The following is a 144,179-nucleotide window of genomic DNA, read 5'->3' as shown; positions in this document are numbered from 1 at the left end:
TGCAAGGCAGACGCCCTACCCGCTGTGCTATCGCTCCAGCCCCGCCTTACAAGCGGCCAACATGGCCGACCCGAGTTCGATTCCTCCGCCCCTCTCGGAGAGCCCGGCAAGCTACCGAGAGTATTGGATATGCCAGACACAGTAACAACAAAGTCTCCAATGGAGACGTTACTGGGCCCGCTCGAGCAAATCGACGATCAACGGGAGGGCCTTTACCTTTACCTTTACAATTGAAAATTAATTGCCTACACATGGTAGAAAATATATAGCAGTATTTTAAAAAATGTTTGTAGTGAATATCTATGATAAAATGATTTATTATGCACATACTTTATCACTAATATTGTACAGTCTGTAATGTGGAAAAAATAGAAAGTTTAAAAAATTTATCAAATATTGCTGATGTGTCGCGCTGGAGCGATAGCACAGAGGATAGGGCATTTGCCTTGCACGTGGTTGACCCAGGTTCGATTTCTCTGCCACTCACAGAGAGCCTGGCAAGCTACTGAGAGTATCTCGCCCTCATAGCAACACCTGTCAAGCTACCTGTGACGTATTCAATATGCCATAAACAGTAACGACAAGTCACAGAATTTGTAGTGAGACATTACTGGTGCCTGCTCGAGCAAATCGATGAACAACGGGAGGACAGTGCTACAGTGCTATAGTGCTGATGTGTCAAAAAAGATGTTGAGCGTAACTGGGTGCTGAAAGGAGGTAAAGTGATATGCATGATACCCTTTCAGTAACAGTATTGCAAGACACAGTGCCTAAAAGAATAAAAGGGAGAGAAAGAGAAGTGTCTAAATGTCTGCTGTAGAGACAGTTGGGAGGGAAAACAGATATTGGTTGAGGGAAATTTACAATGGTTAAGGGATGGGTGTTGGATCATTGTAGGACTGAAACTCACGATCACCATCAGGACCATCCTGTTGTTCGTTGATTTCGCGAGCAGGCCCCAGTAATGTCTCCTTTGTCCTAGCCCTGAGATTTTTAAAAAGTGCCATATTCAAGGCTCTTTCAGGCTTAACTGAAACTTGACCATGAACAACTTTGTAACTGTATATCATGGTGATTCAATAAAAGACAAAAAAAAAAAAGGATGTTGAGTGTATAGTACCAGTAAATTCAGCAGTGTGCACATCACTTATTGTGGCGTGCAGTGCCATGACTGTAGAAAAAATATCTAATTGGAGTGATAATAACAATTAGGGAGAAAGGAAGTGAATCTTTTGTGTATAGGAAACTCATTGTGTTTTAAGTGTTGTGAAGAGAGAGAAAGAAAGAATAAGAGAAAAATGAAGGAAGAAAAAGAAGAAGACAGGAGGAAGAGAATGTGGGGAGTTTAAAGAAGAAGAAAAGAAGAGAAAAGAAGAAGAAAGGGGGAAGAGAATAAGGGTTCTAGTAGTTTTTCTGCCCGCTTCCCTCCTTCTCTTTCTATTTTTTTTTAGAACACCCTGTGATTCTTGGGGGAATTATGTGATTATGTGGGTGCTGGGGATTGAACCTCTGCTCCCAGATGCAAAGCATGTGCTCTACTCCTTGAATAAACTTCCTGGTCCTTCCTTTCTTTAGAAAGAAAAATAGGAGAATGTACAGAAGAATAGCATTTTGTGGTAGGACAGAGGGAAGACTATGTAAAGCAATATCCCAAAGAAGATAAAATAAAAATAAAATATTTCATTATGTCAAGGCATGAAACAAACCAGGAAAAAAATAGTACAACAATTATTTACAAATCATTCTTTTCTAAATCCCCATTTGGGGTTATAGACTCAGAGTGATTTGCTTCTTAGACTCTGAATGAGAAAGTTTAGGGGTTCACAAAGAAGTTGTGGTTTGTTATTGACTCCCAGAAATTCATTACTTCCTAAGGGCTCTAAAGTGATAATCATATATGGCAGGAAATGTTGAGAAAACATTAGTAGTTTGATTTTCATTCTTAAATCTCATATTTTTTTCGGGAATAAGATAAGAGTCACTTGATCCCTGATCTGTTTGGTCTTGATCCCATATATGATGGGATTCAGCATAGGTGGAGCCAGAATGCAGACACAAGCTAGCAGGACATGGGTATGGGGTGGGATGTGACGTCCAAATCTCTCAGTGAGGACTGAGAAGATACCTGGTCCGTAAAAGAGGAGGATAACACAGACGTGGGAGCCACATGTGTTGAGAGCTTTGTGACGAGCATCTCGGGATGGGATGTGGAAGACAGTGTGAAGAATAAGCATATATGAAACAAAAATTAGCATAACATCTAATGTCACTGTTGACAATAATACAGAAAACCCATACCAGATGTTTACTCGGATGTCATTGCAGGCATATCTGGCCAAAGCAATATGCTCACAAGCAGTGTGAGGAATGATGTTACTTTTGCAAAAATTCAGTCTTTTCAGGAGAAATATTATGGGAAAAATTGTACCATAACTTCTCAGAAAGATGGTCATACCAATTTTCCCAATCAGTGTGCGTGTCAGTATCATGGTGTATCTCAGTGGGTAGCAGATGGCAATGTAGCGGTCAAAGGCCATCACCAGCAGGATTCCTGACTCAGAGATGAAAGTGGAATGGATGAAGAAGAGCTGAGTGATGCAGCGATTGAGGGAGATTTCCCCAGCGTGGAACCAGAAGATGGCCAAGGCCTGTGGTACCGTGCATGTGGCGAGAACAACATCAGCTCCAGACAGCATGCAAAGGAAGAGGTACATGGGCTCATGGAGGCTACGTCTTGAGAGGATAACGAAGATGAGCAGGCTGTTCCCAAGGAGGGCGGTGGCATAGGATATGAAGAAGGGGATGGAAATCCACATGTGTTGATTCTCAAGGCCCGGGATGCCCAGCAAGTGGAACATAGTGTAGCTAACACTAGTGTGGTTTAAGGTAGTCATACCTGGAGCAAATGACCTAGGATATCACGTTCTGTTTGCAGAAATTACTAAAATTTCTAATATATTCAGAAATTCAAATTGTACTCAAAGCTTCTGGCACAGTCTAATTCTTTTCCACAATTGCTGTGTGTATCTATATCTATATCTATATCTATATCTATATCTATCTATCTATCTATCTATCTATCTATCTATCTATCTATCTATCTTTTGAGTCCACTGGGTGGTATTCAGGGCCTATCCCTGGCTTTGACCCAGGGATGACTCTTGGTGAAGCTTGGATTGAACCCAGATCAGCTACACATAAAACAAGCACCCTACATGCTGTACTATCATTCTGGCCCTGAAGTAGCAATCTTAACAGAGATAATGGATATTAACATAGTTAATAAAAACAGCATGTTAAGTGAAAACATTAGTGGTTAAAAATATACAAGAGAGACAGCACATGGATTAAGGTGCTTGCTTTGCATGTGGTTGACATCAATTTGATCCCTGGAACCACATAGGTTTCTCCAACACTGCCAGAGGCGATCCTTTTGAATATAACAAGTACTAAGTCCCAAGTCCTGCAGGGTGTGACCCCCAAACAAAAAATAGTGTACTCTGAAAAACCGGTGCAAGAGGTAATTTAGTCTACTTAATTACTGAAATCATTAGATGGAAATGAATCAGGTAGAAAATGGAATAAAGGCTTTTCAGAGTTTATGATAAATTTCTCTAAAATATCTGACGGTTTAAAACAGTGTATAGACTTGTATAGTTATGTAATTATACTGGGCAATAACAAAAAGAAACAATAGTATTTTACACTAATTACAAATTAAGATTGTCAATTTAAGAAAAGAAAGTCAACTACCATAAGTTTTTGAACTGGGTAACATTAGATGTATTTTGCTGAAGGTAGTTGAATAATGGATTGCAAGTAAAAATAATCTATGAAGAAAGTTTACTGTTTATTAGAAGAAAACAATGTATTGATGTAATATTCTCATACTGAAATAGGATTAATAAAGAAAATCTTAAAACACCTACTTTATGCCAGGAATTGATATAAAAGTATTTCTCATGGCAATTAATTTCTTATTAGTTACTTGTAATGATTACAGGAATGTAGATATTATTATCTTCATCTTATTTTCAAAAATAAAAGTGGAAACATATAGAACTTGACAAAATTATATGTTGGATTTGAAGTTTCTCTAACTATAAATAAATAATTTTCTGGTATGTCAAATGAGTCAAGAGACAAAGATTATACTGAATAGAGGAAAATTGACAAGCTCTGTGACTAGTAAAGACCTCTATGACCTAAAATTTTTACCTCTCTATGTAAAACATTTAATACCATAAAAGCTTTGATATAATAATTATTGAAATCTCAGCAGTTTTATTATTTTTGCACCCTATTCTATTTACTGTCAACTACCAGTAGTAAAATTTTGGTAAATTTATTAAAAAACAAAATAACAAAAACAACAACAACAACAACAAAACTGTTCATCAGGGGAAGCTGGATCCTAAAAAAAGATTCTACTTTCCACAGTACTAGAGAGAGGAACTCAGTTGCTAACAAAAAAAAGTGAGTGAATTTAACCTACATAACTGGTAGAGACAACTGAGTCAGAGTTTGATTATCTAAAAGAAACTTAGATGGTTAGTTTGAGGGTTCATTTCTACTACAAAGTACTGAGTAGCATTAAAGAGGAAAATAATGCCTTTTCAATCTCAGAGCCTATCATTATGTCAATGATTTTCAAATGGAGGAAATATTTCCCCACCTCCTCCCAGGTACATTAAAAACTGCATGAAGTCATCATACGGGGGAGTTCCTACTGACAGCTAATGGACACAGGCCAAGATGCTGCTAAGAAGTCAGTATAAAAGATAACCCCCACAAGGACACATCTTGCTCCAAATGTTAACAGTGCCATGGTTGAGATTCTATTCTAGGTCTCTCCCATATCTTCTTTGACTTGGTATTGATTTTAATAATCCCATTCTCTTTTTCAGGAAGTGAACTTGGTACAGAAATTAGGCAATCAGAAATTCAGAAGTAGGAAAAGGTTTGAGTATCCAAGGAATGGCAAGGCACAGATAAAGAACTGTGAGCGTTTCTGGATTTATTTCATGTTTGAGTCAGGATTTAGTGATGTTAAGTAAGTAAATAGAATTTTTAGTTTCTTTCTCTACTAGTTCAATTCTGCTTTTATGAATCCTTCAATATCTATCTCCTATTATCAAAACAGAATCCATCTTTTCCTATTATCTAGTTCTTCAGATAAAGGTTGGGACTGTATTAATAATAAAATCATATGCCAGAGAACCAGAAGAGACTGGTGTTGGGGCATAAGAATTTGGATGGGAACAGGAACGAGGATAGTCCTACTATGGGTATCAGCTACCACAAGGTCAGCTACACACAAGCACCGTGGGAAGGTATAGCTTTCCCTGAGGAAAGCTATCTTCCTGAAGAAGGTCAAAGAAACTAAAATATAAGGGAAAATGTCATAGGGAGGTTGAAGACCAACTTTATTTATTTTTTAAAAATTTAATTATTGATTTTTGAAAGCCAACTTTATATAATGCATTTCTGAAAAAAATAGGAAAACGAGATGATGATAAAGCAAATTTTCTCTCCCCCCCTTTCTGTATTCTCCCACTCAATCTGTGCTGTCACAATAAGACAGGCAGAAAGCCCAAGGACACTTTTTTCTTGCACCTGTAGTGAAAACCTTGGCAGGAAATAAGTACCTATAGAAGGTCTGTCAAATCAATGTATAAAGCAAAAGTAATTCGAAAGGAAAAAAGAAAGAGGAGCTGAAAAAGGACCTTCTCCCACATGCTGATGAATGTCAAATGCATTATGGACAGCAAAGAAGAGTTTTCTTCTGGGAAATGGGAAGAAGAGGACAGGGGACTCTAAAGTCAGGATTTTCTATGGGAGAAATTGCCTAAACTATCACAGCTCTTTGTTTAATTTAGAGATAGAAAAAGAACTATCAATACTTTCTGAAAGTTTCCTCCAGAAGGATAATAAAATCAGATATGTTCAGCATCCTGGAGAAATTCCCTTCTTCCTTCTGCTTTGTGCTGCTCTAAGAGGAGCTTCTATTCAGGGTAAATGCATCACATTCTATACATTCACCAGGCTAGCAATTCACTGGAACGATCTGTCTCTCCCAAAGTTACCTACTTACTCTATTATAGGAACTTAACAATTGAAATTCCCATTTTATTTACTGTGATTTTTAGAGCCTTGAAACTTCTTTTCATCTGTGCATTTACTCATTTAGCATACAAAAATATGACAGAAGTATAAAGAAGCGCAGGATGTTTACAGTAGTCAGGTCCTGGTGTCAAGTAGACTCAGGGATGCAAAAGAGCCTTTGGTGAACCAGACTAGAAAGGCTTCCAGAGGTCCCTATTCTCAGCTCCCTGTAACCACTTGCCATCCTATTAAGACCACATTTGTGACTTTGATCTTCACTCTGTTTACTTAATACCGAACACAAGGCTCAATGTTCTTTACCTGGGACTCCTTATCCCTCTAGTCTGCATGGGTTAAAATTTATCCCGTAAATAAGTGAGTCACCTGTTCAAAAGACAATCTTCACAGTGTAGAATGTGCTGAATCAAAGTGTATTCTGGGCATTGACGCCTAGGAGCAAATGCTTTTATGCATTTGTCTGAGACTCCTGAGGAAGCCTCTACCCCAGGGAATCTGGATTTAGAACTTTACTGCCTGCAATACCCCCTCCATTCAATACATATGAATCAAGTTATGGTTTTCCATGCTACTAAGAATCCCCTCCCTGACAATCCCATTCTTGGATTTGCTGTGAATGTGTCTCAATGACAAGAAATAAGTATATTAGTGTTATTACTCCACATATTTATTTTCCTTTTAATGAGTATTAGTATATATGAATCCTCCTTTTCCCCCTAGCCAATCCTTAATTGCTTTTTATTTCATAGAACTTATTTTCTTTCTTCTTTTAAAATAATTTTTATTTAAGACACTTTGATTTACAGCACTTTTAATGATAAAGTTTCATTCATACAACATTCTAACACCACATGATCTATCAGTGAATCCTCTTCACCATTATCTCACGGTTCCCTTCTCCCTCCTCCCATCTGTCCACTGTGGTGGGCTCAGTTCTATAGAGCAGTTCTCACATTTATTTGTCTTTGACCATATTTTGTTTCCTTAATCATGTTTCTTTCCCCTCCACATATGAGAGAGAACCTTCTGAGTCTGTTTGCCTTTGAAATAGCTTTACTCAGTATAAAACTCTCCAGATCCATCCATGTAGTGGAAAATTGCATGATTTTGTCTTTTTTCTGTGTGTCACACATGGCATTGCTCAGGACTAATCCTGCCTATATGCTCAGGATTCTCTCCTTGTGGGTTTAAGGGAGACCATATGTGGCTCAACATATCAGTCATGTGTGAGGCAAATGCCTTATTTGCTGTCTTATCTCTCTGGCCCCAACACATGATTCTTACATATATTGCTGGATTTGGCTCACTAAAACTTTCTTGAGAATTTTTTCATGCTCCACCCCATTTTAATTGAGGTACTGTGATGTTTTATTGAGGTACTGTTAATAAATGCACATACTGTTCCAAACACCACACCTCCCCATCAAAGTGTCTACTTTCTTGCACTAATGTCGCAAAGCCTTCCCTTCCTATCTTAGATAGACCCAGTTCTGAGTACAAAATCTTCTGCTGTATTTTGTTTTTCTGTGGCTGTTTGTTGCACCCTTATATTATGTTTTTTTTAAAATTTAATTGTTTATTGAATCACTGTGAAATTCATTTACAAAGCTTTCATGATTGGGTTTTAGTCATACAATGTTCCAACACTTATTCCTCGACCAGTGTATATTTCCCACCACCAATATCCCCTGTATCCCTCCTGCCACTCCCGATTCCACTCCAGCCTCCTCCTCCTCGTCCTCCTCTTCCTCTTCCTCAGTCTTCTTCTTCTTCTTCTTCTTCTTCTTCTTCTTCTTCTTCTTCTTCTTCTTCTTCTTCTTCTTCTTCTTCTTCTTCTTCTTCTTCTTCTTCTTCTTCTCCTTCTTCTTCTTCTCCTCTTCCTCCTCCTCCTCCACTTCCTCCTCCTCCTCCTCCTCCTCCTCCTCTCTCGGCATTATGGTTGGCAAAACAGGTACTGAGAGGCCATCATGTTTGGTCCTCTACCCACTTTGAGCACATCCAGAGTGATTTCTTCCAACCATCATTGTTATAAGGTTCCCTTCTTTATGCCAACTGTCCTCTCCCTTACCCTCCCTTACCACAGGCTTTCAACTGTGGACCATTTGTCCTGGTCCTTATATATACTGTCCTTTGGTGTTAGTCTCATACTATGTTTTTCTTTGTTCTGTTTTGTTTTTATATCTCACAAACATGTGTAGTCATTCTATGTCTATTCCTTTTTCTGACTTATTTCACTCAGCATGACACTCCATGTCTGTCCATTTATAAGCAAATTTTATGGCTTATTTTTTTCTGACATAGCTGTATAGTATTCCATTGTGTAGATGTACCATAGTTTCTATAACCAGTCAACTGTTCTTCTGCACTCGGGTTGTTTCCAGATTCTGGCTATTGTGAATAGTGCTCTAATGAAATATAAAGGCAGATGTCATTTCTGCTATGTGATTTTGCAGCCCCGGGATATAGTCTCAGAAGTGGTATTGCTGGGTCATACAGAAGCTCAATTTCTAGTTTTTATAGGAATTCCCATATTGTTTTTCAAAAAGGCTGGATTGGTTGGCATTCCCACAAATAATGAAGACAAGTCCCTTTCTCCCTGCATCCACACCAGCACTAGTTGTTCTTTTTCTATATGTTCCAGTCTCTGTGGTATAAAGTGATAGCTCCCTTATATTCTGACCTATGAAAAAGATCATTTTGTATTTTCCTTATTCTGGCTGGTTTCGCTCAGCATGATACTCTCTAGTTCGATCCACAAAGTGGTAAATTGAATGCTATAATATTTTCTTATAGCTGCATAGTATTCTATTGTGTATATATACCACAGATTCTCTATTTTTGATCTATTCATCTGTAGTTGGATACCTGGGTTCTTTCCATATTCTGGAAACTTGAAGTAAGTGCTTCAGTGAACATAGGTATGCAAATATACTTGTTTTTAACCCCCAAAATATTTTTTATTTAAAATTAAAAAAAATTTATTAGTGAAACACCATGAGGTACAGTTGTAGAGTTACAAATTTTTGTGCGTGGGTTTGAGTTATGCAATGATCCAGTACCCATCCCTCCACCAGTGCCCATTCTCCATCATTTACATTTGTTTTTTATATTTTTGTTAGTGAAACACCATGAGGTACAGTTGTAGATTTACAAATTTTTGTGGTTGGGTTTCAGTTGTACAATGATCAGACACCCATCCCTCCACTAGTGCTCATTTTCCACCACCCCGGGTGCCGGTATCCCTCCCATCATCCCCCCCCATCCCACCCTGCCTCTATAGCAGTAATTCCCTTTTGTTCTCTCTCCTTTTGTGTGTTGTGGTTTGCAAAAGTGGCATTGAGTGGCAATCATGTTTGGTCTATAGTCTACTTTCAGCATGCTTCTCCCATCCTGGGAGGATCCTCCCAACACCCTTTATTTGGTGTTCCTTTCTCTATCTGAGCTCCCTTTTCCCCTAGAGTGTTTGGCTGGCCTCCAAGCCATGGAACAAAACTACTGGTACTAATCTCGTCCGCTCTTGGGTATTAGTCTCCTATTTTGTTACTTTATGTTCCCCAGATGAATGCAATCTTTCTATGTCTATCCCTTTCTTTCTGACTCATTTTGCTTAACATGATACTTTCTATGTAGTACCACTTGTATGTAAATTTCATGACTTCATCTTTTATAACAGCTACATAGTACTCCATTGTGTAGATGTACCAAAGTTTCTTTAACCAGTCGTTTGTTCTTGGGCACTCAGGTTTTTTCCATATTCTGGCTATTGTAAAGAGTGCTGCAATGAACAAACAAGTGCAGATGTCACTTCGACTATACTTTTTTGCCTCTCTGGGATATATTCCCAGGAGTGGTATTGCTGGGTCAAATGGGACCTCAATTTCTAATTTTTTGAGAATCGTCCATACTGTTTTCCAGAAGGGCTGAACCAGTCCGCATTCCCACAAGCAGTGAAGGAGGGTCCCTTTCTCGCCACATCCGCGCCAGCACCAATTGCTTTTGTTCTTTTGGATGTGGGCCAGTCTCTGTGGTGTGAGATGATATCTCATTGTTGTTTTGATCTGCATCTCCCTGATGATTAGCGATGAGGAGCATTTTCTCATGTGCCTTTTAGCCATTCGTATTTCTTCTTTGAGAAAGTTTCTGTTCATTTCGTTGTCTCATTTTTTTATGGGGTTGGATGTATTCTTCTTGTGGAGTTCAACCAGTACTTTTTTTTATTGGCAAAAAGGGACCCCGGTGAGGACAGCCAGGTGAGGGGGCAGGAGACTCTGCACTGTTCTCCTCCGGGAGCTGGGTTTGATAGTCTCTGCGTCTTGACCATTGATGGGACCAACCTGGCGCTGGTGGCAGCTGGTGGTTTGACGCCTACCTACTGGAAGATGGGGGATCTGGGTGGAGAAGGCCCAGTCCCAATCCAAGTAGGCTTGGAGACCTCAGCCCCGGGACCCACATGCGTGGGTTCCTCTGTCAGATTTTTTATGCATGAGGCCCGTTCGGACGTGTGGAGAGTGGTCCCAGCATGGCCGTGGCTAGCTCCGGAGGTCCTCAGCTGCTGGGGCTGTGCTCAGGGCGGGGGGTGGGGGTACAGAAACTCAACCCTCTCCCCTCCAAGGGGCCCTGGTGAGGACAGCCCGGCATGGGGGCAGGAGACTCTCTGCCTTTTTGATATATTTTTATTGATTATTTTTTATTTGTTTATTTTTATTTATTTTTTTTTTAATTGAATCACTGTGGGAAAAGTTACAAAGCTTTCAGGTTTAAGTCTCGGTCATGCAATCATCAAACACATTTCCCATCACCAGTACTTATTTTTCACCACCAAGCACCCCAATATACTCCCCCTCCCAACCTTCCCAATGCCTGTGAGGCAGATGAAATCTAGTTAACACTCTATCTACTTTGATTAGATTCATAGTTTCGACAAAATATGCACCATTATTATTTAGAGTTTACACTCCAAAGTCAGACTTGCTGAAAAGGCATTGTGAAATAATTTGTTTTCTACAGCTGGTTACAATAATCAAATGATGTTGCGTGGCCGCAGTAGCGGCACGCAATTTTGGATTTATAGTATTTTACTTATTAAGCCTGGAAGTATTTCTGCTGAGAGTCAAATAATTATGAGATTGGTTTCTGTGGCTCTGGAGCCATGGCCGTGCCGGAGAGCCACTCATGGGGGGGCAACTCGTGACCTCGGTAGGGCGCAAAGAATGAGCCGGAAATGTCCCCCTTCCCATGAGGTTTCATCACCCCGTAACGACCGGCTCATATCTGGCTTTTCAAAAAGCTCCGAGGTGGCCGCCATCTTGTTGTCTAGAGGGGAAAAGGCAGAAGGGAGCAACACCCTTTCCCTTCCAGGCAGGCATGGTGGTGTGGGTTAATGCATAGTCCATTCACTTTTCTGCCGCAAGCTGCTGGGCTCTTCATTAAGTTCTTGTGCTTCTGGAGCCATGGTTGTGTTGGAGAGCCGCTCATGGGGGGGCAACTCGTGACCTCAGTAGGGCGTGAAGGATGAGCCAGGAATGCCCACCTTCCCATGAGGTTTCAGTTTCAACCAGTATTTTTATATCCTTGATATCAATCCCTTGTCAGATGTGATTTTGGCGAATATCCTTTCCCATTCTGTAGACTGTCTTTGTATTTTGGTCACTGTTTCTTTTGAGGTGCAGAAGCTTCTTAGTTTAAGATAGTTCCATTTTTCTATCTCTGTTTTCACTTGTTTGGCCAGTGGTGTGACATCTTTGAAGATACCATTAGCTTCAATATGGAGGGTTTTGCCAACTTTGTCTTCAATGTATCTTATGCATTCCAATCTGATGTTGAGGTCTTTAATCCATTTTGATCTTACTTTTGTACATGGCATTAGGCAGAGATCTGAGCCCACTTTTTTTGCATGTAGCCGTCCAGTTTTGCCAGCACAATTTGTTAAAGAGGCTTTCCTTGCTCCACTCCACTTTTCTTGCCCCCTTATCGAAGATTAGATGATCATATGATTGAGGGGAGATGTCAGTATATTCAACCCTGTTCCATTGGTCTACAGCTCTGCCTTTGTTGCAGTACCATGCTGTTTTAATTATTACTGCTTTGTAGTAGAGTTTGACATTAGAAAGGTTGATTCCTCCCATTTTCTTTTTCCCAAGGATTGCTTTAGCAATTTGTGGGGCATATATACTTTTTAATGAATGCTTTTGTGCTTTTGATGTAGGCAGGTATATAGGGAACGGCCCTTTGCAATGAAACAAAGTTTCATGGAAGAAGAATTCTAGGAATGACCCACATTGCAGATACAGAAAACAAAGGCCTGATAAGACCATCCAAGACCATCCGCAGACTCTGAGGATATCGGCCTCCCCATGAAATTCCTCTTTTTGGACCTCCCTGGTAACCTCCTTAGCAACGGACTTTTACCTGGGAAGAAGCTTCATGTGGAGGCAGGCTGGAGAAACCCTATAAAGGCTACCTTGAACAAAGGAAGGGCACTCATATGCTGCCTGAGCCCATTTGCTGCTTGCGCCCACGTGGCCGAGCACATGTGGTTCCAGGGGCTCTCTCCACCCTTGGAGAAGCCCGCATTCTCTCTGGATGCATTATTCTCTCTCTTACTCTCCATTCCCCGGTTTATCTGCTTATCCCTTTATCTCCCTCTTTAAAAATCCTCCAAATAAAATCTATTTATTTCACTGCTTGTCTACTCCTGTAATTCCTTTCTGCGAGGTGAGATAAGAACCCAGTAACCGTGGGTCCTGGGTGGCAGAGGTGGGTGGGGAGAAAGTGACTGTCTTTCTCCTCCCGGCTTCACATAAGTCACCCGTGGGGCCCACTGACATCACTTTGAGAAGTCAGGATACAAAGAAGTGATATCACCGGAATGCCCACCTACAACAAATTCATCATGATCATGATCATGATCATCCTGTTGTTCGTCGATTGCCTCGAGCAGGCACCAGTAACGTCTCCTTTGTCCTAGCCCTGAGATTTTAAAAAGTGCTATATTTAAGGCTCTTTCAAGGTTAGGAGAATGAGACCCATCATTGTTACTGGTATTTGGCATATTGGGTACGCCATGGGGAGTTTGCCAGACTCTGCCGTGTGGGCAGGTTACATTTGGTAGCCTGCCAGGTTGTCCAAAGTAAGAATGAGATAATAAGATGTCGTGAGGCTTCAAATGCGGCCATACGCTTCCGGGAGCTGGGTTTTATAGTCTCTGGGTCTTGGCCATTGATGGGGTTACACGGTGCCAGGGGACCAGTTGGTGGGTGTGACCCCTGCCTACTGGAAGATGAAGGATCTGGGTGGAGGATGCTCAGCCTCAATCCGAACAGGCTCGGAGATCTCAGCCCTGGGACCCACATGCCTTTGTTCCTCTGCCGATACCTGTGTAAACACACAAAATTGACGGGCAAGGGGGACAGCAGGGGCCTATCTCTCCCGCCGCCAGCGTTTGGTAGTCTCAGGCGGTTTCCCCACTCCAGGGAGGTCGATGGCATTGGTCAGGAGAAGGAAGGAAACGAGGGCCAGGCTGGTTGGTCTTAGTCGCAGTTTATTACATGGAAGAAGTGTATGTCATAGAGGCCCCAGGATCTCTCAAGCACGTGCACCTTTGTTCTCTCAGCTTCTGTCCTCATCCCCATCTTCCCAGGTTCTCCGAAGCACATGTCCCCCCAGAGAGCCCTGAAATCTCCCTTCTATAGATTATAGTACCTCTAAAAGTCGCAATATAGTGATGTCATCAAAAGGAGTTACAGAAAGAACACTGAGGCAAACCATACATTGTTTCTTTACATCCACATGGTTTCTTTACATCTGCAGGCCAGTAATCCTGGCGTCACCTTTCACAAGCTATAAGCACTTGGTTTAGTACATCAAAGACCAGTTTGCTAGAGCTTGGAATCTACAGCCCAAAGATCAGGCTGCCTGGAGCTAGGCATCTCTACATCTCAAAGATCAGACCTGGCTTGGCACCTGGAATCTGCATACCTAAGACCAGCTAGGTTCCTGTGAGATAAGGCAAACTGCTTCAATATACTGAAATCATTTACTGAAGGCAGTTTGAGGGGAGAAAGTTCAGTCTCATCCAAGCTAGTCAGGACACACAGGAAAACTGCTTCTAGGACAGATTCTCATTTAGCAGATCAACCCACCCTAGAACAGATTTCCCTGGATGTGTTTCTCCTCTCCTTCTCCGACCCACATATAAGCATACATAATATAAATCATTTTGTATGGACACAGTAAGAAATACTTTGAGTTTATAAAATTGTTCTCCCAGGGCCATCTCAATCTCAGACTGCAGTGCTCAGGCTAGACATCTTTTCTATTCTTAGCAGCAGGGTTCTAGTCTCGTCGTCACTTTTGGATCATGACAACATTTGCCTATGATCAAACTCTTAACTTATAGTTAAGAATCGTGGCACTTTGGCCTAGCCCATCTCGATGCCAGGGCAGCACATAACTTACCAGCTTGCCCTGGTTCCATCTAGTCCCACGTCGGGACCCTGCTTTTGGGGTGCTGGGAAGTGAGGGCAACTGAGGCTTCAGTTGAGAAGGCAGATGCCCGGGAGTGAATTATATTCAAAGCCAATCAACTCCTAAGTTACAAAGCATAATATTAATTGTCTTCCTATATCTATACAAAAAGGACATTGCATTAAACAGCTCAAAAGACATAAGGAGAGGAGAAAAGCAATATTAACTTACAGTACAGCTTCAGTGTCTAAGAAGGATGAGATTGGTTGGTGAAGAGAGCATAGAAGTGGTTACAGACAGACAAAGTAATGGGAGTGACTCGGGAGCACTGTGATGGGTGCAACCCGATAAACCTAAGATCCTCATACTCCAACAGATACCTTCATGCGTGTAGAGAGGGGTCTCAGCATGGTTGAACATAGCCAATATCAAAGTCAATGGTAACAAACAAGGGAAAAGGAAAGAATCTTTTTATCATTCTTTATTTTTGCCACACCTAGCAGTGCTCAGGGGTTACTCCTGACTCTTTGCTCAGTATTTACTCCTGATGGTGCTTTGGGGAGGCGGGGGGAAGAATCATATGGAATGCTTGGGATTGAAGTTGGGTTAGCTGCTTGCAAGACAATTGTCCTGCCCTCTGTACTACTTCTCTGGCCCCTACTCTTACTATTCTTATTCAATATAGTTTTGGAAATCCTTGAAAAAGCAATAAAAAGCACTGAAAAAAGAAATAAAATGGATCCAACTTGAAAAGAAGTTAAACTGACATTATTCGCAGATGATATGATAATATGCCCTGAAAAGTCTAAAGACGTCACAAAAATACCTTCTAGGAACAATAAATCAATATTGCAAAATAGAAAGTACAAAATAAAAGCACAAAATTTGTGACAGTTCTGCATGCAAGTAACCAAATAGAATAAAAAGAAATGAAAAGACAATCTTTTTCAAAACAGTGTCCCCAAACCTCAAATACCTTAGGAATCAGTGAACAAATGAGGTGAAAAACTTAAACAGTGAGAACTCTAAGTCACTACTAAAGTAAATACAAGAGGACACCAAAGAAAGTCTTTGAATGTAATCTATTTTTATCTTTCTTTGAGCAAAGATAGAGGAGTCAAAGTTCATCCCATGTGCAAGGCCTTTTTAGAAACCATACTTGGGTCAGCCATACTGGCTTTTCTTCACTGGGTGTCCCTGGCCTTGAGGACCAGAACAAATAGATTTCCACCCCTTCTTCATTTCCTGTGTCATCTGTGCTTTGGACCGGTCTGCTCATCTTCATTGTCCTTATTGTTCCTAGGAGGTATTTTTGTGGAGTCTTTAGAGTTTTCCAGGCATATTATCATATCATCTGCAACTACAACTTCATGAGCCCATTTACCTCTTCCTCTGCATGGCTCTCTGGAGCAGATATTGTCTTCTCAGTTTGTCCTCCCAGGCCTTAGCTATCTTTTGTTTCAATGCTGGGGAGTGCTCCCGCAGTGCTGCATTTCTTCCTTCTCACTCTTGTCTCTGAGTTAGAGATTTTGCTTGGTGATGGCTTTTGACCACTACTTCTGCTCCCCAATTAGATACACCACTATACTCACACATGTGTTGACTGGGAAAATTTATGAGAAGAATGGTATATACATTTCCCCATAATATTTATTCTGAGAAAACTGAATTTCTGAAAAAGTAATATCCTCTCAAACACTGCTTGTAAGCATTGTTTTGGCCCTATCTTTCCTGTATTTTCATCTGACTCATCACAGGAAACATATTTGGTAAATATTTTTGATCCTAAATGCAACCATGATCATAGGTGTTTTGAAGCTTTTATTTCTTATGTGTTTATTCACACCCTCTGGGAGCTGTCTTGTGTCGACATTTAACTCCAGTTCGAGTTCATCCACACATGTGCTCAGGACCACCCAGTCATCTCTCTGACAGTATGCTTCCTTATTTTACTTTTTTTGAGACAACACTTTCAGGTACTAAGGATCATTCTGGGTGATGCTTGGGGGACCATGGGGTGACAGGGACTGAACCCAAAACTCCAGCAAGTAAAACTTGTGTTCCAGCCATTTCAGCTTTCTTTGCCTCTTTATTTAAAATTTTAAGGAAAACCCATACTTTTTTTTAATAGTGTCAGTACCAATTTATACTCTTACCAAGCCTACTAGAGTTCCCTTGCCTAAAGAAGCAACTGTATAAATATTCTTCAGCAATCAATCACTAACATGCTTGAAAGAAAAATTAGAAGCTTTCAGCTAAGAAATAGTAGCTATGAGAAAGCATACAAGGGAATTACAGAAATGAAAAATACAGTGACAACAACAAAACCCTCAGTGACATAATGATACAATGTGTCTATTAGAAAAGAATCAATAAAATTGAGGACAAAATAGATCACATTAATCAAACTGAACAGAGAGAAAGAATAACAGTAAAGGTAAGTGGATATTTTGGTGGAGGTGTTGGTATTGGAAAGTTGTATATATGAGACCTTATCATTGTCAGTATTGCAAATCACAGCTCCTGAATAATTAAAAACAGGTAGTGTGTCAGAGAGAGTGAGTTTGGTGGGCTGGATACATGCTTTGCATGTAGGCTGCATAGGTTTGATTCCAGACACTGCATGGTTCCCCAAGCACTTCCAAGAGTGACCCAGAACAGAGCTGGGTGTGGCCCAAAGATCAAGATTAAAAAAAAACAGAACATCACTTCAGAGACCCTTACTGGTTCAATTATACTTTATACCCTTAAAAAAACTTATTCGCCAACGTGGCTTGGCACATGCCTCAGGCAACCACAAGTGAACATCCGAACTGGCAAAACAGTGCAGAGAAGCCATCAAGGATGACCTCAAAAACAGGAGAGCAGCAGTACTGGTAGATGTGGCAGAAGCTGGGAAAAGCATTCGTAATGCCCGCCTGTCCTTCACCAACTACAAAACCAAGATGACTGCCCTCCGACATCATGATGGATCTATCACATCTTCCAGAAGGGCAATGGAGAAGATTATTCATGACTTCTACTCAGATCTCTTTAATAGCCATGTCCACTTGCCCACATAATGCATACCACATGATGGATATGTCATTCCCAATGTTCTCTCTTCCGAAATCCAACATGCCATCTCGTCGGTAAAGAAACAAAGAGCACCTGGCCCAGACAAGATCAGACCTGAACACCTGAAGAACTTAGCATCAGTACTCATCAATACATTGGCTTGGCTCTTCACACGCTACCTGTCTGAATGCAAGGTTCCATCCCAATGGAAAACCAGCAGGACTGTACTACTATACAAGAAGGGAGACATCCACGACATTGGCAACTATCGCCCAATCTGCCTATTGTCTGTCGTCTACAAACTGTTCACTCGAGTCATCCTGAATAGGATTAGCAGAACACTAGATGAAGGACAACCATGTGAACGAGCCGCATTCCGAAAAGGATTCAGTACCATCGACCATATCCACACGATTACTAAGCTCATTGAGGTTTCTCTGGTGTTCAAGATGCCACTCTGTCTAATGTTCATTGATTTAAAGAAGGCCTTTGATTCTGTTGAGACGGAAGCGGTCATGGAAGCCCTAGCCAATCAGGGCATACAAACTCAATACATCAGGATCCTTCGTGAGCTCTATTGCTGATTCACTACCAAGATCTCACCATTCTACAAAGAAGTAATCATCCATATCAAGGGAGGGGTTCGGCAGGGTGATACCATTTCACCAAAACTTTTCAGTGCCACCCTTGAGAACATCATGCGACGACTGAAATGGGAAAGCATGGGAGTGAAGATAGATGGTCGGCAACTACACCACCTCTGCTTTGCTGATGACATCGTTCTAATAACACCAAACATCAGCCAAGCATCACAAATGCTGAACGACTTTGACCGTGAATGTGAAAAGGTCGGACTACAGCTGAATCTTATGAAGACAATGTTTATGAGAAATAGCCTTGTTCCTGATGCTCCATTCGCTCTCAACGGAACCACCATCTCCGAATGCAACAGTTATATATACCTAGGTCGAGAAATCAACATGATGAATGACCTGGCACCTGAGTTGCGCGGGAGGAAGAGAGCGCTTGGAATGCCTTCAAAAACGTTGAAGAAATAACTAAAAGGACAAAGAACCTCCAGCTATGAGCACATCTCTTTGATTCCACTGTTCTTCCTGCATTAACATATGCCTCAGAGACCTGGACCCTACGAAAACAGGATGAGAATGCTATTCGGGTCTCTCAAAGAGGAATCGAAAGAGCTATGCTTGGAATATCATGATTCACTCAAATGAGAGATAGAATCCGGAGTTCTGATCTTCGTCAACGCTCAAGAATCAGGGACGCTGTCTCATTTGCCAAGACATCAAAAATCAGATGGGCTGGACACATAATGAGGTTTACAGACAACCGCTGGACTAGAGCCATTACTGATTGGATTCCACGGGACATCAAAAGATCATGTGGACGCCCACCTACAAGATGGTCAGACTTCTTCGTCAAGACCCTGAATGATCGGTTTGAGGCTCTGCATGTTCCTAGAACAAACAGATACCATTGGGCTACGCTAGCACGCAACCGGGATGAATGGAGACATTACTGGCACCCGCTCGAGTAAATCGATGAATAACGGGGATTAAGTGATTAAGTGATTAAGTGACCCTTAAAAAGCTAATGAAACATAATCAGTTTTGGGGCTGGAGCGATATTACTGAGGCAGGGTGCTTGCTTTGCTTGTGTTCCACTCGAGTTTGATCTCTGGAAATCCATATGATCCCAAAGTCCCTCCAGGACTGATCCCTGAGCACCTCCAGTGTGATCTAAAACCAAAACCAAAACCAAACAAAAAACCTCATAATCTGTGAAAACAATTATTTTGGCAAATAAAACACTATATAACTGTCAGCTTTCTAAACATCATAGTCACCCTAGAATGTTTTTAAAAGGGTTCTAAGTAGAGAGAAGAAAGTGAAGATGGAGAAGTTCATTTGAATAACAAGTTAATTCTAACCTAAGGAGAGTTTTTTGTTTGTTTTTGGGCCACACCTAGAGGGGTTCAAGGCTTATTTCTGAGCCTGTGTTCAGATCATGCCTGATGATATTTAGGGGGCCATATTTGAGGTGAGGGACAGAACCCATACTGGCTGTGTGCAAAGCAAGAGTCTTAATCCCTGTACTATGTCTCTGGTAAGAATTTTGTAAGATTAACCAATGGGGGGAAAAGCACAAAAGAAGACATGTATATGGCTACTAATATTTAAACCAACTTATAGAGAAGAATAAATGACAGTGAATAAAATTTGAATATGAGAATGAAACCATTTATTGATAAATTTGAAAGGAGGATGAAAGACATAAGAATGGCAGAGTTCTCAAGAGTTAATTGGGCAAAAGTAGGAAGAGTCAGAATAATTTAAGAATTCTGGTAGCCAAGAGCACATAACATGAAAAAGGAATGAACTTGTTTTCTCTTCTGCCATTTTCCTTGGAAAATTTTACATTTCCTCACTATAATACATGTTTTTGAAGATCCTGAAGATAATGTGAGATAATGTATGTAAAATACTCAGCACAGTAGCTGTACCTTGATAAATACTCAATAAATAAGATAACAAATGAAAATTCAATGAATCTTTCACTTTGATAACAACAAAAGTACAGATCAATTTGTGGAATATACTGTAACAGAATGGGAGACTAACACCCAAGAATAGTAGCGATAAGTATCTGAGTACCAGGAGGTTTGCTCCATGGCTTGGAAGCCGGCCTGACATGCTGGGGGAAAAGGCAGCTCAGGTAGAGAAAGGATCACCAAGTAAAGGGTGTTTAGAGGGCCCCTTGGGATGGGAGATGCGTGCCAAAAGTAAGACTATAAACTGAACATGATGGCCATTCAATACTTGAATTACAAACCACGACACCCTAAAGGAGAGATAGAGTAAAAGGGAATACACCTGCCACAGAGGCGGATGGGGGGGTACGGAGTGGGGCGTGGTGGTGGTGGGGAGGATGGTTGGGGATTGGATGGTTACTGGGAACATTGGTAGTGGAGAACGGGCATTGGTGGAGAGGGATGGATACTTGAAGATTGTATGACTGAAATGTAACCACGAAAGTTTGTAAGTCTGTAACTGTACCTTACAGTGATTCATTAAGCAATAAAAATTAATAAAAAAATAAATATGGCAGTTATTATTTGTAAAAAATAAATAAATGGAGGAATCAGTCTGGGGTGGGAGATGTGTGCAGAAAGTAGATAAAGGACCAAACACGATAACCTCTCAGGGTCTGTATTGCAAACCAGAATGCCCAAAAGTAGAGAGAGATTATGGGGAATCATCTGCCATGGAGGCAGGGGGAGGGTGGGAAAGGGGGGGGTATACCGAGCTGATTCAATAAAATTTAAAAAATAAATAAATAAGTACAGATCAGAATTACAGTGGAAGATTCATTTTGACCTTTTTTTTTTTTTGCTTGTTTTTGGGCCACAGCTGGCAATGCTCAGGAGTTATTCTTGGCTCTGCACTCAGGAATTACTCCTGGCAGTGCTAAAGAGGTCATATGAGATGCCGGGAATTAAACTGGTTGGCCACATGCAAGGCCAGTGCCCTAAACACTGTACCATTGCTCCAACTCCACCTTAGACTTTTTTTTTTTTTTTTGCTTTTTGCTTTTTGGGTCACATCCGGCGATGCTCAGGGGTTACTCCTGACTTTGCACTCAGGAATCACTCCTGGCGGTGCTCGGGGGACCATATGGGATGCTGGGAGGTTCATGTCTTAGCACAGAGTCAGGAACATCCCCCGAGCATTTCTGGGTATGACCCTCTATCCAGCCTTGAATTTTTCTTGAGGAGGTCATTGAAAAGTGTATCCTAATTTAGAGATACACTGGGGGAGTTTGCATTCTTTGACAGTGTCCTTGCATATGCTTCCCTCCTTCCACCCATCATGAGAACCATATTATTATTTTCACATTGCTGGAATGATCAGGCACTTAATCCCGTCTTGTCAAGGGTTGTTCTGAAAAATAGAAAACATACAATTTGTTGACATTCTTTGCTATAGATAGGAAACTTTATAGGAAATAAATTGTAATAGAACTAATTTCATAATTTAGGAATCCCTAATTTAAAGAAGGCCATTTAATGAATGTAAACCATTTATTACTGGTTTACAGACAACCGCTGGACTAGAGCCATTACTGATTGGATTCCACGAGACATCAAAAGATCACGTGGACGCCCACCTATAAGATGGTCAGACTTCTTCGTCAAGACCCTAAATGATCGGTTTGAGGCTCTACATGTTCCTAAAACGAACAGATACCATTGGGCTACGCTAGCACGCAACCGGGATGAATGGAGACGTTACTGGCACCCGCTCGAATAAATCGATGAATAACGGGGATTAAGTGATTAATTAATTAATTTAATGAATGAAGGACAACTAGAAGTAGAGATTGGCATGTGATTTTCCTGAGTTATCACAAGATGTCATAGAGTTTAAAAATTCAGTGAGAAGGGGGAGCAGCAATATTACAGTAGTTAGGTCACTTGCCTTGCATGTAGCCAACCTGGGTTTACTATCGGCTTTCCACATGATCTCCCAAGCACCGCCAGGAATCATCCCTGAGTGCAGAGGCAGGAGTAAGTTCCAAATACAGTTGGGTGAGTCTCCAAACCCAATACAATGATACAATAAACAAAACAGAAATAATAAGAAAGAAAAATATTAAATAAATTTAAAAATAATTAAAAAAATTAAAACAAAAAAATAATAAAAGGAGAAATTCAATGAGAATAACTGAAGTACTTTCTAAATCAGAGCAATTGTACTTCATGGATTTCTGAGGATCATGCTATTGCTCTAGGAATTTATTACTTCCCCTAAGAAATCATACTTTTGTTCTTCAGGAGTTTACTTCTTCATTAATGTGACTACTCTCTCAGATTCTTTTGGGAATAGTAAATTCTATGACCTCCTTAGTAAAGTTGCCTTAGGGACTGCTCATTGAACTGTTTCCTCTTTCAGTAAATTTCTTCCACCTACCATTTGCAGAGACCACTTCTCAGAGAGCTTGAGATTCTAAAACCAAAGTGATTTTTTATGCCAAAGTGATCTGCTTTGGGGACAACAGTTGGACCACCTGCTCTTGAATTTGCTTGGTCTTGATTCCATAAATGATGGGATTCATCATAGGTGGGACCAAAATGCAGACATTAGCTAATAAGATGTGGGTATGAGGTGGAATGTGGCGTCCAAACCGCTGAGTAAGAGTTGTAAAAATTCCAGGTCCATAGAAAAGGATAATGATGCAGACATGGGAACCACAAGTATTTAGAGCTTTGTGGCGAGCATCTTGGGAAGGGATGCGAAAGACAGCATGAAGAATCAACATGTAAGACACAAAAATTAGCATGACATCCAGAACCACTGTTGACATCAGGACGAAGAACCCATACCAGATATTCACTCTAATGTCATTACAAGCATATTTGGCCAACATAATGTGTTCACAAAAGGTGTGTGGAATGATATTATTTCGGCAGAAAGTTAACCTTTTCAAAAGAAATATTATAGGGGACATTGTGCCATAACCTCTCAGAAAGACAGATACACCAACTTTCCCAATCAATGAGTGTGTCAGAATTGTGGTGTATCTCAGTGGGTAGCAGATGGCAATGTAACGGTCAAAGGCCATCACCAGCAAGATTCCTGACTCAGAGATGAAGGTGGAATAGATGAAGATGAGCTGAGAGATGCAGCGATTGAGGGAGATCTCTCTATCATTGAACCAGAATATGGCCAAAGCCTGTGGTACCGTGCATGTGGAGAGGATAATGTCTGCTACTGCCAGCATGCAGAGGAAGAGGTACATGGGCTCATGGAGGCTGCGTCTTGAGACGATAACGAAGATGAGCAGGCTGTTCCCAAGGAGGGCAGTGACATAGGATATGAAGAAGGGGATAGAAATCCACATGTGTTGATTCTCAAGCCCTGGGATGCCCAGCATGTGGAAGACAGTGTGGCTAACACCTGTTTGGTTTAAGGTAGTCATACCTGCAACAGATGACATGAGATTTACTGCTCTTCACAATTAGGCACAATCAGGAACATACATGTTCTTTTATAAGCAACCTTAAGAGAACTATGCCATTTTATTAGTGCTTTTGGCATATGTCACTCTATTTTTGAGTTTGTATTAGTAATATACAAAATGGAAAGATGTTATATATCTCATGAGTGACAGTCAATCACATTTATTTTCAACTAATTAAGTAATTTACTGTACATGTTTTACTTTCAGAGGATTATGAATGTACAGGAAAAATTAGTGTTCATATCTAGGAAGGCTGTAACAAGATGGTACTTAAAGATGCTTTTTTGACTACTTTATTAATAACTGGAAGAAGTTCAAGAGTTTAAAGGGAAAGGAAGAATCATAAGAATATGCAAATAACCCAAATGTCCAACAACAGATAAATGCATTTAAAAATTATATTGTAGGGGCTGGAACGATAGTACAGCAGGTAGGGTGTTTGCCTTGCACACAGCTTGACCTAGATTTGATCCCTGACATCACATATGGTCCCCCAAGCATGGACAGGAGTGATTCCTGAGTACAGAGCCAGGTATAACCCCATTAGCATTGCTGGGTGTGACCCCAAAAGCCAAAAAATTCAAGTTATGTTATAAAGCAATATTGTCGAGCAGTTAGGGTGTTGACTTTGCAAGTAGGCAACCTAGATTCGATCCTCAGCGCCGTATATAGGTCCCTGCATCCTGTCAGGAGTGATCCCTGAGCACATATTCAGAAGTATCCCCTAAACGCCACTGGGTACAACACAAACAAAAAACCCCCAAAAAACAACAACAGCAACAAAGAGCTAATTACTGAAATTTTCTAAATTTGGTAAAAGTCATATACAAGTTGGTAAAAAATCTCACTGAACCTCAAAAAAGATGAAACCAAAACAACAAATACTATAACCCAAGTGCATTACAATCAAAGTGAATTAGCCAACAAGGCAGAGGAGTAAAATATAAATGTGCCTAAGATAATTAAAACTCACGCCTTCTACAACCAAGTACGTACAATTATATAAATTTATTGAGCAGTTCAATATCAAATTATTACTCTAAAATTTAAAACATATGAAAATTAGGAGAGTTCATATAAATTCAACAAATTCCATTCACAAAGAACAAAGATCAGTGTCTTATTTTGAAGAATTACCATAAAGAGTAGTAGATGCATATAGATGCATACATATATATACATACAATAAAAAGTACAACATTCATAGGGGTTACCAGGCACATTTTCTTGATTTTGAAAGGCCCTTTATCATAACTGCAAACATTGACTCCATTCTTTATGCAGGGACAACTATCAGATATTTTGTAGTCAGTGATTTAGAACAATTAGTCCAGAATATTACTTTTGGAGGTTTGCTGTTTCAGTAATGAACTAGAGAGACTGCATGCTAAAACTTTAGTATTGTTCTCAGAATAGAAAGTTCATGGAGAGAACATAAAGACAGAGGATTTAAACTAATAATTATTGGGGGATTTGTCTCTGGTACTATGGTATTTACATTGCCCTGTGGCCTGTGGATATTTTCTCCTGTCAAGTAGAAACATTGCAGGAAGTGGATTTTACCATTTAATACCTAATTAAAATGAGACCAGAATATGTATCTCTTGCCAAATTGGGAAACAAATAATTGATAGAAGTCTGAAACTTTTCTAGTTTCAGAATTTTATTTTGCTCTTATTTTGTGTTTTTTTGTGAAGATGCTCTAGTCCAACGGTCGTCTTTAAATCTCATTACGTGACCAGCCCATCTGATTTTCGACACCTTGGCAAATGAGACAGCGTCCCTGATCCTTGATCGTCGACGGATGTCAGAACTCCGGATTCGTTCTCTCATTTGAGTGAAACGTGATATTCCAAGCATAGCTCTTTCTATTCTTCTTTGGGAGACCTGAATGGCGTTCTCATCTTGTTTGCGTAGGGCCCAGGTCTCTGAGGCATATGTTAATGCAGGAAGAACAGTGGAATCAAAGAGATGTGCCCGGAGCCGGAGGTTCTTCGTCCTCTTAGCTATTTCTTCGACGTTCTTGAAGGCGTTCCAAGCCGCTCTCTTCCTCCTGCGCAGCTCGGGTGCCAGGTCATTTGTCATGTTGACCTCTCGACCTAGGTACACATAGCTGTTGCATTCGGATATGGTCGTTCCATTGAGAGCGAATGGGGCGTCAGGAACAAGGCTGTTTCTCATAAACATTGTCTTCGTAAGATTCAGCTGTAGTCCTACCTTTCCACACTCACGGTCAAAGTCGGCCAGCATTTGTGCCGCTTGGCTGATGTTTGGTGTTATTAAAACAATGTCATCAGCAAAGCGGAGGTGGTGTAGTTGCCGACCATCTATCTTCACTCCCATTCCTTCCCATTCCAGTCGTCGCATGATGTTCTCGAGGGTGGCACTGAAGAGTTTTGGTGAAATGGTATCACCCTGCCGCACCCCTCTCTTGACATCAACGATCACTTCTTTGTAGAATGGTGAGATCCTGGTAGTGAATCCGCAATACAGCTCACGGAGGATCCTGATGTATTGGGCTTGAATGCCCTGATTGGCTAGGGCTTCAATGACCGCTTCCGTCTCAACAGAATCAAAGGCCTTCTTTAAATCAATGAACGTTAAGCAGAGCGGCATCTTGAACTCCCGAGAAACCTCAATGAGTTTGGTTATCGTGTGGATATGGTCGATGGTGCTGAATCCTTTGCGGAACCCTGCTTGCTCACATGGTTGTCCTTCATCTAGTGTTCTGCCAATCCTATTCAGGATGACTCGAGTGAACAACTTGTAGATGACAGACAATAGGCAGATCGGGCGATAGTTGCCAATGTCATGGATGTCTCCCTTCTTGAACAGTAGTACGGTCCTGCTGGTTTTCCATTGGGATGGAACCTTGCATTCAGACAGGTAGCGAGTGAAGAGCCGAGCCAGTGTATTGATGAGTACTGACGGCAGGTTCTTCAGGTGTTCAGGTCTGACCTTGTCTGGGCCGGGTGCTGTTTGCTTCTTTACTGACGAAATGGCGTGTCGGATTTCGGAAGGGAGAACGTTGGGAACGACATACCCATCCTGTGGAATTTGGTATGTCGGCAAGTGGACATGGCTATCGAAGAGATTTGAGTAGAAGTCATGGATAATCTTCTCCATTGCCGTTCTGGAGGATGTGATGGATCCATCAGGACGTCGGAGCTGTTACTGATTGGATTCCACGGGATGTCAAGAGACCGCGTGGCCGCCCACCTACCAGATGGTCAGACTTCTTTGTCAAGGTCATGAACGATCGGTTTGAGGCCCTCCATGTTCCCGGAGCGAAGAGATGCCATTGGGCTACACTAGCACGCGACAGGGACAAATGGAGACGTTACTGGCGCCCGCTCGAGCAAATCGACGACTAACGGGAAGTTAAGTGATTAAGTGATTAAGTGTGAAGATGATCAAGAGATCTTTCCACATGTATACATGGATGGAGCTTGAGTGCCTGGCGTGAGGCATTCCTTGGACCCAGATCATAGGCAACTACACTAAGAAACGTAGCAGTATAGGGGCTGGTGTTGCAATATTTGCTATTTGGAAGATTCTTCTGGTAGTAGATATTGACATGAAATTGCATCATTTACTTTCTAGTGTACTTTCCTTCATTCATTAGCTTACTCTTTGTACACCCGTGTTTTGAGCAGTGACTGATGCATCATGTGTCTGAGTGCTCCCTTATCTTGCAGCCTCAGAGAATGGCAGATTTGTAGGCAGACACATTTAGTGAAATGTTCTAGGGGTGCTTATTGGACATGGGTTTTCTGAGAAGAAATCATTTCCAATTCATTTCCTCCAAAATGAAGACATGGAGCCAAATAATAAAACTCATTTATTGGCATTTTTATGGCTATAAAATATAGTAGTATCTTAAAATATTAAGCTTATTGACTTAGATATATTTTATGCTCATTAGCATTTTTTTGGGACTCTAGTGTCCCTTCTTGGTACTCCTTAAGTTTTCTTTCTGGGGAGGAAAATTGACTTAGTTTTCCCACGACCAGAGATGGCCTTGTTATCTCTCTAAAGTTCTCTCTAATATCTGGCTTGGAATAGGTGAGGACAGTTTCCTACCATTGTTAGGATTCTTTTCGTCTTTTGTCAAGAGAAATCTGTAATATAAGTAGATTTTTTAAAATTTTGTTATCTGTAGGTTTTCTTTTTTTTTAAATTTCAGCAAATTCCTCACAGCTAATGCATCTCACCTTCCAAAATCTCACTCACAAAGCAACTCTACTCAGAATCATGCTTTTGGTTTTTACAATCCACATGTCCACAGATGATAATAGCATCCAAGAGTCTTGTCACCTCTGGCACAGGGGACATAACACCAGCCTAGTCCTTGCTTTGACACTGAAATCACTGTAGCAGCAAATTTCTTCATTTACTTACCAGTCCTTACTGAATTCAGAAGCAGACAGACATGTGATCCATGGTAATATTCAGCTTATGAAGGACCAGGAGTTGGGTTGTTTATCTTGTTTTGTGAGATCCCTTGAGAGGAGTATGACAACAACACTCCAGGGACAGAGCTAAGAGCCCCCTCCCCTCACTTTTCTGAAGAGCTAGGTCTCCAAACGTTTCCCAGCTCTTTTCCTTTGTCTGCTCTACGTTCACTCAACCTTCTTATCTTCCTAAGGTCTTTCAAAATACACTGATACAAAAAGCTTGCCTACCATTCTGTTCTTGCTGTTCTCACTAAAGACATATTTTATTTTATATTTAAAATTTTTTTTATTAGTGAAACACCATGAGGTACAGTTATAGACTTATAAATTTTTGTGCTTCAGTTTCAGTTATACAATGCTCAAGTACCCATCCCTCCACCAGTGCCCATCCTCCACCACCACGGGTTCCAACATCCATCTCACCCCCCATTCCCCCTGTCCCACCCTGTCTCTGTGGCGGGGCATTCCCCCTTGTTCTCTCTCTCTTCTTTTGGGTACTGTGTTTTGCAAGAGAGGCATTGCAAGAGTAGTATTCTATAGACTACTTTTAGCATGCTTCTTCCACCCTGGGAGGGTCCTCACAACACCCTTTATTTGGTGCTCTCTTCTCTATCTGAGCTTCCTTTTCACCTAGAACGTGTGGCTGGCCTTCAAGTCATGGAGCAAAATTCCTGGTACTAATCTCAGCCATTCCTGGGTGTTAGTCTCCCTTTTTGTTGCTTTATGTTCCCCCATGAATGCAATCTTTCTGTGTCTATCCCACTCTTTCTGACTCATTTTGCTTAACATGATACTTTCCATGTAGTACCACTTGTATGTAAATTTCATAACTTCATCTTTTCTAACAGCTACATAGTACTCCATTGTGTAGATGTACCAAAGTTTCTTTAACCAGTCTTCTGTTCTCGGGCATTCAGGTTTTTTCCAGATTCTGGCTATTGTAAAGAGTGCTGCAATGAACAAACAAGTGCAGATGTCACTTCGACTATAACTTTTTGCCTCTCTGGGATATATTCCCAGGAGTGCTATAGCTGGATCAAATGGGAGATCAAATTCTAATTTTTTGAGAATTGTAAAGACATATTTTAATAAACTGAACTTTGTGAAGAGGAGTATGTTTATATACAATTACTAAACCAATGTCTTGTGCCATGGAACTTGTTGATTTTTGCATCCTCTAATTTTCATATGTTTTAAATTTTGAGTAATAAAAATGTTTCCAACACATTTGTTGAAGAGATTCTCTTTGCTCCGTTTCATGCACTGAACTCCATTGTAAAGATGGACTGTCCATAGATACCCCCATCTCCATTTTTCTTAGAATAGCTCTAGCTATTTGGGCAGTTTCAAAGTCTTTGAAGACAGTCATTGTTATGGGGATTACATGTAAATCTATATATTGTTTTGGGGAAGTTGGTCCTTTTGACAATGTCAATTCTTCCAATTCATAAACATGGAATATTTTCCCATTTCCTATTCTCTTTTTTGTATTTCAGTTTTCAGTAGTGACCTGTAGCCCTCAACATGTAAGTTTTTGCATCTTTTGTTGATTCCTAGGTACTTGATGTTTTTGAATACTATTTCTTTGATTTTTTTGGTATGAAGTCATTAGTTATAGTTTCCCAATATGCGATTCCCTTCACTAGTGTTTCAAATTCCTTCTATTATTTTCCCAAGGTTCCTCCTCTTCCTTCCACAACCCCATTCAATAGAATTCCCACTTCTATTAATGTCTCAGTATTTGTTTGTATTGGGGATTGGCTAGTCTTTTAATTTCTTAATCTTCTGCATACAATGAGACCATCTAGTATTCATTTCTTAATTTCTGACTTGCTTTATTCAGCATGACACACTCTATTTCCATCTAAATTGCTGCAAACTGAAAATTTTCATCTTTTTCTGGGGGGGGGGGAGAAAGAGGTTACACCTAGTGGTGATCCGGTGTTACTCTTGGCCCTGGAATCAAGAATCATTCCTGGTGGGCTCAGAGGACCATATAGAATGCTAGGGATTGAACCTAGGTCTGTCACATACAATGGAACCACCCTATCTGCAATACTATTGCTCTGGTCCCCCAAATTTCATCTCTTTTCAATGCTGAATGATGTAGTAGTTAAGCACAAGGGCTTGTCCTCTGGCCACCATTTTTGCATTTAAACAGACTCCAGAAGTAACACTTATCTATTAACCAGTGGTAGTCCTCTTCCCATAAACAACAGTTGTATGGATGTAACTGAACTAAAACATAAATAGCTTATCTGCTTCTGGACACTTGCTATACCACAACAAAGTAGTATAGGCTATGCCACACAAAGTAAAGATAGTTATGCAACTATGCAAAATACTTATCTGCTTCTGCACATCTTGGTAGAAAGATGTTTGTTTATCTTTGGGCCTCATCAATAATGCTCAGGAGTTTCTTCTGGCTCTGTGCTCAGGAATCACTCCTGGTCACTGCCACGAGCAAGGCAAATACCCTATGCACTCTACTATTGCTCCAAGCCCTGTACTGAACTGATTAAAAGATGGAGAGAAGTTTCAATTTAAAGGTTGCATGATTTGGGTCTGGGTCCCTGTGTAGTTGCTGGCTAAAAACTCAAAATTTTTCTGCTACTCTGAGTCTCTAAATTGGCAATCACACAGCAAAGAGTATTTCATTATGTATACATACCAAAATTTATCTATATAACTGTTGTTGAGAATATGCACTGTTTCCAGATCTTGGTTTTTGTAGCACAATGTTGCAATAAACATAGGTATGTATATGAACATGAAATTATTTTTGTGTTCTTGGGATAGAATTTGAGGGTTTGAAATTCCAAGGTCATATGGAAGTTTTATTCATAATGGGTTGAGGAGTCTCCAAATTATTTTCTAGAGCAAATGAACCATGCATTATCCTATAACAACTAAAGAGAGCTCCTTTTTCACTACATCCCTGCTAGCACTTACTGTTTCTGGTCTTTTTCACTAGCACATTTAATTGCGGTAAACTGATGGGGTTTTATCATTTTGATTTGCATTTTCCAGATGGTCAGTGATGATGAACATTTTTTTCTTGTCCTCATTGGCTATGTTTATGTGCTCTTTGGGGAAATGATTGATCATTGCCTTTCCCCATTTTTGATATATTTTTAGTTGAGTTTTGAGAGTACTTTATATATCTTAGTTATTGACCCTTCATTTTGATGTAGGTAGGTAGATAGGGAAAGCCCTTGGCAATGAAACTTGGATTAACAAAGTTTCATGGAAGAAGAATTCTAGGACTGAGCCACCTTGTTGATACAGAAAACAAAGACCTGATAAGACCATAGGCAGACTCTGAGGATATAGGCCTCCTCCTCTTGAAGTTCCTCAAACACTGGACCTCTCCCTTAATCTGATTAAAATGTGATCCAGCCCAAAGAAGACCATCACCACTCCCATCCTCCCTGGTAACCTCCTTAGCAACGGACTTTTACCTAGGAAGAAGCCCCACGTGGGGGCAGGTTGGAGAAACCCTACAAAGGCCACCTTGAACAAAGGAAGGGCGCTCATATGCTGCTCGAGCCCATGTGCTGCTTATGCCCACGTGGCAGAGCACATGTGGTGCCCGAGCACATGTGTTGCCTGCATCTCCCATCTTGAGATGTATACTTTCATGCTTTCGTGTCTAATGCTAGGATGTGTGTAGAGCTCTCTCTGCCCTTGGAGAAGCCTGTGTTCTCTCTTGAGTATATTACTCTACTCTCTCACTCTCTCCCCCTCCACACCCTAAAATTCCTCCAGAAATCAATGACATGGAAACCAAAAAACAATCTGAAAAATCAACGAAACCAAGAGCTGGTTCTTTGAGAAAATAAACAAGATAGATAAACTACTTGCAATTCTCACAAAGAAAGAGAGACAGAGAATCCTAGTAAACCGAATCAGAAATGAGAAGGGGGATATCAAAACAGAAACCAAAGAAATTCAAAAGATCACCAGAGACTACTTTGAAAGTCTGTATGCCACAAAACAACTGAACCCAGAAGAAATGGATAAATTTCTGGACTCCTATAACATCCCAAGGCTGAATCAAGAAGATGTACAGTACCTGAATAGACCTATTAACATCAAGGAAATTGAAACTGTAATCAAAAGTCTTCCCAAAAACAAAGGTCCAGGTCCAGATGGATTCATTAGCGAATTTTTCCAAACGTTTAAAGAGAACCTATTTCCAGTTCTTTTCAAGCTTTTCCAGAAAATTGAAGAAACAGAAACTCACCCAAACAGTTCTATGACGCCCATATCTCTTTCATACCAAAAGGAAACAAAGACAGCACAAGAAAAGAAAACTACAGGCCGGTATCCCTGATGAACACAGATGTGAAGATTCTCAACAAAATACTAGCAAATAGAATTCAACAACTCTTCAAAAAGATCATACACCATGACCGAGTGGGATTTATCCCGGGGATGCAAGAATGGTTTTACACTCGGAAATCAATCAACATAAACCATCATATCAACAAAAGAAAAGATAAAAACCATATGATCATATCAATAGATGCAGAGAAAGCATTTGACAAAATCCAGCACCTGTTTATGATGAAAACCCTCACCAAAAGGGATATAGGGGGGGCTTTCCCCAATATAGTTCAAGCCATAAACCACAAGCCTACAGCATTCATCATCCTCAATGGGGAAAATCTGAGAGCCTTCCTTCTAAGATCAGGGATGAGACAAAGATGCCCACTCTCTCCACTACTGTTCAATATAGTACTGGAAGTACTTGCAATAGCTGTTTAGCTAGAAAAAGATATTAAGGGCATTCAGGTAGGAAAGGAAGAAATCAAGCTCTCAGTATTTGCAGATGATATGATACTATACTTAGAAAACCCTATAACCTCCACCAAGAAACTCCTAGAAACAATAGACTCGTATAGAAAAGTTGTAGGCTATAAAATCAATACCCAAAAGTCCATGGCTTTCCTTTACGCAAACAGTGAGAGAGAAGAAAATGACATGAAAAAAAACAATCGCATTCACAATTGTGCCGCAGAAAATCAAGTACCTACCTAGGCATCAGGTTAACTAAGGAAGTAAAGGACCTGTACAAAGAAAACTACAAAACGCTACTTCAGGAAATATAAGAGGACACAAGGAAATGAAAAAATATCCCCTGTTCATGGATCGGAAGAATTAACATTGTCAAAATGGCTATACTTCCCAAAGTATTGTACAAATTCAATGCGATCCATATAACGATATCCATGACATTCTTCAAAGAAATGGAGCAGACTCTCCTGAAATTCATATGGAACAATAAGCACCCACCAACAGCTTAAGCAATTCTTGGGAAAAAGGTAATGGGAAGATTCAACCTCCCTAACTTAAAACCCATAAATTCTGGTAGCTCGTGTCTTCATTCTCATTTGTTTCCAGGTACCTTTTGATTTCGTCCTTGACTTCCGTCCTGACCACTCGTTGTTCAGCAGTGAGTTGTTTAGTTTCCAGGTGTTTGATTTGGTTCTCCGTGTCTGTGTGTGATTCACTTCTATTCTCAGTGCATCGTCGTCTGAAAAGATTGTTGATACTATTTCTATCTTCCTGATTCTATTGAGGTATGTTTTGCGGCCTAGCACATGGTCTATTTTGGAAAATGTTCCATGTGCACTGGAGAAGAATGTGTATTCTTTCTTTTTGGGGTGTAAATCCCTGTATAGTTTTATAAGTCCATTCTCTTCTATTTCTTCATTCAAAGCCAATGTTTCCTTGCTGAGTTTTGTTCTTGTTGATCTATCCAGAGGTGATAAGGTGATGTTGAAGTCTTCAACTACTATTGTGTTGCTATCAATGTCATCCTTAAAATCTGTTAGCAGTTGTTTTAAGTATCTAGCTGTTCCTTCATTAGGTACATATATATTTAAGAGTGTGATTTCTTCCTGTTGTACGTATCCCTTGATGAAGAGAAAATGGCCTTCACTGTCCCTTCTAATCTTTTTCAGCCTGAAATCAATGTTGTCTGATACTAGTATGGTCACCCCAGCTTTTTTGAGGGAGCTGTTTGCTTGCAGGACTGTTTTCCATCCTTTAACTTTGAGTCTGTGTTTGCTCTGATTGTTCAGGTGAGTTTCTTGTAGGGAGCAGAATATTGGTTTCAATTTCTGGATCCATTTTGCCACTCTGTGTCTCTTTGTACGTGCATTTTAGACCATTGACATTAAGAGAGATTATTGTCATGGGGTTTTGTGCCATCTTTCTGTAGAAATTGGTTGTGTTTTACGTGTTTTCCTTCTTATCTTACAGGAGTCCCTTTAGTCCTTCTTTTAGATTTGGTTTTGAGTATGAAGTTCCTGAGCTGTTGCTTATCTACAAAGTAGTGTATCGTTCCATCGTATTTTAGTGAGAGTTTAGCTGGATAGAGTATCTTGGTGATGCGTTCATTTCATTGAGTTTTTTCACTATATCCCACCATTGCCTTTGGGCTTGGAGGGTTTCCTCTGATAGGTCTGCAGTGAATCTAAATGGTGCTCCTTTGTATGTAATTTCCTTCTTTGACCTTGCTGCTTGTAATATTGTGTCTCTGTGCACAGCATCCATCATTCTGACTATGATATGCCTTGGAGTGTTTTTTCTGGGGTCTCTTTTAGCTGGTACTGGCTCCTTGGATCTGGATGTCTGCCTTCCTTAACTCTGGGAACTTTTCAGCAATGATTTCTTTGACTGTAGCTTTTTCATTGGGGTTGTCTCCCTGTTCTTCTGGTACTCCAATGATTTTAATTTTGTTCCTCTTGGCATTATTCCCTAGGTCTCTGATTCTCCTTAGAGCCATTTTGAAGTCTTTTCCTATCGCTTGTTGTTCCCTATGGGATTTCTGTTGCTCATCTTCAAGCTCGCTGATCTTCTCTTCAGCTGCACTTATCCTATTGCTAAGGGCACTTACTGACTTTTTAATTTCATCTACTGAATCCTTTATTTGTGACACTTCTTTTTGTAGCTTTTTAATTTCTGCTCTCATTTCTTCCTGTATTTTCTCGGCTATCTGTTCTATTGTTTCTTTCATTTCTTCTTTTAGTTTTCTGGATATCTCTTCCATTGATTCTTTGAGTAGATCCTTGAACACCCTCTGCATTTCATCCTGGAATTCTTTATTGAAGAGACATACTTGTGGAGAACCTCGGTTGAGGATTAGGGATTCTTTTTTTGGTATTCTCCTTGTAGTGGAGATTTGTGCTGTTTCTTCATGTTGTTTTGGTTGCCTAGAGGTAGAACTCTGAAATCACAGGTACCGTTCCCTCTTATCGTGGGAAAAGATTTTGGATAAGGTTGATTGATGGTAGCCACCCTTCTACCTTTCTGAGTCCGACCTTCTTCTCAATCAGGCGTTATTCTTTGTTTTATAACCGACATTGAGTGAAACTTTGGAGGAGGTGCTTTTTAGTATTGAGCTTGTACAGCTCATTTCATTTTGTTAGAAATGGAGTAGGTGAGTGAGATGTTGTTGTATTGTGGTACAGGTGGTCAGAAATTTTTGGTCGGTATTAGGTGACAAGGTGTGGGATGAAAGTCCTGAGTCCTCGGAGTGCGAAATATAACTGTGGCTGAGTAAGTGGCGCCCCGCCCAGGAGAAGAACAAGCCCACTTTTAGGAGGCCACGCCCCCTTCGTAGTGGCCACGCCCCTAGCCCGTCCCAGGGTCACTCCCATCCAGGATCCTGGAATGGAGGAGGGGCGGTGGACAGTCCCCCAGAGCTGGAGCTGCAGCAGGTGTCCCCCCGCTGGGGGCTGTGGGGTTAGGCAGAAAAAGGCATGGGGCTGGGGGGGAGGAGCGGCTCCCCCTACCAACCTGGAGAGGAGGGGCCGATTATTTGATGGACTGTCCCACGGAGCTGGAGCTGTGGCAGGTGTCCCCCCGCTGGGGTTTGGCGGGAAAAAGCCAGTTTTATTATTTTTGCACCCTATTCTATTTCCTGTCAACTACCAGTAGTAAAATGTTGGTAAATTTATTAAAAAACAACAACAACAACAAAACTGTTCATCTAGGGAAGCTGAATCCTAAAAAAAAGGTTCTGCTTTCCACAGTACTAGAGAGAGGAACTCAGGTGCTAACAAAAAAAAGGTGAGTGAATTCAACCTAAATAACTGGTAGAGACAACTGAGTCAGAGTTTGATTATCTAAAAGAAACTCAGATGATTAGTTTGAAGGCTCATTTCTACCACAAAGTACTGAGTAGCATAACAGAGGAAAATAATGCCTTTTCAATCTCAGGGCCTATCACTACGTCAATGATTTTCAAATGGAGGAAATATTTCCCCACCTCCTCCAAGGTACATTAAAAACTGCATGAAGTCATCATACGGGGGAGTTTCTACTGACAGCTAATGGACACAGGCCAAGATGCTGCTAAGAATTCAGTATAAAAGATAACCCCCACAAGGACACATCTTGCTCCAAATGTTAACAGTGCCAAGGTTGAGAGATTCTATTCTAGGTCTCTCCCATATCTTCTTTGACTTGGTATTGATTTTAATAATCCCATTCTCTTTTTCAGGAAGTGAACTTGGTACAGAAATTAGGCAATCAGAAATTCAGAAGTAGGAAAAGGTTTGAGTATCCAAGGAATGGCAAGGCACAGATAAAGAACTGTGAGCGTTTCTGGATTTATTTTAGTGCTTGAGTCAGGATTTAGTGAAGTTAAGTAAGTACACAGAATTTTTAGTTTCTTTCTCTACTAGTTCAATTCTGCTTTTATGAATCCTTCAATATCTATCTCCTATTATCAAAACAGAATCTATCTTTTCCTATTATCTAGTCCTTCGGATAAAGGTTGAGACTGTATTAGTAATAAAATCATATGCCAGAGAACCAGGAGAGACTGGTGTTGGGGCATAAGAATTTGGATGGGGACAGGAATGAGGACCTACTATAGTATCAGCTGACCACAAGGTCAGCTACATACAAGCACTGTGGGAAGGTATAGCTTTCCCTGAGGAAAGCGATCTTCCTGAAGAAGGTCAAAGAAACTAAAATATAAGGGAAAATGTCATAGGGAGGTTGAAGACCAACTTTATTTATTTTTTAAAAATTTAATTATTGATTTTTGAAAGCCAACTTTATATAATGCATTTCTGAAAAAAAATAGAAAAATGAGATGATGATAAAGCAAATTTTCTCCCCCGCCCCTTCTGTATTCTCCCACTCAATCTGTGCTGTCACAGTAAGACAGGCAGAAAGCACAAGGACACTTTTTTCTTGCACCATAGTTTCTACAACCAGTCAACTGTTCTTGGGAACTTGGGTTGTTTGCAGATTCTGGCTATTGTGAATAGTGCTGTAATGAAATATAAGGGCAGATGTCATTTCTGCTGTGTGATTTTGCAGCCCTGGGGTATAGTCCCAGAAGTGGTATTGCTGGGTCATACAGAAGCTCAATTTCTAGCTTTTTGAGGAATTCCCGTATTGTTTTTCAAAAAGGCTGCATTGGTTGGCATTCCCACAAATAATGAAGACAAGTCCCTTTCTCCCTGCATCCACACCAACACTGGTTGTTCTTTTTCTATATGTTCCAGTCTCTGTGGTATAAAGTAATAGCTCCCTTATATTCTGACCTATGAAAAAGATCATTTTGTATTTTCCTTATTCTGGCTGGTTTCACTCAGCATGATAGTCTCTAGTTCGATCCACAAAGTGGTAAATTGAATGCTATAATATTTTCTTATAGCTGCATAGTATTCTATTGTGTATATATACCACAGATTCTCTGTCTATTCTTGATCTATTCATCTGTAGTTGGATACCTGGGTACTTTCCATATTCTGGAAACTTGCAGTAAGCGCTTCAGTGAACATAGATATGCAAATATACTTTTTTTAACCACCAAAATATTTTTTATTTAAAAATTAAAAAAATTTTATTAGTGAAACACCATGAGGTACAGTTGTAGACTTACAAATTTTTGTGCTTGGGTTTCAGTTATACAATAATCCAGTACCCATCCCTCCACCAGTGCCCATTCTCCATCATTTACATTTGTTTTTGAAATTTTGTTAGTGAAACTCCATGAGGTACAGTTGTAGATTTACAAATTTTTGTGGTTGGGTTTCAGTTGTACAATGATCAGACACCCATCCCTCCACCAGCGCCCATTTTCCACCATTCCAGGGGCCGATATCCCTCCCACCACCCACCCAACCACATCCCACCCTGCCTCTGTGGCAGGGTATTCTCTTTTGTTCTCTCTCCTTTTGTGTGTTGTGGTTTGTAAAAGAGGCGTTGAGTGGCAATCATGTTTGGTCTATAATCTACTTTCAGCATGCTTCTCCCATCCTGGGAGGATCCTCCCAACACTCTTTATTTGGTGTTCCTTTCTCTATCTGAGCTCCCTTTACCCCTAGAGTGTGTGACTGACCTCCAAGCCATGGAGAAAAACTACTGGTACTAATCTCATACACTCTTGGGTATTAGTCTCCTATTTTGTTACTTTATGTTTCCTAGATGAATGCAATCTTTCTTTGTCTATCCTTCTATTTCTGACTCATTTTGCTTAACATGATACTTTCCATGTAGTACCACTTGTATGTAAATTTCATGACTTCATCTTTTCTAACAGCTACATAGTACTCCATTGTGTAGACGTGACCAAAGTCTCTTTAACCAGTCGTCTGTTCTTGGCAACTCAGGATTTTTCCAGATTCTGGCTATTGTAAAGAGTGCTGCAATGAACAAACAAGTGCAGATGTCACTTCAACTATACTTTTTTGCCTCTCTGGGATATATTCCCAGGAGTGGTATTGCTGGGTCAAATGGGACCTCAATTTCTAATTTTTTGAGAATCGTCCATACTGTTTTCCAGAAGGGATGGAGCAGTCGGCATTCCCACCAGCAGTGGAGGGTCCCTTTCTCGCCACATCTGTGCCAGCACCGATTGCTTTTGTTCTTTTGGATGTGGGCCATTCTCTGTGGTGTGAGATGATATCTCATTGTGTTTTTTTTTCCCCTTATTTTATTTTATTTTTTTTACAGTTGTAGATTTACAATTTCTTGTGCTTGGGTTTCAATTATACAATGATCAGATACCCATCCCTCCACCAGTGCCCATTTTCCACCACCATGGATAATATCCCTCCCGCCCCCATCCCCCCATCCCCTCATCCTCCTTGTCTCTGTGGTAGGGCTATCCCCTGTGTTCTCTCTCTCCTTTTGGGTGTTGTGGTCTGCAAAAGAGGCATTGAGTGGCAAACATGTTCAGTCCATAGTCTACTTTCGACATGCATCTCCCCTCCTGGGAGGATCCTCCAAACATCCTTTATTTGGTGCTCCCTTCTCTATCTGAACTGCCCTTTCCTCTAGGATACCCGGCTGGCCTCTAAGTTATGGAGTAATCCTCCTGGTGCTGATCTCAGCTATTCTTGGGTATTAATCTCATACTTTGTTACTTTATATCCCCCAGATGAATGCAATCTTTCTATGTCTATCCCTCTCTTTCTGACTCATTTCGCTTAGCATGATACTTTCCATATTGTACCACTTGTATGTAAATTTCGTGACTTCATCTTTTCTAAGAGCTACATAGTACTCCATTGTGTAGATGTACCAAAGTTTCTTTAACCAGTCATCTGTTCTTGGGCATTCAGGTTTCTTCCAGTTTGTGGCTACTGTAAAGGGTGCTGCAATGAACAAACAAGTGCAGATGTCACTTCGACTATACATTTTTGCCTCTCTGGGATATATTCCCAGGAGTGGTATTGCTGGGTCAAATGGGAGCTCAATTTCTAATTTTTTGAGAATCGTCCATACTGTTTTCCAGAAGGGCTGAACCAGTGGACATTCCCACCAACAGTGAAGGAGTGTCCCTTTCTCGCCACATCCACGCCAGCATCGGTTGCTTTTGTTCTTTTGAATGTGGGCCAGTCTCTGAGGTGTGAGATGGTATCTCATTGTGGTTTTGATCTGCATCTCCCTGATGATTAATGATGTAGAGCATTTTCTCATGTGCTTTTTTGCCATTCGGATTTCTTCTTTGAGAAAGTTTCTGTTCATTTCATTGCCCCATTTTTGGATGGGGTTGGATGTTTTCTTCTTGTGAAGTTTAACCAGTATTTTGTATATCCTGGATATCAACCCCTTGTCAGATGTGTATTTGGTGAATATCTTTTCCCATTCTGTAGACTGTCTTTGTATTTTGGTCACTGTTTCTTTGGAGGCGCAGAAGCTTCTTAGCTTAAGATAGTCCCATTAATCTATCTCTGTTTTCACTTGCTCGGCCAGTGGCGTGGCATCTTTGAAGATACCATTAAAGCTTCAATGTCATGGAGGGTTTTGCCAACTTTATCTTCAATGTACCTTATGGTTTCTGGTCTGATGTTGAGGTCTTTAATCCATTTTGATCTTACTTTTGTACATGGTGTTAGGCAGAGTTCTGAGCCTATTTTTTTGCATGTAGCCATCCAGTGATGCCAACACAATTTATTAAAGAGGCTTTCCTTACTCCACTTCACATTACTTGCACCTTTATCAAAGATTAAATGATCATATGATTGAGGGGAGATGTCAGTGTATTCAACCCTGTTCCATTGGTCTGCAGTTCTGCCTTTGTTCCAGTACCATGCTGTTTTAATTATTACTGCTTTGTAGTACAGTTTGAAGTTCGGGAGGTTGATTCCTCCCATTTTCTTTTTCCCAAGAATTGCTTTAGTTATTCGTGGGGGCTTATTGTTCCATATAAATTTCAGGAGTGTTTGCTCCATTTCTTTGAAGAATGTCATGGGTATCCTTATAGGGATTGCATTGAATTTATACAATGCTTTCGGTAGTATTGCCATTTTGGCAATGTTAAGTCTCCCGACCCATGAGCAGGGGATATCTTTCCATTTCCTCATGTCCCCTTTTATTTCCTGAAGTAGCGTTTTGTAGTTTTCTTTGTACAGGTCCTTTACTTCCTTAGTTAAGCTGATTCCTAGGTACTTGATTTTCTGGGGCACAATTGTGAACGGGATTGTTTTTCTCATGTTGCTTTCTTCTCGCTCACTGTTTGCGTATAAGAAAGCCATGGACTTTTGGGTATTGATTTTATAACCTGCAACTTTAATATACGAGTCTATTGTTTCTAAGAGTTTTTTGGTGGAGGTTATTGGGTTCTCTAAGTAGAGTATCATATCATCTGCGAATAGTGAGAGCTTGATTTCTTCCTTTCCTACCTGAATGCCCTTAATATCTTTTTCCTGCCTAATCGCTATTGCAAGTACTTCCAGTACTATATTGAACAGCAGTGGAGAGAGTGGGGATCCCTGTCTCGTCCCTGATCTTAGAGGGAAGGCTCTCAGTTTTTCCCCATTGAGGATGATGCTTGCTGTAGGCTTGTGGTAGATGGCTTTAATTATGTTGAGGAAGGTCCCCTCTATACCCATTTTGGCTAGGGTTCTCATCATAAAGGGGTGCTGGATCTTATCAAATGCTTTCTCTGCATCTATTGATATGATCATATGCTTTTTATCTTTTCTTTTGTTGATATGGTATATTATGTTGATTGATTTCCGAATGTTAAACCATCCTTGCATCCCTGGGATGAATCCTACTTGGTCATGGTGTATGATCTTTTTGATGAGTAGTTGGATTCTATTTGCTAGTAGTTTGTTGAGGATCTTTGCATCTGTGTTCATCAGGGATATCGGCCTGTAATTCTCTTTCTTTGTGGTATCTCTGTCTGCTTTTGGTATCAGTGTGATATTTGCTTCGTAGAAACTGTTCGGAAGTGTTTTTGATATTTCAATTTCGTGGAAAAGCTTAAAGAGCATTGGGAGTAAGTCCTCTTTAAAGATTTGGAAGAATTCACTAGTGAATCCATCCGGGCCAGGACTTTTGTGCTTGGGGAGACTTTTTATTACCATTTCAATTTCCTTGATGGTGATAGGTCTGTTCAGGTATTCCAGGTCTTCTTGGTTCAGCCTTGGGAGTCTGTAGGAGTCTAGGAATTTATCCATTTCCTCGAGGTTTTGATGTTCCGTGGCATAAAGCTTCTCAAAGTACTCCCTGAGGATCCTCTGAATTTCTGTGGTTTCTGTTGTAATGACCCCCTTTTCATTTCTGATTCGGTTTATTAGGGTTTTCTCTCTCCCTTTCTTTGTGAGTTTTGCTAGAGGTTTATCGATCTTGTTAATTTTCTCAAAGAACCAGCTTTTGGTTTCATTGATCTTTCGGATTGTTTTTTGGGTTTCCATCTCATTAATCTCTGCTCTGAGTTTTATTATTTCCTTTCTCCTGTTCGGGTTGTGCTCCTTTTTTTGGTCCTTCTCCAAGCTCTTAAGCTGTGAGGTTAGGTTACTTATGTGAGCTCGCTCCTCCTTCCTGAGGAATGCTTGTAGAGCTATAAACTTTCCTCTTAACACAGCCTTTGCTGTGTCCCATAAGTTTTGGTAACTCGTGTTCTCATTTTCATTCGTTTCTAGGAATCTTTTGATTTCCTCTTTGATTTCCTGTCTAATTCACTCGTTGTTCAATAGTGCACTGTTTAATTTCCAGGTGTTTGATTTAGTTTTCTGTTTTTGTGTGTGATTTACTTCTAATTTCAGCGCATTATGGTCTGAAAAGATTGTTGATACAATCTCTACCTTCTTAATTATATGGAGGCATGTTTTGTGGCTCAGCATGTGGTCTATCTTGGAGAATGTTCCATGTACGCTTGAGAAGAATGTGTATTCAGCTTTTTGTGGATGAAGTGTCCCGTATATATCTACTAAGTCCCTTTCTTCCATTGTTTCCCTCAAATGAAGTATGTCCCTGCTAAGCTTGAGTCTGGTTGATCTATCAAGGGGTGACAAAGCAGTGTTGAAGTCTCCCACTAGTATTGTGTTGCTATTGATGTCTTTTTCCAAATCTATGAGTAGTTGTTTTAAGTACTTTGCTGGTCTCTCATTAGGTGCATATACATTTATTATTGTAAGTTCTTCCGTTGTACAGATCCTTTGATCAATAAGAAATGGCCTTCACTGTCTCTTATGACCTTCCTCACTCTGAAATCGATGTGGTCTGATATAAGGATGGCTGCCCCAGCTTTTTTATGGGAGCTGTTTGCCTGTAGGATTGTTTTCCAGCCTTTGACTCTGAGTCTGTGTTTGCTTTGACTATTGAGATGCGTTTCTTGCAGGCAGCAGAATGTCCGGTTCAATTTTCTAATCCATCCTGCCACTCTATGTCTTTTAATTGGTGCATTTAGCCCATTGACATTGAGAGAGATTATTGTTATGGGATTTTGTCCCATTGTTCTGTTAAAATTTGGTGTATTTGAGGGGCCTTTCTTGCCTTAAAGTAGCCCATTTAGTTGTTCTTGTAACCATGGTTTTGAGTCTATGAAGTTCCTGAGCTGTTGTTTGTCTGTGAAACTGTGTGTTGTTCCTTCTATCATGAATGAGAGTCTTGCTGGGAAAAGTATTTTGGTGGAGGCATTTATTTCATTGAGTTTTTTCACTATGTCCCACCACTGTTTTCGGGCCATGAGGGTTTCATCAGAAAAATCAGCTGTGAATTTTAAGGATGCTCCTTTGTAAGAGATTTCTTTCTTCGATCTTGCTGCTTTCAGAATTTTGTCTCTGTCTAAGGTTTTGGTCATTTTGATCAGAATGTGTCTTGGGGTATTTTTATTCGGATTTCTTCTAGCTGGTACCCTTCGGGCCTCATGAATGTGGTCACAAGTTTTCTTCAGCTCTGGAAACGTTGTAGCAATGATGTCTTTGACAGTTTCTTCTTCATCAAGGTTTTCTTCCTGTCCCTCTGGGACTCCAATAATTCTTATGTTACCCCTCTTGGCTTCATCACGATCTTCTCTTGCCATCTGTTCCCGAATTGTGAGTCTCTTTTCCATTTTCTGCTCTTTTCTGGAGAGTCTCTGAACTTCATCTTCGAGCTCACTGATTCTGTTCTCAGCCGCTGTTACTCTGCTGCTGAGGCCTTCCACTGAGCTTTTCAATTCGCCTATGAGATTTTTCAGGTCTGACATTTCTGATTGCATTTTCCTCATTTCTGCCTTCAGATCCTCTTGTCTTCTATTGGCATTGGTTTCCATTGTTTCTTTTAATTCCCTAAGCATCCTAAGTAGCTCCCTTCTGAATTCCTTGTCAGAGAGGTTGTCTAACACTACAGTACTGTTGGTGTCATCTGGGCTAGACTCTTCAATATGAAAGTTTGGTGGGCTTTTGCGTTGCTTTACCATTGTGAGAGGTGTGGTTTAGTCCTTCACTTTCACTGTTACTATTCTGCTTGATATGCAGTGTGAGTTAAGATAGGCTTATGAGTTATTGGCTACTGTATTTCTAGTGGCTGAGCTAAAATAGAGAAGTTTCCATACAAGAAGGTAGCTTATGGTTTCTATGGCATATGTATTGGGAAAATATTTCGCGGCCGCTGATGCGGCCGCGGCTCCGGAAAGAGTCCCTGGCACTGGGCGAGGAGTTGGGAACGTCTCCTGTTTGGAAGTGGAGCCGTTCAGCTTTGTTGCCCAGAGCTGGGCCTCTGTGCCCGTCCCACGCAGATCAGGGGTTGAAAACCGGCTTTCTAGGGGCTGGATCTAGCTGCGCTTGCCCAGAGAGGGTCCCAGGCCCTTGGGGGCGGGCTGTACGATATCTCATTGTGGTTTTGATCTGCATCTCCCTGATGATTAGTGATGAGGAGCATTTTCTCATGTGCCGTTTAGCCATTCGGATTTCTTCTTTGAGAAAGTTTCTGTTCATTCGGTTGCCTCATTTTTTTTTTTATGGGGTTGGATGTTTTCTTCTTGTTTAGTTCAACCAGTACTTTTTTTTTATTGACATAAAGGGGCCCCGGTGATGGCAGCCAGGCGAGGGAGCAGGAGACTCTGCGCTGTTCTCCTCCTGGAGCTGGGTTTGATACTCTCTGTGTCTTGACTATTGATGGGACCAACCTGGCGCTGGCGGCAGCTGATGGGTTTGATGCCTACTTACTGGAAGGTGGGGGGTCTGGGTGGAGATGGCCCAGTCCCAATCCGAGTAGGCTTGGAGACCTCAGCCCTGGGACCTGCATGCCTGGGTTCCTCTGCCAGTTCTTTCATGCATGAGGCCCATCCGGACGTGTGGAGAGTGGTCCCAGCATTGCCGTGGCTGGCTCTGGAGGTCCTCAGCTGCTGGGGCTCTACTTGGGGTGTGGGGGGGGAGAGTAACTCAACCCTCTCCCCTCCAAGAGGCCCTGGTGATGACAGCCAGTCGAGGGGGCAGGAGACTCTCTGCCTTACTGACATATTTTTATTTATATAGTATTTATTAATTATTTGTTTATTATTTATTTATTTATTTTATCGAATCACTGTGGGAAAAGTTACAAAGCTTTCAGGGTTTACGTCTCGGTCATGCAATCATCAAACACATTTCCCTTCACCAGTACTTATTTTTCACCACCAAGAACCCCAATATACCCCTCTCCCAACTCTCCCAATGCCTCTGAGGCAGATGAATTCTAGTTAACACTCTATCTACTTTGATCAGATTCATTGTTTCGACAAAATATGCACCATTATTATTTAGAATTTATACCCCAAAATCAGACCTGCTGAAAAGGCATTGTGAAATAATTTGCTTTCTACAGCTCGTTACAACAACCAAACGATGTCGTGCGGCCACTATTGCGGCTATGCAATTTTGAATTTCCGGTATTTTACTTAGTAAGCCTGGAAGTACTTCTGCTGGGAGTCAGATAATTATGAGATTGGTTTCTGTGGCTCCGGAGCCATGGCCGTACCAGAGAGTCATTCGTGTGGGGGCAACTCGTGACCTCGGTAGGGTGCAAAGGATGAGCCGGGAATGTTTCACTTCCCATAAGGTTTCAGTCACCCCGTCACGACCGGCTCATATCTGGCTTTTCAAAAAGCTCCGAGGTGGCCGCCATCTTATTGTCTAGAGGGGAAAAGACGGAACGGAGCAATACCCTTTCCCTTCTGGGCAGGCATGGTGTCATGGATTAATGATTAGTCAATTCACTTTTTTGCCGCAAGCTGCCGGGCTCTGCATTAAGTTCTTGTGCTTCTGGAGCCATGGTTGTGTCGGAGAGCTGCACGTGGCGGCAACTCGAGACCTTGGTAGGGCGTGAAGGAAGAGCCAGGAACGCCCCCCTTCCCATGATGTTTCAGTTTCAACCAGAACTTTGTATATCCTTGATATCAGCTTCTTGTCAGATGTGTATTCAGCGAATATCCTTTCCCATTCTGTAGACTGTCTTTGTATTTTGGTCACTGTTTCTTTTGAGGTGCAGAAGCTTCTTAGTTTAAGATAATCCCATTTTTCTATCTCTGTTTTCACTTGCTTGGCCAGTGGCATGACATCTTTGAAGATACCATTAGCTTCAATATTGTGGAGGGTTTTGCCAACTTTGTCTTCAATGTACCTTATGCATTCCGGTCTAATGTTGAGGTCTTTAATCCATTTTGATCTTACTTTTGTACATGGCATTAGACAGAGATCTGAGCCCAGTTTTTTGCATGTAGCCATCCAGTTTTGCCAGCACAATTTGTTAAAGAGGCTTTCCTTGTTCCACTTCACTTTTCTTGCCCCCTTATCGAAGATTAGATGATCATATGCTTGAGGGGAGATGTCAGTATATTCAACCCCGTTCCATTGGTCTACAGCTCTGCCTTTGTTGCAATACCATGCTGTTTTAATTATTACTTCTTTGCAGTAGAGTTTGAAGTCAGAAAGGTTGATTCCTCCCATTTTCTTTTTCCCAAGAATTGCTTTAGCAATTCGTGGGGCAAATATACTTTTTAATGAATGCTTTTGTGCTTTGGGAAGTCAAGATACAAAGAAGTGGTATCACTGGAATGCCCACCTACAACAAATCCATCATGATCACGATCATGATCATCCTATTGTTCGTTGATTGCCTCGAGCAGGCACCAGTAACGTCTCCTTCGTCGTAGCCCTGAGATTTTAGCAAGTCCTATATTCAAGGCTCTTTCAAGATTAGGAGAATGAGACCCATCGTTGTTACTGGTATTTGGCATATTGGGCACTCCACGGGGAGTTTGCCAGACTCTGCCGTGTGGCAAGGTTACATTCGGTAGCCTGCCAGGTTGTCCAATGTAAGAATGAGATAATAAGATATCGCACGGCAGCAAATACGGGAGCTGTGTTTTATAGTCTCTGGGTCTTGGCCGCTGATAGGATTACACGGGGCCTGTTGGTGGGTGTGACCCCTACCTACTAGAAGATGAAATATCTGGGTGGAGGATGTTCAGCCTCAATCCGAGCAGGCTTGGAGATCTCAGCACCGGGACCCGCATGCCTTTGTTCCTCTGCCGGTTCCTTCATGGATTTGGAGAGTTGTCTCAGCATGGTTGAGCACAGCCAATATCAATGTCAATGGTAACAAATAAGGCACAAGGAAAGAATCTTTTTATCACTCTTTATTTTTGCCACACCTAGGGGTTACTCCTGACTCTTTGCTCAGTAATTACTCCTGATGGTGCTTTGAGGAGATGGGGGGAAGAATCATATGGAAAGCTGGGGATTGAAGTTGGGTTATCCGCTTGCAAGACAATTGTCCTGCCCTCTGTACTACTGCTCTGGCCCCTACTCTTACCATTCTTATTCAGTATAGTTTTGGAAATCCTTGACAAATCAATAAAAAGCACTGCAAAAAGAAATAAAATGGATCCAACTTGAAAAGAAGTTAAACTGACATTATTTTCAGATGATATGATAATGTGCCTTGAAAAGTCAAAAGACTTCACAAAATACCTCTTAGGAACAACAAATCAATATTGCAAAATAGAAAGTACAAAATAAATGCACAAAATTTGTGACAGTTCTGCATGCAAGTAACCACAGTACTATTGCTCCAACTCCACTTTAGACCTTTTGAAGTAAAAATAAAAGCAATAATATTTGATTTTTGGGTCACAGTTTATGTTTGGCCCTGTACTCAGGGATCATTTCTGGCAATGCTTGGGTGCTGAAGATATAACCGGGGTCACTCGTGTGCAAGTCAAGTGCCTTAACCTCTTTATTATGTCTTCAACCCCCAGATATTTTTAAGTAAAAATATACAAATCCATTATTAGCGGAGAGATATAGAATGCAACTTTTACTAGTGCAGTTTTATAGGATTCACCAGAAATTTATAAAATCTGTTTTGATAACTTTTTTTTCTCTTTAGGCCATAGCTGGCAATGCTCAGGGGTTATTCCTCATGGTGCTTGGAGGACCATATGGGATGCCGAGAGTTGAACCCTGGGTTGGCCACGTGCGAGGCAAGTGCCTCACCCATTGTACTATCTCTCTGGCTCCCTCTAATAACGTTTTTGGGATTTTATTATTAAAATAGGAATTGAAAGGTAAGAGTAATCTTTATATATAAGATGCCCAAAGAAGTTCAATTCATATAGATATAAAATGGGAAACTCTAAGTGACCAACATTATAAATTATTTATGAAAATATGTAGAACAGGGATTGTAATAAGGTTTACGTTACCAGAGTTTTTTCTTTTGTCCCACTAGGGATTTTGTTTATACTTGTTGTTTCCCAATTGTCCAATTGTCTTACAGTGAAATTTTGTCTTGAATATTAAAAGAAAAAGCTTAAAAAGAATTTCAGAAAATACTTAGGCTCTGTACTTCAGCAAAAGTAGAACTGAGCCTTAAAGCTTTAAATATATGGTTATAATGTCATGCTGAAAAAGCTTGAATGCTTGAACAAACAATTAATTTCAAACTGAAACAAAATATTATATAGTTATAGAATTGATTAACTAAGAAGTAACTAATGCCAACAATGTACTGATAGAAAAGTAGATTATAGACCATATGAAATGATCAATGCTTTTATATATGCATCACATGATAATATTCTCCAGAAGTATATATTAATTGATAAAGATGGATACAGATTGAGAAAAAAAATTCAGCACTCATTCAGATACAGGTTTGATCTAGATATGTCAGTAATGAGATATAGAAAAGAAAACTAAAAGTACTTGAGGAAAATAAGTTTATGTGTTTAAAAATTTAATTTCACATGTTTTATATTTCAATTATCTTTATGTTTTCTATAAGGAACATAGTTTATAATCAAAGGAGTGTAAAACAAGAAATATGAATAAATATGAATATGGATATGATATAAATTTTCTTTTGTGATATATATGTATGGGATGACATTTTATATATATTATTTATATACACATGGGATTACTGCACAGCTTTGAGGAAAAAAAGAAAGCATGTGTTTAATGCAAGTTGAATGGAATTAGAGTATATCATGTTAAGTAAAGTGAGTCAGAAGAAAGAGACAAATACCAGATGATCTCTTTCATAAGTGGAGAATAAAGGAACAAAGGAAGGCACTAGGCATTTCCCAATTGAAACAAAACAAAGCAAGGAAGAGGAGAAGAAATTTTGGAATAGAGGTGGAATGTTGACAATCTGGTGGTGTGGGAAGAGAAGAAGCATTGCAAAAATAAAACAAGAAAGAAAGGAAGAGAGGAAGAAAGAGAGAAAGAAAGAATGAAATAATGAAAGAAAGAAAGAAAGAGTGTTTTGGCGTTATTTCTTACATAAAATTATAATGAGGAAAAAATCCCGCAGCTTTGACTGAAATTTATAATAGAAAATGAAAATATGTGAATATGGAAACTACCACTTCACAGTCTTTTCCAAAGAGACCTACCTTATATTTCCTTAAACAATACTTGTGTGCATTTATATTTCTATGTATGCATATACATACATACATAAAATAATATTTCATATATATTTTTGGCCACCCCCAGAGATGCTCAGAGCTTATTCCTGGCTCTGTGCACAGAGATGACTCCTGAAGGGAGGTAGGGAACTATATGTGGTGCAGGGGTTCGAACCCAGATTGGCCATGTGCAAGGCAAATTCTCTTCTTGCTGTACTATTTTTCTGGTCCTAAAGTGATTATTTTATAGGAAAATGTTAATTTTCTTATAGGGTATAAAATGTTAATTTTCTTATGGTATTTTAAGGAGAAGTTGTAGTTGGAGAGTGTCATGGAGGAAACAAATTGAGAGTTGGATAAAAATGTAAGAACAAATACTTTCCAATAAGTAAATGGAGATTATCTAAGGAAAACAAAGAAACATGAAGAGTGTAGCATATTCAGGAAAAGTTGACGAGTTAATGATCTGGTGTTAATGTTCTGGTGATTTTCTGCTTACTTTGAAAATGACATGGAAAGTGTTTCTGTAAAGAAGAGTGGACTAGTTCATTAATGACCTTGAATGGGACTAGAGAGTTTGTACAGGTAATTAGACACAAGCCTCATAATGCGGTCAGGTAGGTTCATGTCTCAGCACAGAGTCAGGAACATCCCCCGAGCATTTCTGGGTATGACCCTCTACCCAGCCTTGAATTTTTCTTGAGGAGGTCATTGAAAAGTGTATCCTAATTTAGAGATACACTGGGGGAGTTTGCGTTCTTTGACAGTATCCTTGCATATGCTTCCCTCCTTCCACCCATCATGAGAAACATATTATTATTTTCACATTGCTGGAATGATCAGGCACTTAATCCCGTCTTGTCAAGGGTTGTTCTGAAAAATAGAAAACATACCATTTGTTGACATTCTTTGCTATAGATAGGAAACTTTATAGGAAATAAATTGTAGTCGAACTAATTTCACAATTTAGGAATTCCGAATTTAAAGAAGGCCATTTAATGAATGAAGGACAACTAGAAGTAGAGATTGGCATGTGATTTTCCTGAGTTATCACAAGATGTCATAGAGTTTAAAAATTCAGTGAGAAGGGGGAGCAGCAATAGTACAGTAGTTAGGTCACTTGCCTTGCATGTAGCCAACCTGGGTTTACTATCGGCTTCCCACATGATCTCCCAAGCACCGCCAGGAATCATCCCTGAGTGCAGAGGCAGGAGTAAGTTCCAAATACAGTTGGGTGAGGCTCCAAACCAAATACAATGATATAATAAACAAAATGGTCACGGTCACTGTTCTCCCATTGTTCATCGATTTGCTCTAGCAGGCCCAGTAAGTCTCCATCATGAGACTTTTGTTACTGTGTTTGGCACATCGAATATGTCATGGGTAGCTTGCCAGGATCTGCCGTGTGGGCGAGATACTCTCGGTAGCTTGCCAGGCTCTCCGAGAGGGGCAGAGGAATCGAACTCGGGTCGGCCATGTTGGCTGCTTGTAAGGCAAACGCCCTTCCTCTGTGCTATCGCAAAGCAGTTAGAAATAATAAAAAAGAATAATATTAAATAAATTTAAAAATAATAAAAAATAATTAAAAAGGGCTGGAGCGATAGAACAGCGGGTAGGGCGTTCGCCTTACAAGCGGCCAACATGGCCGACCCGAGTTCGATTCCTCCGCCCCTCTCGGAGAGCCCGGCAAGCTACCGAGAGTATTGGATATGCCAGACACAGTAACAACAAAGTCTCCAATGGAGACGTTACTGGGCCCGCTCGAGCAAAAAAAATAATAAAAGGAGAAATTCAATGAGAATAACTGAAGTACTTCCTAAACCAGAGCAACTGTTCTTCATGGATTTATGAGGATCATGCTATTGCTCTAGGAATTTATTACTTCCCCTAAGGAATCATACTTTTGTTCTTCAGGAGTTTACTTCTTCACTAATGTGACTACTCACTCAGATTCTTTTGCCCAGGGAAGAGTAAATTCTATGACCTCCTTAGTAAAGTTGCTTTAAGGACCACTCAATGAACTGTTTCCTCTTTCAGTAAATTCCTTACACCTACCATTTGCAGAGACCACTTCTCAGAGAGCTTGAGATTCTAAAAACCAAAGTGATTTTTTATGCCAAAGTGATCTGCTTTGGGAACAACAGTTGGACCACCTGTTCTTGAATTTGCTTGGTCTTGATTCCATAAATGATGGGATTCATCATAGGTGGGACCAAAATGCAGACATTAGCTAATAAGATGTGGGTATGAGGTGGAATGTGGCGTCCAAACCGCTGAGTAAGAGTTGTAAAAATTCCAGGTCCATAGAAGAGGATAATGATGCAGACGTGGGAACCACATGTATTTAGAGCTTTGTGGCGAGCATCTTGGGAAGGGATGCGGAAGACAGCATGAAGAATCAACATGTAAGACACAAAAATTAGCATGACATCCAGAACCACTGTTGACATCAGGACAGAGAACCCATACCAGATATTCACTCTAATGTCATTACAAGCATATTTGGCCAACCCAATGTGTTCACAAAAGGTGTGTGGAATAATATTATTTCGGCAGAAAGTTAACCTTTTCAAAAGAAATATTATAGGGAAAATTGTGCCATAGCCTCTCAGAAAGACAGATACACCAACTTTCCCAATCAATGAGTGTGTCAGAATTGTGGTGTATCTCAGTGGGTAGCAGATGGCAATGTAACGGTCAAAGGCCATCACCAGCAAGATTCCTGACTCACAGATGAAGGTGGAATGGATGAAGATGAGCTGAGTGATGCAGCGATTGAGGGAGATCTCTCTATCATTGAACCAGAATATGGCCAAAGCCTGTGGAACCGTGCATGTGGAGAGGATAATGTCTGCTACTGCCAGCATGCAGAGGAAGAGGTACATAGGCTCATGGAGGCTGCGTCTTGAGACGATAATGAAGATGAGCAGGCTGTTCCCAAGGAGGGCAGTGACATAGGATATGAAGAAGGGGATAGAAATCCACATGTGTTGATTCTCAAGCCCTGGGATGCCCAGCATGTGGAAGACAGTGTGGCTAACACCTGTTTGGTTTAAGGTAGTCATACCTGCAACAGATGACATGAGATTTACTGCTCTTCACAATTAGGCACAATCAGGAACATACATGTTCTTTTATAAGCAACCTTAAGAGAACTATGCCATTTTATTAGTGCTTTTGGCATATGTCACTCTATTTTTGAGTTTGTATTAGGAATATACCAAATGGAAAGATGTTATATATCTCATGAGTGACAGTCAATCACATTTATTTTCAACTAATTAAGTAATTTACTGTACATGTTTTACTTTCAGAGGATTATGAATGTACAGGAAAAATTAGTGTTCATATCTAGGAAGGCTGTAACAAGTTGGTACTTAAAGATGCCTTTTTGACTACTTTATTAATAACTGGAAGAAGTTCAAGAATTTAAAGGGAAAGGAAGAATCATAAGAATATGCAAATAACCCAAATGTCCAACAACAGATAAATGCATTTAAAAGTTATATTGTAGGGGCTGGAACGATAGTACAGCAGGTAGGGTGTTTGCCTTGCACACAGCTTGACCTAGATTTGATCCCTGACATCACATATGGTCCCCAAAGCACTGCCAGGAGTGATTCCTGAGTACAGAGCCAGGTATAACCCCATTAGCATTGCTGGGTGTGATCCCAAAAGCCAAAAAATTAAAGTTATGTTATAAAGCAATATCGTTGAGCAGTTAGGGTGTTTGCTTTGCAAGTAGGCAACCTAGATTTGATGCTCAGCGCCCTATATAGGTCCCTGCATCCTGTCAGGAGTGATTCCTGAGCACATATTCAGAAGTAAGCCCTCAACGTCACTGGGTACAACACAAACAAAAAAACCTCAAAAAACAACAACAGCAACAAAGAGCTAATTACTGAAATTTTCTAAATTTGGTAAAAATCATAAACAAGTTGGTCAAAAATCTCACTGAACCTCAAAAAAGATGAAACCAAAAACAACAGAAACTATAACCAAAGTGCATTACAATCAAAGTGAATTAGCCAACAAGGCAGAGGAATGAAATATAAATGTGCCTAAGATAATTAAAACTCATGCTTTCTACAACCAAGTACGTACAATTATATAAATTTATTGAGCACTTCACTATCAAATTATTACCCTAAAATTTAAAACATATGAAAATTAAGAGGGTTCGTATAAATTCAACAAATTCTATTCACAAAGAACAAAGATCAGTGTCTTATTTTGAAGAATTACCAGAATAGAGTACTAGATGCACACATATATATACATACAATAGAAAGTACAACATTCATAGGGGTTACAAGGCAAATTTTCTTGAATTTGAGAGGCCCTTTATCATAACTGCAAACTTTGACTCCATTATTTATGCAGGGACAACTATGAGATATTTTGTAGTCAGTAATTTAGAACAATTAGTTCAGAATATTACTTTTGGAGGTTTCTTGCTTATGTAATGAACTAGAGAGACTGCATGCTTAAACTTTAGTATTGTTCTCAGAATAGAAAGTACATAGAGAGAACATAAAGACAGAGGATTTAAACTAATAATTATTGGGGGATTTGTCTCTGGTACTATGGTATTTACATTGCCCCGTGGCCTGTGGATATTTTCTCCTGGCAAGTAGAAACATTGAAGGAAGTGGATTTTACCATTTAATACCTAATTAAAATGAGACCAGAATATGTATCTCTTGCCAAATTGGGAAACAAATAATTGATAGAAGTCTGAAACTTTTCTAGTTTCAGAATTTTATTTTGCTTCTATTTTAGTTTTATTTGTGAAGATGATCAAGAGAACTTTCCACATGTATACATGGATGGAGCTTGAGTGCCTGGCGTGAGGCATTCCTTGGACCCAGATCATAGGCAACTACACTAAGAAATGTAGCAGTATAGGGGCTGGTGTTGCAATATTTGCTATTTGGAAGATTCTTCTGGTAGTAGATATTGACATGAAATTGCATCATTTACTTTCTAGTGTACTTTCCTTCATTCATTAGCTTATTCTTTCTGCACCCGTGTTTTGAGCAGTGACTGATGCATCATGTCATGTGTCTGAGTCCTCCCTTAGCTTGCAGCCTCAGAGAATGGCGGATTTGTAGGCAGACACATTCAATGAAATGTTCTAGAGGTGATTACTGGACATGGGTTTTCTGAGAAGCAATCATTTCCAATTCATTTCCTCCCAAATGAAGACATGGAGCCAAATAATAAAACTCATTTATTGGCATTTTTAAGGCTATAAAATATAGTAGTATCTTAAAATATTAAGCTTAGTGATTAGGTATATTTATGTTCATTAGCATTTTTTGGGGGGACTCTAGTGTTCCTTCTTGGTACTCCTTAAGTTTTCTTTCTGGGGAGGAAAATTGACTTAGTTTTCCCACGACCAGAGATGGCCTTGTTATCTCTCTAAAGTTCTCTCTAATATCTGGCTTGGAATAGGTGAGGACAGTTTCCTACCATTGTTAGGATTCTTTTCGTCTTTTATCAAGAGAAGTCTGCAATATAAGTAGATACTGTTTTTATTTTGTTATCTGTAGGTTTTCTTTCTTTTTTTTCTAAATTTCAGCAAATTCCTCTAATTTGCTGAAATACAGCTCTAATTAATACAGTTAATACATCTCACCTTCCTTCCAAGATCTCACTCACCAAAGCAACTCTACTCAGATTTATGCTTTTGGTTTTTATAATCTGCTGTCCACAGATGATAATAGCATCCAAGCGTCTTGTCACCTCTGGCACAGGGGACATAACACCAGCCTAGTCCTTGCTTTGACACTGAAATCACTGTAGCAGCAAATTTCTTCATTTACTTACCAGTCCTTACTGAATTCAGAAGCAGACAGACATGTGATTCATGGTAATATTCGGCTTATGAAGGACCAGGAGTTGGGTTGTTTATCTTCTTTTGTGAGATCCCTTGAGGAAAGTATGGCAACAGCACTCCAGGGACAGAGCTCTCTAAGAGCCCCCCCCCTCATTTTCAAAAGAGCAAGGTCTATAAACATTCCCAGCTTTTTTCCTTTGTCTGCTCTACCTTCACTCAACCGTCTTATCTCCCTAAGGTCTTTCAAAATACACTGATACAAAAAGCTTGCCTACCATTCTGTTCTTGCTGTTCTCACTAAAGACATATTTTAATAAAGTGAACTTTGTGAAGAGGAGTATGTTTATATATAATTAACATACAAATATTCTTGTGCCATGGAACTTGTTGAATTTATGCATCCTCTAATTTTCATATGTTTTAAATTTTAGAGTAATAAAAATATTTCTAACACATTTGTTGAAGAGCTTCTCTTTGCTCCATTTCATGCACTGAGCTCCATTGTAAAGATGGACTGTCCATAGATACCCCCTATCTCCATTTTTCTTAGAATAGGGCTGGAGCGATAGCACAGCAGGTAGGGTGTTCGCCTTACAAGCGGCCAACATGGCCGACTCGAGTTCGATTCCTCGGCCCCTCTCGGAGAGCCCGGCAAGCTACCGAGAGTATTCGATATGCCAGACACAGTAACAACAAAGTCTCCAATGGAGACGTTACTGGGCCGGCTCGAGTTCTAGCTATTTGGGCAGTTTCAAAGTCTTTGAAGACAGTCATTGTTATGGGGATTACATGTAAATCTATATATTGTTTTGGGGAAGGTGGTCCTTATGACAATGTTAATTCTTCCAATTCATAAACATGGAATATTTTCCCATTTCCTATTCTCTTTTTTCTATTTCAGTAGTGACCTGTAGCCCTCAACATGTAAGTCTTTGCATCTTTTGTTGATTCTAGGTACTTGATGTTTTTGAATACTATTTATTTGATTTTTTTTGGTTTGAAGTCATGATAGTTTCCCAATATGCGATTCCCTTCACCAGTGTTTCGAATTCCTTCTATTATTTTCCCAAGTTTCCTCCTCTTCCTTCCACAACCTCATTCAATAGAATTCCCACTTCTATTAATGTCTCAGTATTTGTTTGTATTGGGGATTGGCTAGTCTTTTAGTTTCTTTATATTCTGCATATAAATGAGACCATCTAGTATTCATTTCTTAATTTCTGACTTGCATCATTCAGCATGACACCCTCTAATTCCATCTAAATTGCTGCAAACTGCAAATTTTCATCTTTTTTTGTGGGGGAGAGGAAATGGGTTACAGCTAGTGGTACTCTGGTGTTACTTTTGGCCCTGGAGTCAAGAATTATTCCTGGTGGGCTCAGAGGACCTCATAGGATGCTAGAGATTGAAACTAGGTCTGTCACATACAAGGGAACCACCCTATCTGCAATACTATTGCTCTGGTCCCCCAAATTTCATCTCTTTTCAATGCTGAAGGATGTAGTAGTTAAGCACAAGGGCTTGTCCTCTAGCCACCATTTTTGCATTTAAACCAACTCCAGAAGTAACACTTATCTATTAACCAGTGGTAGTCCTCTTCCCATAAACAACAGTTGTATGGATGTAACTGAACTAAAACATAAATGGCTTATCTGCTTCTGGACATTTGCTATACCACAACAAAGTAATATAGGCTATGCCACACAAAGTAAAGATAGTTATGCAACTATGCAAAAAACTTATCTGCTTCTGCACATCTTGATTACACCCCTGATGTTGTGTAATCCCATCAATGGCCAAGACCCAGAGACTATAAAACCCAGCTCCCGGAAGTGACATCTTATTATCTGATTCCTACTTTGGACAAACTGGCAGACTACTGAATGTAACCTGCCCACACGGCAGAGTCTGGCAAACTCTCCGTGGTGTACCCAATATGCCAAATACCAGTAACAATGATGGGTCTCATTCTCCTAGCCCTGAAAGAGCCTTGAATATTGCACTTTTTAAAAAATCTCAGGCTAGGATGAAGGAGACGTTACTGGTGCCTGCTTGAGGCAATCGACGAACAACAGGATTGATAGAAAGATGTATGTTTATCTTTGGGCCTCATCAATAATGCTTAGGAGTTTCTTCTGGCTCTGTGCTCAGGAATCACTCCTGGTAACTGGCCACGAGCAAGGCAAATACCCTATGCAGTCTACTATTGCTCCAACCCCTGTACTGAACTGATTAAAAGATGAAGAGAAGCTTCAATTTAAAGGTTACATTATTTGGATCTGGGTCCCTGTGTAGCTGCTGGCTAAAAACTCAAAATTTTTCTGCTACTCTGAGTCTCTAAATTGGCAATCCCACAACAAAGAATATTTCATTATGCATACATACCAAAATTTATCCATACAACTGTTGTTGAGAATATGCATTGTTTCCAGATCTTGGCTATTGTAGCACAACGTTGCAATAAACATAGGTATGTATATGTACATGAAGTTATTTTTGTGTTCTTGGGATAGATTTTGAGGATTTGAAATTGGAAGGTCATGTGGAAGTTTTATTCATAATGGATTGAGGAGTCTCCAAATTATTTTCTAGAGCAAATGAACCATGCATTGTCCTATAACAACTAAAGAGATCTCCTTTTTCACTACATCCCTGCTAGCACTTACTGATTCTGGTCCTTTTCACTAGCACATTTAATTGTGGTAAACTGATGTGGCTTTATCATTTTGGATTGCATTTTCCAGATGATCAGTGATGATGAATATTTTTTTCTTGTGCTCATTGGCCATTTTTATGTGCTCTTTGGGGGAAATGATTGATCATTGCCTTTCACATTTTTGATATTTTTTTAGTTGAGTTTTGAGAGTACTTTATATTTCTTTGTTATTGACCTTTCATTTGATATGTGGTGTGTAAATATTTATTTCCAATAAGTAGATTATCTGTTTATTTTAGTTCTCATTTCTTTTGTGGTACAGAAGCAGTGTGTGTGTGTGTGTGTGTGTGTGTGTGTGTGTGTGTGTGTGTTTGTGTGTAGCAAAATAGTTTTTATTTAAAGAAATTCACTTAACAGGGCCACTTTTTACCTTGCATGCCACCAACTTGGGTTTGATCCTTGACATCCCATATGGCATCCCAGGGCTCCGGCAGCCAAAGACCTCCGGGACCAGCCACCACCATGCTGAGACCATTCTCCGCACACATGAAGGTACTGGCAGAGGGACAAAGTCACGCGGGTTCCGGGGCCGAGATCTCCAAGCCTACCCGGATTTGGGCCAAGCATCCTCCACCCAGATCCTCCAAATTCCAGTAGGCGGGGGTCACACCCACCAACTGGCCCCCTGGCGCCGTGTAATCCCATCAGCGGCCAAGACTCAGAGACTATAAAAACCAGATCCCGGAACCGCGCGCCTGCATTTGCGGCCCCGCGACATCTTATTATAACATCTTATTATCTCATTCCTACTTTGGACAAACTGGCAGGTTACCGAATGTAACCTGCCCACAGGGCAGAGTCTGGCAAACTCCCCTTGGCGTACCCAATATGCCAAATACCAGTAACAATGATGGGTCTCATTCTCCTAAAGAGCCTTGAATATAATCTCAGGGCTAGGATGAAGGAGACGTTACTGGGGCCTGCTCGAGGCAATCGACGAATAACAGGATGATTTGTGATTTGTGATTTGTGATCCCATATGATCCACAAAGTTCCCCAGAAGTGATTCCTGAATGTAGGGCCAGGGGTTATCTCTGAACACACAGCCAAGTGTAGCTCTCCAAACAGAAAGACAAACAAAAACCCCCAAATAGTAACAACAACAAAAAGAAAGAAAAAAAAGAAATGAATTTATTAAGTGTGAGAGGGGAGAAAAAGAGAAAGATTTTCAGTAGAGGACATGGGCTTCTCCAAAGTGAAAAACTAGAGAACGGTTTTTGTGAGAAGGTCATATATAATATTCCTAAATTGTCTTGGCTTGGAGTTCTTTGCAGACATAAAAATTTATCTGGGTGTTGTTACAGGAAAATCCTTGTAATCTTAATGAGGATCCTTTCAGATTCTTATCAAGAACCTTAGATTCCCTTGTAGCTCCTTTTCTGAGAGACCCCACCCTTTTCTAGTTGGCTTCAGTTTCTACAGCTAGGTCAGGTTTCAATTTCTCCATCTCAAAAGACACCAACATTTGCATTTCAAAGGTACGTGCTCCTCCTGCCTTGGGCTACTTCAGGGCTAGGCAATTTCTTCTTTAAATTTTATTATTTACCAAAAACTCATTATCAGGTTCATCCTCCCCCACCTCTGTCCCTCCATCACATTCCCTCCTCCTCTCCCAATTTTCAGGTCTAGAAGTTTTCTCCAGTTTTTGGGTTAACAGACCTAGTGCCACACCTTATTTCTCAGCTAGATGTTAGGTAAAAGACTTTTCTAGATTAGATATTCTCAATAAGTAAGTGGTAACTAAATTATTTTTAAGAGTTTGAAATGACAGTTGGCAGTCAAATTCAGTTTCTTCTAGTGCCTCATAAAGAGGTTTTGCTCTAACTTTGAGATCCAATGTCTACAGAATCCTGCAAAAAAGGTGTTTATTTGCTATCTTGTGAGGTTAATTTAAAAATAACTTCCTGGGGCTGGAGAGATATGCAGGAATAAGGTGTTTGCCTTTCATGAGGCAGAGTGCAAAACCAGAAGTAAACCCTAAGCACCACTAGGTATGGCCCACAAACAAAACCAAAACCAACCAACCAAACAAACAAGAATAAACTGTTTTACCGTCTTTGAACAGAGATCAACATTCAGAAAAAATTACAAACCCTAAATATTAGCTTTTTGCTTGGCAACTTGTGCTTTAGAAGGAGAGACTTTTATATTTTCATTTCCCTAGAAAGTTAATACCGCTTTAGAAATAGAATCTTATTTCTAAAAAAGGCATGTTACTGAAACAATTGTTTCTCTACCTTTACTTCACCAAATGGGTTGCTTTTGGTAAACTCAACCAGTTATTTTGCACAAACAAAAAGATTAGATAATTCTCTATTTTGATACACCCCATCATTTGCTGAGAGGTCCTAGGAATTGCCTAAAAACTGAAGAGTTAACTCTTATAAATTAATATTTTACTTTTCACATAAGGACTAACAAGTCATGTCTGATGTGAAGATGCAAAGAGCAGGTCAGCATTGGGAGCTGGAAGTGGTTTTGGTCACTTCTTCTAGTCGAGGCTAGGCAATCAGGAGTCCATCGCTGGTTCTTGACCCTGCTTCAGAAAAAAAAAAGACTTTTTTAAAAAAAATTTATGCAGACCAACAATATTGTCATATAGCATTAAGAACATACTAAAAGTGAAAAGAAGAGAGAAAAGCAAGGGTTTCGTTTTACTTATAATAAGATGCTATCTACTACTATTATATTTTACTTATAATAAGATGCTTTCTATGGGTCATTGGTCCAAAAGAAGCTTTGTTAAAATTTGTAGAGGTAAAACATACAGTTTTAAAAACAAATCTTGCTTAGTCCACTTAGTCACATGTTAAAAACCTTGATTTCCTGTTACTTTTGGTTTATCATGACAACTTTGTACTCTATAATACTTGTTAAAGAATTTTGCCTTTAGAACCCTCAAAATACAAAACATTATTATTATTTTATTGAACCACTGTGTGATAGTTACAAAGCTTTCATGATTAAGATTCAGCTATACAATGACCAAACACCCATCCCTGCACCAGTGCAAAGTTTTCACTGCCAGTGTCCCCATTATCACCCCAACCCCATCCCAGTTCTCATCTTGTCTCTGTGGCAGACAATTTCTCAGATACTCTCTCTACTTTTGGTCATTATATTTTGCTCGAATTTTCCCACCACCATTCAAGCCTGCCATCCAGGGGCAAATGCTAGATCATTTATTTTCCATTAGTCATTTTGCATATCATGAGAGGTCATGCGGCTGTGCACTTCTGAAATTCTAAGATTGTAAGTGGTTGGGTTCTAGAGACATCTCTGAAGGGAGCTAATCCATTTTGGGATTCCATTGGAAATTTCTGGGCCTGGACTGTTGGTGTGCCACAATGGCTCCCAGAGGAGGGTGGTGGACTTAACATCCGGCCTCAAGAGTAGACGGGAAGCCAGGGTGGAACTGCCCAGTTCTGCTACCAGCATGCAGATTGGAGACTTAGTTCTGGAGCCCCCGTACCTGGGCTTTGCTTGTGTAAGCTTACGGTCGCCAGAATTCCATCTGGAGAAGGTGGGGAGATCAATATAGGATAGAATCAAGGCTATTTGTGTTAAAGTAGCCCTTTTCAATTCTTTTAAAGTTGGATTGAGTCTATGAAGTTCCTGATATGTTATTTATACGTAAAGTTATGTATTGTTCCTTAAAATCTGAATGAGAATCTGGCTGGGTGAAGTATTCTTGGTGAGGTATTTATTTTATTGAATATTTTTGATGCATCTAACCAATGATGATGCCTGGAAAACTTCATTTGATAGGTCTGCTATAAACCTTACAGATGCTTCTTTGTATGTAATTTCCTTTTTTGATCTTGCTGCTTTCAATACTGTATCTCTCTCTATGGTTTTCATGATTCTGATTTGGATATGTCTTGAATTTTTTTTGGGGGGGGGAGAGGGGTCGTCTCTTAGCTGGTACCCTTCCTCCTGTTGTTCATTGATTTTCTCAAGCAGGCCCAGTAACGTCTCCATTGTGATACTTTGTTGTTACTGTGTTTGGCATATCAAATACGTCATGGGTAGCTTGCCAGGCTCTACCATGCAGGCGAGATACTCTCGGTAGCTTTCCGGGCTCTCCGAGAGGGGCGGAGGAATTGAACTCTGGTCGGCCATGTTGACTGCGTGCAAGGCAAAGGCCCTACCGCTGTGTTATTGCTCCAGCATTCTAAGAGTCATCATTATTAGTCTTCTTGATCATGTTTTATGTAAGAGGAGCTTATCTTCTTTTTACAGAACCCCCTTCAGGATTTCCTGAAGATTTGAGAGTGGTGAAAAATTTCTTCATCAGTAGTTTGTCTAGAATGTCTTTCATCACTTCTTCAAATCTGAGTAATTAGCTAGCTGTGTAGAATTTCTTGGCTGAAAGTCTTTTCCAGTTAGTGTTTTGAATTTTTAATGCTACTCCTTTCTGACCTCTAGAGTTTCTATTGAACAATTTGCTGTTAGGTCTTACAGGAATATCCTTTTAGATATGAATATTTTTATTGCCATTTAAAAATCTTTATTTTGCCTCTCCCTGTTCATTCCCAATGCTGAGCCAGTCTTATTCCCATCCCAGGTCAGTTAACCCACCAGTATTCGAACCTGGTAGTTGGCTTTCTCCTGCAAGCACCCTAGGCATTCCCTAGGACCCTGGGATGTCCAGCAACCCCGAGCCTCTAACTTTTCGTCCATAACGCTGTGCCGGTCTTGTTCCCCTCCCAGTTCAGTTAACCCACCAGTATTCAAACCCGGGACTTGGCTTTCTCTGCACACGTGCCCCAGGGGTCCTCTAGGACCCTAGGATGCCCAGCATCTCTAAGTCTCTTCCTGTTCATCCTCAACAGTGTGCCGGTCTTTTTCCCCTCCCAGCTGGTACCCCCTACCCCCCACACCAGGTACCCATGGGGGCGTGGCCTCTTCAGAAGTGGGTATGGCTACTCTAGAGGTGTCATGGCCTATTTGGGGGCCTTTGGCTGCTCATAAATACTTTAATCATACCAAGAAATTTAGTGTAACATCTCAGTCCCCATACCTCCACACCAACATGATAAATAACGCAAATCCCCACCACGTGGAAAGGATGGTGAAAAGAGTCCAGAAGCCTCAGTAGGTGCTAGTAATATAAAGGACCTCTTTGAGAAAGAATTGAGATATGAAGTCATGAAGATGTTCAATAAACTCAATGAAACAGTGAAACAGATAGATATCCAGTAACATGAGAGAAACAATAGAGAAATTATGGGAAGAAATGAGAGCAGAAATTGGAAAACTACACACAGAAATGTCACGAATCAAAGATTTCGTAGATGAAATAAAAAACTCAGTCTGGGCCCCAACAGTACAGTGGCCACAGCTGAAGACAGAATCAGTGAGCTGGAAGATCAGCTACACCAAGCCAACAGGCAACAACAAACAATGGCAAGAGACCTCAAAATACCTCGAGAGCGAATCGAGTCCTTGGAGATGATTCCAAGAGGAATAACATTAGAGTCATTGGAGTACCAGAAGGTAAGGGAAGCAATGCCAATGTAAAAGCCACGGTTAAACAAATCATTGCTGAAAAATTCCCAGAGCTGGACAATGTAATCATTCAGATTCAAGGAGCCTGAAGGGTGCCAGCTAAAAGAGACCCTAATAAAAACACTCCAAGACATATCATAGTTAGAATGCTTGATGCCTTGGATAGAGACACAATACTGCAAGCAGCAAGATCAAAGAAGGAAATCACATACAAAGGAACATCCCTTAGATTCACAGCAGACCTATCAGAGGAAACCCGAAGTCCTCCAGACTGAAGGCAGTGGTGGGATAGAGTAAAATAACTCACTGAAATGAATGCGTCACCAAGAATACTCTTTCCGGCTAAACTCCCGCTCAAACTCGAAAGAATGGTACACTATTTTCTGGATAAAGAGCAGCTCAGGAACTTCACAGACTCAAAACCAAACCTAAAAGAAGGACTAAATGGGTTCCTGTAAGATAACAAAGAAAACACTTATAAGCACAACCGACCCCTACAGAAAGATGGCACAAAACCCCATGACTATAATCTCTCAATGTCAATAGTATAAATTCACCAATCAAGAGACAAAGAGTGGCAAAATGGATCCAGATACTGAAACCAACATTTTGCTGCTTACAAGAAAGTCATCTGAACCGTCAGAGCAAACACAGACTCAAAGTTAAAGAATAGAAAACAATCCTGCAAGCAATCAGCTCCATCATAAAAGCTGGGGTGGCCATACTAGTATCCGACAACATCAATTTCAGGATGAAAAAGATTAGAAGGGACAGTGAAGGCTCATTTTCTATTCATCAAGGGATATGTACAACTGGAAGAAATCGCACTCTTAAATGTATACACATCTAATGAGGGAACAGCTAAATATTTAAAACAACTACTAACAGATTTTAAGGAGGACATTGCTAGCAACAAAATTGTAGGCAGGGACTTCAACATTGCCTTATCACCTCTGGATAGATCAACAAGAACAAAACTCAGCAAGGAAACATTTGCTTTGAAGGAAGAGATAGAATAGAGAGGACTAATAGACCTATACAGGGCTTTACACCCCAAAAGACAGAATACACGTTCTTTGCCAGTGCACACGAAACATTTTCCAAAATAGACCAATTGCTCGGACACAAAACATACCTTAATAGAATCAGGAGATAGAAATAGTATCAACAATCTTTTCTGATGACGATCCACTGAGAATAGAAGTGAATCACAGACAGACACAGAGAACCAAAAGAAATACCTGGAAATTAAAGAACTCAATGTTGAACAATGAGTGGGTCAAGAAGGAAGTCAAGGACTAAATCAAAAGATACCTGGAAACAAATGAGAATGAAGACACAAGCTACCAGAACCTATGGGATGCAGCTAAAGCCGTATTCAGGGGGAAATTTGTAGCTCTGCAAGCATTTCTCAGGAAGAAAGAAAGGGGCCACAAAAGCAACTTGACTTCACAGCTCAAGATCTTGATAAGGAAGAACAAAAGGAGCCCAAATCAGGTAGAAGGAAAGAGATCATAAAACTTAGACCAGAATAACAACACGGAAACCAAAAAACAATCTGAAAGACTAATGAAGCCAAAAGCTGGTTCTTTGAGAAAATAAACAAGATAGATAAACTACTAGCAATACTCACAACAAAAGAGAGAGAAAGAGAACCCTAGTAAACCAAATCAGAAATGAGAAGGGGGAAATCACAGCAGAAACCAAAGAAATTCAAAAGATCATCAGAGACTCCTTTGAAAGTCTGTATGCCACAAAACAAGAGAACCCAGAAGAAATGGATAAATTTCTGGACTCCTATAACATCCCAAGGCTGAATCAAGAAGATGTAGAGTACCTGAATAGACCTATTATCATCAAGAAAATTGAAACTGTAATCAAAATTCTTCCCAGAAACAAATGCCCAGGTCCAGATGGATTCACTAGCGAATTTTTCCAAACGTTTAAAGAGAACCTATTTCCAGTTCTTTTCAAGCTTTTCCAGAAAATTGAAGAAACAGAAACTCACCCAAACAATTTCTATGATGCCCATATCTCTCTCATACCAAAAGGAAACAAAGAGAGCACAAGAAAAGAAAACTACAGGCCGGTATCCCTGATGAACACAGATGTGAAGATTCTCAACAAAATACTAGCAAATAAATTCAACAACTCATCAAAAAGATCATACACCATGACCGAGTGGGATTCATTACAGGGATGCAAGGATGGTATAACACTCAGAAATCAATCAACATAATCCATCATATCAACAAAAGAAACGATAAAAACCATATGATCATATCAATAGATGCAGAGAAAGCATTTGACAAAATCCAGCACCTGTTTATGATGAAAACCCTCACCAAAAGGGATATAGAGGGGATTTTCCCCAATATAGTTAAAGACATATACCACAAGCCTACAGCATTCATCATCCTCAATGGGGAAAAACTGAGAGCCTTCCTTCTAAGATCAGGGATGAGACAAGGATGCCCATTCTCTCCACTGCTGTTCAATATAGTACTGGATGTACTTACAATAGCCATTAAGCAAGAAGAAGATATTAGGGGCATTCAGGTAGGAAAGGAAGAAATCAAGTTCTCACTATTTGCAGATGATATGATACTATACTTAAAGAACCCTATAACCTCCACCAAGAAACTCCTAGAAACAATAGACTTGTATAGTAAAGTTGTAGGCTATAAAATCAGTACCCAAAAGTCCATGGCTTCCTATACGCAAACAGTGAGAGAGAAGAAATTGACATGAAAAAAACAATCCCGTTCACAATTGTGCCCCAGAAAAATCAAGTACCTAGGAATCAGCTTAACTAAGGAAGTAAAGGACCTGTACAAAGAAAGCTACAAAATGCTCCTTCAGGAAATAAAAGAGGACACGAGGAAATGGAAAAATATCCCCTGTTCATGGATGGGAAGAATTAGCATTGTCAAAATGGCAATACTTCCCAAAGTATTGTACAAATTCAATGCGATCCTTATAACGATATCCATGACATTCTTCAAAGAAATGGAGCAGACACTACTGAAATTCATATTGAACAATAAGCACCCAGCAACAGCTAAAGAAATTCTTGGAAAAAAATAACTGGAGGATTCAACCTCCCTAACTTCAAACTTACTACAAAGCAGTAATAATTAAAACAGCATAGTAATGGAACAGAGGCAGAGCTGCAGACCATTGCAACAGCGTTTAATATACTGACAACTCCTCCCAAACGTATGAACATCTAATCTTTGATAAGGGAACAAGAAATGTGAAGTGGAGCAAGGGAAGCCTCTTTAACAAATTGTGCTGGGAAAACTGGATAGCTACATGCAAAAAATGGGCTCAGATCTCAGCCTAACACCATGTATAAAAGTAAGATCAAAATGGATAAAAGACTTCAACATCAGACCGTAATCCATAACATACACTGAAGACAATTTGGCAAAACCCTCTATGACACTGAAGCTAATGGTATCTTCAAAGATATCACGCCACTGGCCAAGCAAGTGAGAGCAGAGATAGACAAATGTGACTATCTTAAACTAAGAAGCTTCTGCACCTCCAAAGATACAGTGACCAAAATACAAAGACCGTCTATGGGAAAGGATATTCTCCAAACACACATCCAACAAGGGGTTGATATCAAGGATATACAAAGTACTGGTTGAACTCCACAAGAAGGAAACATCCAATACCATAAAAAAATGGGATGAAAAAATGAACAGAAACTTTCTCAAAAAAGAAATCTGAATGGCAAAAACGCACATGAGAAAATGCTCCTCATCACTAATCATCAGGGAGATGCAGATCAAAACAATTAGATATCATCTCAAACCAAAGATACTGGCCCACATCCAAAAGAACAAAAGCAACCGGTGTTGGCGTGGATGTGGCAAGAAAGGGACCCTCTTTCACTGCTGGTGGGAATGCCGACTGGTTCAACCCTTTTGGAAAAGCAGTATGGATGGTTCTCAAAAAATTAGAAATTGAGCTCCCATTTGACCCAGCAATAGCACTCCTGGGAATATATCCCAGAGAGGCAAAAAAGGTATAGTCAAAGTGACATCTGCACTTGTTTGTTCATTGCAGCTCTCTTTACGATAGCCAGAATCTGGAAAAAACCTGAGTGCTCAACAACAGATGACTGGTTAAAGAAACTGGTTCATCTACACAATGGAGTACTATGTAGCTGTTAGAAAAGATGAAGTCATGAAATTTACATACAAGTGGTACTACATGGAAAGTGTCATGCTAAGCGAAATGAATCAGAAAGAGAGGGACAGACATAGAAAGATTGCATTCATCTGGGGAATATACAGTAACAAAATAGGAAACTAACACCCAATAGCTGAGAAAGAAACAGTGAATAGCTGATATAAGTATCAGGAGGTTTACCCCATGGTGTGGAGGCCAGCCGCACATGCAGGGGAAAAGGCAGCTCAGATAGAGAAGGGAGAACCAAATAGAAGGTGTTGGGAGGATCCTCCCAAGGTGGGAGATGCATGCTGAAAGTAGACTATAGACCAAACACAATTGCCACTCAATGCCTCTTTTGCAAACCACAGCACCCCAAAGGAAAGAGAGAACAAAAGGCAATGCCCTGCCACAGAGACTGGGTGGGATGGGGGGTATGGGTGGTGGGAGGGATACTGGGATCAGTAGTTTTCTAGAATGGGCACTCATAGAGGAGGGTACTCGTTCATTTGTATTACTGAAACCCAAGCACAAAACTTTGTAAGTCTACAACTGTACCTCATGGTGTTTCACTAATAAAAATTAAGAAAAAAATATTTATTTTATTTTTCCCCCATTTTATTTAATGAATTTTGCAATGCAATGTTTGGGTCAATTTTGGTCAAAATTTTTGATTAACTCTGATATCTATTGTCAAATTCTATTAGTTCTTCAATTTTATGTCTTGAAATAAGATTCTTCATTTTTCTCTCTTCTTCTTGAACCCACTTGATCACTTGATCACTTGACTTCCCGTTAATCGTTGATTTGCTTGAGCGGGCTCCAGTAACGTCTCCATTTGTCCCTGTCGTGTGCTAGTGTAGCCCAATGGCGTCTGTTTGCTCTAGGAACACAAAGAGCCTCAAACCAATCGTTCATGATCTTGATGAAGAAGTCTGACTATCTGGTAGGTGGGTGGCCACGTGGTCTTTTGACATCCCGTGGAATCCAGTCGGTAACAGCTCTAGTCCAGCGGTCGTCTTTAAATCTCATTACGTGACCAGCCCATCTGATTTTTGACACCTTGGTGAACGAGACAGCGTCCCTGATTCTTGATCGTCGATGGATGTCAGAACTCCGGATTCTTTCTCTCATTTGAGTGAAATGTGATATTCCAAGCATAGCTCTTTCAATTCCTCTTTGGGAGACCCGAATAGCGTTCTCATCCTGTTTGCATAGGGCCCAGGTCTCTGAGGCGTATGTTAATGCAGGAAGAACAGTGGAATCAAAGAGATGTGCCCAGAGCCGGAGGTTCTTCGTTCTCTTAGCTATTTCTTCGAAGCTCTTGAAGGTGTTCCAAGCCGCTCTCTTACTCCTGCACAGCTCGGGTGCCAGGTCATTTGTCATGTTGACTTCTCGACCTAGGTACACATAGCTGTTGCATTTGGAGATGGCCGTTATATTGAGAGTGAATGGGGCATCAGGAACGAGGCTGTTTCTTATAAACATTGTCTTCGTAAGATTCAGCTGTAGTCCGACCTTTCCACACTCATGGTCAAAGTCGGCCAGCATTTGTGACGCTTGACTAATGTTTGGTGTTATTAAAACAATGTCATCAGCAAAGTGGAGGTGGTATAGTTGCCGACCATCTATCTTCACTTCCATTCCTTCCGATTCCAGTCAGTGCATGATGTTCTCGAGTGTGGCACTGAAGAGTTTTGGTGAAATGGTATCACCCTGCCGAACCCCTCTCTTGACATCAATGATTACTTCTTTGTAGAATGGTGAGATCCTGGTAGTGAATCCGTAATATAGCTCACAAAGGATCTTGATGTATTGAGCTTGAATGCCCTGATTGGCTAGGGCTTCAATGACCATATTCCTAACGCCAGCCTGTCCGTCGCCAACTACAAGACCAAGATGACTGCACTCCGATGTCCTGATGGATCTATCACATCCTCCAGAATGGCAATGGAGAAGATTATCCATGACTTCTACTCAAATCTCTTCGATAGCCATGTCCACTTGTCGACATACCAAATTCCACAGGATGAATATGTCGTTCCCAATGTTCTCCCTTCCGAAATCTGACACGCCATTTCGTCAGTTAAGAAACGAACAGCACCTGGCCCAGACAAGGTCAGACCTGAACACCTGAAGAACCTGCTGTCAGTACTCATCAATACGCTGGCTCGGCTTTTCACATGCTACCTGTCTGAATGCAAGGTTCCATCCCAATGGAAAACCAGCAGGACCGTACTACTGTTCAAGAAGGGAGACATCCATGACATTGGCAACTATCACCCGATCTGCCTATTGTCTGTCATCTACAAGTTGTTCACTCGAGTCATCCTAAATAGGATTGGCAGAACACTAGATGAAGGACAACCATGCGAGCAAGCCGGGTTCCGCAAAGTATTCAGCACCATCGACCATATCCACATGATAACCAAGCTCATTGAGGTTTCTCGGGAGTTCAAGATGCCGCTCTGTCTAACGTTCATTGATTTAAAGAAGGCCTTTGATTCTTGAACCCATATAATGTAAATGTGATTTATTTTGATATTGTTTTGTATGTTCCATATGCTCTATCCATTAAAAATTTGTTGACGTTTAAAAAAGTGGGTTCTTATGGTTTATCTGTTAACTTACTAGTTCAGTTATTAGCATCAGTCATTCTTTGGAACTTCCTATTATATTTTAAGTGCAGCTACTGTTTTCTCTAGCTCTATGATATATGTAAAAACTTTTCTCATACTTTTCTGTCTGTATAGAAGTTCTCTTTGAATGTTATCCTCTTTAATTTTTTTTGTGCTATTTATATTATTTTTGGGGGCCACGCCCTGTGGTGATCAGAGCTTACTCTTGACTTTTTTTATCATGGATCACTCCTTTGGTGGACCATATGTTGCTGGGGATCAAACTCAGATCAACTCTGTTCAAAGCAAGCATCTTGTCATCAACTGTACTATCTTTCTGGTTCTAAAGTTACTACTTCAATTAAAATTATTTTTTGAGATAACACTAAGTTACATTATCTAAGTTTCTGGTATTTATTACTAAAATTTAACATAGATGTGTTCTACATTATATTCATCACTTAAAGTTCAGTTCTGACCCTCACCAGATTGTAAAATTTCTTGAAAGAGGCACAGGAATTTCTCAGGTGAGAAATAGTAAAGGATGGTTAGGATGAGAGCTTTTGAGTGTGGAAAGCTACAAATATACATGGATATAAACTTGAATTCAGATATAAATAATCAATGAGATTCAGAGGACTAGGTGTTAAGAGAAAAAGGTAGTATGTTGTAGCATAGTGACTTGGTCCATGTGGGACTGTGGACATGTTGAGAGAATCGAAAGACAAGGGCAATGGGGTCATAGAATAAAAGTGGCCTGCTGTAGTCACTTCTAAGCCTTATTTTCTTTCAGCCTAATTGCTTTTCTAAGGTTCCTTTAGTCACTGATTTCATTTCTGCTTCATAAGTCTTGGTCTGAGGTTAACTTCTGATTTCTTCATACATGAGGTGAGAATCTAGGAGTAAGGGAGAGAAACTGAATATTGAAATCTTCACAAGCTTAAAATTATAAATCAAATTTGGAATATATTTTGTACCAAATATAAGCATTTGACTTTCAAGCATGTACCCACCTGAACTCATACACAGTGAATTGTAGACTTACTTTTTAAAAATTTTATTAGTTATACCATGAGTTTTAAGAGACATACTTATGTTTTATGTTTTAATGACCATAGCAAGGATATAGTATAAGGTAACATCAAATTTCATGTACGAAGTATTTTTCCTCATTGGAGTAAGTAATTTTTAAAATTATTTATATATTTATTCAACATAATATTTTATTGCTTAATTTTTTTTGTATCTTGCACCCGAACTTGTGGTGCTCAAAGCTTACTCCCAATTCTGTGCTCAGGGATCACTTCTGGAGGTACTTGGGCATTATATACGATGTCGGAGACTGGAGGAGGACTGATCGTGTGCAAGACTAGTTCCTAAACCCCTGTAGTATCACTTTGGTTCCTTGATTAATTCTTTATATGTCTTGCTTTTCACCAGTAATGTATATAGTAATGTCAAAATAAGATTTTTTAATGACTTTGGTTTAGGTGCCCTTTACCTTTTGATACATTTGCTAATCATCTTCCCTATTATTTAAGTAATTCCCTCACTACTTCATAGCCTATGTCTCCTCCTGTCCTTTACAACTTTTTTTTAAGCGCTGTTGTTGGAATCTGTTTCTTTCCTTTTGGTTCATTTTCTTACCTTGTTGATGCTAATCTTATAGTAGTTTCCTATGACTGGAAATTAAATCTTTTGAGGTATTTCAATATTTCTTTTGGGGGAAAGGGGATCACACCCTATGATGCTCAGAGAACATTAACAATTTAAAATAATTAAGACAATTTCTTTTAACTCTTAGAAGTTTTTTACTTACTTTGTTATAAAATTTAGAATTTGAGAAATTTGACAAAAAGCCTCTTTCTAAGAAAAATCCTATGCCCACACATAGAATGTCTAAATACATTTTAAGAGCCTCACTATTAGATTTGAATGAATTGTATGGTCATTATGCAGGATTATCCAATCTGGATTACTGGACATGTGTAGGGAAAAGCTCACTGGAGTCTTCAGTCTTTTTCTCAGTCTAAAACCTTTTATTTAATTCTTGGTGTTCAGTATAGTACATATATGCGAAGAGTTTTGAGAACCTTAAAGTTCATCTCAATAGAAAATGAACCTCTAATATGCTCGGTAAGAAAGTTGGTGCCTGAATTAATATGTTGGGAAAATAAATTCAGAATCTAATTTCTAATTTTTGCACAGAATTCTAACCAATTTAAAAAGTATTTTTTGTTCCTATTTGAGAACTGTCTTATGCCTCTACTTTGAGACTATATGGGATTTTCAGGGAAACTTATGTGGATTTTTTTCAATGGGAATTAATTCATTTTCTTCTACTTGCTTAGCTAATAACATCCATCTGCTTTTAAGTTTTCAATTGTTGACACTTCATCTTTGGTAATATTTTTAGCACATTAGAAGAGAACAGTTGTAAATACAAGAATTTAATTTGATATGTTTAGTCATAAAAGTCAAGAAAACACTAACTTGTAATCTGCATTTTTCTTTCCTTCTATTAGATCAAGTTAAAGTCCACTTTAGCTTGCATCAAGAATGGCTAACTTCAATCAGGCTGAAGTTAACCATGTAGCTTTCTATCTGATGGGCATTCCAGGGAGAAAAGACTTACACATTTGGATTTCTATTCCCTTCTTAGTCTCCCATGTCCTTGCCCTCCTTGGAAACAGTCTGTTCATCTTCATTATCCTCGTCAAGAATACCCTCCACAAACCCATGTATCTTTTCCTCCGTATACTTGCTGGAATTGACATTGTTTTTGCCATAACCACTGAACCCAAGCCACTGGCCATTTTCTGGCACAATAATAGGGAAATATCTCTTAACAGTTGCATTGCCCAACTCTACTTTCAGCATTCTTCCTTTATTTCTGAGTCAGGAATCTTGCTGATTATGGCATTTGACCGGTATATTGCTATATGTTACCCGTTGAAGTATACTGTGATACTCAAACTCTCTGATAGAAAAAATAGGTGCAGCTGTTTTTTGAGAGCACATTGTACAATCTTTCCCATGATATTTCTCCTAAAGAGATTAACTTTTTGAAGAAATAACATCTTTCTTCCACATACTTTCTGTGAACACATTGGTTTGGCCAAGTATGCCTGTGATGACATACAAGTTAATATCTGGTATGGATTTTTTGTCTTAATGTCAACAGTGTTCTTGGATATTTTTGTTTCCTATGTTCTGATTCTACGTGCTGTCTTTAGTATTCCATCTCAAGAGGCACGCTACAAAGCCCTCAACACTTGTGGCTCCCATGTGTGTGTGATCATCCTCTTTTAAGGACCTGGGATCGTCTCAGTCCTCACTAAACGCTTTGGACGCCATATACCACTACATGTCTACATCCTACTAGCCAATGTCAGTATGCTGGCCACTCTGATGCTGAATCCTATCATTTATGGAGTCAAGACAAAACAAATACATGAACAAGTGGTTTATGTATTGTTTCCAAAGAAGAAATGACTCTAGGACTGCAGAGACCTGTTTCCCTGGCATTTTGGTTCTCCTGTAAGATGTGTTTTGGCAGCATTGAACATTTTGAAACTAGAACCGAGTGATTGAGGAAAACAACTCATTGAAGTATGGGTCTCTTGCAGCAACTTATTTGAGACTTTTAGGCTTGCTTTTCGGATCAGTCTAAAAGCAGTGTCTGTGGACTAGTTAAGCATCTTTAGATATCCAAGTAAAAACTTTGCTCCTGCATATGCTTTCTTAAGTATTAGGGATGTTAAAAGACATGTACTCCTAACTTTTGAGAGATGACATTCAAAGATCATCCCCCTTAACATGAGAGAGAATAAACTTGAGTCTTTCTTTATGACAGTAGTTGGCATATTATTTTCTTGTATACATTTTTTTTTGCTTTTGGGGTCACACCTAGCAATGTATAGGGGTTACTCCTGCCTCATGCACTCAGGAACTACTCCTGGTGGTGCTCAGGGAAACATATGGGATTCTCGGAAACAAAGCTGGGTCAGCCGCATGCGAGGTGAAAGCCCTACCTGCTGTGCTATCGCTCAGGCCCTTGTATACTTTTTAATTATAATTAAAAAATATAAATATATTTCTGGGTCACACTTGGAGCTTCTCAGGGTCCACCGCTGGCTCAGTGTTTGGTGATTCTATGCAATGCTGGGATTAAACCAGTGCTATGGCAGTAGCCATATGCTAAAGCAAGCACCTTTGTACTATCTTTCTGGCTCATTTTTGCGTGTTTCACCTCAAGGAACCATACAGCTCTAATTTTCCCATGTTCAGTCATGTTTTTAATTTTTTAAATCATTCTCCTTTCAAGGTTTAGCCTGGGCATACCAGTGAGATTATTATTAATCACCTTGAGGTATACTACTTCTACGAAATACCATATTATAGATAGTTATTTTGAAAATATTTACCTTTCCCATATAGACATACCATAGGGAAACTAAAGAGAAAATTAAAATTGCACATAATCTTGCTTTTCAGTGAAATTGACTGTAAATTTGGTATATAACTTTCCAGATTTTATATCAAATTATAACTTATTAATGCCTGCAAAGATAAAACTTGCACTTGAGTATATTGAAATATTGTCAAATACGTCCATATTGTGACTGTTAGATACTTATAACAATTTTAACAGCTCTTTTGTGTGTATTTATGTGTGTGTGTGTGTATGTTTGTGTGCATGTGTATGTGTGCATTTGGATGATTCCTCGCAACACTCAGAGCTTACTCTTGGTTTTGCTCTCAGAGATCACTCCTGGTGGTGCTTAGGGGACCAGATATCATGCCAGAAATTGAACCTGGGTCAGCTGCATACAAAGCAAATGTCTTACCTGGTGTACTATGTCCTTAATAGCTATCTTTCAATTATTAAAAAAAAATCTTGCTTATGAAAATAGTTTTTATACTATTTGAGGTAGTGTTCATCTTTTTGTTCTTTAATATTGATTTTTTTAAAGCCACTAAAAACAAAATGGCCATAACAGGGACACTTCTGTACATCATATTTTGTTTCTATTTTGTGCATTAATCTTTGCGTGATTTTAAAATTGAACAGAATTGCTACATTGGGGTATGAAGATTTTAGGTTTACATGACATATTGAAAACTTATGTATGGAGAAATTATGATTAATTTTTATTTTTATGAGATATATAAGTGTGCCAAAATTTATAACACCATAGCATTAAATAGTTTTACTTTATAAAATTTTCCATGTGACAATATAGTGGGAGAACTGATCCAAACAATTGTGTTAGAGGGCATGCGCTTCAAGGGAGAGGTATTGGTTCCTTGAGGGAGGGATGTGGGTGCACTAAATGTGAAAGGACAAGAATTTGCCATTAGGTAGGACTAAATAATTTTCTTTAACTGAATTCTAGTTAAAAACCACAGTGAACAATTTTATTGTATCTAATTTGCTATTGTATTTATTTGTAAATTAATATTTAACAATCATTATTTAGCAGCTTATTTCATACCTGTATTCTTTTCTATTAAGAATTTTATTTAGTTACTGTGATTTAATATATATACATATATATTTGAAGTACCATGATTTACATTGACTATACATATGATTTATAATACATGATTTACATCATATACAATACATAATAAGATTTCATGCATATAATATTCCAACACCATATCCTCCACCAGAGCATCTGCTTCCCTCCATCATTGTTTCAGGGTCCCCTTTCAATGACCCTCTCACCTTTCTGTTCTCCATAAACCCAGTTCCATAGGTCAGTTTTTAGGTCAATGCCCATCTGTTAGTGCTATACTATGTTTCTTTATATCCCACACTTGAGATAGATCTTCTGGTATCTCATACTTTCCTTTTGGATGAATTTACTCATTATGATACCCTCTAGTTCCATTCAGGTAGTGGCAAATTGCAAACCACAATGCCTAGAAAAAAATATGAGAGAGATAGAGAGTAAAAGAAAGAGACAGACAGGCAGATAGAGAGACACAGAAATAGAGTGTGGAAAGGAGAAGGGAAGAGAGAAGAGAGAGGAGAAAGGAGAGAGAGAAAAGAGAAAGAGGGAAGAGAGAGAAGGAGGGAGAGAGAAAGTGGGAGGGAGAGAAGGAGGGAGAGAGAGTGGGAGTAGGAGAGAGAGGTAGGGAAGAGGGAGGAAGGGAAAGAGAGAGAGGGTGAGGGAGAGAAAGAGGAACGGGAGGGTGAGGGGAGGAGTGTCTGCCATAGAGGTAGGCTAGAAGGAAAGGGTTTGGAGGGAAACTGGGCACATTGGTGATGGGAAATGTGCACTTGTGAAGGATATTGGATGTCGGAACATTATGTGACTGAAACATAATCATGAACAACTTTGTAACTGTTTATCTCACAGTGATTCAATTTAAAAAATCGCATGATTTTATCTTTTATTATAGTAGAATAATATTCCACTGTAGACATGTCACGATATCTTTATCTGATTCAACACTTGGGTTGTTTCCAGATTTTGGGTACTATGAATAGTGCTGCAGTGAACATAGGAATGTAAATGGCTTTTTGAAATTGTGTTTTTGGGCCCCTATTATAGAAGCTAACAAGTGGAATTGCTAGGTCACATAAAATCTTATTTCTTCTTTTTGTGTGTGTGTGTGTGTGTGTGAGAGAGAGAGAGAGAGAGAGAGAGAGAGAGAGTGAGAGAGAGAGAATTGGCCACAATGTTTTTTCAAAAAAGTCGAACCAGGTGACATTTCTCCCAGCAGTGAATGAGGGTTCATTAGCCCCCATCTCCACATCAGTACCGGTTGTTTTGATGTGTGCCAAACTGACTAGTGTGTTGTGATATCTTTTTGTTTTGTTTTGATATGAATTTCACTGGTACTTATGAGTAATGATGAGCAGTTTTTAGTGTCCATTGGCTATCTCTTTTGTATTAGCTGGAGAAGTGTGTGTTAAACTTTTCCCATTTTGAAATTTTTACTGTTGTTTAATTTTGTGAATTCTTTGTATATCTTAAAAAATTAGCTATACCATTTTTTTACTTTTATTTTTCTTACCAATGAAGTAGAATCACTGAAGCTATGACTGAAGACTGAAGCCAGTGTTAGGAGGTGTTTTGCCTATCTTACTTAGATGCAGTTTTTGAGTTCAAGTTAAACATTGAAAATATTCAATTATTTAATTAACCTTTGGGTATCCTGTGAAAAAGAAGGACTGCTTTTATTTCATACTTAAAATTATATGTTCAACTTTAAATTGCCTTGGTTAAAACAATCTCGACTGATTTCTACTAAGATATAAACAAGATTATTTGTTGATGATTATTTGATTGGAAATAAGTATATGAGCACACCTAATCACAGAGGAAATGGTGGGAAGGCAGGATTGAAAAGTTATAATGAGTGGATTCTTAAAAGAAGAATAAGGAAGATATTATTAAGAAGATAAATAATTATAAACCGGGGCTCCCTTGGGATTATAATAGCTTCCCCTGATACTTTCCAACATACATATAAAATCATAGTTCTCTGGTATCCGCGTTATCTATTACAACACTTAAATACAAGTTTAACTCATCCCATTCTAGCTCATGAGAATTCCATTTAAAGCAGGTAAGTGAATTTTTAATGTTGTGGAATAAAATTTCAGGCAATAATAACCTTTCAAGACTATCTGGTATGGAATCTAAAGTAGGTGATTGAAAATACAGGGACTGGGGCTGGAGTACACTGGGTAGGGCGCTTGCCTTGCATGTGTCCAACCTGGGTTTGATCCTTGGCATCTGATACAGTCCCTTAATCATCAATCATCACCAGGTATAATTCCTGAGTGCAGAGCCAGGAGTAACTCCTGAACACTGCTGGATGTGGCTCCTTCAAGGAAGCCCTCCCTCAACCTCCCAAATATTGGGACTACTTTTTAAGAGAAGGTAGATGTCTAATGGGGTGCTGAGTAATTTTCTTTTTCTGAAAATAAGCAGATAAAGTCAAATAAGTTAGGGGAATCTCTGCTGGAAATTACATTTAGGGGCAATAGGAATCAAACCCAAGGACAGAGAACAAATGATTTTGTGATTTACCATGCACTACATCTCTGGTCAAGCCCTTAGTCGAGGACAGAGATCTTGGAAACTGATGATCTACATCCTTCATCATATCCTAGTCTCCTGAACATTTCGCTACTAAAACAAGCTCTGCTTTTGAAAAAGGTGATAGACTGTCAATTAGATTCAGCCCCCAATCAGGGAGAATCAGTTCAAAAAAATTATATGCCTTAAACTTTCCTCTTAGAAATAGCAGTTCTGGTTAATGAGTCAAATGTTCACTATACTGCCCACTAAATATGTCTGTGTCTCTAGAGTCTGGAACAGTTTAACTTAAAAAAAATTCTTAAAAAAAACAAGACTAGACCTTAAGATGAGTAAGGAGAGGCTGCTAAAATCTCAGGGCTGGGATGAATGGAGACGTTACTGGTGCCCGCTCGTGTAAACTGATGAACAATGGGATGACAGTGATACAGTGATACAGTGAAACTAGACCTTGGAGTTTGTTGCTGCTAGCCCTACTTCTTGGCAACTTCCCAACTCTTCTGCAATACAAAGAATAATAGAATTGTTAATGAACTTCTCAGCCTTTGGCTGGCCTGGATACATGTTTCATGAGTGAATTAGGTCTTTACCAAAATGTTATTATCACTATTGCCTATGAGCAAAGAAATACATTAATATTGGTAAGGTTTCCAACCTACTACTCAAGCCCCTACTCTTCATTCTATAGTAGAAAGGCTCAAAAGATGCCTTCGTTTTGCTCCCCCTTCGTTTAGCAATCACCATATCTTCGAGATTTTTATGCTGAGTGAAGTGAGTCAGAAAGAGAGGTACAAACACAGAATGACTGCACTCATTTGTGGAATATAAAATAACATAATATGAGACTAATACTCAAGGACAGTAGACACAAGGGCCAGCAATATTGTTCCATAGTTGGAAGCCTGCCCCATGAGCTGGTGGAGAAGGCAGCTGGGATAGAAAAAGGAACACTAAGTCAATGATAATTGGAGGGATCGCTTGGGATGGGAGATGTGTGCTGAAAGGACCAAACATGATAGACTCTCAGTATCTGTATTGCAAACCATAATGTCCCAAAGTTGAGAGAGAGTATGGGAGGAATTGTCTGTCACAGAGGCAGGAGGAGGGTTGGGAAACTGGAGACTTTGATGGTGGAGAATGTGCATTGGTGGAGGGTGTTTCATCATTGTAGACTGAAACTCAAATATGAAAGCTTTGTAACTGTATCTCATGGTGATTCAATTAAAAAAAAGAAAAAAAAGAGAAAAAAAGATCTTTTGCCCCTTAATACAGCCACATGAGATCAAAGCATGTGTCATAATTTTTTTTTTTTAAAAAATAATCTTGGGAGCTGGAGAGATAGTACAGTGGGCAGGGCGTTTGCCTTTCATGCGGCTAATCTGAATTTGATCCTTAGCACCACATGTGCTCACCAGAGTTAGTTACACTAGTAATCACTAGAAATAACTCTACTAGGTGTTATTACTAAATACAAAGCCAGGACTAAGCCCTGAGCAAAGCTGGCAAGCTGGCAAGCTGGCAAGCACAATTGGCATCCCCACTTGAAAACCGTAAAATGATCTTTAGTTGTAGCTATATTCCTTAGAACGGTTACAAGATTCTTGAAACTCAAAGTTATATTTTGTAAAATTGATGATGAAAATAGTTATTTTACTTCATTGTTAGAACCTGTTCCTAGGATACTGTAAGGAGCATTCTGTATTAGAGCCTAACATTGAGATGAAAGAAACAGAGGATTCCTATGCCACTGTGGAGGCAATTAGTCAATACATGGATTTCTATTACTAGGGCAAACACTTAAGTTTTTGGATTTTCTAGTCTTTTTGTCATTTTCCCATTCCAAATCTTTCTTCTACTCAGCTTCCGGGCTAATAGATTAAAAATGTTTTTTCATAGCTGAATATTTGTACAGAGATAAAGTTAAATACTGTTATTTTATATTCTGAGAAGTTCAGCTTGGGATGCCATCTTTTCTATAAACACTCAAATTTACAATGCCATGATAACACAGAGGTGAAAGTGATTTTAAACTAATTTTGCATTTGCATGTCAAACATTTTCCCCATAATTTTCTAGTGACCTTGTCCTTTTCCCTTCTGGCTTGTTCTGCCATTTATTTCTTGTTATCGATTCCTGCCATTTATCTTTATTCTTAAATTGAACATGAATGTAGATGTAACTACTTTTTCCAGTGTGTTGTAGCACTGGAAGTTTATTATTAACTTCTTTAATTTTCTTTACTGTTAAGGGTTTATTTGATCTTGTTTAGTTTTATATGCTTCAAAACTCCTCTCATCTTCAAAACAGATTTGGACACAGCAGGTATTAAAAGCACCCAGTGATATTCAAAGAAAGCCTTCGAGAGTAATCCGATTTTCATTTATTTTTCTGAATAGAAAGATTTTGAATAGAAATATTTCTCCAACAATGACTACCTTAAATCACACTGGTGTTAGCCATACAGTCTTCCGCCTGGTGGGCATCCCTGGGCTTCAGGACATGTACATTTGGATTTCCATCCCCTTCCTCATATCCTACTCCATCTCTGTGCTTGGGAACAGTCTTATCATCTTCATTATCCTCACAAAGCGCAGCCTCCAGGAGCCCATGTACCTCTTCCTCTGCATGCTTTCTGGAGCAGATATTATCCTCTCCACAAGCATTATACCTCAGGCCCTGGCCATCTTCTGGTTCAACGCTGGAGAGATCTCCCTCAATGGCTGCCTCACTCAGATTGTTTTCATCTCTGCAACGTTCATCTCTGAGTCAGGTATTCTGCTGGTGATGGCCTTTGACCGCTACATTGCCATCTGCTATCCCTTGAGATACACCACAATTTTGACACATGCACTCATTGGGAAAATTGGTGTGATCATCCTTCTGAGAAGCTATTGCACTGTTTTGCCTGTTATATATCTTGTCAAAAGATTGACTTTCTGTAAAACCAACATCATCCCAAATACTGTTTGCAAGCATATTATCTTGGCTCGTCTTTCCTGTAATGACATAAGAATAAACATTTGGTATGGTTTTATTATCCTAATAGCGACCTTGATTTTAGATATAATGCTAGTTTTTCTTTCCTATATGTTGATTCTTCGAGCTATATTCCGCATGCCCTCCCGAGAAGCTCGAGCCAAAGCTCTCAATACCTGTGGCTCCCACGTCTGTGTCATCCTTCTCTTTTATGTGCCAGGGATCTTCTCAGTTCTCACTCAGCGGTTTGGACGATACATCTCACTCACTGTTCAAGTTGTGCTGGGCAATATCTATATTCTCATTCCACCTATGTTAAATCCCATCGTTTATGGGATTAAGACTAAACAGATCCGGGAACAACTGGTTCATGTGTTAATTCCAAAGCAGAAATGATGAAGATAGAAACTCACCTTCACAGTTTTCTCAGTAATTCTCACCAGGCTTGAGGTGAGACTACAGTGTTTTGTTAACAGACTGAGGATGGTGCAGTGAATGTACTCTTGGGACCCCACGTTGCTGTTGTCTTATAGCAGTTATGACAGCAATGTGTTGGTGAATATTTCTTTCAAGCTTTTACTAAGACATTAGATATATGTCTTCAAGGTCTTAGGAAGCTTATCATTTGCAGAGTTCAGAACTAGACGTGTTCACCTCCCTGATTTCCATTATAGGTTAGAATGCCGTGGAGATGGTGTTACCTTCTTGGATAACTGTTGAACTAAACTTTACTGGTATAGTCTATGCTTTGTAAGGCTGCACCTAATACTTTTATTATGAAATTTGTCTAGTCACTCATTCCAGTCATATCTATCTTCAATGTTTGCTTTTTTGATAAAATTATTATAAAATTCATGAATATTATATTATTGCTAGAATCACCATTAATATAATTTTAGCATAAATTGATGATCAGAGGGGTATGTATATTTTCTTTTCTAAAAGCACACATGTAAAAAGCAAAAGATTTTTGCTAATGTTAATGCATTCTTATATTGTGAATTGTATGAAAGAAAATATTCAACATGAGACCAAATGCAGTAGATACGTATGAGTATACTAAACACATATTCAATAAATTTACACTGATATGCAAGAAATATTATCCAAACATTATACTCACTAAATTCATCATCCTATAAGTTGCCATATATGAGAGCAGTGAAAAAAGAATAATATATCTTTGGAGATGGGATTATTCATGCAATGTATTTATAGTGAAAGAAGTTCTATTGACTATATATGGTGTGACTTAAAAAATACTCATCTGATGGGGCTGGAGAGACAGCACAGCGGGTAGGGCGTTTGCCTTACACGCGGTCGACCCGGATTTGATTCCCAGCATCCCATATGGTCCCCTGAGAACTGCCAGGAGTAACTCCTGAGTGCAGAGACAGGAGTAACCCCTGTGCATTGCCAGGTGTAACCCAAAAAGCAAAAAAAAAAATACTCATCTGATCACTTTACATTTATCTATATAAGATCATCTTAATAATGAATATGTTTGAATTATAAAATAGTTTTAAAAAAATTTAGTCTGAATGGTCTATATAAACTAAAGTATAAATGACAGGTGGTTTTTGTTTTTTATTGGCCTCCCAAAGTAGTGCTCAGAGGGCCAAGGTATCATTTCTAGGTGTGCTGGCCACATTGTCTGATACACAGGCCCAGTAATGTGGTGCTGCTTCGAATTAGTGGTGCCATCTCTCTACTCTGAAAGGTGTACTTTTTCTTTACAGAAATATTCTCAGACATCACCAATCAATATTTTCAGTTAAAAAAATAATGTATCAGACTAATTTTCTCAGGTTGTGCTTATCTGGAAATATTTTTATGCATCTCCATTTATTTTGTTGTTGTTGCTGTTTTGTTTTGTTTTTGGGACACTCCTGGCAATGTTCAGGGATTACTCATGGATTTCTACTCAGGGATCACTTGGAAGCCTCTGGGGACTATAAAAGGTGCCAGGGTCAAACCCGGGTCAGTTGTGCGCATGACAAGTGCCTGACCTGATGAACTATCTCTCTGGCACTACACATCTTTATTTTGTAGGAATATTTTCATGCATATTAAACTTCTGACAAATGTTTTTTTCTGCACTAAAATTTTTTGAGTGCTTTGCTTCAAATTAATTTTTTTCCCTTTATTTTATTTTATTTTTTTTACAGTTGTAGATTTACAATTTTTTGTGCTTTGGTTTCAATTATACAATGATCAGATACCCATCCCTCCACCAGTGCCCATTTTCCACCACTATGGATAGTATCCCCACCACCCACATTCCCCCATCCCTCCCTGCCTCTGTGGCAGGGCAATCCCCTGTGTTCTCTCTCTCCTTTTGGGTGTTGTGGTCTGCAAAAGAGGCATTGAGTGGCAAACATGTTCAGTCCATAGTCTACTTTCGATATGCATCTCCCCTCTCAAATTAATTTTTTTAACTTGAGGCTTGACTTGAAGGTTTTGTTGTTGCTCCTTCAAGATAGTGTATTTCTTATATCTGGCTTTAAAAAAGTATTATCTTTGTTTTTAAAGAAAATGTATCATATATTTATCTGTTCTTGCTTTTCATGCAATGTTTGTTGATTTTCCTAATCATCACGATCCTCCCGTTGTTCACGATTTGCTTGAGCGGGCCCAGTAACGTCTCCATCATGAGTCTTGTTGTTACTGTGTTTGACATATCGAATACATCAAGGATAGCTTGCCAGGCTCTGCCGTGCGGGCGAGATACTCTCGGTAGCTTGCCGGGCTCTCCGAGAGGGGCAGAGGAATCGAACTTCTAATTGTCGGCCATGTTGGCTGCGTGCAAGGCAAACGCCCTACCGCTGTACTATGGCTCCAGCCCCTTTCCTAATCATAAATATGCAAATTTTACTGTATTTACTGTATTGGATCAGTTTTGGAGAATCTCTGTTATTTTCTTCTTGAATATGACCTGTTCTTTCTCCTCTCTTATGGGGCTATAACTATTCTTATATGTATATGTTTTATATTTATAGTCTAATAGTTTATGTCTATTATATATCTTATGTTCATTTTTGGTTATTATCTTATTCTCCCTCTCACTTCAATTTCATTTGCTTCTCTCAATATCTCTTCCAGTTAATAATTTTGTCCTCTATTTTAAAATTCTCTATACTTAAACATGAATGCTTATTTTCAGGTATTAGGATATTAGGCATAAAGTAACATTTGAAGGTTTTCAAGATTCTAACTGTCTAGTATTTCACCATCAATTCAAGTATATAATTATTACAGACAATTCCAGTAACTAGCTCATCTGTTTTTACTCTTGATCACTGAATATACTGTGTGTCTTGCCTCTTTTTATGTCAAGTATTTTTTTAATGCTTTATGTTGTAATAAAAATATACAGCTATAGATATTTTCTTCTATGAAGTTTTCTGTCTTCTTTTAACTAGATAAAGAGGACAGAGCTGTCACTCAGTTATGAGAGCACTTGTGTTGAATCTAGAAAAGGTTCAGCTTTAGAAAGGCTATTCCCTCTAAACTCCTATTAAAGACACAGCAGAATTTTTGTTTGCTTTTTGGTCGTACTCCAGGTACTTGTGACCATTCCTGGCATTGTTTTGGGGGGTTATAAAATCCAAGGCTCTCAAAGCATGTGCTCTTGTCCTTGAATATCTCCCCAGTAGATCCAGGAATTTTTATTGAGAGCTTCATAAGCCTTTGAATCTCCAGGCTAATATAGCTGTAAAGTTTCGGTTCTAATGTCACTCTTTAGAATCTATCTGATTTAATAACAAAATTGGAGAGATACATGTAAACATGCATCCTTTATGCTGATAGGTTTTCCCTTATAGGATTGCCAGAGATCTTACACTGCATTTTAGATCTATATAGCTTCTAGTGCAGGTCCAGAATTCAGTTAATCAGCCGTACCAAAAACAGCTCATTAATTGGAGGAACCCTAAGTTTTTCATTCGACACAGAAAGCTTTGGTGTTTTCTCCTCCAACCAGACAGAAGGACAACCCTCTTCCAGCGCAAACCATCAGTCCTTGGCACTGCTGAAAGTCAGCAAATATTCCAGCTGGAAAATATTTCTCCAGTGGAGGTTGTTGACTTTTGAACTGTTTTCTTGTTTATTGAATTTTAAATCATCTAGTCATTATCATTTTTACAACTCTTCAATGTCTTCATAGATAAGTGTTTTTGTTGCTGTTGTTTCAAGAGATGATTCAATGTTTGTCTTGAATATATGAAAATAACAAGCCAGTGACATGTAACCTGAGATGAATATGTATATACTTTGGGCTGATACAGATATTTTTTGGGGACAAAAAATAAATAGTCATTGATTTTTTTCTAGCATACTTATTTTATAAGAAGTTTACTTAATTTTGGCATCGTAATCTGTGTTACCAATCATATATGGCAACAACTTTCCTGTGTTACTTGAATTGAGAACATACACAAAACAAAAGGGACAATTTTTCTTTGCAGCTTATATTTGGTTCGGGGTGGAGGACTCCAGAATGTTGTCCTGGAGGCTCAAGGTCATTTCTGGTAGTTTTCTACCAGCCATACCAACAATTCCAGGCAAGTATCCGAGGATGTGGTGCTTCCGAGGCCCAGGGTTATTGCTCAGGTCACCCCAATACTGCTCAGGGATCTCTTGGGCTGCTTCCAGTGATGTTCTGGGTACCATGTGATGATAGAGGTGCAAGTGTGGATGGGGCCATGGTTGCTCGAGATGAAACAGGCATTTCAGGTATCTTAATCCCTATATTATTACTCCTGTTTCTCCTTTTCAGCTTTAAAGTAAGACTTACTTACATTCAAGGTGCTCAAAATTTTTGATGCAATATTGTATATTTCTCTTGAATACAAAAATATGGAAATACAAAAATATAGAAATTACACTTTCCATTATAAGGCAAAATTACTAGTGTTTTAATTAGTGTCTTGTGTAGGTTTTAATTATACATATCCCCCTAAAACATTAAAATGATTTATAAGAATTCTAGAAATTTACAAACTTTTTCACTTTTCCTCTCAGAGTAAATCTAATCATTTCTCTGATTATTTGTTGTTAAATACCAACAGTTTTATTGTTTCTCTTAAAAAAACGATATATAGTCAGAGTGGTCTATACTTTACTTCCCCATAGCCTTTATTATATGAGCAAAACTGATGAAATCTGTGTTTTAGCTATGAATAATCATTTTTTTTTTCTGTTCTCATCTTCAAATAGAACTTGAAAAGTGCTGACAGTTCTCTACTGAAATTTTTTTATGGTATCATTATGACATCAACATTCTCACAGATTTCTAGTAAATTTTTTTTAACATGAGCTAGGAAACTGTCACTGTCCTCCTGTTGTTCATCGATTTGCTCTAGCAGGCTTAGTAACGTCTCCATTGTGACACTTGTTACTGTGTTTGGCATATCAAACACGTAATGGGTAGCTTGCCAGGCTTTGCCCTGTGGGCAGAGATATTCTTGGTAGCTTGCTGGGCTTTCCAAGAGGGGCGGAGGAATCGAACCTGGGTCAGCCGAGCTGGCCGCATGCAAGCAAATGCCCTACTCCTGTGCTACCACATCAGCCCGTTTTTCAGAATGCTGCTCATATTTCAGGGTAGCCTGGCAAGCTACCGAGAGTATCCATCAAAAAATGGGGTGATGAAATGAACAGAAACTTTCTCAAAGAAGAAATCTGAATGGCTAAAAGGCACATGAGAAAATGCTCCTAATCATCAGGGAGATGCAGATCAAAACAACAATGAGATATCATCTCACACCACAGAGACTGGGCCACACCCAAAAGAACAAAAGCAACGGTGTTGGCTTGGATGTGGGGAGAAAGGGACCCACCTTCACTGCCGGTGGGAAAGCAGACTGGTTCAGTCCTTTTGGAAAACAGTATGGATGATTCTCAAAAAATTAGAAATTGAGCTTCCATTTGACCCAGCAATATCACTCCTGGGACTATATCCCAGAGAGGCAAAAGAGTATAGTAGAAATATAGACACCTGCACTTCTATGTTCATTGCTGCACTGTTCACAATAGCAAAAATCTGGAAAAAAACCCGAGTGCCTGAGAACAGATGACTGATTAAAGAAACTTTGTTACATCTACACAATGGAGTACTATGCAGCTGTTAGAAAAGATGAAGTCATGAAATTTACATACAAGTGGTACTACATGGAAAGTATCATGCTAATCATACTTTCTGAAATGAGTCAGAAAGAGAGGGACAGACATGAAGTATTGCATACATCTGGGGAATATAAACTAACAAAACAAGAGACTAACCTCCAAGAATAGTTAAGTACTAGGAGGTTCACTCCATGGTTTGAAGGCCAGCCACACATGCTAGGGGAAAAGGCAGCTCAGATAGAGAAGGGAACACCAAGTAAAGGGTGTTGGGAGGATCCTCCCAGGATGGGAGATTCATGCTGAAAGTAGACTACAGACCGAACATGATTGCTACTCAATGCCTCTTTTGCAAACCTCAGCACCCAAAATGAGAGAGAGCAAAAGGGAATGTCCTGCCACAGAGGTGGGATGTGATGGGGCGGATGGGAGGGATACTGGGCTCACTGGTGGTGGAGAATGGGCACTGGTGAAGGGATGGGTACTCGATCATTGTGTAACTGAAACCCAAGCACAAAAACTTATAAGTCTACAACTGTACCCCATGGTGTTTCACTAATGAAAATTAAAAAAAAAAGGATATGTCCCTTGATAAACATTTTTTTTACATTATTAAGACTTTTATTTCTTCTTTACGTTATCTTTTATCTTCTTTTGTAAAAATCACTGGCTTTTTTAAAAAAATTTTTTATGTTTAACAATTTCTTCTTAAATATCTTTACAGAATAATTTAACAGTACTGACTTTGATCATTTAGCCCCCAAATTTTCTCTTTACTAGTGTTCAATTGTAAGTCTACTTTCATTTAAGTAATTATATTCAAGATCACGATCATCCTGTTGTTCGTTGATTTCCTCGAGCAGGCACTAGTAACGTCTCCCTTTTTTTTTAAAAGAGCCATATTAAATGCTCTTTCAGGGTTAGGAGGATGAGACCCATCATTGTTACTGGTATTTGGCATATTGAGTACAACACAGGAAGTTTGCCAGACTCTGCCGTGCGGGCAGGATACTTTCGGTAGCCTGCTGGGTTCTCCAAAGGAAAAATGAGATAATAAGATAATAATAGCACTGTAGCACTGTCCTCCCGTTGTTCATCGATTTGCTCTAGTGGGCCCAGTAACGTCTCCATTGTGAGACTTCTTGTTACTGTGTTTGGCATATCGAATACGTCATGGGGAGCTTGCCAGGCTTTGCCGTGTGGGCGAGATACAATTGGTGGCTTTCCAGGCTCCCCGAGAGGGGCAGAGGAATTGGACTCGGGTTGGCCATGTCATCTGTGTGCAAGGCAAACGCCCTACCGCTGTGCTTTGATAAACATTTTTAACAGCTGTGCATAGTGGAGGGTGTTCTGATCATGTTCACTGAGTCAAAAGAGAAAAATGCTGCTTAAAGAAACTTTATAAATCATTTTTTGGTAGAAAAATTAGAAATTAGGGATAACTTTTAAATTAATCCATACTGAAATCTTTAAGTAATAAAATAAAAGATATTAAAAGAACAAGACTTTAATTGTTCATTAAAAATGAACAAGGTCATTTTTTCTTTTTTGTATTTGGGCCACACCCATTGGTGCTCAGAGCTAACTCTTGGCTCTGCACTCAGGGATCACTCCTGGTGGTGCTTGGGGGCACATATGGGGTGCCAAGGATAAAACCCAAGAAAGCTATGTGCAAAGCAAGCACACTACGTGCTGTACTATCTTTTCACCTGAAAAGGCTTTTATTCAAGCAAAAGGGAAGGAGAAAGGATAGGACCCCAAAAGACATTCTGGAGGGTTTAATAAAATTTTTGTGATCATCTTCGATTGTGCACAAAGCAAAGGTGTTTTGGTGAGTTTTGTATGACAGGGTTTCCCCTACTCTGTCCAGGACTAGGAGCCATCTATTTGTTTTCCTTATTACACCCCTCTGGATGGTTTCTCATAGCAATTTTAAAACTGTTAGTATGGGTGGGTAGTATGTTATTTGGAATTTATTACAATTTATTACAATTATGGTATAATGAAGAAAAGAGAATCATACAGGGAAAAGAGGAAGTTACACTTGGCCTTGGATGCCATATTGGATTCTGCTGGTTTGAACATATTTGAAACCACATCCTGAGATCCATTGCAGGATTAAGGAGAGGTGTAAGATCACAGTCTTCCAGTTCCTGATTACTTACTGTCAGGGAATTCCTGGTGGACCCCAACATGTTCAGATCCAAGCAATATCACCATACCAGGTTTAAGCACTGAACCATTGGCTCACAGAACCAAGCCTAGTATCACCAGGGGTGAGTCCAGGGTCCGTTGATCACTGCTTGAAATCCCACCCCATCCGGAGATCCCTACCCTTCCCCAACCCACCCAAACCCCTGCCCCTGTACCCATCTCACATGAACGCGCACACACACACACACACACACACACACACACACACATTTTTTTTTGTTTAGTCCAAATGTGGATGCTGGTTTCATGGAGGAAATCACAAGGCAATTGAGGACAGAAATATTCATAATAAAAGTTGCTTTAAACAGACGTTTAGGCCTATCCCCACCCCCATCTATGTCTTCTTGTTTGTATTCTTCTTGACACCTCTGTAAAGACAGAGTTGGTTCAAATTCACAGTAAAATGAGGCAAATTCAATAACTGAGATTGTATCGAGAGGTCCAGTGGAACCTACAATCCCATCTTCAGGGGACAGAGGGTGAGAGGAAATGCATTTTTTCCACTGTCATTGAAACCGGTATTGAAGAAGGGCCGCAGAGGTCCATTGAAGGCACATTCAGAGAAGGAGTAGATGAGAGAGCCATGGTCAGTGATGTTGTAGAAGGACACAGTTCGGGCTTCACAGTCCAGGAAGATCCCAACCCGATGTGGAGGCACCTGAAGATGGAGTGGAGTCTGGGGAGAAGTGCCAGCCTCATATTGTTGTTTGCCCCATAACCAAATTGTCCAGAAGCCATTTTGGGGGCAGAGACAAAAAAGCCCCTTTCTCTGCACGGAGTCTCGACATACTCCCAAGTCCCATGCGTCCTTTCCTGTCACATCTACTTCCCAGTAAAACTTCCCAGAGTCAAAGTGCTGGACTCCCAAAACCATGGGATAACTATCAAATCTCTCCTTATTTTCAGGCACTTTTTGCTGGGTGTTTCCAAGTCTTACTTGTCTCTGATTATTTGAAAGTATGAGCCATGAATTGGCTGTGTGAGGATCCAGAGTGACATTCACTGCAGAGAGAATGGGGACACAGTCAGGCTGGGAGAAGGTGGGAGGGGGGGGGAGTCAATAATTGTGCTTATGGGAAAGAAATGAAAATGAGGTGACCTTAGGACTCTCTGAGAGAGGAAAGAACCCCGAGCCAGTTTCCGCCCTTGCCTTTCCTTCTTTCATTTGAGCACCACCTCCTTTGCCCTGGCATCTCTCCCCAATCCTGGGATGTGCTGTACCCTCCTCAATCCCTTCTGTTCTCCAGAAGGCTAGTTAGTCACATACTCTTCACACTTTCCTCACCTCCATACATCCTTAGTATCTTCTTTAATCCTGGCACATGGCACGTGTCTGTCAAGTGTGGGGGCGCAATATTCAGCTCCTTCAGATTCCAAGACTCACTCCTGAGGGAAACAATTGGAAATCCAGTCATTTTTCTCTCCCATTTTTCATTCCTAAACCCTAACACTAAAACCTCCAATAATTTATTTTTGGTGCAAATTTAAAGTGAGCTCTTAAGTTAGGATCCCTTGGAGTGAGGCACATTGAATTCCTATCCAGGTGTTTCTCATTCCACGAGTCTCAGCACTTGGGCTAGACTTTCTCCTCTCCAAGCCTGAGGTTACCTCTCAAGCATCTTGTTTCCTTTTATAAGCATCTTATCTAGCCCGAATCACTTGTTTTAAGAAACCTCAAGAAGTCTTGCTCAGGCTGTGGGTCTTATTCATGGCTCTTTCAGGAAAGTAGGTAGCAAGTAATTTTAAAAGAAGGAGTCCCAGCAGCTGCATGCTCATAACTTCCCAGGATTTCCCGATTAGGACATGACTTTGTGAAGATGTTACAGTCAATTATTGTGGGCAACTCACTAACTGAGATGCCTACTATTTAGCCTAAGATGAGAAAATAGTGTATGAAGAGTGAATCTTCCAGAATATGGAAAGATGGAGGAAAACTTTTTAATTTTTTAAATCTCAGTAACTTTTTCCCCATAGGTTTGTATGTTGTGCCCTTCTTTGGCAAAATCTCTCCTTACCTTTCCAGGACAATTTTCACCTCCTGAGGGAAAAAGAGACAAATAGTAAGTTCTGAGTTCCATGTTTATAATGGAATTTTTTGTCCTTTTGGTGATATTCTATTCTGAGGTCAATGGAACTTTGCTCTTTTCAATCATTTTGGGTCAAGACCCAAGGTGTTTCCATTAAATTCTTTTTTTTTTCTTTTTGGGTTACACGCGATGATGCACAGAGTTTACTCCTTGCTCATGCACCCAGGAATTACTCCTGGTGGTGCTTGGGGGACTATACGGGATGCTGGGAATTGAACCCAGGTCGGCAATGTGCAAGGCAAACGCCTTCCACTCCGTGCTATTGCTCCAGCCCCCCATTATTTTTTTTAAATTTTAGTTTCGATAACATGGTTACAACAGTGTTTAATTTTATAGCACTGATGCATAAATTATTACACCCTACTACCACCAAAGTGCCATAATCCCTTCAGACTTATTTCACTTAACATGGTGCCCTCTGGTTCCATCCAAGGTGCAGCAAATTGCATTCCACTATATATCCATATCATATCATATCATATCATATCATATCATATCATATCCATCTGTATAAAACTACAGCTTTTTTAAAGACCCAAGACATTTTTGGTGAGAAAGGAACTCATTAACTGATGGTGGGAATGTAATGTAATCTGAAAATTCAGCTTCTATGGAAAACAATATGTAGATCTCTCCAAAAACTAGGAATAGAATTCCCATACAACCCAGAGACACTGCTTCTTGGCATCTAACTCCAAAACACAGAAACATTAATTTTAAAGGATATATGTACAGCTATGTTTTTCTTAGCGCTTAGTACAATAGCCAAGATAAGGACACAACCCAAGTGCCCACCTATGGATAAATGGATCAAGAAGTTGCAGTATATATGCACAATGAAATACCATGCAGCTCTAAGAAAGGGGGAAAAATCAGTTTGCTTTCTTTTTTTCCAAGTCCATGTTTGCTCTTAAATATTCCTCTCTATCTCTCCCATCACATGGTTCTCAATTCTAAATTTCTTTTAATGAAAATTTTTGCTTCACTTAAAAAAATTATGCAATTTCCTAAAACATGGATGCAGTTAGAGGATATCAAGTCAGTCAGAAGGAAAAGGATAGATATGATTATCTCTCTTATATGGGACTTACAATATACAGTAAGATACTAGCAAAGGGCCGAAGGCAAGAGAACTGAGTCTGGGTGGGATGGGAGGGGGTGCAGAGTGGGGATGAAAGGAAGAGGCCGTTAGGATTGGGGAGGGTTGCAGGATGGGTGTGGTATGGAATCATGTACACATAAAACCATCATTAACAGTAAATCACAGTGCTTTAATCAACAAAGATAAAATAATTAAAAAAATAAAAAAAACAGCTAATACCTAAGACATTTCTAATTAGACTTGAGTAAAAGTATGTATGGATGCTTGTGAAAAATTAGAAACCCATCATGGGTGATATAGTGGTGAAGGGTCTTAGGTAATTTGGTTGTGGTCAGGTATAGTGATCTTGCACATCAATACCATAAATTTTAGTACCATTATAAAAATGGCACTTAAACTACATAAAAAATACTCATCTATATGTTGCTGACAAAGAGATCCACTTCAGATATAAGGATACACAGATTGAAAGTAAAAGTATTGAAAAAGCGTGCAACTATTCCATGCAACTAGAAATAGAAAAAGGTGATAGTCATATTTGTATCAGACCAAATAAACTTCCAAATAATAATCTAACAAAGGGGTCATCCAGAAAGAGGGTATAAGGGTTGTCAGTATTTATATATTCAACATAGTGGCAAAAAGTAAAGTAACAGTCTCAAAAGGAAAAATTGACAGAACTATAAAAATCCTTCAAGTTATGTAATATTATAACACACATTAAATTTATGAGAAATCTGAAAGATAAAGGAATTTGGGATTGAGAGATAGCTCAGAGTTCAGGGTATGTGCCTTGGGCATGGATGATGGGTAAGTATCAGAGCCTATCTGGTACCTATCCCCAGCACCAAATGGCTCCCTGAACATTGTTCAGGTGTTGCCCTGAAGGCTCCTAAGCAAGTATGGGCATGGCCCTGGTGGTCCCCAGTACTGCTGGGTCCACGCACCTCATCATCCGGTTCTAGCAACGAACCATCCAGCCTGGTTAGTAGAGTATTAGTTGGAGTGGTTCATGGAGCCCCTGCACCATGCTTGTGAGCATCCTTTTTCTCCTTATCACCCCTAAAAAAGAATTTTCTCAAGTTTACACACCTAGAACAAGGTAATTACTGGGAGTCGCTTACCAGAGATACTATTTCTTTTAATATTCCTTCCTAATTATGTAACTATTCCATGCTTGGATGAAACTATTGACAGTTCCCTGCAATTTTCTTAAGCAAAAGAAACTAGAACTCAATGTAAAGTAAAGCAAATGGAAACACGATCCCAAGTTTCTGTTTGCTCTAATGGCAGCCCTAAAGTGCCCTGACCTTTTCCAGGTACTCCTGACTCTCAGGTGGGGAGGCTCCCCCAGTTCTCACCGACAGCAGTTCCAAGGGAGAGCCCCGACTTCTCTGCTCCAGCTCTGCGATCAACTCTTGAAGGGCCTGGGTCTCTTGGGCCAGATCAGCCTCTGTCTCCCCCAGGATTCTCAGCTGTTCCCTCTCATCCTTCTCTAGCTTCTGCAGTTGCCTCTGCTCCTCTTCATCCAGTAAGTTTTTCTGTTTCACAAACTCTGCATGAATCTTCATTTTTTGTGCCTCAACGTTTTCCTGTTGTCAATGGAAAGAAAGAAGTGATTTTTAAATCAAAATCTGCCAAGTCTTCAAAATGGTACCAACACATATTTTTATTCCCTTTATTTTTATTTATTTATTCCCTTTAAATGTATCATTCTGGCTTCATCTGGGAAGAAAGAAAGAATCACAGTCCGAGATACAGGCATAATTTTTCTAGCAAGGTAGGTAGGAGAGACTTCTGGTACTAGGAGGGGACTGGGATGGTAAGGGGTACACTGTATCCACAGCTGCACCAGCTGATAACAGACTTTCCTCATCCTCCTTCAAAACCTGGTCATCACTCAAATCTCTTCTTTGTTTTCATACTTAAGATACAGAAAGAGTGATACCGGCTCCCCTCCCCATTACATAACACCTCTTCAAGTTCTGGGGTAAGACAGTGTTTGGGATAGACTTGACTTGCCTTCTTCTGCTTGGGATTGGAAAGTCACCACATAATACAGGATGATATTCCTTAATATCAGAGCCTTTTTCTTTTCCTGACCCAGATCTTCCAGAAGCTACTGGGCTTCTTCTAACTCCTTCTCTAAACTTTGACTAACTCCTCCCCAAACTTAGTTTTTCATTACGCTTTGGGTCAGTGACATGGTCAAGCATGTCCAGACCATCTAATCAGGCTGTTTTTTCTATCTCAAGACTTGGTAGTTCACTTGGTACATGAATTGGAGGAGGTAAAAACACAGGAACTTCAACCAAGATAATTATATTTGTAGATAGCTACAGCCCTCGCTCATTTTGTTCTTTTTTTTTTTTGAAAGGGGGTGGGGGGCACACCTGGCGATGCTCAGGGGTTACTCCTGGCTCTACACTCAAGTATTACGCCTGATGTTACGCAAGGGAACATAGGGGATGCTGGTGATCGAACCTGGATCAGCTGCATGCAAGGTAAGTGCCCTACCCACTGTACTATCACTCCGCCACCATTGCCATTTCTTTACAGGCTTGTGGTTGCGTGTCTCTCCTGGGACACCTCCGAACCAGGCATGATGGCATTGGTGCTGTCATCCCCTGAGATTATTCTAGTTAGACCCAGGTTTGATTCCTCCGTCCCTCTCGGAGAGCTTGGTATGCCACTGAGAGTATCCTGCCCACACAGCAAAACTTGGCAAGCTACCCATGACGTATTATTCGATATGCCAAAAAACAGTAACAAGTCTCACAATGGAGACACTACTGGTGCCCGCTCAAGCAAATCGATGAACAGTGGGAAGACGGTGCTACAGTGCAGTGCAGTGCTACAGCTTTTTCAGCTGTTAAAGTTTTAGGATCGAACTTGCCACTGTTGGGACCTTCTCCTAAGTTTCTTTATCTTTCTAATTAGGAACTCCACCCTTTTTGCTCCTCTCTGTTAGGAGACATAGGGAGCTGCTGGTCCTTGGAGAGCGAGACATCTGAATTCTGTCACTCCTCCAATAGGCATAACTACTGTAGGATTTTCTTAAAACAGTGCCCAGTTTTCCAGTCTGTGATTTCCTTCCTCAGAACTCTTGCCTTCCAGGCTGCTCTTTTTGTTGCAATATCCATTTCCAACTTCTCAGCCAACACCTTTTCTTTTCTCAGTTTCTCCAATGCTGCCTGGAGTTTCTCCTGCAGAGAAAGATAGCAGATTAATACCTTGCACCCCAGTCTAAGAAGTCGGGGTGTGGTGGTGGTACGAAGTGATTGACGAATATCCTGGTTTTTAGAGTGGGGAAGGAGGGAGAACTAGAATCTGGTTCTGTCAGATGGGAGGAAGCCTGGTGTTTCTCACAAAATAGAGCCCTTCCATTGGGGTGGCAGGAAAGCTCTACTAGAGGATACAAGGAAACATAATTTTTTTTTCTTTTTGGGTCATACCCAGCGATGCTCAGGGGTTACTCCTGGCTCTGCACTCAGGAATTACTCCTGGGGGTGCTGGGAGAACCATATGTGATGCCGGGGATTGAACCTGGGTCTGCCGCGTGCAAGGTAATCGTCCTGCTCCGGCCCCGGAAACATGATCCTTGCAGCATCTTCTCCTAGTATATCTCATGACTCTGGGGAGCAAGACAGCTATAATAAGCTTGAAATTCCCCCTTTCAATTTGATGTGGGATATACTTGTCTTCTTTTAATTCCTCACATCCACAGCCAACTCTTGCAATTCCATCTTTGGAGAACAAAACACCAGGGTCTCATTTTCTTTTTGGGGAACAACTTCCCAAATGGTTCTATGGGGGCAGAGAGATTAAAATAATACAGAAGATGTTTGCCTTGCTTATGGCCAATATTGGCTCAATCCTCAGTGTCCTGAGTACTATCAGGAACATTCCTTGAGCACAGAGCCAGGAGTAAGTCCTGAGCAACCTGAATAGGGCTACCAAAACAAAGTGAAAAATGAAACTCCAAATCAGTCCTCTTGAAAAAAATCCAAGAGCTTCTCTAGGGACTCAAGGTCTCCTCAGGATTCTTGGACTATAGATAACATGTAGTGGTGCTGGGGCGCCTCCAGTGTTGCACCCAACAATGATTAGGGGACCAAGTGGGATGCATCTGGGGTTGGATGCATGTAAGGTATGTGCCCTAACCTTAACCTTTGTGCTGTCTCTGACCCCCTCGTGTCCCTTATCACTTCATGCCTTTGTTTTCGGTCTCACCTGATACTCCTGAGCAGCCTCCTCAATTGGGACCATGTGGTGATCACGATGCTTCCCGGACTGGGAACATACCCAGCAAAGGGCCTTGCCATCCTTCTCACAGAAAAGGTGAAGTTTCTCTCCGTGCACCCCACACCTCTCCCACTGTGCACCCTCCTTGCCATTCTGGCCCATTTGTCTAAGACTGTCTATCAAATTGGCTAGTTGTCGATTGGGCCGCAGACTGTTGAGCAGAAACTTGTGTCGGCACACAGGACAGACTCCGCCTCCAATTTTTCCCACCTCAGAGATGCATTCCTGGCAAAAGGCATGGCCACACTCAATGCTCACAGGCTCTACCATGGGATCCAGGCAGATGGCGCACGTGACTTCCTCCCACATCTTTTCTAAGGGCATCGCTGAAGCCATAAGGTAATAACCTTATTAGCACGACAGAGATCTGTGTTGACCTAGTGGGGAGAGGATAAAAGGAGAAGGGTTTTGTTGCGGGGGGGTGGGGGGGGAACAATTCAAAGGGAAACAGAAAGAGAGAGTTAACTCGAAAAGTTAAAAAACACAGACACATCAACCAAAAGAGAAAGCAAACTTAACGAAATATCTTAGAGAATGCAGTTTAGAATTCTCTTTTCACCATGTAACTGCCTAACCTCTCAATGCCCCAACATGGTTTATTAATACTTTTCCGTCTCAGCTCCCACAATGCTCTCTTATGAGAAGCTCATCATAATAGTGACTGTTTATCTTACACCTTCTATGTGCCAGAAAAGTTGTTCATATTTGTATGCTTCCCATACATATTTGTAATCTTTATAATAATGCAGACTCTATGTATACAGCTGACCCTTGAATTACACAAATTTGAACTACGGGTGTCCACTTACATGCACATTTTCTTATAAAGAGTTGTATACTTTCAGTATGAACAAAGTAACTATATTACTGTAAGTGAATTTTCTCAACGTTTTCTTTCTCTAGCTCACCTAGGAAAAGAATTCAATGTATAGGGCCAAAGAGATTGTTCAGAGGCTAAGGCGAGTGCCTTGCATGTACCGGACCCCGGTTCATTGCCGACACCTCATGTGGTCTCTGTAGCCTTACCATGAGTGATTCCTGAGTACAGAGCCAGAAGTAAGCCCTGAGCACTGCCAAGTGTGGACCTCCAACAAAATAGAATTAATAATAAATAAAACATGTGAATCCATTGTTCATGTTATTTGTAAGGCTCCCAGTCAACAACAAGCTATTAGTTTTTTTTTTGAAGTCAGAACTACCTGGGGTGGGGTAGCACCCAGGTTGCTTATGAGTTGATGGCATATAAAGTGAATATAAAAACAATTATGTGTATTTTAACAGGTACATGTACTCATGCACTTGAGCACAGATACAGGTGCGTATATGAACAGTATCTATCTGTGTATATAATATAACATCAGACCAAACATACATATAATACCAGACCTCATAAATATCAGGACCAGCCTGCCCCGTGGTCCTTCTCCCAATCACACCAAACCTGTTAGTTGTCCTCATTTCCTTCAGTGCACATTTTTTCCCCTTTTGGGTCACAGGCAGTGATGCTTAGGGGCTATTCATTTAGGGTCACTTCCCCCCCCCCCCCCCCCCCCAACACACACACATACATACATACACTGCCAGAATCCCACCCTGGACTTCCGTGTGCTGGCCCTTTGAGTAATCTCCCAGGCCTTCACATTTTTTAACACACTGGAGGGGACATCTGGAAATTGCAGACCTACCCCTCACTGCTCCCCTGAACCACCCTCCCAGCTCCAGTGCCAGAGTCAGGGCACCCCAGCTCCTTCTAAACCTAGTTCCCAGTCCAGTCCCTTCCCAGGCATGTGACTATCTCCTACAGGAAGCGCCGGGCTCTGGACAAGGGAGACCGGGTCCAAAGTTTCTTGGGGCGGGCGACACGCTGAAAAAAAGACCTGGGTTGGGGGAAAGGGGCCTAGTGGGGTGGACTCACCAGTTCCGGGCACTCCGCTTTGACAGAGCTGCCAATTTCACTTTCGTTTTCCTGCCAAAGGCTAGTCGGAGAAGGAGGCGGAGTGTGGGAGGAGCGATGCGCCGGGAGGGAAGCTGGAGAGCGGGTGAGCTGGCGCTGGGGAGAGGAGGAGCGAGCGAGGCCAGGGAGTGCAGTCCCCGCGCGCTGCGGGTGGCAGGTGTCAGAAGTCTGGCTCAGGCTTCGGCTTCCTGCAGGCTGTGACCCAGTGACAGATGAACTGCCTTTATTTTATTTTATTTTTTTAAATTTTTATTAGTGACAAACCAAGAGTTACAGTTGTAGACTTACAAATCTTGGGTTTCAATCATACAACAATTGAGTACCCATCCCTGTACAGTGCACATTTTCCACCACCACGGATCCCAGTATCCTTCCCACCCCCCACCCCCCCATCCCCCCATCCCACCCTGCCTCTGTGGCAGGGCATTCCCTTTTGCTGAACTGCCTTTAGTCCTGGGTTCCCCACGTCGCTATTTCCTGGAGGAATTCAGTACCCAATCAGATAGTGGGAGTCACACTGTTTTCCTGCCCTCGGGTCCTCACCTCCAGGAGTACCTCCAGGATGCACTCAAGGGTGCAGCTGCTCTTAGGCAGCTTTACTGGGAGGACAGTCCCCGGAAGAGTTTTCTCTCACATGCAGCTCCCAGAAACAAATTCATCTTCAGGAGTCTTGTTACCTGTTCCAGGCCAGGTACCACACAGCAAGTGCTTAAGAAAGGAACTGACAATTACTGAGCATCAACTCTGGTCCTGTTCCTGCTTTAGGGATTTTCTGATATTACAATTATTATTATTAGCAAGAGTATTAATTATATATATTTATATATATTAATTGAATCCCTTACAAAGCTGTTCATAATTAGGTTTTAGTTGTAGTATTCTAACACCTATTCTTCCACCAGTGTACATTTCCCAGCACTAGTGTCCCCAGTTTCCTCTCTCATCACCCCCAATCACATCCTCCCTCTATAGCAAGCACTTCTCTCTCTCTCTCTCTCTCTCTTTCTGTCTTTCTCTCTCTCTCCCTTCCTCCCTCCCTCGCTACCTCCCTCTTCTCCCTCCACTTTTTGGGGATTATGGTTTGCAATACAGATACTGAAAGGTATCAGGTATATCCCTTTACCTACTTTTAACACTCATTTCTTGTCCAGCATGATAATTTTCAGCTATTACTGTCATACTGGTCCCTATTCTATCTTAGTTATCCTTTGTCTCACACCTTTAATTATTTTTTGTGTTATAATTTCACATGTTATAAGTGAGATTTAATTATTCACATTGTCGTATCATCTCACCATGAAACTGTAATTCCCCTTTCCATTCAAACCCAGACAACTACTATTCACACATTAACTATTTACACAGGATGGCCTTTCATGGCTTAGAAATAAAAAAGACTTTCAATTATTTTTAAATGTTTTTAAATTTTGTGTTCTTTTTAATTTAGGCATGGTGATTTATCATACTGGTAATGTTTCAGGAATATCATTAGGCCAATAAGATAACTCAAATGGTAGAGCACATGCCAGGTATGTGCAAGGTACTCAGGTCAATCCTGGACATCACGGCCCATGAACATCAACAGGTCTGAGAAGTACCACATTACCAACCCTGAGCACCATATCACCAGACTCATATCACCAGGAGTGACTCACAGATCTTATTTTTATAAAGAGAAAAAAAATAATTAAAGATTAACAGCAAAGACTTTTGGATAGAAATATATGCTGAACTTCTAAGGCTCCAGAGAAAAAATATATTTTGCTCCATATGAACATTTATCAGAATGCATCTGGTATAGAGAAAGCACTCAGTACTAGTTAAGAGGACCAATCTGATGGCTGCTCTTAAACCTTTCCTCCAGCCTCCTGTTGCTTAGTCAATAGCCTCACATGCCAGTGTCTATACTATCAATGGTAAACAGATATTTCCTGGTAAGGAAAGTCCTTGCTATGGTGCTTAAGTAGAATCTTTCTGCACTATAATCATTTGGGTGGAAAAAGCCAACACTGAGCCTATTTCTTTTTTTTTTTTCACCAGTTTTAGTAGGGTCTGAACAGTCTCCTGTTGGCACATTAGTTACATTGAGTCAACATAAATTTTTCCCAGAAAAATTTATTTGCCTTTCCTGAGTCCCACCTGGATTCTTCCTCCAGCACCCTGTATAGTCCTCTGAGCACTGCCAGGAGTGATCCCTGAGTACATAGTCAGGAGTAAGATCTGAGCACTGCTGGATATATCCCCCCAAAATAATAAAAGTTGAGAACTTTGCTTGTTTAGCAGTGTACATTATCAGAAAATAGAATTAATCTCTACTTAAAACACAATGAATAAAAAATCCATCAATTTTGTAAATGATTCGTAGGTCATTAAATTTCAAGTTTTAGAATCAATAGACTAGGAAAAAATCTTACAACCAGATAGAACTGATCTTGATTTTTTAATCTGGTTATTTCCATTTATTATTTACCCTTTTATTCCAGATTTATCCCAGCAGGGCCTCTACTGACTTGTGCTTTTCATTTATGGGCTGGAGCGATAGCACAGTGGTAGGGCGTTTGCCTTGCACGCAGCCAACATGGCTGACCCGAGTTCGATTCCTCCGCCCCTCTCAGAGAGCCTGGCAAGCTACCGAGAGTATCTCGCCCGCACGGCAGAGCCTGGCAAGCTCCCCGTGACGTATTCGATATGCCAGACACAGTAATAACAAAGTCTCCAATGGAGACGTTACTGGGTCCGCTCGAGCAAATCGATGAACAACGGGAGGGCCTTTACCTTTATCTTTATTCCAGATTTGAGTGATGACCCAACAGAGCCATTTTTATTAGTTTGAATACAAAGAGAGCATCTGAGTAAGAGGTGTTAAGAGAACTAAAGAAAAACAAACAAAAAAAAAGTAGAGCTAAAGAAAGGAGATAAAGCATAGAAGCTAAGGTCTCGCATTGCGTGTGACCAACCTGGTTCAACTCCTAGCACTGCATGTGGTCCCTCGAGCACTGTCATGAGTGATTCCTGAGCATGGAGCCAGGAGCAAGGACCCTTGAGTACAGCTGGGTATGCTCCCCTGCCCCCTGTACTCCCCCCCATGGAAAAAAGAAAAAGCCTTTCATTTTTTACCACGTTATCACTGTAGATTTACATCTAAATTTTCTCTTGTGAAATATGGAGTGACATAATTATGTGAAGCTTCAAATTTTTTTTGATAGTACCAATATAATTATTTAATTTGCAGTGCTGCTACACCACACCTACTACCAGAATGCCAGAATCCCTCCACCATTATCCTTCCTATCTACCTCCGCACCCATCAGCAACTTCATATCACAGTCCTCTTGATCCTATCTCAGAGTTTGTTTCCCATTGGGAATTATTTAATTTTTCACTTGGTTTCTTTATACTCTCTATATAAGCAAGATATCTGGTATTTGTCCTTTTTCTTTCTGACTTAGCATGACTTCTTCCAGTTCCATCCAAGTTGCAGCAAATTCCAAGGATGTCATTGTGTTCCAAAAGGATTCCAACTAAAAATACAAAAGTGTTCTAAAAGTATTCCAAAAAATATATCATAATTTCTTTATCCATGCATCTTTTGTTAAGTATGTGGGTTGTTTCCAAGTCTTGTTTACTATACACAATGCTGTGTTAGACATAATGTGCATACATATCCTTTGGTTTAATATTTTGTTCTTGGGATAGATGTTCAAGAGTAGAATCACAGGATAATATGGAAGCTTGATTCTTAATGTTTTTGTTGTTTTGGGATCACACCCGACTGTGCTGAGGGTTCACTCCCGGTGGTGTATTTGTGGCACCAAGGATCGAACACAGGTCAGATGTAAGAAAGGAAAGTGCCTTGCCCACTCTATTCTCTTTAGCTTATTTCTTAATTTTTTTTGAATAGCCTTTAAACCATTTTCCAAAGAGACTAAATCTAGCAAAACACACAAGCTGTGAATGAGAGTTCTTTATTTTTTTGCCATATCCTAACCAGTATTTAATATTTTCTGACTTTTAAAATATAGATTATTTTTGTGGTTGGAGCAATAGTACAGTATATAGGGCACTTACCTTGCACTTGTTTATGCTTGACTTATACTTGCCTCGCATGTGGCAGACATGGATTCCAAACTGCAAACCCTATGTGGTTCCCAGAGCCCACCAGGAGTGACTCCTGATTGCAGAGTTAGAAGTAAGCCCTGAGCACCAGCATGTGTGGCCCCAAATTTTATATATATATATATATACATATACATATACATATACAATACACACATTTCTTCCTTCTATGAGATGATGTCTCATTGTTATTTTGATTTGAATTTCCCTGATAAGCAGTGATGATAAACAATTTTTCTTATCTCTGGAGGCCACATTCACATCATCATTGAGGAAATATTTGCTCATCTCCTCCCTACTTATTTTTTAGGGAGCTACATCTGGTGTTGCTTAGGGGATCCTGACTCTGCTCAGGAGTGATCTCCTGAAAGCAATTGAGGACCATATGCAAAGATAGATATTGAGAAAATGACTAGGCCTCATCTGGAGTTACAAACTCTATGGTCAAGTTTCTGTTTAATGATTCTTAAAATTTTAATTTTGATGTAACTTTGAGGTTACAAACAAAATCTGTTAAAAATAATATTTTTTCCTTCAGAACCTGAAACATAAGAAATTGTAAAATTTAAAAAATTCCAATGAAAAGCGAAAAAGGTATAAAATTAATTATATTGTGGTGCTGTCCACAGAGGACAGAGAATGGTCTCCTGGATGGAAGGATAACCTGTATAACCACAGAAACTAGTGAAGGCCTCAAGCAGACTCACTCTTAAAATATTCTGTTCTCTACTTGACAGGATGCTTTGAGACCTGAAGAAGAATAAAGAGGAACTGGAACATCCTACGTGTCATCGCTACGTTGTTCCCCTCTTCTCTCTGGAGACAAAGAAAGCGGGGATGGCTGGATCTAGCTAATGAGAAACTCCCACGTACTATAAAACATCTGCAAGACTCTCAAGGAAAATGGATAAAAAACTGAGAAAATGTCAAAGATCAGAAGAAACAAAGACACGATGACAATATGATATACACTTCAGTGGATTCTTCTTTATAATTTTTATATAAATCTAAATTTATTCCAAATAGAAGTTTATTAAAAAAGCCAAAACACTGACTACGAATGTTGGGAGAAGATGAGTATGACATGAGGAAGGGCAAAGTAGAGGTGTCCAGATAGGTTATTTAAAGTGAATTCTTAATTTCTTGCTGGAAAGAGAAGGGCATATGTTATGGAGCTTATACTGCACTAAGTCTTCTTCTAAGTGCCTTCATATACTGTATCCTTCTAATTCTAATAATATTCTAATAAATTAACCATTTGTCTCAGTTAAAAGTGAAGTGCAAAAGACACAGAGTTAATTTTCTCATCACCACATAATAAAGGAGTGGCAGATCCAAAAGTATATCAAATCTTTCTATGGCATAACTGTAGAATCTTAAGGAGTAATGGGGGTGGGTTGGGGGTAGTGGGAGGGAGAAGGTGAGGGTGAGAAGGAAATTCAGTGTGTCAACTTCAATGCTATATCTTTATTTTCAACTAACTTCATGCTTGTTCTTAGGAAGTGAAGAACTTCTTTTCTTCTCTCTACCCTAACCTCCCCATGCATCCCCCAACTGTCCAGCTTTGTTTAAAATACTAATAGACATCTCTGATTATACCGCCTGATTTTTATTTCAGCAGAATTTGAAAAGACTGTATTCTCATTCTTTCTAGAAATGAACAGTCTTCATGACCTCTGTTTCTCAGGGCAGAAGATTGTTTCTAAGTCTCCAAACAGCCTTTTGACCTACATCTATCCCCATCTGTCACTATCCCACCTGTGATTGGTAATTCATAGAATTGGCTCTTTGGGATGAGTACCTGGTTCTCTCATGAAAACTCACCAGGATGAATTGCCTGATGCTTTCTTACAAGTCCCAGTGCTGTCTGACCCAGCACTCTAGGGGTTCAGAAATTATGATTATGGAAATTTCTTGAATTTGCACTGGATCCCAGTAGACCTGTTATTTCCTTACCTTCACCAGGAGGATTATAAAGCACTGGTTTTTATTGATACAGGAAAGAAATGCTTTGCACAAATAGAGGAACAGATGAGAGGAGACACAGGCCCTGTATCTGTGGTGAGTGAATCAAGGTGTAAAAACCCGTTGAGGGGTGTGGAGACTGGGTGCCTCTGAGCATTAGCATCACTGGCGTATGGGCAGAACTGAGAGGCCTCTGTTTAGGGCAGGATATACTTTAATCTTTCCATAATCCGAGAGGTGAGATTAAGCTCATTCTAATCCTCCCTCTTGGTAAGCATCTGGAATGAGTTCTTATCATATCAATGCTCTTTTAAGAGTTGGATTACTGTTAGCCAAGAAACATACTTCTGTCATGGTAAAATAAGAAACTCTGGTCTTTTTCAGTGCTTAAACAACTGGCCAAACCTATACAGAATTGCACATGATTCCCCAGGTTAACCTTTAGTGGATATTCCTAGTGCAGACTGAATCCAATGTATTTCCTAAATCTTATTGCTAATCTTCTGTTTACAGAGCAAAGATAGATATTGAGAAACTGGCTTGGTCTCATGTGGGGTTACAAACTCTATGGCCATAAGGTAAATAGCTAGTTATTTATTTTGTATGGTTATTTAAATTTATACTTTGTAGTAGAACTTGTCTTTGAAGTTGCGGACAAGTTGAAAATCAGCAGTATTTATCTAGATTATCCTAATGTTAACCTCTTCATGAGCACAGTTTAGTTATCAAAACTAGAAAATCAATTATGTTGTTATGTAGTACCGAACAACTAATCTATAGATATTATTAGAATTTTTCAAATTTTCCTATTAATGTTCTTGCTCTGGTCCAAGATCCAATATGGGATTTGAACTTGCATTTAGTCAGATTAAAAGAAACCAAAAAAATGTTACACTGAACTTAATCCAAGCTTGTGAAAACAAAGAAAGACTGAAGAAATGTGAGTTTGTTAAAGAGTACTACTGCACAGATACTGTACAGATTGCCTGTCAGTTCAGATTCATATGATGATTAAATTGAAACTGCTCAGTTTTTGGCAAGAAAGTCATAGAATAGATGGTAATATTATAACAGGACCAAAGATATTAAAGTAGTGAATTGCTATGATGTTAATTTTGATAATGTGTCAAATCTCTCTTTAGGTTACATTTTTGAAGTAATTTGAGGAGGCACACAGAGAATAATTTTTCATTTAATCCTAAAGTGGGAATGCTATTAATTATGCAATAACTAATCACTGGCAACATTTGTTAAGTACATAATTTCTGAAGGTTATTTTCATTTTATTATTTCTTAAATTTTAATTTTATAGGTGAAGACATCAGAACAGAGAGGGATTAAGAAGTATGTTCATGGTCATATAGATAATCAGTCAGGAAGCCAAGTTTCTAACTGGATCATCTGAATCAAGAGTAGTGTTTTCCAAAGTGGTTGATGTTGCCCTCCACCCCCAGAGATATGCTGGCATGATCCAGGGGGTGCTAGTAATTTGGGTAATATGGGTATCACTTTCTGTTTATTTTCTTATAGAAGGTAGAGTTCCAAAAGGGGCATTGAGTGATATATATTTTTTTTTCTGAAAGGAGGGTGATAGGCTAAATAAGTTTGGATAACCTTTGATCTAGAGTATATTCAACCCTTAGCTACCTACTTATGTATGTAAGGTTGTATATTGAAACCCAGTCTTGAAAAACTTGGTACTATGTATCTCATAATATAATAATAATAATAATAATAATAATAAAAGAATATATATAGATGCTAACTTGTTCCAGCCTCTGAAAAGTCAATATGAGAAGACACATGGGCTTATTGAAAAGACATGATGAATACTATTAAAGATATTCAAAAAAGTTAAATATTTGTACATATCTTAGATCTGTTTTGCAGATTTATCTGGTTAATCCTGGAAGTAGTATCACAGAAATTTGGTCACAAATAGGTTTCTCTACCAGATTTATAACATAAAATGAAATTACTTATCACTTATCATTTTAAATTTAACATAATTAATCAGAGATACTTCTAATCCATTCCAGATCATAGTATCTTTCTATAAATGACCAGGTTTCACCTAATAAATATAATCAAGGATTTCTGTCACCAATTTTTGAAATAAAACATACACAGATTGTAGGCTATCTATTATTTTAAAATATTTAAGGAGATTATTTAAAACTGCTTAACAATTTGTTAGGACTAGGTATAAAAATTATAATTTATTTTCTATATGGATTCTAGAAACTACAAATTTTTGAGAAATACCTATTTTATTTTTCACTCAAATTTCACTGATAGTCTTCAGAACCAAGTCATATGTTAAGGCAACGCCTTTTGAACATCTCTGTTTGTATATGTATGGCTGATCTGTAGTTATTACTACATTTAAATATATGACTACTATATAACAAGCACTATTAAGTCCTTCCAGGGTTCACAAACACTCTGTAAGGTCAGTGCTGTTGCCCTGAAAGGGGGACGCAGGGCTGGCAGTTTGGAGGTCAGTCGTGGAGTTGCAGTTAGCAAGCCTGTGGTTCTCAGGGAACACTAGGGCCACACCTGGAGGAACCAGGCATAAAACTCAGGGTCTGGTACATGCTAGGCATATATTCTACCACTTTAGCTATATCGCCAGGCCCTAAAAAATACTAGACTTTTTTTTTCTGAGTGTATAATGTCTGGTACCATATAGTACCATTTAAGGGCTGGAGCGATAGCACAGCGGTAAGGCGTTTGCCTCGCAAGCCGCTGGCCTGGCTGAGCTGAGTTCTATTCCTCCGCCTCTCTCGAAGAGCCCAGAAAGCTACAGAGAGTATCTTGCCCACAAGGCAAAGCCTGGCAAGCTATATATATTCAATATGCCAAACACAGTAACAACAAGTCTCATAATGGAGATGTTACTGGGCCCGCTTGAGCAAATCGATGAACAACTGGAGGACAGTGCTACAGTATAATATCTAATAGAATGAAGGTCTGGAAGATATTAGAAAGTAAGCATTAAAGTTTGTGACTATAGGAAACAATTTACAACGCAAATGAATGTGAAAATAGACAAATGGAAATGCAATTATTATGGTGGACAGAAGGTGGTGAGACTGTGTAACAGAGTTAGATAAAGTAAGCACTTCCCTTGGGTTGGGGCCTTTGTTTCCAATTGTTAATGCTGCATTCCTGGAAATTTATGCTTATTTTTCCGACCCTTCAGGTGGTACCCAAGACCTGTTATTCTCATCCTTCTGTGCCCCAACTTTGGAGAAATACAAAGCTTTCTGGTGCTGTCATAACAGCTCAAAATGGTAAGAAGACTGAGAAAGATACTAATGAGGACAGTACTTCTAATTTTGTCTCTAGTCACAGAATTGTCTCAAAAATAGGGTAAATGCTTCAATAAGGAGAATGTGGGGTTGGAAAAGGTGGGTCTGGGGAAAGAGTTGAACAAAAGTATACATGAGTTGAACATCTCAGCTCCGGTCTTGGTTGAAGAATTCCTGAAAACTTTTTTTAAGTATGTCTTCACAGGAAAGAAATTCATCACTATTGAATGCATTTAAAAGAACTATTTTGAACTCTTAAGAAAAGAAAACAAAAAATTGTTGACTCCAAGACCACATTAGAGGAGAAAAAATATCCACAGAGGATGGCTTTGAAACGTGTATCATTGATTTGAATGTTTCCTTTTCTGATGTATTTGTTAGCAAATATGTCATACCATGAAAAATCTACTTTTAAAATAAATATAAATGATTAAACTGCTTATTTCTAATATCTAAAATTTCCATGGGAACTATTTTTAGCTTGAGAAGATACTATGGGGATACTTTTGGCTTAGAATACTTGAAAGAAAGAGGTTGTTGGGGGTCAAAGAAAAGACAGAGTGACTAAAACTTTCGAAAAAGATCAACTCATAAAATGTATTAAATGCCACATAGAAAAATAAAATTAGGGACCAGAGTGATAGCAATGGGGCTAAATCATGTGCCTTCCATGCTACAGACTCTGGTTGATCCCTGGCACTACAGATTACTCATGAAAATTGCCAGGAGTAATCTCTGAGTGCATCTGGGTATAACCCAAAATCCTTCCAAAAGAAGATTAAATTATCCAGGAAATGAAAGGCAATGGAGCTGATAAAATGAACAAGGTTACTTTCATGGCCCAAGGGAGTGTTGAGGACATCTTTTTCTTCCTAGCCCACTCTTTATAGGGACTTTAAAAGTGACAGTCAAATGAACAGTTGACTCTTACTCGTAGGGTGGACAACTCCCTCCTGGAATCACCATGTTTTCCTGCAACACCAGCACTTCCGGTCACTCTACCTTCCTCCTCACTGGTTTTCCAGGACTGGAAGCCTCTCATCATTGGGTTTCCATCCCCATCAACCTCATCTGTGTGATTTCCATCCTGGGTAACAGTATCATCCTCTTCCTGATTCGCACTGATTCAGCTTTACATGAACCCATGTACATCTTCCTGTCCATGTTGGGGGCCTCTGATCTGGGCCTCTGTGCCTCTACCTTCCCCACCATGGTGCGGCTCTTCTGGCTGGGCACTCGTGAGCTGCCTTTTGATTTCTGTGCTGCACAGATGTTCTTTATTCATGCCTTCACCTATGTGGAATCCGGCGTGCTGCTAGCCATGGCCTTTGATCGCTTCATTGCCATTCGGGAACCTCTTCACTATGCCACAATTCTTACACATTCAACCATGGCCAAAATGGGGGTCGCAATTCTGGTGAGGGCTATAGTGCTCAACCTTCCAGGTCCCATTCTTTTACGGCGCCTGTTCTTTCCCCAGATCAGTGTCCTCTCCCACTGCTACTGCCTCCACTGTGATCTTGTGGGATTGGCTTGCTCAGACACCAAGGTCAACAGCTTATTTGGCTTGATCTCCATTCTTTTCTCCTTGGGCCTCGATTCCTTCCTCATCATGCTCTCCTATGCTCTGATTCTACGAACTGTGCTGACCATTGCATCACCTGGTGAGCGACTCAAGGCACTCAACACATGTGTCTCACACCTCTGTATTGTTCTTATCTTTTATTTGCCAAAACTGGGACTGTCTGTGTTGCATCGAGTAGAGAAACACAGTTATCCTGCCTTAGCAGTGCTCATGGCCAACCTACATTTTTTGGTTCCACCCTTCATGAACCCCATAGTATACTGCATCAAGTCTAAGCAGATCAGGCAGGGTCTCCTAAAACGCTTTATGCAGAAAAGGATTGATGCATCCTAGAATAGCAGAAGAGTTCACGTGGGTCACATTGCTTTTGTGTGGAACTTAAGGTGGGGAGCTCATTTATAAAACTTAGGAATGACTTAGATCTTAATATCGAGTCTTTTATGGGCCTACCTCATCTTCCATAATTTTAATTTTGGGGAACTGAGATCTTGAAAAGCATATTAAATTATCACTGGTAATTTTTTTTTTTGTTGCTCTGATATCTCAGATTCATATGTAGAGTGACATCTGCTTATTTAGGAAACTTAATCACACTGAGGGGATATATTTGTGTATATCTGCACAGGCTTCTCCTCTTTGGTCCCACTGAATTATACCCTTCCCTCCATTTGATTTCTAACCCTAAGTAAGAAATAAATTACATAAATTTATAATTATAAGAATAGCATATATATGTGAGCCATGTTTACCTGAATTCTGGCCCTCTTATCCAAAATTTTAATAGGGTTCACACCCACAAGTTCTGGGGGTACTGATCTTAGACACTCTTGATTGTGCTTGTAGGGTCTTTGGACCTTGTTTAGTGATGATTGGCCTGTTTGTGCAGTGTTTGGGGGTTACTAGGGCTACACCTAGTGGTGTTTAGGGGCACCACTCGATGATAGAGCACTTGCCTTATATATAAAAAGGCCCTATCACTGCTTCCCAAATTTAATATGAGTCAGATCATATCAAGAAATAAAAGAGAGGCTACTTTTGGGGTAAATTTATCATGTACAGTGTATCCTATGTGATAAGGGCCCCCCCCCCCCGCCCCACACACACACCCTGTACCACCAGCCATTGATTTGAGACTTAGAGAATGGTAGCTTTTTCCTTGGTTCTCTTATGTGTGCATTTGCTTTGAATTTGAATGTTTGGCATTGGCAAGCCTAGGAAAGCTGCCCACTGAATTCTCTATAGTACAATTTCTCAAGCACAGTGGCAATAAGTTTAAAAAGTCACTCATTTCCAATGTAAGTGATCTTCTAAGATGTAAGTTCCATGAGACCAGGATTTCAGAGAATGTTGTGTTCACTAAATAATTTTAGCTTGTTTTTAGGTTTTTTTTTAATTCACACCTGACAGTGGTCCAGGGTTACTCTTATGGTATATAGTGGTCCTGGGGATTGCATCCAGGTTGGGTAAATACAAGGAAGATGCCATAGTCACTCTCTTGCCCTTGTGTTTTCACTATTGGTTTATTCAATGATATAAAAGGAGGGGGTGTAGAAATAAAGTTTCTTGAAAGTTGATTCCAGGATGGAAATAAAAGAAGGAAACATGAATGTCTAAGGTCTGTTGGGGATAATGAGCAGCTGATAATCTGGAATAAAATGATGTGGTAAGGATGAATACCAGAAATCCTGGGACTAGATGTGTTTCAATATGATCAGGAATGTTCTTTCCAATGGCACAGTTCAGAGAAGAGCTACATATTTGTGTGTATGGGTGGGTGCAGAAAATTTTCAAAGTTATTTACAATGCTTTAGAGGAAATATTATCCAGGAATGGATCATTTCTTACTTTATCACTAGCATTTTCCTTGGACTACTTAGTCCTGAAATACACCCCCCTTAAAAATTGAAATAGGTGTATTCTTAGTAGTAAACCATCACTCACATATTAGAGAGAAAGAAATAAAAGGCAATTTTCCCATATCAGTGGACAACCAGACAACTGAGAATTTAAAGATCATAGCAATTTGTGCGTATTATTTCTATGAAGTGAGACAGAAAGAACAAGAACTCAGAGGCAAGAAAGCAGGGTAAGGAGTAATGAATCCTGTACATGCAATTCTAGCTCTTAAATTTGGTTCCTTTATTATATTTAATGTGTTTATATTATATATTTTTTCTTGCCATTACAGCATGGATTCCAAAATATTCAAATTATCTGTGTCTATTGGTGACTAGGCTATTGTCCAAAGTGTCTAAAGGTGAAATCTTGTTCTTAGCTAATATTCTATATATATATATACACATATATATATACATATATATAAAACATTCACAAAGATCAACAATAAAGAAACTGGCAACTCTAAACAATGGGAAGAAGATATAAGCAATACTTCCTTACAGAAAACATATAGATGACCAATAGGCATATGGAAAAGTATTCATCATCTCTTGTTATCAGGAAAGTACAAATTAAAATGACAAGGAAGTATCACTTCATATCAGTGAGAATGACCTCTACATCAAAAGGAATAGAAACAATAGTGTTGATGGGAATACAGTGAAAAAATAATCATTATTCACTGTGAAAATGTCATCTAAGGCTGAGGCATCTATCAACCTCTTTGGAAATAGTATGGATACTTCTCAAAAAAATTAAAACCAGAGCTTTCATATAAACTAATGATTCTTTTTCTTGTTATCTGTTCCAAGAAAATGAAGTCATTAATGTGAAAAGATTTATTCACAGCTATGTTCACTTAGCGGTATTTGCAATGGCCAAGATCTGGAAGTAACCCAAATGTCCAGCAACAGATGAGTGAATAAAGAAAAAGTGTGCTATATACACAATATAAAACAAGTCCAAGAGAGAAGGAAAAATACCAAGTAATATTACACATACGTGATGGGAAGGAAATGGGGAGTGTTCAATGAAAACAAACTTTTTGACTTAGACTATAGAATTAAGGTTACCTTGGAGCTGAAGTGATAGCACTGTGGGTAGGGTGTTTGCCTTGCACGAGGCCAACCCGGGTTCGATTCCCAGCATCTGATATAGTTCCCCGGGCACCACCAGGGGTAATTCCTGAGTGCACAAGCCAAGAGTAACCCCTGTGCATTGCTGGGTGTGACCCAAAAAGCAAAAAAAAAAAAAAAAAAAAAAAAAAGAAAGAAAGAAAAGCAAAAAAAAAAGAAAAATAAGGTTACCAAGCAATAGGGGTAGGGATGTGGGGGTAAGAGGAGGACTAAAAGTCACATAAGAACTAGGGTAGAGGGTCTTTGGATTTTTGGTGATGGTGTAACAACTTTTGTACCACAAACATTAACTACTGTAACCACATTACCTCAACTTCAATAAAAAGAAGTCCTATCTTTAGAGCTGAAGAAGTCTGCAAATTATGAGTTTAGTGATCCATGTTAGAAAATTAAGTTTAGTATTATCCAACAAAGGATTTCAGTAATCTAGATTTGTCCTTTCAAATGCCCTCCCCTTCAAAAAGGGCCAATTTGTGCGGCATGACAATCTTCTTTGTTAGGGCCAAACAAGCAACTCTGTAATCTGGGTCTCTCCATATACTTCATTCGGAGTCCCAATAATGAAATGATTCTCATCTGTTTTTGATGGGCCAGCAAGTCCATATTGCTGAGGGTCCTATGGATCTTTACCAGAAGTCCATGGCAGATGTGATGGCGTTCAGAACCACAGTGACTGTGGCTAGTTAAAACAAAACAAAATACATGATATTAAAAAATTCTGAGAAATTTTTAATTATATGGTTAAAAGGATTACAAATTAAGGACAAAAGAATCCACTTGGAGACAGTTCCCACCACTATAGCTAGCACATTTGTTTTTATAGTTAGACCACAGATTCTTAGATCTGTGCAGCCATAGAATAACTCTGTCTCTACAACTTTACTTTCAAGGTATAGATACCTCAGCATGCGCTATTCTTCTGTTCTAGAAGTCCAAAAGCTACTGAAAATATATGGGAGGAATTTTGAGATAGTTTCTACAAAAATTTTGCTATTGGAACTGGTGGGGGGGGGGAAACGTTTGTCAGGGGATAGTTGTTATTGTTTCTCTAGTTAAATAAAAAAAAACACGACCAATTCTAAAAGTCACTACATTTCATATTCTGATCATTCTTTATGTGTAACATTAATCTAAAGTCTCTGCTTTTCATCTTTATGTTTATCAGATTGCCATTTATCATCGCAGAAAACTGAATTTAAAAAAAAATCTCAGCTCTGAGTGAAGTGAGTCAGTGGGAGAGGGACAGACATAGAATGATTGCACTTATTTGTGGGATATAAAAATCATAGTATAAGACTAATACCCAAGGACAGTGAAAACAAGGGCCAGGAGGAATGGTCCATGGTTGGGAGCTAGCCACAAATGGTGGGTGTGAGGACAGCTAGGATAGAGAAGGGACTACTATGCCAAAGGTAGTTGGAAAGAACTGAGTGCTGAAAGTAGGTAAAGTGACAAACATGATAACCTTTCAGTATCTATATTACAAACCATAAGGTCAAAAAGGAGAGAGAGAGAGAGAGAGAGAAAGAGAGAGAGTGAGAGAGAGAAAGAGAGAGAGAGGAAAAGTGCTTGCCATAGAGGTAGGCTGGGGGAGGACTGGAGAGAAACTGGGGACATTGGTGTTGGGCAATGTACAGTGGTGAAGGGACAAGTGGTGGAGCATTGTATTACTGAACCCCAATCATGAACAACATTGTAACTGTATCTCATGATGATTCAATTAAAAAACAATATACAAAATCCCAGCTCTGTCTGTGCCAGTTTATTTAATCTGTCTGAATCTACATTTACTCATTATACAGTGGGGATAATTTTCACAGAGATTTTTTAAGGATTCAAGAACATAATGTTGCATGAAGCAGTAAATTAAACAAAACAGAACCAGTTTTGAATATATGTGTGTAGAAATTTGATTAATGCCTATTTTTTCTATTCATTACAAGCACCATGAAAGCACTTAATTTCCTGGCTTGTCTAACTATATTTTGTTACATAACCTAGGATATTGGATTAAATAAATGTTTAAGTAAATAAAAGACTGAGTTCCTGGAAAATGGTATATACAATTAATTGCATAACTTTAATTGAGCACAATAGCTGGTATTAAAAAATCAGTAATATTACCAGTAGTATAATTTACTTTACATAATTTTGATTTTGGGGGGGAAGCAGCAAGTACTGATTGGTTTGTTTTAGATGCAAAATTTTTGTTCATGGTCACACAGCTCTACAGAGGCCCTGTATTTTTATTTTTTCTTAATTTCTAACTTTCTTGAAGACTCTTGATTCCAAAAAGGTTGAAAAGATATCTAATGATATATATCTAGCGATATATAATGGCAGCGACCAGCCCTTGTTTGGGTTATAGGAGATCAGAGTCTTAGCCTATGATGCTCTAGAACTGGATAGAGTCTAAGTTACTAATCTACATTGTTTTCGAGGAAGCAAAATGTTTGCGTGCACACTTAAGATAATCCTGGCTAATGGCATTAAGGGGACTGGCATATAATATATGTTCAGTGAGAAGAACAGATAAAGACTGACAGAAACCAAAAGGAACATGAATGGGAGAAGGCAACATTGGTAGCATTTTCAGGCCTTATGTGGTTGATTCTGATGGATAGTTGTCTTGCTCTTGGCCTACTATGAAGAAACACTATTTTACTTTTATTTTGTTTTTGTTTTTTAGAGTAGTGTCCAGAATTATACAGCAGCAATTTTCGAGCAAACTTGATAGCCTAATTTTCTAATTTAAGCTCTTTTTCTTTTATCTTTTTGGGTTTTGGGACATACCCAGTGTTGCTCTGGAGTTACTCCTGTCTCTGCACTCAGGAATCATCTGTTTGGTTTTTGGGGAACCACATGGGATGCAAGAGGTCAAACCTCAGTTGGCCATGTACAAGGCAAACACCTTACCTGCTATAATTTTGCTCAGGCCCATAGTTTAAGCTCCGTTTCTCATAATTTCTCCACCCTAAGAGATAATTTAATATCTTTCTAAGATATTAAATTCTTTTTAAGAATTTAAATATTATTATTAAATTGGGCTGGAGCGATAGCACAGCGGTAGGGCATTCGCCTTACAAGCGGCCAACATGGCCGACCCGAGTTCGATTCCTCCGCCCCTCTCGGAGAGCCCGGCAAGCTACCGAGAGTATTCGATATGCCAGACACAGTAACAACAAAGTCTCCAATGGAGACGTTACTGGGCCCGCTCGAGCAAAATCGACGATCAACGGGAGGGCCTTTACCTTTTATCTTTTTAAGGTAATAAATTTAATTCCTCCATCTCTGAAATGGAGTCTTGGCATCATAAATTTCTTGCGAAGACTGAAGTAAGGATTTAATTAAAGAATTAAAATATGGGACCATACACAGAAGACTAAGAAATAATTGAAATGTAATCCTATATAAGTCCTACTTATATATAAATCTCAATCTCAATCACATATAAAGGCAATCATATATAATCACATATAAGTCACATATAAGTCACATATGACTTATATAATCACATATAAGTCCTATAAACAAATAGCTGTTCCTTAGGTCCCAACATCTGAGATAGACACCTTGTAACTTCATTACTAATATAACTTCCTCATATATAGGCTAATCTCCTTTCTTAAATAGTCTTTATCTCCTTCAGGAACCCCCGGAGACCTTTTCTAGTTTTAGGTAGAGGTTTTAGAGTTATACAAAGATTGCTTTATGAAGGAAAAAACTCAAAAGATAGATTCCAAGAGAGATGGACCTATCTCTCACAAGAACTCTTCCTGAAAAGTTTCTCTCAACAGTAGTCTATTTTCAAGGCTTATAGAGGACTTTCATAAATGGCATTATTCATACTCCTTTTTCCATATTCTTATAGTAGATGTGCAGGATTTCTAAATATTCAACATACTTTCTGTCTCTTTCACAGTCAAGTACTTTTTGCCGAAAAAAATACTGGTTCTTCTAGTCTGTGCTGTTTTATTTTAGTAGATATCTACTTATTCTGAATACTATCAATATGTTAATATGTAGAGATCTATGGAATGGTGGTACTGTAGTTTAGATTTTACTAAATGTATTAAATCCATAGTTTAGAATTTAATGAAAGCTAGATGCATTTAAGTTTAAATTCAGATGATGAAAGTTTTGATTTTCTTTTGATCAATATTTGAAATTGTGGCAAGACTATATCTGACCCTATATTAAAGCAGACACAAAAGTTCACCATTTGTGATATTTCAGGATTTTGTGATAAAGCATCTAAATCAGACTAGACTGAATTTCTAAAATTGTCAATTCTTTCCTCTATGATTTGTAAATCTGTAGACATTCACACCTTTATTTGTTATACTTGGTATCTGATATATTTATCAAATAAGCATTTTGGTTCCCTTGCATGAGACACAGCAGATAGGGAGTTTGCCTTGCATGCAGCTGACCCAGGTTCGATTCTTCCATCCCTCTTGAAGAGCCCTGGCAAGCTACCAAGAGTATCCCGCCTGCATGGCAGAGCCTGGCAAGCTACCTGTAATGTATTTGATATGCCAAAAACAGTAACAAGAAGTCTCACTTCGTGTTCCTGAAGTGAGCAGACACCACTGGGCTACATTAGCATGTCACAGGGACAAATGGAGACATTACTGGTGCCCACCTTAGCAAATCAATGAACTGCAGGATATTGCTACAGTGCTACAGTCAGTGCATGAGACAATAAAAGGAATTTCCAAAGCATTAATAGTCTCTATCTTTCAGTCTTTTATTATTTTTCCCTTCTTTCCTATTATAAACCTTTTGTTGAGGTATAATTGACATTAACTTATACTCATATATCTCGCTTTGTGTTGTTTAGGTATGAAAGATTTACTGTATAGCAGAGTTTCTATATTTAACTATGCTGTATTAAATTTTAAGAATATTCTAATAGGGTAAATCCTAAGTATTATTATAACTGACACCAATAATGAAAGGTGGAAGGAAAATCAAAGAGGATATAAATGTGCTCGTAGAATAGATCAAGATGATGGTTTCACAGATCTTTTGTTTTATTGTCATTAATACTTGATATTTTATAAGATGTGAAACTTATCAAATTTACATCTTGTGTTGCAGGATGATGGGTCTATTTGAATGTTCATTTTAGCTTTTTTGTTTTAGATACAGAACACTGATTTAGTTATCCTTGATACTTAATATCACACACAAGCCAGACATCTGAAGTATTGATTTATTATGGCTGGGATAGGAAAGAATAAATTTCTATACTTTAGCGGCTGGATGATGATACTAACATTTTAAAAGATCAAGTATAATCGGAAACAAAATACACCATCACTATAGTTTATTATATTGTGTATTCTGTGGTTTAGCACCAGCTTTATTTGAGTTCATCAGGGAGCGAGTATGGTGCTCATAGCCACTCAAAGGCAGAACTTCCATTTAATTTTGAACAGCAACAAGATTAAAAATGGCTGCTAAATCATTTTGCTCATCTGCAACTCAAAACCTTTCCTATACTTAATGTCATCATTTTTTAAAATAGTTATTTCTTCTTTATTTGTTTATGTTTTCCTTTATGGGTCACACCAAGCGGTGCTCAGGGGTTACTCCTGATTCTGCACTCAGGAATAACGATGTTTGGGGGACTAAATGGGATGCCAGGAATTGAATCCTGATTGGTCAATCACATGTAAGGAAAACACCCTACCTGCTGTATTATTGCTCTGGTCCTGATGTTCACCAATTCTTTTCTCGATATTTTCTCTAGTATTCCTATGATTAGGTTCCCCCGCCACACCAAAAACTATGTTAGAGGAATTATAGAGTTATTATGAGCACTTTGTTACCAAATCCATTCATTGACCTCTGGCCGGTGTTTGACACAGATAATCACTTGGAGGAAAGCAAATGTATGTACCAGTTTGGGAGGATCCAATGAAATAATGGGTATGCTACTTTTCTTGTACCAAATTCAATTGTGTTCACTTGCCTTGACAGATATTTGGTAAGCTGAAAACCCTAGGAGTTGCGTGTGTGTGTGTGTGTGTGTGTGTGTGTGTGTGTGTATGTGTGTGTGTGTTTGAGAAGAGAGGGTTGGTATTCCAAAAGTTCCTCAGGGTCACAAATAACAAAAGAAAAACAAAGTGGACTCTTAGGGTATGAAAATAAAATAGTGGTGACCAGAGGGTGAAAAATGGGATGGGGCAGACAAATTGGGTGAAAGAAGTTAGTCATATGGTATAAATCACAATGTAATATATCCAGATGTTGAATCAAAGTCAAATACCTGAAACTTTCATATGGTAAGCTATAACTTTAATAAAAATAGGTTGATGATAATAAATATTGCAAATATTGTATAGTAACTATTGTGAAGTGGGATGAAATATGAAGAAATGCTTACTTATATGGAGACTGAGATGCTTTAGTATCCTGGGAATATGGTAATATAAGGAATTATAGTCTGGGTTGACTGATTTGATTACACCGGGAGACTTGCTGAAAGAAATAACACTTGTTTCATCAATTTAATTTGTCTAAATTGAAACATGATGCAAGAGATGGAGGTATTCTGTATTATCTGAAAGAAGACTATAATTTCCAGAATCCAGAGGACAAACTGCCAAAATTTAGACCCAGAAAATTTAGACTCAAAGTGTGGCAGAAATATAAAAAAAGAATAAAGAAGAATACATAATTGCTCAATAAGTCATCTGAAAGATACTGATAGAAAAAAAATGTTTAAGAGCTCTATATAAGGCACTCCAGTGAATAAACCAAAACTACTGTCCTTCAGTGAATTTTTCAGATATTCAGAAACACCTTATATCTCTTGCCAGAAAAACATAGTTTATCTTTGCTGGAAATCCTGACATGAAGACATGAGAAGCAGGTGCTTAACAAGAAGTTTATTTAGAGCAGCAGCCCTGATTTCAATTTCCTAGTAGGAAACTGTTGAAATCAGGATTTTTTTTCCTATAGCAATCTATAGGAAAGGATGAATACATAGGTGATTTATTGCAAATTTTGTAAGAAATTTAGAAACTTTAAAATCAAATAAAATTCTAGATCTAAAAATACAATAACTGAAATAAAAAATACAGTTAGAAGTAATATAAGAGTAAACAACAGAGGAAAAAGGATCAGTGAACCTGAGGACCAGAAAGAAATAGTTATTCAATATGTTATTAACCTATTAATAGAATTCAGATTAAATTAAAATAAAGTTAAATTAGAATTTATTTTATTAATTTGTTAACTGGTAAAGTTAATAGAATTTAAGATTAAGTTAAAATAGAGAGTGTAACATTTGATCTACCAAGTAGTATGAAATATATGTAATTAAAGTTTAAGAGGGAAAAATTGAGAAAGTAGCAGAAAAATATTGACTGAACTATTTGAAAGTATTTTTCAAATTTTGATTACAAAATATAAAGTTATATAAAATACTAAACGAAAAATGAAAACTCAAAATATAATTATGTAATTGTAAAAAATGATCACTGGGCTGGAGCGATAGCACAGCGGGTAGGGCTTTCGCCTTACAAGCGGCCAACATGGCCGACCCGAGTTCGATTCCTCCGTCCCTCTCGGAGAGCCCGGCAAGCTACCGAGAGTATTCGATATGCCAGACACAGTAACAACAAAGTCTCCAATGGAGACGTTACTGGGCCCGCTCGAGCAAATCGACGATCAACGGGAGGGCCTTTACTTACTTTACTTACTTACTTACATTTTGAAGGGAAACAGAATCTCCTCCTCAGGTGCCAGGCTATCTTCACCGGGGCCCCTTTGAAGGGAGTGGGTTGAGTTTTCTTCCTGCCCCAAGCAGAAACCTGGCAGCCGAAAACCTCCAGAACCCAGCCACAGCCATGCTCAAGGCCACTCTCCACACGCTTGGACGAGCCTCATGCATGAAGGAACCAGCAGAGGAACCCAGGTATGTAGGACCCAGGGCCGAGATCTCCAAGTCTGCTCAGATCGGGGCTGGGCCTCCTCCACCCAGAGCCCCATTTTCCAGTAGATAAACAGTTACACCCACAAACTACCCCTGGTGCCATGTAATCTCATCAATGACCAAGATCCAGAGACTATAAAATAAAGCTCCCAGAAGCAAGCGGCCACATTTGTGGCTGCACGACCTCTTATAGTCTAGCCCACTGATGTACCTAAAGCAGCACACACGTGTTTGGTTTTAACATGCATTCTTGTATTCTCTTATATACATTCTCTGTTTCTCTCAGAGAGGCCAGCAAGCTATCGAGAGTATCCCGCCCACACAGCAGAGCTTGACAAGCTTCCCATGGTGTATTCGATATGCCAGAAACGTTGACAACAACGGCTCTCATTCCCCTGACTCTGAAAGAGCCTTCAATACGGCAGCATTGGGAAGGACAAGTAAGGAGAGGCTGCTAAAATCTCAGGGCTGAGACGAATGGAGATGTTACTGGCCCCTGCTCAAGCAAATCAATGAACAATGGGATGACAGTGATACAGTGACAGTGATACATTTTGAAGACTAGAGTTGCTGTGTATTTTTCAAACAAAATAGATCATTGCTATTTACTTCTAACTTAATCCTATTTATTATTACCGGACACTTGAGGGGCCCAAGTGATAGTAAAGTGGGCAGAGCACCTGCCTTGCATGTGGCCTACCTGGTTTCAATCCTTGACATCCCATATTGTCACCCAAGTTCCACCAGAAGTGAACCCTGAACACAGAGCCAGCAGTAAGCTCTGAGCACTGCCAGGTGTGGCCCCCAAACAAAACAAAACAAAACAAAACAAAACAAAACTAATCACCAGACACTTGAAAATTAAGCAGCATACTAATTAGGGGTCACTAAAATTAAAAAAAAATACTTTTATGCAACATACGCCAAGATATATGGAATTCAGATAAACAACATATAGCTAGAAATTTATACATATGCATACAAATAAGCATGCATCTATATAATAAACAGAAAAGTTTAAAACCAACTATCTGACTTTGCATGTAAAGAAGATAGAAATAGAAATGCAAATAAAACCCAAAATAAATAGAAGGGAATAGAAATGGCAAGAGAAGAAAATGAACAAAATAATTTTTAAAAGACCGGAAAAATAAAAAAAGCATAATATATTCTAATGATTAATAAAATTATGTTTTATTTTATTAACAGGATGATAGTGATGGTGAATTAAATATATATATCTTTCCTAAAAGCACTATAGAACAGTATAAAGAACACAAATGACCAATATCAGAAATATTATAGATAATTGCTTTTCCATTAGAAAACTAATGAAGGTGTCTCATAAAAATTTCTCCCTGCGGCAGATTCGATATGCCAAATACAGTAACAAGTCTCACGTTGTTACTGGGCCAACTCAAGCAAATCGATAAACAATGGGAGGACAGTGACAGTGACATAAAAATTGATGTATTATCTAGACAATTAAGGGGTAATAAAAGATATTGAAAAATAGAAAATTGAGTAGAACTTTAAGCACTAGAAATTGAATGCAAAATACAAAAAAAGAAACTTCAAAGATTTCCCAGCAAAATTGTATAAAATAGTCATAGTATAAATAAATATTACAGAAACATTTCAGAAAATAGAGTAGCAAGGAATATATTCTAGTATATTTTATGAGCCAAGCACAATCTTAACACAAAAACCTGATAAGGAAAATACAAAGAAAATTAAAATATTTATCATGAACATAGGCACAACTATCCTTATCAAAATATTAGAAAGCTAAATCTGGCAACATGAAAATTAATACATAATGAAAAATTGCATTTATTTCATAGATAAAATAGTTTTACTTTAAGTCAAAATAATTTATGTTGTTACTGAAGAATCTGCTTAAGAAGAAATACAAATTCAGACCACCCAGATAAAAACTTTTAACTGTTGGTAGAGTACCTCTTTAAAAAAATTACAATTACTATCACAATGTAAACTTGATTTCTTTCCTCAAAAGATCAGTAACAAGACAAGTACCTTAACCTTGTTATTCAATTGAATATATCGGGGGGGGGGTCCTGATAGAGCAATAATATTGGAGAAAGAACAGTCGTACAGTCAAAATCATAGGAATAACATTTGTATAAATTAACAAATTACATTCTTGCATATATTCCAAATAATATATAACAGACCTCAGTAGAAAAGAATTAGGGAACTTGTGTTTTGATTCTTTCTTTAAAGCAATCATTATTAAGGCACTGTAGTATTGAAAAAGGAGATCCAGAAATTTGCAGAAGAAAATAGATTATTTTGAGTTTATCATAACTACTTCTATAATCAAGATATTAGAGAGATCAGGAGACAAACCATAAAGTTAGATGAAATATTTTCACTCAGTATTATAACAAATAACTTGTATTCAGAATATATAATACCTAGTACAAATAAACATAACCAAAAATGGAATAAAAACTACAAAGCAAAACATTTTACAAAGGGAATACTCATAATGAATAAACACAAACATTAGCTCAGTTATTAGTCATCAGAAAAATGAAAATTAAAGTAATATATTACTTCCTTACACATTTGGAATGATTAAATAAAAATCAATGACAAAGTATGGCCAAAGGCAGCATGGTCACTCTCAGAGAACAGACAAAAAGAAAGACCAGAGAACTTCAAGTTTTATATATTCTGAGACCTTGTTTCCACACCTTATGTCCAAGTATGGTAAAAAGCATTAAAAAAAAGTGGCCCTTTATATCCATACAAAGGTAGGAAGAGATGTAATGATTCCTGAACCCATTTTCCCTGAGCAAGTTAGGCCTTATTCAGTACCAATAGTTCCTGCACTTAAAAGAACTGTCTTAAATTTTGGCTTGGTTGTTGTCTGATATGTAGATATCCTCTAACAGCATCATAAGAGGGAGACTTTTGACCTAACCAAGTTCATACTATATATATATATATATATATATATACATATATATATATTTGATAATCTATACTTGACTCAGATGGCATTCTCAGTAAAAAGATAAAACCCTTCATTTTCCAAAGGACTTTTTTTAGCTTGACCTTATGCTTTAACCCTTTCTCCTCTATGTGATGGGCACAGTTTGCCCATGATTATTCTTTTGTTCTCTCTCTGTGTACAGAGAAGTATCTGATAGGAGACACACAGAGAATCAGACAGAAATAACAGAGCTTCACACTTACAGCTCACTGAGGAAGGTTCTCCTGTATCCCAATCTGAGAAGGAGCCTTTAAGTGCAGTGAGGGATATTACTCTGTTCTGATCAGTTGTCACATCTTTCTCATTTTTATTAAAATCTCATTGAAGGTAGGAGTCGGGTGGGCATGTCTGGGAGGCCATCATTAACTTAGTAGTTACATTATCCTTTAGACAGGGGCTCCCTGGGGCTTGCAACCACATCTCCATTACAAGGAGGAGACAACTGGGGGTGGGTTCTTCACCCATTTGGCTTGTGCCATATTTTCTTATTGAAACAAGAATAGCACCTTGTTTGGGTGTATGTCTACCACCTTGCTAAGAGCCACTGGTCTCATACCTTTTTTGTTTTTGGGACACACCTGATGATACTCAGGGGTTACTCCTGGTTCTGCACTCAGGAATTACTGCTGGTGACACATGGGGGACCAGATGGGGGCAAAGAATCAAACCTAGGTTAGCTGCTTGCAAGGCAAATGCCCTATGTGCTGTTCTAATGCTCTAGCCCAGCCATTGGTCTAAACTTTGTACACTTTTCCTATTGTTCCTGAGTATTGCTCCCATTGTTCCACAGTGGGTTGGAAAGCCATATGACTAAATAGTACCCCTCTTCAGCAGTCGGAGGGCTCCATCCCGAATCTGCTTGGTCTTCATGCCGTAAATGATGGGGTTGAGCATGGGGGGTACCACAAGATAGAGGTCAGCCAGAAGGATGTGGACATGCCGTGGCACATGTTGACCAAAGCGCTGTGTGTAGAACGAGAAGAGTCCAGGTGTGTAGAAGAGAAGGATGACACCCAGGTGTGAGCCACAAGTGCCAAATGTTTTAGCCCTGGCCTCCTTGGAGGAGAGGCTTAACACAGCCCGCAGGATGAGAGCATAGGAGACAGCAATACAGATGGAGTCAGTGCCAACCACCAGTGTGGCAGCAGTGATGCCATAGATGTTGTTTGGCTTTGTGCCCCCACAGGCAAGCTTTACCACCGCCATGTGCTCGCAGTAGGAGTGGGCCACTACTCGGCTGCAGTAACTCAGTCTGGCCAGTAAGCAGGTGAGTGGGGTCATAAGCCCTAAGCCACGAAACACAGCAGCAGCTCCTAGCTTGCCCACAGCCTCTGGGGACAACAGTGACCCATAGTGCAGTGGCCGGCAGATGGCTAAGTACCGATCGAAGGCCATTGCTAGCAGGATACCGGATTCTACAGCTGAGAAGCCATGGATAAAGAACATTTGGGTAGCACAGGCTTCAAAGGCGATCTCGGCAGCATTTGCCCAAAAGATTGCAAGGAGCTTGGGCACAGTGGAGGTGCAGAGCACCAGGTCAATCATGGACAGCATGCAGAGGAACAGGTACATGGGCTGATGCAGTGAAGGCTCTGACCGCACCACCAGCAACACCACCATGTTGCCAAGCACTGCCAGAGCATACATGGAGCAGAAAGGAAATGCAATCCAAAAGTGGGATGCCTCCAGGCCAGGAATTCCTATGAGCAGGAAGGAGGCTGGGTTCTGATGGCTGTAATTTGTGAAATGCATGGCCAGCTCAAGGTAGCCTGTGTATGAAAGAGGCTATCCTTGCAGTGAGCACTAAGAGGCTCTAAGAGATGAAGGGTTAGAATCCATCCTCATGCTATGGCTGAAACTAGTAGGAAATATTTGAGTTAAACTTCATGAAAACAATCAAGGATGAGAAGATTGTAGAACACTGGGAAGTGATGCAAGGCGGGAGGTAGAGTTGTTACCAGGGTTAAAAGAAATCCTCTGTCACCTGTGACTGATTTATTGATATCTAATACTAGAGGTTGGAAATTAGTGGCAGAGATGCAGAATGCTCTGCCCAGTTACGGAAAATGGCTAGAGCCACAGCTTTTTGTCTTTGCCCTTGAAGCCTCAGCTGTTTATATTCTCATTATTGTCTCTTGTTTCATCTCTATTGCTTAAAAAAGTCTCCCAGCCTCTTCCAGATGATTCACCCAGAATAATATTACGGCTGTAATCTTACAATTCAGAACTTTTCCTTGTTCTTAATTGCTTTAGAATTATTTATAAGAAAATCCTTGCCTAAAGCACATAGAAATAGAAGTTTGGGCACTAGACACAAGGTTCTCTTTGAGGAAGGGAGCTAGTTCTTAGGTATGAGCATCTCCATTGATGATCTGTAAGCTACCTTTGTGAATTCAGCATTCATTAGCAGAGAAACCAGGGAAGTCCACTGCAAACCACAGCCTACCTATTAACTCACTGTGTGATCTCAGAAGTCACTTTACCTCTCAACCAACTCCCTCATCTGTGACCCTGAGAGGGTGAGAGCTGCTTTAGAGCTACTGTGAAGAATTACTGTGGGAAAACAATCTGAAGAGTAGTAGCTCTACATGGCACAGAACAGCAGAAAGAAGGATGATGCATTTGTAACTCCTCTTTATCTGAAGTGAAGACTACGTCAGTGAGAAAATTATTAGCAGGTCAGATCTTTAATTTGTGCTCATCCCTGAAGCAGAAACACTGACATACAGACTTACCGGGTCTGGAGCAGAGAGTAGCTTCAGTCCTGTAGGAATTAGAGTATGGGGAGGAGATTACTAGTGTATTTATCATGCTATTAAAGCCCTGGCTGAGAGTAAAAACTCCCCGGAGATGAAACTACTAAAGAGACATCTGGGATGCTAGAAAAAGGAAGAAATTGAAGCCAGGGAATTTGTGCCTCGGTGGGGAGAAGAAAGAATAGTGGATAAAATGTACCCTGAGGGTTAAGTGTGTATAGGAAGGAGGTAGGTGAGTAGACCCCTGAGCACAAATAATCCCAAAGGCTTTTGAAAATAGAAACACATTTTAGAATATCTTGCTAATTAATTTTTGCTTTTCTCTCTTTTTTCAACAGAATCTCCAAGGAGCATATATGTGAGATAGGCACTTACTATTTTATAAAGAATTAATTTTCAGAGATGCTGAGACAATTAGATGAGATAATATACATAAGGGATTTACCATTTTTGCCTGGTTTCCTAAAAGTGGAAAGTTTTGGTTTTATAATTTCATTTAATTCTATGATCATGGATAGAAAATGGATGTATGAAATGAACTGTGCTCAGTTTTAGGGAGGAGAGTTGAAGGATCATGTCTCTATTTCAAGGAAGTCACAATCTGATCAGGAGGATGGATAAACATGAAGGTTCATGGAGACACTGGAGAGATAGTAAAGAGCTTGGTCCATTCCTTGGCTCCACATGTTCCTCTTAGCACCAGAGTTGTAGCTGTGGTGGTCCTTGAGGTCCCAAATACTTGCAGGGTCAGAGCAGTACCACATCTTTGGGCTCCTGCATTGAGCTACCTGCCTAGTTTGCTGCCATGTCCCACATGGCCAAACTGAAACTTGGCTGGAGAGGGAATGAGATCTGAAAACGGGATAGGGAGGACTGTATGTATGAAACATACAGCAAGTTTATTATAATCTAAGCTGGTTTATATAGTCTTATTTTTGCAAGGGTCAGCAGGTTTCAAAAGCTGCATAAACAATATTAATCAAGCTGTGCAAGTAACTTTATTTTTGCCAATATTACTTGTTTTTCAGTTCCTACTTGTTTTTTGGCTCCTTATCTCAGCCTTGAGAAATAAGGAATGGAGATGTGGCCTCGGGACTGGACAAGGCGGGTACAAGCCAACCTTCCCTTCAGACTCCTCTCAAGTCCAGCCATCAGCGCATGGTGGCCCTTCAACCCCCTTTCCAGGCTGGCCGCCAGAGCATGGTGGCCCTTCGGCCACCTGTCAAGGCCTGCTGTCAGGAGATGGCTTGCCCTCACTCCATGTTTCTCCACACCCAGTCCCTGTTTCCAGGGACAGAGGCAGTGGTTGCCTAAGCCCGTCCCCAACAGTTTGCTAAACAGCCTTAGGAGTGGCCAGCCAAAGAGATAGTACAGTGGGTAGGGTGTTTGCCCTGCAAATGGCAGACCTGGGTTTGATCCCTGGCATCCCATGTGGTTCTCTGAGCACTTCCAAGAGTAATTCCTGAGTGCAGAGCCAGGAGCAACTTCTGAGCATTGCTGGGCGTATCCCTCCCTATCCCCCAACCCTCCCCCCGAACTTTGCAAAAGAAGTAGCCTCTGCACTGCTTGGTAGTCTTGCCCATTAGAAGATAAATGTTCATTAAAATTATACGAGGCATATATAGACAAGATAACACATAACATAAAGGCCAACTTAGTGGGGAAGGAATTTTTCTATTAAAATTAAGAATGTAGGGTTTAGAAATCTAAGGTGGACTCAGAGGAAGGGAGAGAATAGATCATATGAGAAACATGAAAAGCAAAGAATAGTGAACATGTTCTTGGAAAAATTTAGGTATAGTTCAAAATTAATATTTTCCTGAGTCTTCTTTAAAACTAAACAACAGCATTTTTCTCTCCCCTTTCATACACAATTTATAAAATGCTATTTGAGTAATATCACCCAATTTCAGATGTTCTTGATAGTATCTTAATTAAGTAGCAGTTCTTATTAAGCTATTTTCTCTATCTGTAGAATTAGGAGGATTATCAAGAGATAGCAAGTCTAAAAAACTTAATGTCCATTGACAGATAAGTAAAAAAATTGTCTCACACACACACACACACACACACACACACACACACACTGGAATTGAATATTACCCATCTCTAAGTTGGAATCTTGACTTTGGCTACAACTTGGATAGATGTTAAACAAAATAAATTGGGGAATACAGAGATTAGATAATCTCACTTAAGTAGTAAATAAAGAAAGAAAGGAATGATATGGAGTGTCCAATTAAAACAAACCCATGGATTCTGACATCGTTCTAATAACACCAAACCTTAGCCAAGCGGCACAAATGCTGGTCAACTTCGACTGTGAGTGTGGAAAGGTCAGACTACAGCTGAATCTCACAAAGACAATGTTTATGAGAAACAGTCTCATTCCTTACATTCCATTCACTCTCAATGGAATGACCATCTTCTAATACAACAGTTATGTGTACCTAGGTCGAGAAGTCAACATGACGAATGACCTTGGCACCTGAATTGCACAGGAGGAAGAGAGTGGCTTGGAATACCTTCAAGAGCATCGAAGAAATAGCTAAGAGAATGAAGAAACTCCGGCTTTGGGCACATCTCTTCGATTCCACTGTTCTTCCTGCATTAACATACACCTCAGAGACCTGGGCCCTATGAAAACAGGATGAGAACACTATTCGAATCTCCCAAAGAGGAATCAAAAGAGCTAGGCTTGGAATATCACGTTTCACTCAAATGAAAGAATCTTGTCTTTGGCTACAAAGAATCTGGAGTTCCGACCTCCGTCGATGGTCAAGAATCAGGGACGCTGTCTCATTTGCCAAGGCATCGAACATCAAATGGGCTGGACATGTAATGAGATTTGAAGACCACTGCTGGACTAGAGTCATTACCAACTGGATTCCATGGGATGTCAAAAGACCGCATGGCCGTACACCTACAAGATCGTCAGACTTCTTCGTCAAGACCCTGAATGATCGGTTTGAAGTGCTTCATGTTCCTAGAACAGACACCACTGGGCTATACTAGCACGCGACAGGGACAAATGGAGATGTTACTGGTGCCCGCTCAAACAAATTGATGAGTAACGGGAAGTCAAGTGTGATCAAGTTGGATTCTGACAGTAGAACTGAGATAACCAGGCACAGATGGTTAAGGATAGGGAGTGATGGGAAGGACTAGAAGGAACCTAAAGATAAAGGTAGGATTTTTTTTTCAGTACTTTAATGGTGCAGTAGCTTTGTATGTCAAAACCATAAACATTAACATGATTGTAAACCATATTGCCTCAATAATAAAACTTTAAAAAGAAATATTTAAATGCATATATGATATTTAATGCACTGTGTGGGATAAAGTAATCCTAATACATTGTTATATTATTAATCTGTCATCAAATTATTATATTTTAATAATTTTCATACACAATGGTGTTGTGAAGACAGATAATAGAGTGAACTCTTATCTCTGCTAGTGCAAAAGAGATTGTGGTGGTATTATTTATTCAGAGACACATATAATTAAAGAGAGAAAGTGATTGGATTAACACATGAAATTCTGATCAACAAGAAAGGAAGACAAGAAGTTTGATTTTAGACCACCAAGTTATTAGTAAGTTGACACACTTGACATATGTGTTTGACATTGCCTTGAAGAAACAAAGACTAGAAAATATTCCTATTTTAATAAATTTTAAATACATACAGTAGAGGGAATGACTGGTGGGTGATGGCCTCGTCTAAATGATGGAAAGGAAGTTATAGGATTTTGTTTCTGAGCACATAGACTCCTCAGGAAGATAAGTTTACAGAATATTACTAAGAGCCTATAAATTAGTGTTTCTCTAAGTAATAATGAAGAAAAAAGTGCAGTAAACAAAGAAGAAAAAATATTTATGATGGAACTTCTGTTAGTAAAAGAATTTCATAAAAGATACATAGCATAAATAGGTAGTGAAAAATGCTTAGAATAATGTAACAGCATAAAATGATAAGGTGTATACTTTGAGAGAGTTATAATATAGTCATAATATTATACTTTTGTTTTGTTTTGTTTTGTTTGGGGCCACATCTGGCCATGTTCAGGTCTGACTCCTGCTCTATGCTCAACGATCACTCCTGAACCTGCTCAGGATCATATGTGGTATCAGAGATCAAACCCAGGTTACCCAACATTCAAGGCAACTTATCTTCTATACTATCAGTCTGGAGCCCGTGACAGAGCTTTCTGAGGTGAAATTTTAGTAGGGATCTTGATGAAATGAGTGATCAAGACCCCAACTTCATAATACAGTGCTCCAGATGAAAGAACAGCAGACCTTGATATCTGTCATATGATTGGTAAATTTAGTATCATGTCAGAGTGACAGGGAAGAAAGAAGATGATATAGACAAGTAATTGAGATCCGAGATCCAAATAATAAAGCATATTGTAATTCCTAGAGAATACTTGATTTTATTTAATTATAATAAAAAGTTATAGAAGATTTTGTCCAGAAATGATAGACTGGGATATATATTTAAAAGGTTACTCTGAGTTCTGTAAACAGACAAAAAGGAAATTTGACACATTTTTATAGCCAAAGAGCAAAATAATCATAGTTTAAAATAGGGTGTCTGAAAAAATTAACACATGGAATATTCTTTGAGGAATGAGTAGTAGAATATGTTGCTGAATTAATTGAATGTGAGTTTTCAAGACTATTAAGTAGCACTGCACTGTAGTACTGTCCTCCCATTATTCATCAATTTGCTCAAGCAGGCACCAGTAACGTCTCACAACAAATTGTGAGACTTATTGTTACTGTTTTTGGCATATTGAATACGTCACGGGTAGCTTTCCAGGCTTTGCCATGTGGGTGAGATACTCTCAGTAGCTTGCCAGGCTCTCCGAGACGGGGCAGAGGAATCGAACCCAGGTCAGCCACCTGCAAGGCAAACCCCTACCTGTTGTGCTATTGCTCCAGCCCTTCAAGACTGTTATGAGATTAAAATTCTTCCAAATGAAGATTTAGGTGAATGAAAGCATTAGTGTAATGTAAAAGACTGACCCCTCTCATTGTTTTACCTTGTGAAGCTTCTTTTCTATCAGCGTTCTATTTTGAACACGCAGACTTGGAAATAAGTGCTCACTTCTCAAGTGCTCACTACTCAAGTGCTCACTAGTCAGGTAAACTAGTTAACATCACAACATTCAGGGGAGATATTTGAGTTAAAGTATTTGGGATCAAAGAATAGGTAGTCAGAAAAATGTGAGATAAAAAATATCATCTAGAAAGTGGGAAGGAAAAAAGATTGTTATTGGGAAGAGAAAAGTTAGACACCAACATATATTTTAAGATCTGGCTTTATGAGATAGAAAGAGAACATTTGGAGACTATTTACAAGATCAGGAAGTAGGGAGTGTTCATCAAGGTGAGGTTTAATAGTTAAAGGGCCAAATAAATAAAGATTACACTTTATAAAACCCATGCAAAATGATGGCAATAAACAAGATAATTTCACTTAATATCAATGATATTAACTCATAAAAACACATACAATAACTGGACAAATAAGAAAATTGAACCCAATATTCTGTTGCTTACAAGAGACACATTTGTTTCATCAAGATAAACACTGGCTCAGAATCAAAAGCTGGAAACCCACCATGCCAGAAAACAGCAAATTAACAAGGCTGGAAGAGCCACACTTACATAAAAATAGACCTTATTGTTATTGTCTGTTACTTTTTTAGTTTGGCCATTTTACATAATAAAGGAAGAATGCATTAAGGAGACAAAACTCATCAATGCACATGTACTAACACAATGAGGGAGCTTGAGATATATAAAGCACTACTCTCAGGTCAGAAGGAAAATATCAACACAGTAGAGTAGGAGATTTCAATGCCACCTTTCACAATTAGGTAGGTGAACTAGATAGAGAATCAGAAGGAAACAGAGGCACTGAAGAAAGAGTTGAGCATCATAGACATACACAGCTTTGAGGGGATGAAAGCTCTGTAAATTATTTTTCAGCACACATAGATAAAAGTAAAAAAGGCCCTCCCGTTGATCGTCGATTTTCTCGAGCGGGCCCAGTAACGTCTCCATTGGAGACTTTGTTGTTACTGTGTCTGGCATATCGAATACTCTCGGTAGCTTGCCGGGCTCTCCGAGAGGGGCGGAGGAATCGAACTCGGGTCGGCCATGTTGGCCGCTTGTAAGGTGAATGCCCTACCCGCTGTGCTATCGCTCCAGCCCTTAAAGGCCCTCCTGTTGATCTTCGATTTGCTCGAGCGGGCCCAGTAACGTCTCCATTGGAGACTTTGTTGTGACTGTGTCTGGCATATCGAATACTCTCGGTAGCTTGCCGGGCTCTCCGAGAGGGGCGGAGGAATCGAACTTGGGTCGGCCATGTTGGCTGCGTGCAAGGCAGACGCCCTACCCGCTGTGCTATTGCTCCAGCCTTCATCCAGATAGCACAGGTACTGGTGCTGCCACGGTGTGAGTGCTGCTGTGACCGACTGCAGCTTGACTGCGCCTGCATTGCGACAAAATGACGGCATTATTAAATTCCGCTCACGACTCGATTTGAGCCAAGTTTGGTGGATTTCAGGGATTTCTTTTGGGGCCCTACCTGTTCCTCTGGTTTTGGGGCTCTGGTGCTGGGACTAAACCAAGATTTCTGTCTGCCCTCAGAACAAAGTTCTTCATAAATGTATATATATATATGCTGCTTCATCGTTCTGGAAAACAAGTCTTGGGTTTTTGTTGTTTTTGAGCCATGCCTGGCTATCTATGTTCAGGGCTGCTGCTGCTGGTTCTGCACGTAAGGATCACTCCAGGTGGGGCTTGGACCGTACTGGATACTGGGATAAACACATAGACAAGTCTCTAGAATTTACCATATGCTTTATCACAAAATAAACTTATTTAAAAATCAAGTTGTTTTTAAGTAGTGTTTTATTCTGCTCCCAGGTAGTGTGAGTTTTTCCCAGTGTTTTGCTTTTGGTTAGAGAGGAACTCAGAGAAAGAAAAAAGGATTCCTAGATACAAATGAAAATGAAGATACAGGTTACTAGAATTTATGGGACTCAGCACAAAAGGTACTTAGAAGACTTATCCTCAAATTTCAAGAAGGTAGGTTCCCACTTTCACAGTCTTTTTTCTTCAACCCAACTTAAACATTAATAACACAGGAACTGTTTAGACCCCTGAGGCCCTCAATTCAATGTATTCTGAAGATTCTACACAAAAGAGGTGAGTTCTTGTCCCAAATGAGAAGAGTAACAGCACCTAATGCAGAATCTGAATGTCTTTTTGGAAAGAGAAAAAAACTAACAGGATACAGGCTCAGTAAGTTGTTGGATGCCTCATATAGATATTCAGTTCAGACTAAAGGATATAGGGTTCCTATTGAATATGACCAAGCTTTTTTAAAAAATTGAATAGTCGTGAGATACAGTTACAAAGCTTTCATGTTTGAGTTTCAGTCATACAATTATCAAATACCCACCCCTCCACCATGCACATTTTCTACCACCAATGTCCCCAGTATCCCCTTCCCCACATCCCAACCCTACCCTGCATCTATGGCAGACGATTTCCCCCATACTCTCACTCTACTTTAGGGTGGTATAGTTTGCAATATAGATACTGAGAGACTATTACGTTTGGTCCTTTATCTACTTTCAGCACACATTTTTCATCCTGTGTGATCCCTACAACCTTCATTGACTTAGTGGTTTCCTCTCTATTCCAGCTGCCTTTTCCCCCAGCTCATGAGGCAGGCTTCCAACTGTGGAGCAATATTCCTTACCCTTGTGTTTACTGTCCTTGGGTGTCAGTCTCATATTATGTTATTTTATATTCCACAAGTGAGTGCAGTCATTCTATGTATGTCCCCCTCTTTCTGACTCATTTCACTTAGCATGATATTCTCCATGACCATCCACGTATAAGCAAATTTTATTACTTCATCTTTCCTAACAGCTGAATAGTATTCCATTGTGTAGATGTACCAAAGTTTCTTTAACCAGTAGTCTGTTCTTGGGCACTTGGGTTGTTGCCAGATTCTGGCTATTGTAAATAGTGCTGCAATGAACAATGACCAAACTTTCTTCTTAGAACTGTGGAAGAATAGATTCAGAGACAAGTCATAGGAGCAAAGCAGTCTCTTTGGTATAATTGTTAATCAATAATTATTGAGCAATAACCAGGATGTTGGTAACTTTCATTGATCTCATAAAATCCCCCCCCCCCACTTTTGAGGGGTAGGTAGGACTGGGGCTATTGTTCCCATATATTACTAGATACCAATCTAAGGAATAGGGTTTCACTGTGGTGATAAGCTGAATTTCTAACCTAAATATTTCATCCCTGGCCTTAGCTTATATCTCTTCTCATAAAGCAAAACAATTCAGAAAGTTCTGTCATAAACAGAATTTCCTATTTGTTTACTGAACATGATTTAGAATAGGCAAATTGGTATTTGGTTAGCTTTGGACTTGAAAGAAGTCTCTTTCCTTCAAATGTAGATTGGAGAGAATCACAATGACAACTGGACCACCCCCCCACGTTCACGTTCACTTCTAAGGGACCACAACTAATGCCACAGAACTGTGAGGTAGTAGGGTAGAAGCTAGCAATAGAAAATTCAAATAACTGGAGAAAGAGAATGTCCCCAGATGACACCAGGCTTATCATGTCATTTTTAAAGGACATCCTTCAGGGACACAGTGTGCTGTTTTCCTTATCTTTGGGGAAAAGGGTAGCTGATTAAGAGGATATAGCTAGACTTCCCCTTTCCAACCCTCCTTCCTGCCCATCTCTTACTAAAAGAAGTGTGCAATCACTGTCTGTTTCACATTTTGCTGAAGCCTGTTGAACATGGATTAGTCTTCTACTGAGAGGTGAGAACACACTGGATGCAGGGAAGAACAGGGCAGAATCAGAACTGGTACAAGAGGGATGAGAGGCTTGTGCAGCTGCTGAGATCAGCAAACTATTAAAGGGTTGGAGCAGGGTACCAGTGAGAGGAGAAGGTCAAGGAATGAGATGGCAGAAACAATCAGGATAGAGGCAGAAATCAGTTTCTCTTTCTCAGTCAGCTTGAAACTGAAAATATAGTCACTAGTGGCAATAGCCATAGGTGCATGGAGACCTAGTAGGAGAAGAGTATTTAATGTTTTTGGGAATAGAGTAGGTCAGAGGTAGAAACCCTGGGCTTCACAGGGCAGAGTTTATGCTCAAGTAAGTTTTTTTTACCTTCCTTTAAACTTCTCATGCACAAGTAAGTTATTTACCTTCCTTAAACGCCCCTCCTGCTGCTTTTTAGAACCCATGCTCCAAATTGGAACATGCATATTTGCCCAATTTTAAGCACATCCATAAATGATCATTCTCTGAACTTTTCTCACAAGGAAGTGTAATCATTTATACACACACTTAAACCACATTTAAAATGCATGTATAGAGCCTCAGCCATGCTTAGAGTGGTATAGAATATAGAAATAACTAAGCCAAGGTTCTTGTACTAAAAAAACTCAGTTTGGTGAATGGGAAGTCACATTCATTGAGAACAAAGTATTCTCCTTGTGTTGGTTCATTGCATTCATTATTCTCCATGAAACACTGACAAAAGGTGGAAATATCTTAGCCATGTATTGAAGGGGAAGAAAAAATTATATCAGGTAAAACCTAACATGCTTACAAACTTTTTCAGTTTGAACTGTTGATCTCACATCTTACTACTTCTCCAAATATTCTCCCAAGGTTCAGCCACATTGAATAATTTGTCACTTCTTGAATATTTTTTTTCTCTTATTGTAAATGAGTTTCTGGTAGAGAAACATGTGTGTTGTCACATTGTGGATGTGCTGATCCTTGGTGGACAACTATAAAGAATCTTAAATTTTTTTAATCAATATAGTTAAGAAATATTAATTTTGAAACACACAGAGGGCATACAGAGGAGAGAAGTAGTTTTAGGTACAATTGTGGACAGAGGACATACAGAGGAGAGAAGTAGTTTTAGGTACAATTCAGGAGTGTTATTAACTGATAAAGAGCTGCAGGAACTGGTACCCTGTGAAAGGTTTTATGATTAGAGTATTACCAAGAAGGGAGAGGTGGAGGGGAGAGGAGATAAAAAATAAATTAGTGGGGATTAGTCTATATAAGAGATTTGTAAACCACACATAGGGAGATGTGGATTCTGTCATTGGTGCGATGATAAATCATGTTCAAAGGCAAATGTTATGTCAGGTTTTGCCTAAAACCTTTTTAGAATTGACCCATTCTCTGTATAGCAATCAAAATCTGAATCACTGAGGTCTTCTAGACTTTTACAATATGGTCAAAAGATGGTAATTTAAGTAAGAATGTTCACAAATGAAAAGAAAGAGACTGGGGAGTAAAACTTATTTTGCTGGAGTCAGAACAATAGTAGAGCAGGAAAGGTGCTTGACTTGCATGCAGCACACCTGGGTTCCATCCCTGGCATCCCAAGCTGGTCCACCAAGCCCACCAGGCATAATTCCTGAGTGCAGAGTCAGGAGTAACTCCGGAGCATTGCCTGGTATGGCCCCCAAAACAAACCAAAGCAAATCAAACAAACAACCAACGAAAGTGTTTTTCTAATTAACAGGATTAATTAGATAAAAGAAGGAAAGAATTTAAAAGAAGAGTTATCCCTGAGTTTCTGATGTCATTAAGGGAGAGGTTATAGTAATATGTGTTGAGGTACATAAGGAATGGAGAGGAAATAATTGGGGGGGTTATAGATTTCTTTTGTGATATGTGATAAATATTCTTATCATATCTAACAAAATATAGCCACAACAGAAATATTAAGATGCCCAGTAGACAGTAGGGTACACTGAAATTTAAACTTAGAATATTGGGTGTATATTTGATTCCTCTTGGCTTCTAAAAATGCATACAGTGAATTCTCAGAGAGCAACTAGAAAAGCAGGATGAGAATAAAAGAGGAATGAAAGAGGAGAGATACTCAAAGGCTTTGAGTGCATGTCTATTATTTGCAAGGCCTTGAGATTAATCTTCAGCATCATATGCCCTCTGAGTACTGCCTATATGGCTCTAGTGATCCCCAATGCCGCTGTGCTTGAGCAGCACAACATGACTGGGCCTGGACATTGAGCCGTAAGGCCTGCACAACTGAGTTTCTGATGAAAGGAGGAGAGAATGGTGTGAGAAAAAGAAGTAACAAGATGTCACGGTCGAAGTCATGGTCCTCCCGTTGTTCATCGATTTGCTCGAGCGGGCCCAGTAACGTCTCTATCATGAAACTTGTTGTTACTGTGTTTGTTTGGCATATTGAATACATCACGGGTAGCTTGCCAGGCTCTGCCATGAGGGTGAGATACTCTCGGTAGCTTGCCAGGCCTTCCGAGAGGGGCGGAGGAATCGAACTCGCGTCAGCCATGTTGGCTGCATGCAAGGCAAACACCCTATCCACTGTGCTATTGCTCCAGCCCATATCTAAAGCATATAAAACATAGGAGCTGGAGACATAGTAGAATGGGCAGAGCACTTGTCTTGCAAGTGATCGACCTGGATTTGATCCTCAGCTCCCTTTACGATCTCTCTGAGACTTGTCAGGGATTTCATTTTATATATATTATTTTTGGATTATATTTTCATATGGGGCTAGAGCGATAGCACAGTGGTAGGGCGTTTGCCTTGCATGCAGCCAGCCCGGCTGAGCCAGGTTCGATTCTTCTACCCCTGTCGGAGAGCCTAGAAAGCTTCTGAGAGTATCTCGCCTGCACGTCAAAGCCTGGCAAACTACCCGTGACATATTCAATATGCCAAACATAGTAAAAACAAGTCTCAAAATGGAAATGTTACTGGGCCCTCTCTATCAAATCGATGAACACCGGGAGGACAGATATATTTTTACATATATACATAAGGAAAATTAGATAGGAAAGGTAATTAAATAAAAAAGGAAGTAGTACTTGAATACAGTCAAATTTTTAAATAGGCTGTTATGTCATGTGAGCTAAAATTAAGAAATATCCAAGAAGGAAGACATAGCTAAGGATTTTTGACCAAGACCAAAATTTCAAAAGGGAACACATTTATATCTTTTCTGGGTTGGTAGAAAACAATTATAAAAAGTCTTTGTAGCTGGAGTGATAGTACAGTGTGTAGGAAGCTTGCTTTGCACGCGACCAACCTGGATTTGATCCCTGGCACTCCATGTCTCCCCGCTGAGCCCTGCCAGAGGTGATCTCTGAGTGTAGAGCCAGAAATAAGCCCCTAACACCATTGCTATATCTCCAAAACAAAACGAAATAAAACAAAACAAAACAAACAGCATTTGTAAAACTTGACAGTTCACAAAGTCTATTACTGTGTTATTTCATCATTTATCACAAAAGAATTTGATTATATGATTATGGGAACAAGTGTTCCTACAACAACACTGTCCTCCCGTTGTTCATCAATTTGCTCAAGCGGGCCCAGTAACATCTGCATTGTGATACTTCTTGTTACTGTGTTTGGCATATTGAATACTCTCGTTAGCTTGCCTGGTTCTCTGAGAGGGGTGGAGGAATCGAACCTGGCTCAGCCAGGCTGGCTGCGCGCAAGGCAAACGCCCTACCGCTGTGCTATCAATGTGCCCAATCTCGTCTGATCTCGGAAGCTAAGCTGGGTTGGGCCTGGTTAGTACTTGGGAATAAGTGTTATTGACTTATTTTATAGAGAAAAAATTAAAAAGTTAAAAATATTAACAACCAGTTGGTTTAAATCGAAGTTCTATTTTCTTGAATAAGCTGTAATTGAATTATGTGGAGCAACAAACTATTTTATGTCTTGTATTACAGTTAGCTCTCTGGGACTTTCTAATCATATGATTGGCAGTATACAAAATACTGATTGATATTAATATTGCAGGATGGTTGTCACAATCAATTTAGTTAACAATTATTACTTCATATAGTTAAAGTTCTACAAGCACAGAAAATATTTATATCTGCTTATTATCAGATTTCAAATATGCAATAGCTTTATTAATTATATTTACCATGTTATATAAGAACAAATTTATTCTAATTAAAAGTTTTTAAGTTTAGGTTATGTTCATTTTCCCCTTCACTTTCAGTCTCTGGAAACTACCAATTTATTTTATTTGCCTTCCGTTTTTTAGATACAACATATAAGGGAGAGCTATTGATATTCTGAGAGCTTAAAATAGTTTCTTTTAAATTGAGATAATATATAGGAACTAGGAAATGAGAAAGGAGCAAGGTAAAATTTTAAAGGAAATGTCATAGAAGAGGGAAAGGAATATGATGGAAGATCACCAAAGAGGGCTGGGGAACACATAAAATTTACAAATCAGCATTTCTAAAAATGAATGGTATAAAAAAAAAGGCTTGGGGATGTAGCTCCATGACAATAGTCTGTGCCTCACACATGTGAGGCCCTGGGTTACATTCCTGGCACCAAAAAATGAAAAGTACCATACTAATTTCCACACCTCCATTCTCTCCAGTGTTCAATAACAAGAGGAGAGAGTAGAAAGTGTCAAGAAAAAGAGGATATCTCTTTTGAATATCATGTATTTTAGAAAGAAGAGTGGGTAAAGGAAGAAACATGTAGAGATGGAAGCTACAATTAGGTTAAAAAGAATATTTCAGATTTTCACATTTTCAAATTATCTGGAAGTAATACTTGCCAAGAGTTATGAATGTCAAATACAAAACCAATGGAACAATAGTTTAATAAAATCTACAGAATCTGATACAAACAGAGGTTCTTCTTTCATAATTTAATCATAGTTTGAATATGGATAATAGAAAGACTGATTATTTTGGGCAAGACTTAAATTTAATTTTAATTTAATTATGCATAAATCTACACCATTATAAATCTGTCCTTCGCCAAAGACTGTAGAATGCTCTTTCTCCAGTTAATTCCTTTTGAAGATTTCCTAAGATACTGCTCTATTAGTATTTAATGACTAGATACCTCAATGCTATTTTAAGTTCCTTGGGTATAGAGATCATGTTTAATCTTTCACAGTGTATACTAAGATTATCTTCAAATTTTTTTTAAGGTCTGAAAATGGATACAAGATCTATTGCTCCCTTATGAATGATCAGAGTGTGAACTTGAGCCCTGTAATTTTCTCTGCAAGGGTACTGTGAAATAGACAAAAGTAAGCAAATATTTAGTAGCAATGTCCTCCTTCAATACCACCTCCATGCATCCTGCAGTCTTCTTGTTGATGGGGATCCCAGGCCTGGAACACCTACATATCTGGATATCCATTCCTTTCTGTTTTGCCTATACTCTGGCCCTCCTGGGAAACTGTACCCTTCTTTTTATCATCGTGGTGGATGCAGCCCTTCATGAGCCCATGTACCTCTTCTTAGCCATGTTGTCAATGATTGATCTAGTCCTGTCGTCTTCAACCCTGCCCAAAATGCTCGCCGTTTTCTGGTTCAGGTACCGGGAGATCAACTTCTATGCTTGCCTGGTCCAAATGTTCTTTCTCCACTCTTTCTCCATCATGGAGTCAGCAGTGCTGCTGGCCATGGCCTTTGACCGCTATGTGGCCATCTGTAAGCCACTACATTATACCACAATTCTGACCAGGTCTCTCATCGCCAAGATTGGGATGGCTGCTGTGACTCGAGCTGTCGCACTGATGACTCCACTCCCCTTTTTGCTTAGACGTTTCTACTACTGCAGAGGTCCAGTGATTGCCCACTGCTACTGTGAGCATATGGCAGTGGTGAGACTGGCTTGTGGAGACACACGCTTCAACTTCATCTATGGCATTGTTGTAGCTATGTTTATAGTGGTATTAGATCTGTTCTTTGTCATTCTATCATATTTCTTCATCCTTAGGGCAGTTCTACAGCTTGCCTCTCAGGAGGCTCGCTACAAGGCTTTTGGGACCTGTGTGTCACACATAGGTGCCATCTTGGCCTTTTACACACCCGTGGTTATCTCTTCAGTCCTGCACAGAGTTGCTCGTGGAGCTGCCCCACATGTCCACATTCTCTTTGCCAATTTCTATCTGCTCTTCCCACCCATGGTCAACCCAATCATCTATGGTGTCAAAACTAAGCAGATTCGTGATCGTGTCTTAGGACTCTTTCTGAGAAAGTCTGTGTGATTAGAAAGAGGAAATAGTGAAGAACAAGTGGCAGAGTTAGGAAGCTGGAGTGGGCGTGAAGTATGATAAGAAGTGGAGGGCTGTCCAAGTGTCCATGTTTAGCTCTGGTTAAATAAAAATAAAATCTATATGATGTCTTGAAATCAAGTGTCATCAGCAACTGAAGCAAGAATCTTTGAGTCCAAAGTGAACAGTTGTGTTTTTAGATGATGTTACCATAAGGAAGACTGTCTAATCCATGAAGTCCTTGACTAAACACTTAGCACCTGTGTCACAAGTTAGAAGTAATCAGCTCCAGATTACATCAAGAAATGTTTGAAATGTAGATATTAAAAGCAGTTTATATTAGGGTTAAGGAAGTAAAGAATGCCACTATAACAAATGAATACTTGATTGAGAAACAGGTCCACTTCACTTAACATTAGAATGTGATTCAATCAAATATCCAGCTCAATTACTCTGTCAGAGAAAATCTTGATATGGCTTGGTTTAACTCATTTCTCAATTCACCTTAGCTATAAGCAGCTAGACAAAGAGGATTCATTAAGCAAAAATGAATCAGAGTTTGAAGATTTGAAAAATTCTCTGCCTACCCATATTGCAAAAAAAAAAAAAGTAAGGGGTGTATTCAGAAGAAAAGCCACAAAAAAGACCAAACCTAAACCTAATCTAAATGCATAAATTCCAGAATTGTGAGAAAATGGATTGTTTTGAGCCACACTCAGTCATGCTTACTCTTGGTTCTGTGCTTAGGGATCATTCTTGGCAGTGCTAAGGGGATCACAGGCAGTGCCAAGAATCAGTACAGGGGTTAAGGTGCTTGTCTTTGCATGCTGCCTACCTAGTCTGTCTTTCATGGCCACATTTATTAATTTTTCTCATCACTACCCAGCTACCACACATTTATACATTATTTTTGACAAATTTCTGTATTTTAATTTTATTTATTATTTGGTTTGGGGCCACAGCTAGCTTTCTTAGCTAGCTTTCTTATACCTGAGTTCAGATATGACTCCCAGCGGGTCTTGGCCGACAGGCTCTATCCATGGCACCCCTTGTCCAAGTTAAAGGCAAGATTTTTATCTACTGTACTATATCTCTAGGGTCACAAGATAAAAAGACAAGAATTTAGGTCAAAGAGGGGCTGGAGTGATAGCATAGTGGGTAGGGCATTTGCCTTGCATGTGGCCAACCCTGGTTCTATTCCCAGCATCCCATATGAGCACCTGAGCACCTCCAGGAGTAATTCCTGAGTGCAGAGCCAGAGTAACTCCTGTGCATTGCTGAGTGTGACCCAAAAAGCGAAAAAAAAAAACCAAAAAGGAATTTAGGTCAAAGAAACCAAATACGTACGTATTTCTATCTACATTTTTAGAATGAAATAGGTTGTTGCCACACATTTCCCCTTTGACAACTTCTAATACCTTATCTCACATGGTGTAAAGACTATTTGTGCTTGTGTCCTTTCATTTTTTCCTCTAATAGAAAAATATGTATCTTAAAAAATGAGGTTCTTAATGCTCGACATTGTCTTAACTATCATGTGTTTACAATGGTATTGATACTTAAAATTATTATTTAGTTATCAAAGAGAGATGAATTATTCTCTGATGTCTATGAAAAAGAAATGACTTTGTTTTCAGTCCATATGCATTATTCTAAACAGTCCATAGCAGAGAATAGACTTAATATCAGAAAGAGGGGGATAAACCAAAAAAAGATAAAAAGAATGTATCCTATTTCTCCTAATTTGCTAGTTTGGGTTCATCATACCAATGAAGGATGGGTAAGAAATGTATGGAGGTAAAATTGTATGTGCCTATAAGTTTTTCATA

At 39.5% G+C, this 144,179-nt stretch overlaps 8 protein-coding genes, 1 non-coding gene and 1 pseudogene across 10 annotated transcripts; 4 read left to right on the top strand and 6 right to left on the bottom strand.

Annotated features, from left to right (window-relative positions):
* Positions 1–1,949: 1,949 nt before the first annotated feature.
* Positions 1,950–2,894, bottom strand: LOC130025489 (olfactory receptor 52B4-like). Its single transcript, XM_056116422.1, has one exon. It carries the CDS (start codon positions 2,892–2,894, stop codon positions 1,950–1,952), a length of 945 nt encoding a protein of 314 aa, XP_055972397.1.
* Positions 2,895–5,541: 2,647 nt separating this feature from the next.
* On the bottom strand, positions 5,542–5,676 carry LOC130025634 (small nucleolar RNA SNORA31). Its single transcript, XR_008792764.1, has one exon. It is a non-coding gene; the product is annotated as a small nucleolar RNA SNORA31 (small nucleolar RNA).
* A 17,016-nt stretch (positions 5,677–22,692) lies between these two features.
* LOC130025488 (olfactory receptor 52B4-like) lies at positions 22,693–23,646 on the bottom strand. Its single transcript, XM_056116421.1, has one exon. The coding sequence runs from the start codon at positions 23,644–23,646 to the stop codon at positions 22,693–22,695; it is 954 nt and encodes a 317-aa protein (XP_055972396.1).
* A 28,253-nt stretch (positions 23,647–51,899) lies between these two features.
* On the bottom strand, positions 51,900–52,853 carry LOC130025487 (olfactory receptor 52B4-like). The gene has a single exon (XM_056116420.1). The coding sequence runs from the start codon at positions 52,851–52,853 to the stop codon at positions 51,900–51,902; it is 954 nt and encodes a 317-aa protein (XP_055972395.1).
* Positions 52,854–73,216: 20,363 nt separating this feature from the next.
* LOC130025486 (olfactory receptor 52B4-like) lies at positions 73,217–74,152 on the top strand (annotated as a pseudogene).
* A 6,995-nt stretch (positions 74,153–81,147) lies between these two features.
* Positions 81,148–82,092, top strand: LOC130025371 (olfactory receptor 52B4-like). Its single transcript, XM_056116329.1, has one exon. The coding sequence runs from the start codon at positions 81,148–81,150 to the stop codon at positions 82,090–82,092; it is 945 nt and encodes a 314-aa protein (XP_055972304.1).
* Positions 82,093–90,312: 8,220 nt separating this feature from the next.
* TRIM21 (tripartite motif containing 21) lies at positions 90,313–99,491 on the bottom strand. Of its 2 annotated transcripts, none has more exons than XM_056116119.1 (7): positions 99,440–99,491; positions 97,453–97,901; positions 96,330–96,425; positions 94,581–94,811; positions 92,046–92,068; positions 91,316–91,416; positions 90,313–91,032 (listed from the first exon to the last, which is right to left on the bottom strand). In XM_056116119.1, the coding sequence occupies exons 2-7, from the start codon at positions 97,858–97,860 to the stop codon at positions 90,482–90,484; spliced, it is 1,410 nt and encodes a 469-aa protein (XP_055972094.1). In that variant the 5' UTR covers positions 97,861–97,901; positions 99,440–99,491; the 3' UTR covers positions 90,313–90,481. The 2 variants fall into 2 exon arrangements, with proteins under 2 accessions (XP_055972094.1, XP_055972095.1); XM_056116120.1 differs by lacking the exon at positions 99,440–99,491 and adding an exon at positions 99,101–99,195.
* Positions 99,492–109,837: 10,346 nt separating this feature from the next.
* On the top strand, positions 109,838–110,791 carry LOC130025387 (olfactory receptor 51G2-like). The gene has a single exon (XM_056116341.1). It carries the CDS (start codon positions 109,838–109,840, stop codon positions 110,789–110,791), a length of 954 nt encoding a protein of 317 aa, XP_055972316.1.
* A 14,482-nt stretch (positions 110,792–125,273) lies between these two features.
* On the bottom strand, positions 125,274–126,215 carry LOC130025485 (olfactory receptor 52P1-like). The gene has a single exon (XM_056116419.1). It carries the CDS (start codon positions 126,213–126,215, stop codon positions 125,274–125,276), a length of 942 nt encoding a protein of 313 aa, XP_055972394.1.
* Positions 126,216–141,399: 15,184 nt separating this feature from the next.
* On the top strand, positions 141,400–142,344 carry LOC130025326 (olfactory receptor 52K1). The gene has a single exon (XM_056116285.1). It carries the CDS (start codon positions 141,400–141,402, stop codon positions 142,342–142,344), a length of 945 nt encoding a protein of 314 aa, XP_055972260.1.
* The last annotated feature ends 1,835 nt before the right edge of the window (positions 142,345–144,179 follow it).

This window comes from Sorex fumeus, unplaced genomic scaffold (assembly GCF_029834395.1).
Source record: "Sorex fumeus unplaced genomic scaffold, SorFum_2.1 ptg000030l, whole genome shotgun sequence".
Classification (NCBI taxonomy): Eukaryota; Metazoa; Chordata; class Mammalia; order Eulipotyphla; family Soricidae; genus Sorex; species Sorex fumeus.
The sequence above is the reverse complement of the archived record's forward strand: the minus strand, read 5'-3'. Positions and strand labels throughout refer to the sequence as shown.

Excerpts from the sequence above, each read along its gene's own strand:
- LOC130025489 (XM_056116422.1), bottom strand. The coding sequence starts at position 2,894 with ATGACTACCTTAAACCACACTAGTGTTAGCTACACTATGTTCCACTTG.
- LOC130025488 (XM_056116421.1), bottom strand. The coding sequence starts at position 23,646 with ATGACTACCTTAAACCAAACAGGTGTTAGCCACACTGTCTTCCACATG.
- LOC130025487 (XM_056116420.1), bottom strand. The coding sequence starts at position 52,853 with ATGACTACCTTAAACCAAACAGGTGTTAGCCACACTGTCTTCCACATG.
- LOC130025371 (XM_056116329.1), top strand. The coding sequence starts at position 81,148 with ATGACTACCTTAAATCACACTGGTGTTAGCCATACAGTCTTCCGCCTG.
- TRIM21 (XM_056116119.1), bottom strand. The coding sequence starts at position 97,860 with ATGGCTTCAGCGATGCCCTTAGAAAAGATGTGGGAGGAAGTCACGTGC. Across the intron at positions 94,812-96,329 it reads CAAAAAGAGCAGCCTGGAAG|GAAAACGTTGAGGCACAAAA; the intron begins GCAAGAGTTCTG and ends CATTGACAACAG. Across the intron at positions 91,033-91,315 it reads GATACTAAGGATGTATGGAG|TGAATGTCACTCTGGATCCT; the intron begins GTGAGGAAAGTG and ends TTCTCTCTGCAG.
- LOC130025387 (XM_056116341.1), top strand. The coding sequence starts at position 109,838 with ATGTTTTCCTGCAACACCAGCACTTCCGGTCACTCTACCTTCCTCCTC.
- LOC130025485 (XM_056116419.1), bottom strand. The coding sequence starts at position 126,215 with ATGCATTTCACAAATTACAGCCATCAGAACCCAGCCTCCTTCCTGCTC.
- LOC130025326 (XM_056116285.1), top strand. The coding sequence starts at position 141,400 with ATGTCCTCCTTCAATACCACCTCCATGCATCCTGCAGTCTTCTTGTTG.